The sequence below is a fragment of the Orcinus orca genome, chromosome 16, assembly GCF_937001465.1.
Source record: "Orcinus orca chromosome 16, mOrcOrc1.1, whole genome shotgun sequence".
Classification (NCBI taxonomy): Eukaryota; Metazoa; Chordata; class Mammalia; order Artiodactyla; family Delphinidae; genus Orcinus; species Orcinus orca.
The window spans coordinates 65,474,380-65,617,117 of NC_064574.1; the positions used below are offsets into that span (position 1 = coordinate 65,474,380).

At 46.1% G+C, this 142,738-nt stretch overlaps 3 protein-coding genes across 7 annotated transcripts; all 3 read right to left on the reverse strand.

Annotated features, from left to right (window-relative positions):
• Nucleotides 1-35,280: 35,280 nt before the first annotated feature.
• GP2 (glycoprotein 2) lies at nt 35,281-50,186 on the reverse strand. Of its 4 annotated transcripts, XM_004285709.2 has the most exons (11): nt 49,982-50,077; nt 47,071-47,511; nt 46,968-46,976; nt 46,116-46,226; nt 44,707-44,924; nt 44,089-44,237; nt 42,440-42,685; nt 41,380-41,542; nt 40,341-40,425; nt 39,095-39,139; nt 35,477-35,756 (listed from the first exon to the last, which is right to left on the reverse strand). In XM_004285709.2, the coding sequence occupies exons 1-11, from the start codon at nt 50,067-50,069 to the stop codon at nt 35,698-35,700; spliced, it is 1,614 nt and encodes a 537-aa protein (XP_004285757.1). In that variant the 5' UTR covers nt 50,070-50,077; the 3' UTR covers nt 35,477-35,697. The 4 variants fall into 4 exon arrangements, with proteins under 4 accessions (XP_004285758.1, XP_004285757.1, XP_004285759.1 ...); XM_004285710.1 differs by lacking the exon at nt 46,968-46,976 and having other exon boundaries at nt 35,281-35,756; nt 49,982-50,186; XM_004285711.2 differs by lacking the exon at nt 47,071-47,511 and having other exon boundaries at nt 49,982-50,069.
• A 5,999-nt stretch (nt 50,187-56,185) lies between these two features.
• Nucleotides 56,186-81,249, reverse strand: UMOD (uromodulin). 2 transcript variants are annotated; one of them, XM_049699055.1, is made up of 12 exons: nt 81,239-81,249; nt 76,697-76,705; nt 69,030-69,188; nt 67,084-67,860; nt 66,880-66,987; nt 65,535-65,743; nt 64,436-64,584; nt 61,898-62,143; nt 59,251-59,413; nt 58,579-58,660; nt 57,550-57,591; nt 56,186-56,518 (listed from the first exon to the last, which is right to left on the reverse strand). In XM_049699055.1, exons 3-12 carry the CDS (start codon nt 69,121-69,123, stop codon nt 56,457-56,459), a joined length of 1,932 nt encoding a protein of 643 aa, XP_049555012.1. In that variant the 5' UTR covers nt 69,124-69,188; nt 76,697-76,705; nt 81,239-81,249; the 3' UTR covers nt 56,186-56,456. The 2 variants fall into 2 exon arrangements, with proteins under 2 accessions (XP_049555012.1, XP_004285755.1); XM_004285707.1 differs by lacking the exons at nt 76,697-76,705; nt 81,239-81,249 and adding an exon at nt 70,730-70,744 and having other exon boundaries at nt 69,030-69,226.
• On the reverse strand, nt 74,911-111,737 carry PDILT (protein disulfide isomerase like, testis expressed). Its single transcript, XM_004285708.3, has 11 exons — nt 111,536-111,737; nt 96,921-97,127; nt 90,569-90,702; nt 89,515-89,652; nt 86,472-86,582; nt 86,265-86,390; nt 83,333-83,530; nt 80,120-80,240; nt 77,490-77,668; nt 75,991-76,080; nt 74,911-75,175 (listed from the first exon to the last, which is right to left on the reverse strand). Exons 1-11 carry the CDS (start codon nt 111,735-111,737, stop codon nt 74,942-74,944), a joined length of 1,740 nt encoding a protein of 579 aa, XP_004285756.2. The 3' UTR covers nt 74,911-74,941.
• Between the last annotated feature and the right edge of the window lie 31,001 nt (nt 111,738-142,738).

A 142,738-nucleotide genomic window follows, 5' to 3' on the forward strand; every position in this document is an offset into this window, starting at 1 on the left:
AGGGTCATGCACTGCTTGTGAAAGCAAATTGGTCCTTTCTTTTCCTTTTTTTTTTTTTTTTTTGGTAATGTGAGTCAAAGTCTTTAAAAGACCCATATCCCCTGAAACAACAGTTTCACATCAAGAAATTTATATGAAAGAAATAGTAAGAGGAGAACACTCATCTTTCTGTGGAGGGATAATCACCACATCTTTAAATTATTTTTTTAAATAATAATGAATAAGTGGAAACAACCTAAGTGCCCAGTGATAGGGGATTGCTTAATTACTTATTTCTGGTACTTTTTACAATGGAATATTATACAGCCATTAAAAATTATGTGCATTAGACAAACACATACATTCCCACACAAGAAAGATCTCCACACTATAATTATAATTAGAAAAAAGAAGTTTGCAAAATAGTTTGCATAATACAATCCCATTTTAGTAAGAAGTAATATAATCCTTTTTTTGGAAGAAGATCTAAAAGATTTGACATCAAATTGTTAATAATGATTATTTCTGTGTGGTGGATTAAAGGTGGCCTTTATTGTCTTCTATATACTTTTTCTGTATCCTGAAATTATTGCAAGGGATATGCATTTTTATAATCTGAAAAACACTATAAATCTATGAAAAGGTGATTTCTCAGCTGTTTTTCTGCTTAACAGAGGCCTTCAGATGGTTGGTAGTGGAGAGCATGGAGGGTGAAACTGGGTAAAAGAATTCTGTTTCCTGCTCTCCATTCTGCTTGCCGTAGATTGAAAATCAGGAGAGAAATTCCTCTGCAGAGCATTCATGGCTCTGACCTTCACTGTTGAATGAAATTAGAAGGCCTGTTGAAAAGAGAATGTTTTCCCTCCAAGTTTGCTATAAATATTTAAAGTGGAAAATATGGATTATGTCAAATGTGGTTGAGGAAACCAGCACAGAAAGCCCAGGATCTGTGCAGACACAAGCGTGGGGAGGAGGGTAAGTGAGGGGCGTTGGCTGTCTGAAGGCTCAGCTGACTTGGGGTTACTTCCAAAGATCAATGGTGCTGATGTTGCAGAAATGACAAGCCTTGCTGTACAGCCTGCGTCTTCTTATGCTCCACCATTGGGATCCAAGCTTTGGGATCAGGAGCGTAGTTCATGATTTATTTTGTTTGAAATACAAGCAGAAAAGGAGGACATCCCCACTGGCATAATTATGTTCTGGGGCCCCTAAGAGAGTGATTCCTGCTCATTAAGTGGCATTTGCTCCCTGAAACAAGCCAGTCTTGGGTGGCCCTCTACCATGCAGACATATTAGCACATCCTTGGGGTCTCTCTCTGCTGCTTCTCATCCAGGTAGGTGCAGAGATGTTAAACAGCTCTCCATCCTCACCAACCCACCCAGTATGTTTATAAATCAGACACTCACCCCAATTTCCAGCTCAACCAGATTTCTGGGACTCTGGGTGCCATTTTCCCCCTTGGAGAGCTAAGATGCTGGAATGTCGGAAGCAGAATCAGAATAGTGAGATTGAATCACCATCCATCCCTCCTCTCATTAGATATTTATTGAGCATAGACGATGAGCCAGGCATTAGAACTCCAGAGATGACTGTGGTGTGATCCCTGCCCTCAAAGAGTTCACAGTCTAGTGCGGGAGATAAATATGTGAACCAGTAATTGTAGTACCACACGCACAGTAGGTAAAAGAAAGACCTACAACATGTCATCAACACCCAGAGAAAGACGAGGCGAAATAGCTTTGGAAAAAAGTGGTGTCAGACGAGCCTTCCTAGTGGAAAGGATTTCGACCTGGATCTTGAAACAAGAATAAAGAAGTACATGCAATAGTTTGATACACTGAAGTCCGCAGCATGTTTTGAACATTCCAGAAACCCGATAAGCATTTGTTGAATGCATGACTGTGCAAACAAAGAATTAATAAACGTGTGCAGGGAAAGGGGTTAATGACGAGGAAGAAGAGTGTCTCAGGAAGGGGTTTGGAGATTTGAGGCTGGAAAGGAAGCTTAGGGTCAAGTTGTGAAGAGATCTAAGTATTTTCCTAATGAACTGGACTTTTCCTTGTTTGATGAGCTTGAGCTCGTGTAGGGATGCAGGTAGATGCAGCCTCCAGCATCTGGAGGTGGGGAAGCCACAGCGGGTCATGGCTCTTGAAGCTCTGGACGGCGTCCACCTGAAGTGGCACAGCTCACTTCCACGTGCATTGTATTGGCCTCTGCACATCAAAGGGCCTTATGGAGACAGAGAAGCAGAACGCTATTTTGTGCTCGGGGGAAGAGAAACAAAATACTGGTGAAGAGCACCACAGATGGCCCCAAAAGCAGAAGACTGCTTCCCACTTATTATTTCCTACTAATAAGGGTTATTTTAGATAAGTCACTAAACCTTTCTGAGCTGCTTTTATTTTTTTTTTTTAAGTAAAAAGAAGTACAGAACTTAAAGAGCTCTAGAATTCTATTCTATTTCTCTTTCTCTCTTCTTCTGTCCTTCCCTCTCTGATGATAAGGATGGGGTGTGACATGACTGGGTACAAAAGGGTCAGGTTCTTTCACAGAGCACAAGCAGACATCCCAATGAGCCCGAGAGCAAAGGACAAAACTTAACCTCAGAGTCTATAAAAAATTTACAGAATTGCAGAGTGCCAAGCAAAAATATAAAGAGTTCTCGTTCTCTGCACTCCGGGAAATTATTGAAGCCATAAAGATTCCTACTCTTGCAGAAGAGGCAGTCGGCGTGTGGAGCAGAGCAAATCAATAATGTCATACTTCTCATCCAGATCAAAATACTCAAGGAAATAACTGCAAAGTAAGAGGGGGACAAAGTCTGTCTCAGTCGATCCCTGCACTGGGCAATGCCGTAGCAGAACACAGCCTAATAGTCTGGCCTGGAATTTTAAAAGCCAGGAAAATGCTTAATCAAAATTTGGAGCCATTGTAGCTCCTAACGGCTAATTACTCAGCACTTTGGCAGAGGATAGTCTTGGAGAAAGAATCTGATGGGGGTTGTGCATATTAAAGTGAATGCTGGTTTCATAACTATGAAGGATTCTCGGGAAAGAAAGGGGCAAAAAGAGTTCCCTTTTGGAGGACTAAGAAACTAGGCATCACAAGGTGATAACTATAAGAGATTACATGTGCCTTGTTCACTGTTGTGGCCTCTGCCTTACAAGGGGCCAGGCCCATCCTTTCATTTTTGCCTCTGACATAATTTATTAAACATCTACTATGTGACAGGTACAGTTTTAAGAGCTGGAGTATAGCAATGAACTAGACAAAGTAGGTGTCTGCTTTCCTGGAGCTTCCATTGTATTGAGGACAACAGATAATAAACAAGAAAATTAATTTGATCCTAAGATAGTGGTAAATGCTATGAAGACAATAGAGTCGAGTAGTGAGCAGGGGGTCTAGGATGCCCTAGGGGGCTGAGGACTCTTCTGAGAGGAGCTATTCAAACTGAGACTGGGAAGATAGAAGGAGTCAGTCCTGACATATAGAAGGAAGAACATTCCAGGCAGAGGAAACAGCAGGCCCTGAAATGGGAACGAACTTGGCATGTTTGAAGAACTTCAAGAAGGCCAGTGTTGGGAGGCCAGTCGTGGGAGCAGAGGGCAGAGGGGTGGGTATGGAACCAGAGGGTGTATAAACTTATAGGCTATAGGAGGACACACAGTAGGTGCTCAATAAGTGTTTGCTGAATGACGGACTAACCAAATGACTGAAATGATTGAATGTAGCAATTTATCCTGGGCTGTACAGATATTTGATAGTTGTGTTGAGACTAGAACTTGAGATGCAGCCCCAGGGTTTTACATAAGATCACAATAATCCCTGGTAAATGGGAGTAGTAAGGAGGAGTAGATTTTGGCGTGATAAATACACTGTCTTATATTTATTGAGCCCTTATATTCACACATGTTTAACCTTCCCATATCTCTGTGGATAACTGTTATTATTCCTTCTTGATAGATGAGGAAATGGAGGCTCAGAGTTTGACTTCAGTGATCACCAGCAGAGAATGGTCAATGGATTGGTGGTTTCCTGATAGAGAGTCTTTATTTTGTTCACTGCTATATCCCCAGCTCGTAGCAACCAATCAATACATTTTGTTGAATGAACAAATAAAACCATATTTTAACAGAAATGAAATCGTACTATACGAATTGCTTCTGAACATACTTTTTCTCATTGTGAATGTTTTTTATCATCAATAAAAATCTTCGTTGTCATTTTTTTTTTGCGGTACGCGAGCCTCTCACTGCTGTGGCCTCTCCCGTTGCGGAGCACAGGCTCCGGACGCGCAGGCTCAGCGGCCATGGCTCACGGGCCCAGCTGCTCCGCGGCATGTGGGATCTTCCCGGACCGGGGCACGAACCCGTGTCCCCTGCATCGGCAGGCGGACTCTCAACCACTGCGCCACCAGGGAAGCCCCATTGCCATTTTTAATGACTACATTGTATATCATTGTATAGATATATCTCCAATTATTTTACCAATCCCTATTATTGGATATTTGGTTTCCATATTTTTGCTATTGCAAATATCTCTGCCAATAAAAAATCCTTGACATGACAGCTTTACACATCTGTCTGATTTAGTTCTTGAGATAAACCCCCGAAGCAGAAATGCTGGATGAAATAGATGCACGTTTCAGAAGCTTTGCATACACAAACCCAAACTGCCCTTTGGAAAGGCTGGGTCTACTTCAGCATGTTCTGTTTGGGATGCTACCCTTAAGGGGCATAGGTGTAAACTACTGTGTATTCAGAGAACAGGATCCCAAAGTATGCTTGCCATGTTAAGGGCATAACGGAAACCACACTTTATGAAAAGTAGTCAGTGTCAAGCTTAAATGGTAGAGGGTCTGGGAGACTAGGCTGGGAGTACTCAGCCACAGAGACATTCCTGCAGAAGAAAAGGCCTCCTGGAGCAGCCGTGAGCTGAAAACATTTGTCATTGAGTCATTTCATGAGTTGGCTTTGTATTTTTTTTCCCATTTGCTTTTGTTTCTCTGGGTAACAAACTGGACTTGTAGAATGAGGGTGACCTTTGGAGATGCCCAGACGTGAGTTTGAATCCAGACTGCATTTACTTACTGTATGTCCTTGAGTGGTTTTCAAACATTTCTGAACCAGGTTAAGCCCCTCATGTCCCAAATGTGTCTCCTCAGATATTTGTGAGAAGCTCTTAGGGGACCCTCTGAACCGGCAGGGTTTCTCCTGTCTCCCCCTCATGTTGCCATGCCAAAGCCCCTTAAGGGTCAGTACTCTGGTGGCCAAAACTGTCCTCTGCTGCTGAGCCCCGTGTACTCTGGCCTCAGCGATGGGACACCATTCTTGTTCATTCATTCAACACATATTTATCGAGCACCTAGTACGTTCCAGGTACTGTCCTAGATGCTCGAAATTGAAGAGTGAGAAAAATTGAACGTGGTTCCTGCCCTTGTGGTATTTATTGTCTAGTAGGGGAGAAAGATCCTGATCAAACAATCCCATGAATAAATATGTAATTACAAACCATGCCTATGATAATTCAGGGATTATGAGAGAACATAGGAAGAATCTACTGGGTCTGGGGGGTGAGGGTTAGGAGAGTCTGGGAGGGTTTTCTTGAGGAAGTGATATTCTAGATGATAGGTCAGAGTGAGCACGAGTGTACAGGCAAAGGGGGCAGAGGCAGGCATTCCAGGCTGAGAGAAGGTGTGTGCAAAGGCCTGGGGCAGCAAGGAATGTGGCATATTTGTCAGGGTCTGAAGGAAGGCCAGAGTGACACGTCTACTTCTTCCTAAGCGTGGAGCGGGTACTTTGCCTTCATTTCCCCAATAGAAGAGAGACCAGGATTAGCTATTCACAAGCTTTTATGACAGCTTGGGGCTAGTTGAGAAGAAAGAAAATAGAGAATAATTAGGACCGAACAGGTCCAGATGTGTCCTCCGCTTCTCTGGACTGCCTGGCTCTGGGTGTCCCTCTCAGTATGGCTTCACCATGACTGGGCCCAAGTCCCCCCCTTCCCTCACCAGAAATACTCTGGCATCTCTACACGGTGGTGTCCAGACCCAGCTGACCCCCAGTTCACAGAGGAGAGACCACTTTCCATCCAGCTCATTTAAGGTCTGTTTTCAGAATCCTCATTTCCTGCTCCAGGGCTGGCCACCCTCCAGGAGGGCTGACTGCAGGAGCACCCCTTCTTTTCAGGGGAAGCTCCACAGCGCCTCCCCACCCCCAGGGCTGTGACCTGTCCCTGCCACACATGTGGGACTATCCTACATCCCGTCCTTTGGGTTATTTTATATTAAGCAAAGTTGGAAATGACGCATGCACATCCCAGTCCAGGTGAGGCTGCACCTCTCTCAGAGCATTTCATTTTCAGCCTTTTCTTATCATAGGTTCAAAAATCTTGGGGCCTGGTTTCATTTAGAATCACCTGATATGACACATATTACTGGTGGTACCCAATACCACCATTCGTTATCTTCTGTGATAGAATTAGAACCTCTGATTTCTCACTGGGTCTATCCCACCTGGATTAAAGATTACAGTTTCCAGCCTCCCTTGCAGTTGGGTGTAGTCATTGACTAAGTTCTGGCTAATGGGAAATGTGCAGCTATGCCGTCTATAAGTTCATGTCCTTAAAGGAAAGGGGCATTCTTTTTCTCTAGTCCTCTTCCTAGCTGGCTGGAATGTAGCAACACACCATCTTGGACGAGGTGAATGAGGGCAACACCTAAAGATGGCAGAGCAACAAGATAGAAGGAACCTGGGAATTCTGACATCCTGGAGCTCCCATCCCAACCCTGGACAGCCTACTCCTCGACCGTTAAATGAGAGAGAAATGGGGGACTCTGTTTTAGCAACCAAACTTATAAATTATATAATTTATCATTGTGTGAGATGTATGGCACATAGTAGGTGCTCACTAAATTGTAGCTCTCATTTATTTTTAGAGTTCTCCAGCTGACAGTGGGGATGAAAGTGCAGGCACTTAGGAATGTTCCTATGGGGATAACCTTTAAATGAGGTACCTTAATGGTGATGGAGCAATATTGGATTAAGATAGATCTTTACAGAAAAAAAAATGCAAAAGACAGTAATACATTTGGTAAATCTGTGTGAATGCATGAGACATATTTTATGAGGTAATGGGGATTTAAATGTGAATTTCAGCTAAAACAAAGTGAAAGCATTGATTCTCTGGCAGGGGATTGGGGCTGGGAGGGAGGAAATTGTGGAGTCTCGGGAGGCTGTTTAACTTGAAGGTGATCAGCATCCTTTGTGCTGCATCTGACACCATAGCCCAGAGCATGCCCTGCTTTCTACGTTTCTGTCTGACCTCTGTTTATCAGTCTGGGAAATAGTCATGGTGAGAGCTAAGACTTTTCTTATAGGCTCAATGACCCTCAGGGAAGGAGACAGGGAGAGGATTAGGTAGGGATTTGAGATTTTCACTGATTTACCCACATAGTCAAGCACACCAGGATGGCATTGAACCTCCTGAATGGCTGAGCCATCACCCCATACTATAGCCTTCTGTCCTAGAGGTCTTTCTTGGTGGGGTGGGCAGAACCCCAGACTTCCAGTAGAATCCTTGAACCCAGGCAAAGCTCCTTAACTACACCCGGAATTCCCTCTCGGTAGATTAGTGTATGGGTTTTGGATTCAGGGAGAACTGAGATGAATTTGTCCTCTGCAAATTCCCTACCAGGTGTGAGAACCTAGACAAGTAAATTCAGCTTTTTGGAGGCTGTCTTCACTTGTAACATAGGATTCAAATCTTATTCACATCACGGTTGTAAGTGCTTATTATTAACCTCCAGCTTGGCTTGGAAGAATAGTCTCAGGATGAACTGATCAGCTCAGCGAAAATAAATATGCAAGCTCGATAGAAGATATGAAGTTCAGCTGCACAGGAAAATCTGTCATTGATCTGCCCTGTGAGAAATCAGGTGGGAATGGGCACTGGACTTAGCAGAGGGAATGGTTTCCAGACCTGGCTCTACTGCTCAGTGTTCGACATTAACTGTGTTCTTCATGTCCTCTGGGCCTTCGTTTCCTCATCTCTAAAATCCCTTCCAGGAGAGAAGATGAGCCTCACCTAACTTCTTTGCAGTTAACACTTAATGCTTTGGGGGTCCTTTATTTGGCAGGAAGAGTTGATAAAGTGAATAATAAACTAGTTTTGGATGATAAAAATTTTTTAAAAATAAAATAAAATCCCTTCCATGATCTCTGTTTGTCCAGCAAAACCTAGACATCAATGGTATTGACCTGGCCACAGTCCCAGTGAAAATCAGTAAAGGCCAACGTGGGACCAGAATCCCGGCCTGGAGCTTTTCTCCAGGGCTTTCAACATCTTGAGAATGCCAGCTTAGCACTCACTGCCTGCTCGGTGCGGTGGTAGGTGCTGCGGGAACAAAGATGAGGAAACAAGGTCCCTGCCCTCAAAGGGCTTAGTTTAGATGGTGAGACACAGACACAAACAAGGTCATTGACCGATGCCCCCCAAATTCTTCTCCTACTCATCGTCACTTCCCTTGTGAAGGGAAGCCCTGTGAGCCTAGGACAGGCTCAGACCTTGTCTCCTGCGGCTCTGTTCTCTCTGCACCTCTGGGCTTTTGTGCATGGGACCCTCTTCCTTCTCATCTGCTAGCTTGGCTCACTGATGTTTACTGGGCACCATACCATGTGAAGTGCTTTATTTTAATGATCCCTTTAAAGCCCAACAAACACCTTATGAAATATGGACTATTATTTTTATTCCCACTTTGCAGTTGAGAAAACTGAGGCACAGAGAAATTTAACTTGCTGAAAACGCATAGATAGGAAGTGGCAGATCTAGAATTGGAACCCAGGGAGCGTGGATGGCTGTGCTCTCAGTTGTTAGCTACTCAGCAGCTATTTCCTCTATGTTTCTGCCAGTCTCTTCTTTGGGTAACCCGAAGAGGTCCCCAAAGCTGAGGATTTAACGAGGTCGTTACTGACAGTGGTGATATCTATTTCACTGGCTGTTACCCCATCTGTGTAATAAAGGCCTTTGGGATCTCCCGTCCCAGGTGAGGTCTCACCCAGGTTTTGCTACGAGTCCCAAAGGGGTTTCACATGAGCTCTGAAATGATTTGCTCAGGGTGTGTTTGCCCCGGCCCCTCTCTAGTGGCCACCTCTCGCCAGCTCCTGCTGGAACCACCTTGACAACAGTATATGTTAGGGTGGTGTCGCCAAGTGCTCCTGAAAGCTGGAATTCTTTAACAACAGCAACATCAAAAAACCAGCCAGCATTGAGCAAACCCTCTCTGTATACCCAGATAAGCATTCTGCATGTGAGAACTTACTTATTTCTCATGGCAGACTTAGGAGGTTTTCATGATTAATATACCCATTTTACAGATGAGAAAAACAAGGCTCACACAGGAGAAGCAACTTGCCCAAAGTTTGTTAGAAAGAAACAGAGCCAGGGTGTGAACCCAGGTGGCCAGCCCAGGGCCTGCAGTCTTCCCCACGTGACGGGCCACATTCCTAGTCTTTCCTGAGCAGAAGCCACACTGTGTGCTGTGCTGACATGAGTCAAATGCTGCCCTCCCCCTGCACGTGCCCCACTTTGTCCCCTGGTCTCCAAAGCTGTCATGTCAGGGCCGCTTGAGCCTCAGAGATGCTCCTTCGGCATCTCTCTCCTCAGGGCTCAGACCCCAGCCTTGAGGCCCGTGAGATCCCCACATCTTTCTCCCACGTTAATCAACTCCTGCACGTGGATTGCCTTGGGGTTGCTGACCTCTCAACCTATCTGCCCTGCAAGATAGCCTGAATTCCCTTTTTCTCAGACAGAACCTGTTACATCAAACAAACAAACAACAAAAATTCCTATGAAATCTTGACTCCCCTGACTTATCATTTTTCTCAGTGTCCTCTCTTTGCAGGGAGACTGGAACCCATCAGAAAGGATATTTGCTTATCCAAAGCTCTGTGAACCTCTGCTTTTGGTCTGCTTTTCTTTCTTCTTCTTCTTTTGAATGGGCATTGTTCAATCAGGAACATCAGAAATTAACTTTTGAAGCCAAAATTGTATCCTAGGATGAACTCTGATTTCATGCTACAAAAGATCTCTAAGGAGAGGAGCCGGGAGCTTTTCATTTTCTCATGGGTGGGATGGAAGCTGACATGGTCCAGCCCGTGAGGTTTCCACCTGAAGGTTGACTCCCTCACTGGGTGAAGTCTTTGAAACTGAAGCACAGCAGAGCAAAGCACAGCGTCAGGTGGCAAGGCAGGAGGTGAAAGCCTCAAAGCTTTCTGTAAATTCCACCTACAGCCTCGTCATCGTAGTTATGAAGTTTAAAACCTGAAGCAAGGATGTGGCAGGATGCACCTGGCAGGACCTGAGATCTCGGTGCTGGAGCCCAGGTTTCAAGGCCTCCACAGCTGGGAATGGTGACAGGGTGTCCAGGACACTTGGAAGGGGCCAAAATCTCACAGGGACCAGAGATACGTCTGCACAGCTGTGGTTGTCTGTGATCACTTCACCTCTTGCTTGGACCTCTCAGTGGTAAAGAAAGTGTGACTCCTTCCCACATGATTCTGCCCCAATCAATTTCATCAACTGTTCTTCTCTCAAGCCTCTGCCAAGAAGAGAATTCTTTAGAATCACCGGGTGAAAAATGAGGCTCAGTTGTTAGTCTGAAGGCTGGCACATTTCACCATCTCCCCACAGACAATACATCAAAGGCAGCTACAAATGGGACTCAAGCACAGGCGCAATGAATTGGCCATGCACTTAGGACTTGGAGCTGAGCTTGCAGCTCAAACTGAGTTTTATATGCATTTTTCTCTACCATGTTTGGGGCATTTTCTTACAAGCCTAGGTGGAGACTCCAAAAGGAAGCCGTGTCTTTGGACTCACAGGCTTATCGTATGGCTCAGCAATTTCACTTTTAGGTGTCTACCCCAGACATTTGGAAATAGACGTCCACACCAAAACCTGCGCATGAAAATCATGACCACATTCTTCAAAACAGCCTAAAACTGGAAACCCTACAAACGTCCATCAACTGGCAAATGGATACATAAAATGTGGCACAAACGTGCACTAGAATGCTACTCCAGAATGAGAAGGAAAAAACTACTGACGCGTGCCTGACATGGGTGAACCTAAAAATAATTACGCAACATTGTGGAAAAAGCCAGACAGAAAAGACTACATAATGTATGATTCCATTTATATGAAATTTCTAGAAAAGGCAAAATTAGAGAGTGAGGAAGCTGTTCAGTGGTCGCTTGGGACTGGAGCTGTGAGTAGGGCCTGGCAGCAAATGGGCAAGGAGAGTGATAAAAGAATTCTAAAACTGGATTGTGGGGATGGTTTCCTAACTGTGGAAATTTGCTAAAACTTACTGAACTGTACACTTGCAATGGGTAAATTTTATGGTATGTAAATTATACCTCACTAAAGAGACACGGCAACTAAAAAGAATGCTCTGGACTTCTTTCTGTCCTTCCTTCATTCCTTGCTTTCTTCTCTCTCTCCCTCTCTCTGTTCCTCCCTAAACATTTGCTCAAAAATGTCCCTGGCCCAGTACTAGGCCCTTCAGTCCTTCATTCATCCACTCATTCTGCAAATATTTATTGAGCGTCTACTATGTGCCAGGCACTGGCGTGGGGACTGTGGAGAGAGCAGTGAATAAAATCAATCCCCTGACCTTACAGAACATGCATTCAGTGGGACAGACAGACTGACAAATTTAGACATCACATTAGGAAGCCGTGATGCTTTGAACAGAGGACTAGAGAGGGATGGTGACGGTCATTTTGGATGGGGGCCGGGAAGGCAGCAGCCTGAATGACAGGAAGGAGCCAGCCATGCAGCTCCCTGCAGGAAGAGCAGACCGCAGGCCCAACTGGCCAGTGCAAAGCTCTTGGTCCGTGAGCCAGAGGAGCAAGGAGGCCAGTGTGGCCAGAGAAGGGGGCGAGAGGAAGAGGAAGGCATGGCCAGTTCACGTGGGCCACTTTTGCCATAGTAAAGTACTGTGGATTTTACATTAACAGTGATTGGAAACCACTAGACGGTTGAGAGCAGGATAAGAGCCGATCTGACTTCTGTCTTGAAGGATCCCTCTGGCGGCTGTAAAGCACAAACTGAAGGAATTGGGCACAGAACACGGAGGCCGGCAGGAGGCTAACGTCCAGGTGCGAGAGGATGGTTGCTCAGCTGGCACTGTGGATGAGTTGCAGTGCGCTCGGAAATGAGATCTGTTTTGAAGGTAAGCCTGACAGGATTGCAAATAGAGAGCTCGGAAGCTCAAAGGAGCTAGTAATGTAGTGGGGGAAACAGCTGTAAAGGCAAGAGCTACAGTGAACACCTAACCCGCTAAACACATCTTTTAATCTTCACTATAACAAGGAGGTAGATGTTATGATTATCACCATTTTGCAGATGGGAAAATTGAGCCCCCCCGCCAAGAGATAATAAGTGGTAGAGCTGGGATTTGAACCCAGAGCTACACAATTCAGGCCCTACTTTCTTAATCACTCTGCCATGCTAGCTATGTGCACTGACTGCTAGAGTAGAAGCGTGCACAAGATGTGTGGATGCAAGTTTTGGATGAAGAAGGCAGAGAGAGCTTCCTGGAGGGGGAAGACTTGGACTGTGACTTGAAGGAAGAATGGGAGTGCTCCAGGGGCAGGGTGCAGATATTATTCCAGGCAGCGGTACATGTACTGGGGAGCACGTACAGTCACTGGGGCATGATCAACCTAGGCACAAGCCTAAAAGAGCACATGAGTCCAAAAGCCTGGAGCGTAGGATATTGGAGAAATGAATGTGGAGAGGGAGGCAGAAGGTATATCTTGGCCAAGAAGTTTGGAATGTCTGGAAGCCGGTGTTTCCCTAAATAGCAGATGCATGGTACAAGGGCTAAGCAAAATGAATATAGGTGATACACAGGCAAGCATTTTCATTTCAACAGTTATGGATTTCTTATCTATTTATATTAATGTAAATTTGAAAAATATACATTTAGTCCATCAAACCTGTGATTTCATAGATATCGCTTAGTACAGAAGCAAAGTTTTAAGAAACAGTTGATTGAGAGAAAGATGTTATTTCACTAATAGTATAACGGGAGGATTACTCATGCTGTATTGTTTGCAATATAAAAAGAATAGGAACCACCTAAACGTCCATCAATTGGTTGAAGAATGGGGCAAGTGAATACAAAGCAGACTTTAAAAGTGAAGAAGATTTTATATTCTGATATAGAACGAGCTCTAAGGTGTATTGTTAAGTTATAAAGGCAAGTGGCACAACGTTATGTCTGATATGTTTTCTTTGTGTTTAAAAGGGTGTGTGTGTGTGTGTGTGTGTGTGTGTATTTGCTTATATATGAGTACACTTTCTCTGGAAGGACACAAGCAGCTAATAATGGTTGTCTTAGTCTGCTCAGGCTGCTGTAACAAAATACCATAGACTGGATGGATTACAAACAACAGAAATTTATTTCTCACAGTTCTGGAGGTTGAGAAGTCCAAGATCAAAGTACCGGCATGGCCACATTCTGGAGAAAACCCTCTTCATGGTTCACAGCTGAAGCCTTTTCCATGTGTCTTCATGTGATGGAGGGGGAAACAGAACTCTCTGGGGTCTGTTTTATAAGGGCACTAATCCCATCCATGGGGGCCCCACCCTCATGACCTAATTACTTCCTGAAGGCCCCCCCTTTTAACCCATGACATGGGGGTTAGGATTCCAACATATGAATTTTAGGAGGACACAAACATACAGACTGTAGCAATGGTGGCCATCTCTGGGAAAGGGACCTGATTGACAGGGTGGTTGGGAGAGTTTTTGCTGTATACCCTTTTATAACTTCTGCATTTTGAACCACATAAATGCATGCTAAGTAAAGTTCAATTATTTAATATTAATGAGTGCAGGTCATCTATATGGTGAAGATCGTCATGGCAGTACACGAAAGGCGTGAGTCTGAGAGCTGCGTGCAGGCAGTGGGGAAGCAGGGAAGAGCAAGGCAGCTAAGGAGAGTTTTACGTGGATCTGCTATGTTAACCAGCTGTCTGCAGTCTTGGCACCATGTCTTTCCTTTCACCCTTTTACACATCTGTGTTCTCATTGTATTTTCATAAGAATCCTATGGGAAGGGGGCCCTCTGCAAAAGTGAGACTGTTAATCAGAACATGTGTCTGTGATTCAGGCCTGAACGACCCTGTTATGCGCACATGGTCTAGCTGACTGGCGTGGCCCGGAGCACTTCGGGCCAGGCCTGGGTCCAGACTGAGCTCTGCCTCTTCGTGGATGAGGCTAATCAAGTCATTTCCTTCCATCTCTTGAACCTCAGTTTCTTCTGTAAAACTGAGATGACAGCACGACCTCTGTCCCAGGGTTACTGTGAGAATAAAAAGAGGCAAGAGATGTAAAGCATTTTGCACAGTTCACGGAGGACATTAAGGACATGACAAATCTCAGCTCTTTTGGGTCATGGCAAGTCAAAAAAGTTTCCTCTGAATCAAGAAGCATTTGAACACTTACTGCAGGTAAGTGTTGGATATGTAAGAGAGACCTTATCCTTGAGGATTTCACAGTTTTGTTAGAGATCCCTAATATCCTCCTGAAAACAAAACATAAAAAATACAAACAAAACATATATGCAATGTTTGTACCGTTAATGGGACAGGAAGTTGTCTCGGGAGCTACATGGACAACTAGTGAATCACAGAGTGACCATATGTCCCCTCACATGTCTTCGTTGGTCTTTCTGATGTGCCAAGAAGGATGTCTCAGTTAGTGCTGATATGTCTTTAACATCCTTCTGAAATTGGCCAGTCTCCCTTTATCACAAAGGAAGAGTCATAGCGATTACTTTTATTTACCTTTTATTTAAGGCAACTCTAGATGGGTATTACCTGGGTATAGAGAAGGTCATGAAAGTGGGATCTGAATGACAGGAAATAAGATCACAGTCGGTGCTGGAAGAATGGGGCGTAGAAACAGAGCATGGCCGGAGTGGTCAGAGTTGGTCAGGGTCAGGAAATGTTTCCTGGAGGGGGCCGGGCTTGATCTAGGGGTTAAATAGATGAAGGAGAAAGTTCCAGGTGGAGAAGTCAAAGACTTGGTGTGCTGTTTCCAGACCTCCTGGAAACACCTCTTGGTGTTTCCTTTCCCACTCTTGGTTCCAGGGCCCTGGTCCAGTGTTACTTCCTGGGAGAAGCCTTTCCTGTAGCTTTGCTCCCTTGTCACACGCTCCCTTTGCCTTTGCCTCTTTTTTATTTTGCTCAAAACATTTATCCCAGTTTGTAATTATGTATCTATTTGTGTGATAATTGGATTATTGTTGGAGTCTGTCCACCCCTCCCACCCTCATTACACATAAGCTTTTCCAGGAGAGAAACTCTGCCTATTTTTGTTACTGGGACACCCCTGGTGCCTAGTAGAGTGCTTGGGACAAGGTAGGGACTCAATCATTTTTCTAATCAGTCAATCCATGAATTCATTCATTAATGGCTGTTTTCTACCGCAGTTGTCCAAAGGGCAAGGAAAGGAGAACTGACCTCCTAGGGTCTGAGACTGGGGTCTGAAGCTCCCAAACGCAAAATGTTTTTGAGCTTTTCTTTTCTCTTAGAAGTGTATTCTGTACCATAATATATCTGTTTGCTTAAATCTAATAGCCATGTTTTCAGTTACTCATTGATGAAATAATTTAACTTTTTTCCCCCTAAAACATCTTCCGGTAAATTGACTTTCCGGGAAGACAAGCATCTTCCTCCTGTGGCTTTTATCACCCACACGGCACACTCTGTTCTGAGAAGCACGTCCTTGGAGCTTTTAAATTTTTCAGCAGATTTCATGGCTGCGATGCCAACAGACCCAGGGACGAGGCTGAGGTCGCCTCTTGATTCTCTGGGTCTCTTCTCCCATCCCTCCATTTTTCCCCCCTATCGTACCCACGCTTTCTCCTGCTCTTACCCAGTTCCTTCATCTTGTTCCTCTGATGCACACAACCTAAAAAGAAGAGGATCTTAGGGCTGGATCCTATAGCCCCGAGGTTCTCAAACTTGAAAGCACATCAGAATCACCTTGAGGACTTTGTAAGAACCTAGGGGTAGGACAGGAATAAAGACATAGATGTAGAGAATGGACTTGAGGACGAGGGGAGGGGGAAGGGTAAGCTGGGATGAAGTGAGAAAGTGGCATGGACATATATACACTACCAAACGTAAAATAGATAGCTAGTGGGAAGCAGCCGCATAGCACAGGGAGATCAGCTCTGTGCTCTGTGACCACCTAGAGGGGTGGGATAGGGAGAGTGGGAGGGAGGCACAAGAGGGAGGGGATATGGGGATATATGTATACATATATTCACTTTCATATACAGCAGAAACTATCACAACAAGGTAAAGCAGTTATACTCCAATAAAGATGTTAAAAACAAACCCCAAAAAACAGATCGCTGGGCTCCACCTCCGAAGTTTCTGATTCAGTCGGTCCCCATGGGCCGAGATTTTGCATTTCCCCAGTGATGTTGCTGGTTCAGGGACTACATTTGAGAACCACTGTTGTCATCTTAACCCTGGTTGCATAGCCACAGCTCTGGGTGTGTAGGCCACCAGATGAACTGAATCAGAATCTCTAGAGGAGAGGCTGAGTTGCTTGTGTGTTTAAAGTTTCCCTGGGAATTCTAATGCTCTAAAGCCCAGAGAGGCTGGGATTTGCCCAAGGTCACACAGCAAGGTGAGGCAGAGGCAAGACTAGAGCCCAGCACTCCTGGCTCTCAGAACAGTCTTCCCAACACATCATCATGTACTGAAATTGCTGGGCTCTCTTAATCCATCAGCATACATAACCCTTACTTTACAGATGAGGAAACTGAGGCAAAGACCCCTGCCTACTGCAGCAAAGGTGAAGCTGGCACCCAGGGCTGCCTGCCTTCCATGCTACCCTCTCAGGGGACAGTATAACAAAGGCCTGAGCTTTGAAAGCAGAAAGAAACACCTGGACTTACCTTCTGTTTCTACCACTTGGTGGAACTCAGTGACCAAGTGAACTTGGATAAGTATCAACCCCTCTGTAAGCCTCCGCCCCTCATCTGTGAAATGGGTTTAATGGTGTCTCACCCAGTGGAAACGAAATGTTCTGCTCCTGCGGGACCCCATGTTGGCCCTGTGGCCTCACACACTCGCTTCCTCACACCCTCGGTGATGTGTCCTCTTCAGGCCCCCAGACCCCATTCCATTCCCTGCCCCGGACCCTGAGTTCCTAGGAGAAATCCCACTTAGCCCCTTTGCACATCAGGAATTAGAAGACAGGAGTCCTTTAACCTCCCATTCACACATCATCTCATTTAATCTCTACAGCCACCCTCCGGGCTAGTCATCCCCATCCCCGTTTTCAGAAAAAGACACTGATACTTGGAGGTTGTACAGCTCACAGGGAGCTGGACAGGAACAGAAGCCAGGATAACCTGACAGCAGAGACCATGCAGTTAAGAGGCAAAATGACCAACTGACTGCTGTGTGCAGACAAATCTGCTCATTTTCCAAGTAAAAGCAAAACTTACTCCTTTAAAAAAAGCAGGGCTTCCGTGGTGGCGCAGTGGTTGAGAGTCTGCCTGCCGATGCAGGGGATGCGGGTTCGTGCCCCGGTCTGGGAAGATCCCACGTGCCGCGGAGTGGCTGGGCCCGTGAGCCATGGCCACTGAGCCTGCGCGTCTGGAGCCTGTGTTCCGCAACGGGAGAGGCCGTAACAGTGAGAGGCCCGCGTACCGCAAAAAAAAAAAAAAAAAAGCAGTTTCCATACCAAAACAGATAGCAGAAGGCTGGCCTCCGTAGGCTGTTGCTAGTTAGCAGAGCTTGCCGCCTTCTCCTCAGTTGCTGCCCTCTCCCTGACGCCCCTCGTCCTTCCCTGCAGGCCTGGCTCCCACCCACGGCCTCCCAGCCCCTGTTCTGGTCCTTGTCCTGATGCTGGGGAGCCGCACTGGCATCTGGTGTCTGGGAGTTTCTTGAAATCTCCTAGCTGCGCAGGGCACCTGTGCTCATGTCATCCTCCCCTGTCCCTCTCTCCTGGAAAGCTGTGCTCTGTGTCAGCTTCTTGCTTTGCTCGAAAATGTTCCCCCTCCCTGCCCCCTGCACTCCCAGGAAGCCAGACTTTGGTGAAGTTGGAAGTGCCTGAGCGGGGCTTCTCTGGACTGTCCAGGTGGGACCTTTGGTGAAATCCTGTCACCCCTGGACTAGAGAAAGGAGAACTTCATTACTTTGGAGCCAGGATTTCTTGCTCACCATTCCTTCCCTCCCTTCTTCGTTCCCTTCCTTTCCCCCTCCTTCCCTCCTTGGTTTCTATCTTCCTTCCTGGCTGAAATCAATGACAACCTGCTCACCCCTGATGCATCCCCCTGAACTTGGACTCATTCAGGAATTCTCCTTCTGGGACCCCACAGGGGGCGTGGGTAGAAGCGATCTTCAGTCTCTCACCAGCTTCATTGCCTTTCTTGCCAAAACCTCTTATGTCTACGCCAAGGTAGCTCCCGAGCCTGGCCCTTCTTGGACAGGAGACTCAGCTCAACAACTACACTTCCACTGAGGACTCTGGAGTCAGAGAGTCCTGAATTCAAATCCCAGAATGGTCCTTGACGTTTGGTGTGACCTTGGCAATATACTTAACCTCTCTGAGACTCAGTTTCTTTAACTGAAAAATGGGAATACCATGACCAGCAGAGTTGTTGAGATCACATGGGATAGCAGAGGACTGAGGACTCTGGAGTCAGAGAGTCCTGAATTCAAATCCCAGAATGGTCCTTGACGTTTGGTGTGACCTTGGCAATATACTTAACCTCTCTGAGACTCAGTTTCTTTAACTGAAAAATGGGAATACCATGACCAGCAGAGTTGTTGAGATCACATGGGATAGCAGAGGGCCTGGCACTGCTCAAGGCTTGTTCCCAGGTCACCACACTCACCAAAACCTCTTTCTATCAGGCTGCCTCACTCAGGTATGACTGATGATAATTTAAACTACTTACATAATGATTTCTACTTTTAAATATATTTTAATTTCTATCATCTCACTTTACCCATACTCACCATACTCCCTTGTATTATTATTTCCCCGAACAGTGCTTTTTGGAGGAGGAAACAGTCGCAGAGAAGTTGTGTAACTTGCCAGGTTCAAAGAGCCAGTGAGTGGGGACTGGGCGTTTCACCTGAGGTCTGGGCGCTCCAGGCCTGAGCCTGGTAAGAAGCTAACACATGGCCCTGCTACGGAGAACTTGCATTTTTGTAACAGTTCGAAGGAGTGGACCCTCTAATGGCTTTTCAGACCTTCTTGACTGCTCAGTGGAAAGGCCTGTATTGAGAGGCAGGAGGGGACCCCATGGGGTTTTTCAGTCATACCAGAAGGTGACCCCACCCCAGAAAGCCAACAAGAAAAAAGTCCTGGCTTTTAGAGCTGGAAGGAGCCTCAGAGAAGATCTAGTCTCTGCTGCCATTTGCCACATTTTGAAGAGGAAGCCTGGAAAGGAATTTGAACCCAAGCCTCGGGATTCCCTCTGCAGGTTCCTTGGCAAGATTGAGGGGAGCAGGTGACACTTGGCTTCTGTACCCTTGATCCCTAATGACAGCAGCCAGGAGGTTCCCCCAGCTCTCAGGGAACCCTGTGCTCCCTTCTCACCCCATCATCAAAGGAGCTGGGAGGGAAGCAGAAGGAGCCCCTCCTATCCCGCACTTGGCCCAATCTCTGGGGCAGGATGTGCAGTACTCAGCTGTGGGGCTCTGGGGACCCCTGTCATCACTCCAGGAAGCTCTGGGGAGTGAGGAACGATCCTCCACCCTCTCCCCACACTCCCCACTTCAGGGGTGAAAGAGGGGGAGGGAGCTGGCAGTGACTGAGAGCTCCATCCAGCGCCGAGCATCGATCTGGCTCTCAGCGTTGTCATGGCAACGGTTCTTCCACTCAGGAGAGATCAGCTCACCAGCACAAGGAGACCTTCTTTAGCCTCCTCCTCTCTTCTTCCCAGGCCACCCCTCCCTCTCCTCAGCCCCCATGGCTCCCCGCCCCCCACACTGTCCTAGTCACCTTTCCATCTGCTCTTGACAATCGTCCTGTGCTGCCACCGTCCCTCTCCCCTCCACCGTGCTCCCCCACCCTTCCCCCCTCCTCTCGTCCTGTCCTCGCCATCTGTCCTCTCCCTGCACTTGGCCCAACCCCCACTGGCCGCTCCCTGCTCTCTGCCCACCAGCCGTCACCCCGGCAGGCCTTGGGGCCACCTCTCTTCTGGGCACATACAGAGGTGCAGGGACAGGAGAGCATGAAACCTCGGAGCCACGATGCTTGAGGCAGCCTCTTGCTCGTGCAAGCTCTTCTCCCTGCTGCTCCCAGCCTGCAGCCTCCTCCAGGGGAGAGCTCAAGGCCACTAGGCCATTTTGTCTGCCTGAGCGAGCCTAGACAGGAGCTCAGACTTACTGTCAGGCCCATCTGGGCTCTAGCCCCTGCTCTGCCACTTTCTTTGCAACTTCTGGCAAGTGGCAACTTCTCTGAGACGCAGCCTCCTCAGCTAAAGAAGTGGTAACACTATCCTCCTAAACCAGTTGTTGTGAGGATAAAAGGAGACGCCAATAGCTGCTCACACCAACTGAGCCCTGGCTGGATACCCGGCATCGTGCTAGGCGCCTCACGTGTGTAACCCAGTCACGTGAAGAGGCCACATTCGCTGTCTCCAGCAACAGACGAGGAGCTAGTGCTTAGAGAGGTGAGGTGACTCACCAAGGTCACCATCACGGTGGAGAGCTGTAGGCGGTCTTTGATCCCAGTGAGACCACAGCCAGGGTTGTTGGGTTCAAGCTCTATACTTCCCTGTCCCCGATATGGGTGAAGCAGCATGCAGGGGGCAGATATATATCACACCCTACCCTGACAGTTCATTAATTAAATCATTTATTATGTGCCTAACATATCCCAGGTGTTAGAAATACAATGATAAATTGCACACAATCCTTGTCCTTGAAAAGTTTAAGAGGCTGTAACAGGAGACAGACAGGCAGACACGGGCAGTGCGGTGCAGGGGTTTGAGCCCACACCTGAGTGCAAATACCACCTGCCCAAGGTACCAGCAGGCGCTCCTAGGCTCGTGACTGTACCCTTCTGGATCCTTGCCTCCTCATCCACATACTGGGGCTTTCAACAGAACCTTCCTAGAGTTGTGAGCAATGACAAAGAGAATGTACACACGACCCAGCACAATGCCCAGGATAAATTAATACCCTATAAAAGCGTTAAGTCAGTATTTTTATTATCAACTTGCTTACACTGCAGCCCGGGGGAGAAGGGGGTCCGTACCCTTTGGAGGAATCAGGAAAGGCTTCCTGAAGGTGGTGAGATGCTGGGAGCATCTTGAAGGAACACTGTGTGGCAGGCAGTCCAGGAGGGGCAGGTCATTTGAGGCAAAGGATTAAACCTTGGGGTGAAGACAGTCTGGGGGTGGGTGTGAATAGCAACAGCGGCATTTCTGGAGTATTTGCTGTGGGCCTGGTGCTGCTGTAGGTCAGTGGTTCTCCCTCCTGGCCGCACGTTAGAAAAACCTGCAGAGGCTTGTTCTTCATCTGTTTTAATATGAATGATGGGCCCTTTTCCCTGAAGATTCTTAGTGACTTGGTCTAGGGTGCCCAGCCATCAGCATGTTTTTATTTGTTTTGTTTTGTTTATTTTGCGGTATGCGGGCCTCTCACTGCTGTGGCCTCTCCCGCTGCGGAGCACAGGCTCTGGACGCGCAGGCTCAGCGGCCATGGCTCCCGGGCCCAGCCGCTCCGCGGCATGTGGGATCTTCCCGGACCGGGGCACGAACCCGCATCCCCTGCATCGGCAGGCGGACTCTCAACCACTGTGCCACCAGGGAAGCCCATCGTCAGCATGTTCTTAAAGCTCCTCAGGTGATCCAGGATTGTGAAGCTCTGGTCTAGGTGTTTTAGAAGTATTAACTCGTTTAATCTCCCTGACAGCTCCATGAAGTTGGTACCAAAACTCAGAGAGATTAAACAGCTCAAAGTTGTAAAGTTGAATCAAGGCAGATCTGACTCTAGGACTCTCTTAAGCATTAGGCTGGGGATGGAGAGGAAGATGTTGGGGGAATGTTAGGGGAAAGCAGAGATAGCAAGATAGAGAGGATGGTAGGTGGGTGGGTGGGCAATAGGCGCCGTGTGGCAGCTACACTGATTGTCAGCGTTGTGTCCCCATCTCCTTTGGCACCAGGCGTGGCTGCCATCTCCCCACAAACATCTGCATGTGCTTCTAGGGCCACCTCATCCCCAGCCCCAGACCTCGCTGAGTGAGTTGGGCACTCAAATTGTAACCTCTGTATGCTCCACCACAGGTGGGGTCTTATTAAAGTGCAGATTTTGATTCAGTCGGTCTGGTGGAGCCTGAGATTCTGCAGTTCCAACAAACTCCCAGGAGAAGCTAGCGCTGTTGATCTGTAGACCACACTCTGAGTAGCAAGTGGATAAAAACACAAGAATAACTGCCTATTCTATCTGTGAGAGCCCATGTATCCCTGAACTTGGAGACAGCTCCCTTCTTTCTGCGCTAGGAGTGACCTCTGCACCAAATGACTTGCATTATTCATGCTTCCCATAGGTAACACACAGTATTAGCTCAGTAGTGGTTCCCAAACTTTAGCATGCATTAGAATGCATTTGGAAGGCTTGTGAAAATGCAGCTCACTGGGCCTCATCCCAGAGTTTCTGATTCAGTAGGTCTGGGGTGGGGCCTGAGAATTTGCATTTCAATCAAGTTCCCAGGTGATGCTGCTGGTCTAGGGGCCACAGTTTGAGAATGGCTGCATTACAGCCGTATCTCTAGGACAGCACTTTCTTATCATGCCCATGTGGTTAGATGCACTGGATTACCTACTATCCTTCTGTAAGTGGCGTTTGGCGTGGAGTCAGGATCCCTGGTTTCAAATCCTGGCCGTGCCACTAGCTCTATCCGTGACCATATCAGTTATGGATTAGGTTGGCTGCATATAATGGAAAATCCAGATAACAATGGCTCATACAAAATAGGGGTCTATTTTTGTCTCGTGACATAAAACACACAGAGGTCAGTGATCCGGGGCTAATGTGGTAGGTTCTGGATGTCATCAATATCCCAGACTCCTAACTTTCTGTTCTACTCCCTCTAACTTGTGGCTTCTGTCATTGAGATTGCCTCTTGGGCACAGAATAGTCCCCTCAGCGCTGGCCTTCGTGCTTGTGTTCCAGAAGAAGGAAGGGGGGAAAGGCAAAGGGTATGCCTGCTAAGTCAAGCCCTCTTTTAAGGAGATTTTCTAGAAACCGCATCTAACAATGTCTGCTTACATCATTGGCCAGAACAGTTACACGACCATCCCTCCCTGAAAATGAGGCTGATAGATGTAGTATTTATTCTTTATTTATTTATTAATTTTTAAGCTGGGCTTATCACCGCCAACAACAAAATCTGGGTTCTGCTTATAAGGATGAAGAAAGAATGCTATTGCTCAGGTAACTAGCAGTCCCATCCAACTACAGTAACCTCCGGCAGGTGACTTTCACTTTGGGGCTCCATCTCTGCAAATTTAAAATGAAGTTGATTTTCCATTTATCAGCTTATTGATTCTCAACGATCGAAGAGATCCCGTTCAGCTCCAAGGTTATCAGATTTCATGATTCTGAACCTAAACTTGCTTATCAGTTATGTCCAGGAAAAAGGAAGGAGGCCTGGTTGTTACCCTCATTCAGTCCTCCAAGTGTCCTCAGTCTGATGAAATGTCAGAACATATCCTGTGCCTGTCTATCCATTCACCCACAACACCTATTAAAAATATTTGGGGGGCTTCCCTGGTGGCGCCGTGGTTGAGAGTCCGCCTGCCGATGCGGGGGACGCGGGTTCGTGCCCTTGTCTGGGAAGATCCCACACGCCACGGAGCCATGGCCGCTAAGCCTGCACGTCCGGAGCCTGTGCTCTGCAACGGGAGAGGCCACCGCAGTGAGAGGCCCACGTACTGAGAAAAAAAATATATATATATATATATTTTGGGTACCTACAATCTGCTAAGTACTAAGGGTAGAGTAGTGAATAAGACAGGTGTGGTCCCTGCTCTCCTTGCCCTCTTAGAGCTTACAGTTTAGCTAAGAAGATAGACATTAATAAATAATGCTGAAAATGTTCAACAAAGTACTATAATGAAAGTGGATATACCACATGAGTGCCATAAAGAAGATATAGCAGGTGTAACTTAGATGAGGGAGGCAGAGAAAATTTCCCCAAGAATTTATTTTGAAGCTGAGACCTTAAAGAAAAGGGGCCAGTTATGCAAAAAGTCAGAGGAAGTGCATTCCAGACACAGAGAACAGCAAGTTCAGACACAGGCCCTGAGGCAGGAAAGAGCTGGGCTCATTCTAGGAAATGAAAGATGGCTGAGTGTCCAAACATCATCAGCGAGGAGGGGGCTGACACGGGACGAGGATGGAGTGGTCAGCAGACACCACAGCTTGTTGGTCGACACAGGCCCTGGGAAGGAATTTGGATTTTATTCTAAGGGCAGTGGGAAGTCATTGGCCTATTTTAGACAGAGGTGAGTCAAGGCTGATCGGATCTGCATCTTTACAGCATTCCTTTGGCTGCAGTATGAATAACAGATTTTAGGGGGGCCAAAGTGGAGGTGAAGAGCCCTTTAGGAAGCTATTACATCTGTCTGAATAGGAACTGATGGGGGTGGTGATGAAAAGTGGTCTCACTGAGAGTTACCTTGTATATTCATCCCTCTATCTATCCATCCATCCATCCAACCACCCATCCACCCACCTATGCTTTCAACAAATATTTATAAAGTATCTTTAAGTGCCAGGGTCTACACTAGGTGCGTTGGGTGAATAAGATGGTTCATTCTCTCTAGAAGTTCACAAGTTAGAGAAGTAGAGAGAGACACATAAATCATCATAGTTCGGAACAGGCCATAATAGTAGTGAGTTCCAAGAGGTGTAGGAAGAGGCTCTTATCAGTGGTGATCTGTCTGTCTAGTGCCAACGGGAGGCGAAAAGCCACAATATGATTCACCACTCTGGCTGCAGAGGGTGAGGACTTTTCTAGGTCACAGTGAAATAAACACATTTGAGGGTAACAGCAAGACAAGGGGAAGTTTGGGGGATAGACAAAAATCCCAGAGGCTACTAGGAAGTAGACCCACCCAGAATGTAGGGAGCCATCCCATGAATCTATCCTGTAGGGTTTTTCTGCATGAGTTTAAAGCCTCCCTGTTGACAGCCCACTGGTAGTCTATCGGCTGGACTCCAGTGTCTATCAGTGACAGCAGAACTGGCTGTCTCTGCTCCAGGCACAAAACAAACGCTTCAAACCAGGAAGCCGAGGCTCTGGGAGCAGAGAAGCCATGGGGCCAAAAGCAGATGGGCTCAGACACACACGATGGTCAAATGATGCAGGCTCTACCGCCGAAATGCCTGGATTCAAATCCTACTTCTGCTGTCTGCTAACCGTGTGACTCGGCAGTTGTTTAACGTCTCTGTGACTCGGTTTCCCATCTTACAGGAGAATGCAATTGTACTTTCCTCGCTAGGATTAAAAGACTTAATATGCTATGGTGCTTAGGGCGGTGCCTGCAACATGATAAACACTATGTGTCTGTTGTTAACAGGATTGTCCCTGTCTTAGTTCTTCTGTTCAGTTCAGGGTTAGACCATGTGCCCTCTGCCTCCCAGGGGCTGAGACCTGGGAACTGCATACCAGGAAGTAACCACGGAATGTGCTGATATCAGGTGTTGTGTCTGGGGGAAATCTTTGTTCCATTAACCAAGGCTCTTTGAAACGGTTGTCCCAATGACCTTACTTCTTGTTCCTAACAGCTTGTCACTCATGCCCATGACGTCCATCTGCCTGCCCCATGCTCCAGTGGATAGAAAAGTATACTGTAGTAGAAAAACTTGGGTTTGGGAGTCAGACTTGTTTCAAACTGCTCAGCTCTGTGCAAGTAATTTAACCTCTCTGAACCCCAGTTGGTTTAACTTCAAAATGGTAAAGAGTGCTGAGCTTGAGAAAGGCTGGAATAAAGTAGTTGAAGTCCAAGTTCAGTGACTGGCCCATCGTTAGTGGAGCAGAGAAACTGAGGGAACAGAAGCAATGAGGGTCAGAAAGGCAAATGACGTAATGACTGACAGTGTGGACCCTGGAATATTACCTCCTTGGCTTCAAATATTCCAATTTTCTCTTCTTTTCTGTTCCATTTGAGTCTGGAAATCCACGTGCCCAAAATTTTGGCTCCCCGCTGGGGCAATGCCGACCGGTTCTCCTTTGACCATTGCTCCTGGCCCTTCAGAGCATCTTATCAGGCTCTTGTCTCCAACAGAGGAAGGGTTATCATCCTCCCTTAGATGTGGTAACTGGGGCCCAAAGGAATAAGGAACTTGGGCCACGCCGGTGCATTCTGCTACAAAGTCCACCCAACAAAGAGACCACTCTTGGAAGAGTGCAAGGTAGATGAATGCTTGTATATTGGAGTTCATATCCCTTTGTCTGATTTTTCTTGAATACAGAGTACATGTTGCAAAGATAACAAAGTCAGAATTTTGGGATCCCTGTGAACCAAGAAACAGGATGAGAGTTGGCTCATTCAAGGTTTATAACTAGCAATTTCAACAATTTCCTTGCCGTTCTGTGCCCAAGTAACCTGGATTCCAGTCCCTGCTCTGCCTCTTTCTAGCTGCCTGATCTTGGACAAGTTTCTTAACCTTGTCTATATTTTCCTTGTATGCAGATGAGCTACACAAATAATACCTGCCTCATGAGGTTGTAGTGAGGAGCTAATTTGTTTGCCTTTGTCAAAATGCCTAGCCCAAGGCCTTGAAATCAGTAGAAACTCAGCAAATGTTGTGTCCTTTCAAACAGCCACAGGTACGATCTCCAGACTTATCCATTGACAGTAGCAGATGATGGACATCTTTGTTTAATTCTGCCCCAGATTCTCCTTGCCCCACACACATAAGCACAGCATATTAATATGACCCTTAGCAGTTTTCTTTGTTTATTTGTTTTTTGCAATACGTGGGCCTCTCACTGTTGTGGCCTCTCCCGTTGCAGAGCACAGGCTCCGGATGCACAGGCTCAGCGGCCATGACTCATTGGCCTGGCCGCTCCGCGGCATGTGGGATCTTCCCGGACCGGGGCACGAACCCACGTCCCTTGCATCGGCAGGCGGACTCTCAACCACTGCGCCACCAGGGAAGCCCCCCCTAGCAGTTTTTAAGTTTTGTTTGGCTTGGCTGGGGATGGGGCTGGAGTTGCAGGGGAGCCAGTTCACCACTGGTTATGAAGAGTCTTATTCAGACAGACCTACATGGTAAAACATTTCCAAATTCAATTACCAGCTGAGCAGTGGTGGCGTTCTGGACAGCCAGGCTCAGATAAGTCTTAGTTGGAACACACTTCTACTGTCTGTTCTCTTCTCAACTGTGTCCACCGTTACCTGACTCTCCTCCCCAGAAATGGGCCTTGGGAGTCAGGCAAACCTGAACTTGAATATTGTCCCTGGAACCTACTGTCACATCTCATTGAATCTAAGATGACTTTGATTATAAAACACATCATTATATGTATCACCAAGAATAAAAGAATGGTGCCTACAAACTATGTCATGCCATCAATTATAACAACTTCAGATATCATAAAATGTGCTTTTTAGAGTCATTTCCCCCTTTCTAAGAAACGAGGTGAGGAAACTAACATTTGGTAAGCACCTACCATATGCCAGACCCTTATACACAACACACAATCTCATTGCATCCTCATAGCATCCCTGGGAAATGGGTTTTATCATCACCATCCCCGCTTTACAGAATAAGAAATTGAGGCTCAGAAAAGATTTCTGAGTTTTCCAAAGTCATATATCTTATGACTGACCTTGGAATGCCCAGATATGCTGCCTTATCTGGGCCGCCTTATAGTGAGTTCTCCATCACGGAGGGTAATCAAATATAGGGTGGATGACCACAATGATGATATTGGAGAGGAGATCTAATCAACAAATGACTGGCACAGCCATCCATATACCTGTAAAATACAAGCATGAATCCCTATTTTTACAAAGGGAAATGCAGCCTCAGACAGTTTTAGTGACTAACACGAGGTTGTCATAACGCTAGTAAATGGACGAGCTGAGACTTGAACTCAGGTCTGTCTAGCTCCAGAATTTTTCTTTCACTGAGTTCAGAGTCTACTGGGAGGAGGAGAGGAGTTGATGCAGGCGATAAGTAAGCAGACAGGTAGATAACCAAAATTGTTATAATTATAAGAGCTGTGAAGGAATAAACCAGGTGCCGTGATAGAGAGGCAATGGGTGGGGGGGGAGGTCTCTTTCAATCGGGTGATGGTCAGGAAAGGACTCCCAGAAGGGAGGGAAAAATTGAACCCTCAAAGCATTCCTGGTTTGAGGATTAAGTCTGGTAATGCATGATATTTGGCACCAGGAAGTTCCCAATAATTGGTAGCTGTTATTAAGAAAAGTAGAATACTTCCTCAGAGATCATTGTGGAATCAAAGGGGCATTGTGTGCTTTGTCCTACCTCCAAAATCTAGATCCTTTCTCCGATGGAACAGGAGCAAAGAAGGAGAAAACTCGGGGCAGTGAGGGGCTTGGCAAACGGCGGCCTTGGCGGCTCAAGGCTGCAGCGCCCGCGGGCAACCGGCTCCTTCGGGGCTGGCAGCTCCCACGCAGAGCGGAGGACGCCAAGGGGTGAAGAGTCATCTCCGCTCGCCGAGCAGTACCAGTGTGACCTTGGGCGAGTCACGTCTCCTGTCTGGGCATCTGTTTGCTCATCTGTAAAATGAAGGTTTGGGTCTGCAAAATGAAGGTCCCTTCCGGCTCTGTCTTTCTCATACTGACCACCGCCTCCCTCCTTCTTTTGGTTATGTTCCCACAGTGCCCTCTATTGGCCATTCTGTAGAGAGCAGGGACTGCGCAGCCCCAGGGAGATCGCTGCTCCCCTGGGGGCCTGGGGAGACCCCCCCACACACACACCTGCTAACGGCCCCTCTCCTGTGGGGAGATTTAGACCCCTTGGGGGTAACATACGGATCAGCACACAGCAGAATGAGTCAGGAAATCTGACTTCCCGGAATCATAGAATTTGGGAAAGAGAAACTCTTTTTGTGGTGGTTGTTTTTTCTTTTTGGAAGGAGACTATTTACTGCAACAACAGCAATATGAACTAACATTTGTTTAGGGCTGGCTATTTACCAGGCTGGGCTAGATGCTATGCATGAAGTGGTGAGCATAACAGGCACAGGCCTGCTTGAAAGGGGCGTATAGGATGAGCACTTGTCCATCCTTCACCTGGAAAGACTAACAGGCCAAGAGAATAGTATGTGCAAAGGCCCTGAGGGAGGCAAAGGTCTTGGGGTGCTCGAGGAAGTGGAGTCAGTAGTCAATAGATACTGGAAGATAAAGAATCTTGGGATGTTAAAAAAAAGCATGTCACGTATAAGTGCAATCACCTTGGAAAAGTGCTTGGTAGTAGCTACTATCGCTGAATATGCACACTTCACCAGAGACGGGTACCTGTGCTCACCAAAAGCCAGGAACAAGAAAGTAGCACCCTTCGCAACAGCTGATAACTGGAAACAATCCACATGTCCTCAATAGTAGAAGTGATGAATAATTTAGGTTGTATTCTTCCTACAGAATCATGTCGGCAAGTAGGATGATCCAACTATAATTAAACACAACATGGATCAAGTTCACAAAGACAATGCTGGTCAGAAGAAGCCAGGCTCAAAAGATAGACGTTGTGTGACTCCTCTTAGATAAAGTTCAAACTCAGACAGAGTTACTCTGTGGTGCTGGAAGCTGGGACAGGTGTTGCATTTGGGAGATGCAATAACTGGAGGGGCAGGAAGGGGGCTACTATTTCTTGAGCTGGGTACTACTTACATTGGAGGGCTCATTTTGTTAACATTTATCAAGGTGTATAAGTGAGATATGTGCGTGATATGTGTATTATACACCAATAAAATATAGTGAAAGCATTCTGTGGCTATAAAGTGACATCACCTTTTCATTACAGCTGCATTACTGTCACACACAATGCAACACAGCCACGAGTATTTTGAGGCGGCCCTATGTGCCACTTTTCCACCTGAGAAGTTCCAACTGGAGGGGACACTTGACAAGGTAAACCAGTTCCAGTGAGTCCCCAGAGAGCGAAGAAAGACCAGCACAGGAGCTGGCCCACTGGTCTCTTCAGAAAGAACTTGAAGGAATCAAGGGAGGGAGCATTTTCTCGCACGTAATCTCCGAGTTCTGAACTGCCTCCCCGCCTTGCATTTCAGGACCAGAGAGGTGCTCTCCCAGGTTCCAAGCCAACCAGAGGGTTCTGAGGCCAAGTTTACCACTGGGAATGTGTCTTGAGACAGCCCCAGGTTGGATAGAGAGGGCTATGCTGGGGCCAGAACATGCGACAGCCACAGCCTGTCGAAAGCAGAGTCATAGATCATTAAGTGCAGTGGAAGAGGTATCATTATCTTAATTTACAGAGGGCCCAAGGGAAGTTAAGTGGCATCCTTGAACTCACATCAGCAGAAGTCAGTCTGAAATCTGAATTTCTTGATTCCTGGCCCAGTGCACTCTGCGCGTCGGTTTTCCTGGGCATCTCCCATGTATACAGGAGGTAGACATGTTATTAAACTTATGTTTGTTTTTCTCCTGTTAATCTTTTATTATGGGGTGTGTGTGTGTATCTGGTGTGGGGGGTGGGGGTGTGTGTCTCAGCCTCTACCTATAAGAATAGAGGGAAAATTATTTTTCCACCCTTACAGCTGCTATGTGTGTTCAGTTCTGGACTTAGTCTCCCAATCTCTTATGTGCTTGGTTTTTATGGGGTTTTTCTTGTGTGTGTTTTCCCCCCTGCTGTTAAGTTATAATCACTCTTCAGCTCTCTCAATTTGCTCTCCACTAATAACTGCTCTATCAGTTTCCTAAGAGCCCTCCTCAATGAGAAAAAAAAGAAAAAAAAAATACTCAGATTTCCAAGCAACCTCCCCTGAAGTCACAGAAGATGGGAACTAAAGGGAAAGAAAAGCAATCCTTGCTAGGATTGACTGACACTGAGATGCAGTACACGTTTGGGGTCGAGCCCAGAATTCCTGTTCCCATTCTGAGTTGGCGCTTTCATAATTATCCAAGTGAGAAATTCTTCTTTATTTTTGATATTAAGCTCTTTCTTCCTCTCCTGGAAGATGACAGCATGATGCAGCCTGTGTCTTCATTTATCCAGCCAGTAGTGTGTGACTATGGCAAAACCCCTGTCCTTGAGGAACCAACGGTCTAGGGTGGAGGATGTGGGATGAGTATAAACAGATCACTTCAGCTGCAGATAATGCACAGGAGAATGAGGTTCTGGAGAGAAGGGCTCACAGAGCAGAGTGTAATCAGCTCTAGACTGGGGAGCAGGGACAGGAAGGCTTTCCAGGAGAAATGACCCTGAAGTTAATTAGGGTCACATCCCCAGCATGGGAGGGGCCTTCCAGGCAGCAAGACCAGCACATGAAAAAAGCAGCACAGGTGAAATGGAACAGGTGGAAAATTCAGAGAAGCCAGAACAGGGGTATATAGGGGATACGTATAAGATCTGAGGCTGAAGAGACCGCCAGGGCTCAGGCGGTGGGGACTTTGTCTGCCAGCTAGGACGCTGACCTCATTCCATAGAAGGTAAAGAGCTGCTGAAGAGGTTTCAAGAGAGAAGTGAATGGCTTTATATGCTGACTAGCTGCAGTGTAGAGAGTGGATTGGGAGGGGTGAGGCTAGAGACAGACCAGTTGGGAAGCTATTATAGAGGTATGAGAGGACGGTGACTTAGAAGAGATCAGCGTCAATGGAATTGAAGAAAAGTCACAGAAGGTCACAGAACCTTCTAAGATTCTCTCCTTAGAAGGGAGAATCTACTGTGATGAGGAAGGGAAAGAAAAGGGTGATTTCCAGCCCTTTGTAAGAGAAAGAGGTGGAAGAAGAAGGAGGGGGTTTGGAGAGATTATGAAATGACTTAGGTTGGGTGGAATTTATCCTTTAGGGTCCTCATTCCAATTTCCTTCAGGGGACCACTTTCCCCCTGCCCCTCATGCCCAGCTGGTCACAACACGTCTTCTAGTGTCCCTTATAGGGTTAAGAATGGACGTGTGACTTCTCTTTTGGGAACCTCAGTTTCCAACTGGAAAATGAAGGGACTAAACTCTCTGGGCTGGGATACTTCCTTCTCCTCCCAGGCTGAGTTGAGCTCTCCTTTCTCCCCATCTTGCAGCAGTATCTGTGTCAGTCTTCCACTGCCTGGCTTTGGCTACATGGAGTCTGTATGCCCTGCTTTCCCAAGTCGACTCTAAGGTCCTAGCAGGCAGGGCTGCCCAGTTCTTCTCTGCATCCTCCACCACTGCTACAAGGAGGTACCCCACGCCCCGCCAGGACAGAGACATCAGTATTCCTGATACGGGTCAGGTTCCTTCTCACTGTCTCCATCATCTTTCTACTCCAGATGCTGAGTCTAGAGCCTATTTTCACTGTGACCCAGGTTGGACTTTTTGTCTCAGTGCCCAGCTGGGCAGGACTGGGGATGGAGGAGAGGAAAACTAATGAGAGAGGAGACATGGTTGGAGTCCTGGCTCCTGGGGAGTTGGATCCGGGTCCTGTATGCACATGTACCTATGTGTGCTTGTGTGTGTGTGTAGCATAGGATATGTTTCTTGTTTTATTTTTTTCTGTACTAAGGTGTGTGTGTCTGCATCTACATGACCACGCACAAGTCAGTGTGCACATTAGCATCTGTGTGTCCATTAATGTTCATGTCTGTGTATGTGTGAGGGTCTCTGTGTAGGCAAATGCGTCCACACGTTCCCATGTGCCTGTATGCACACGAGTGGATGCATGTATATATAGTGGTACATGTGTGAATATATGAGTACCTCTGTGTGTGTGTGTGTGCTTTGTATATAAAGAGAGGCAGCATAGAGTGTCCAGTCAAGAGCAAATGCCCCAAATTCAGGCTACCTGGGTTTAAACCCTGAATACAGAATTTGAAAGCTATAAGCTCTTGGGCGAGTAGTTCTTTAAGCCTTGGTTGACTCATCTCTAAACTGGGGGCCATAAAAGTACATATCTTCAGTACCTAACGTGAGGGTGGAATGATACAGTGTCCACAGTGCATCTAGAGTGATGCACAGGACATGTTAAAATGTTAGCTGTTACTAAGTTATTCATGGCAGTAAACATGTAGGTGACTGAGCTTGAGGGCCCAGGTGAGGATCTCTGTGTGTGACATGTATCTTTGAGCACGTGAAGTTGACACGTATATCTGTTGCAAGTGTGTATGTTGGTATGGGTGTGAGTTCTGGGCCTGAGGGTCAGTGGGAAAGTGTGTGTGGATGTGATCTGCCCGTGCACGCCTCTGTGTATGTTTGTGTTCCACCAGATTGGCAACGTCTTAGGGGCAGGGACTGTGTTTCCTTCATTATTTTACCCAGGCCCTTGGACCGGGGACATAACAACTGCTCCGCAGATTAGTGTTGATCGAATGAACGAAGTAGACTGACTATTCGGTGGCTGTTGCTTGGAGGGATGCCCATTCATAGAAGACAAAAAGCTGTAACTACCTTGATGATAGCAGACAGATGGAGAGGGAAAGAGAGACTAGGAGCTAGATGGATAGCTAGCTAGATAGATGATATATAAATAGATGTTAGACAGACAGATAGACAAAGGGCGTCAGTCTAGTTAAGTGGAATCCCATGTGCTTCACACCGGAAGGGATATTAGAGGTTGTATGTTCCAGGGAATTCCAAAATTTTGCCCTTGGTAACCCTGTGGGTTATCATGGAGTTGCTTTGGGGGTTTGAGGAGGGCAGCACAGAACGGAAGATGTAAGCCCCCTACATGACATCAACAAGAGTCTATTTGCTTTTAATCTCTAGATATTGGATGTTCATGTAGACTTGTACTTAAAGAAATAGCTGCACTATAGATGTTGTGAATCTGGCTCTAGCCAAGCCCCTTTTTTCTACAGAAGGGAGAAGATGAGCCTCAGAGAGGGGAAAGATTAGGACCTCTGACCTCCTTTCAGGTCCATTCCTAGCATGACACCTCCCTTGGAATACAGTAGTTGTGAATCCTCTAACTTACCGGGAAACAGAAAGCAATTCCTCCTGGGAAACCCCCTTTCAAAGAAGCCACTATCATAGTGGTCTTTGGGATATCTGTCCAAGGAACACCGCCATTTATCTGAGACCTGCCCCCTCAGGTCGTCCCCACTGGCTCTGTGCTAGATGAGCCCGCTCGCCTGCCCTCGATGATTGGACCAGGGGAAGCATTCATACCCACAGGGAAATCAGATTCCCCGGGTGCAATTTGGATGTGGAATACCAAGATGCCAGTTGGTCTCTGTGGTCTCTGAATTAAGAAGTGATACGAAGCTGCAATGTCCATATTTAATCAAGGATGATGAATGAACGGGTAAAGCTAGTTTCACAGAGAGAGGGGGGAAATGAAGGGAACACACAAAGATAAGCAGATGTAAGGGCTGCAAGGTTCTAGGAAGAGTGACAGGTGGAAAGACAGACAAACTTCAGTTTCTCGTGCTTCTCCTTGTGCAGTCGGCTGTATCTTCTGTCCTTGGACTTGGTGCTCCTATATCCTTATAATTAATTCCCCTTTGGCCTGAGTCCATTGGAGTGAGTTTCTCTTTCTTGCAACCATACCATCTCTGAACAACGTGGCACTTTGGAAAGTCTCCTCCTGGCAGATGAATAGGCTCTGCCTCTGGTCGCCTAGCCCTGATCCTGTCACTTTCCCTGAGGCTGGCTTGGAGAGGCCTCATGCATGGCATTCTCTATCTGTGGCATCTTCATGGAGTCTTTGTGAGGGTTCATTCAAGGTTTCCAGAAAGGGACTTCACCCATCCCCCAGGCTCTGCTGCTACATCCCCATGGCAGAACGGATGCATCATTTTATACTGGGACTCCCTGCTTAACCCTTCAGAGCAAGGGCATCACTATTTACAGCTAGAGGTGTGCTCTGGGGTGACAGCATCTCTGCACCCAAACTGAGCATTTCCTCTAGCATCCAGGTCCCAGGGGTAGGGGTTTGTGTAGTTTTAGGCATGTCAAAGCATGTCTGCAGTGTGGTGGGGGACAGGGGAGCAATGGGCACCAGTCTTCCCCAGAACAAGGTCTCCAAAAGTGGCCCCTTTACAACATGTTCCCATGCATATTGTTGAAACCGGGATGGAAGTACACCAGAGGAAGCGGGGTGAAAGCAAACATTGGTCTGTTCAATTTACTGGCAGTCAGAACAGGGGGTGTCTGGGAAGTCTGTGGGAGGCATCTTTTGACAAGCAATTCCCTCGCCCCTTCCCCCCATTGACATAGCCCCTCTCCCCTGAAGTTATGAACGTGTGCTATACTTGTAGCCACAGAAGCACATGGCAAATTTGCTTTCAGGATCCTGCTAATGAATGAGGAAGTCAGGCCAGGCCAGGCGGCAGGGCACCCCCCTGAGAAAAAAAGGAATACAAAGGCACTGCGAGTGCTAAATAAGCGAAACTCTTCTTCTCCTCAAAACCTAGTCAGGCCTGGAGACTGTCTATGTGATTTGGTGAGAGAATCAGCAGAGCTGAAGGGTGACTGGAAGCCATCGCCAGGGGGAAGAACACGAGCTTCAAGGCCAGATGCCAGCTGAGCTCTCAGAACAGCCCAGCCAGGAGGACAGGCAGGAGAAGCATGGGCCAGGCCACCAGGAACACTGAAACGCAAGAGAGGACTGTCAGGTGGGCTTTGGAATTCAGCAGCCAAAATGAGGCGGCATCCCTATCTTCTGTCTTACAAGGATGACAAAGGCAGAGTATCCTTAATATTTATTTTGGGTTATAGCCCCTGGGAGGTGGCACAGGGCCATGTGGTAGAGGCAAAGCTGTCTCACCACCACCAAACAAACTTCATTTTCCTCTGAGCATGCTGGAAGGCACTTTTCCCCACCTCCTTTGCAGGTAGGTGGGACCATATGACTGAATCTAGCCAGTGGAATGTGGGTGGAAGCTGCTTCTAGGCCCGGTCCTTAAAACCTCCTACATAATTCTCCCTGCTCCCTCATCCATCATCTAGGGACCAGAGGCAGAGGATCCAGGAGAGGACTTGTGGGGGACAGTAGAGTTGCCAGAAGTTACCAGAAGGTAAGAACCTGAGTTCCTAATGACTGCAAAGGCACTGAACTGCATCCTCCAGTGATTTAATGGGAAATAAACTGTTGTATAAAAGCACAGAAAGATGGAGATTGTTTGTTACAGCAGCTAGCATTACTTACTATGACTAATACTGAAGAGGCAGAAGGACAGGGAGGTTAAAAAGCACTACTTCTGTTGCTTGACTACTTAGCTTAGAATCCTAGCTCTGCAGCTAGCTGTGCAGACCCAGGCAAGTTATTGAAGCTCTCCAAACCTGAATTTCCCTGTATGCAAAATAGAAACATTACTAGCAGCTATTACTGCGTGAGATTTTTGTAAGGCAAGTGAGTGAACTCATAGCAAGCATTTAGAACAGTGCCTGGCACATGGTAAACACCATGTAAGTATTGATTTTGAAAATCAGACTCTAAGATCTGGGAGGTTGGATTCATATCTCTTCTAAACATTACTGTATACTCAGGGTTAAAGAAGGGCTTGGATCCTGGATCATAGCTGCCTCATGTTGGAGGACCTGGGAGAGGTATGCACCGCCCCCTCCACCCAATACCAGATTATAACGGCTCTCTGTCCCCTAAATTTCAGAGTAACTTGCTGATGTCCTTAGGAGGGAGGGGGAGAAGAATATCATAATTTTCAGAAACATATTAGTATATGACAATCAGCTTATAATTATGAAACATAGGTTGATGTTTAATGAATTCTAAAACATCAAAAATGCTTGTGGGAGATAGCAAGCAATGAAACCATAGGTGCCCTCTTGTGGGTCTCTGCTACCAGGTCACAGTAACTCCCTCCATTTTCAGAAGGCTCCAGAATCCACTACCCACCGAGAAATTAGTCAATTTGGCAAAGGCTACTGGGAAGCCAGGCTGCTCCCGGCACTGTGCTAACCTGAAGGACTGGAAGAAATGAACGAGATTGAGGTCCCTGCTCTCAAGCTGCTTTTGCTCTGAGCTCTAACCCCCCTCTCCAATGAGCACTGCTTTTCTGAGTGTTGTCTGAATGTTAGCACTGAGCATGGAGAGGACAACTTGAGATTATCTGGAAACTTTTAGACTGTTATCTAGTTGGAGATTTGAGGATGGGTAGAACTTTTTCATGTCTGGGTTCACCAGCATAGGCCATTTTGGGGGATAGTGAAATCTTAATGGCATTGCTTTCCCTTTGGGCCAAAATACATTTCTTAGATTTGTCTTCCTATTGAGCTCCAATTCATCCATCAAAAGCCCTTTCAGATGTTAACACATGCAGAAATTCTCTCCTGACCTTATCCAATACAGTTAATTACCCTTCTGTGTGCCCCTTCTGCACTACCTACTTGCTTGTGATTTATCTGCTTATATGCCTATCTCATTTTTGCAACTGGCGTTCATTTGGCCTACAGGGCTTATTCTGCTAATATTTGCACACCTGTCTCCTTTTTCTCATTTAGTTCAAATATCACCTCCTCTGAAAAATTTTCTGACCATTTATCCATTCTGATATTCATTTTCCTTCCTATCTTGGTAATAGAACCATCACACATTGGTTGGGCACCTGGCCACCCAGGATAAAGACTACATTTCCCAACTTCCTTTGCAGCTAGGTGTGGCCATGTGACTAAGCACTGGCCAATGAGATGTAAGTGGAGGTATAAGGTGTCAGCTTCCAGGATTGCTCCTTAAAAGTCATTGACTTCTTCCAAGTTCCCTCAATCCTGGCCTAGATATAAAGATTGGTGCTCTGGCTGCCATCTTGGACCATGAAGGTGATGGCCACACCCTAAAGATGGTAGAGGGGTGAGATGAAGGAGGCTGGATTCTTTTTTTTTTTTTAGAACCCAATCCCAACTAATATGTGTGGCATGAGTAGTTCCCATCATAAGGTAGCAAAATAATTGCTAAAATGTTCACCAATTAGTGACTCAAGAGAAAGTCCCTGTTGAGGGGGGAATTCTCTGGCCAGTACAATGATTCAGGCCTTTAAGCACAGGGGAACTGGAATTGGTTAATTATTACTGCTTTATAGTAATGCCCTACTGCAGAAGGATGAGTAACTGAGGAGTTTTAATTGTTAGGGCCAAGTGAGGGAGCCAGAGGGTCTCTTTGGTAGTTAGTTAGCTTGTAAGAAGCCCTTATCTACAGCCAATAGGAGAGTGGATACAGCTGAAGAGCAAATTCGGACTCAATATAGTTGCCAAGCTTAAATGATGGTTGAATGGTCTGTCTAGGCAGCCTTGCTACGATGTCAGAGCTCTGGCTGGAAAAACCTGGGGACTGAGGAACATGGGATGAGATCGTCTGGATAGAGGCTCCTAAGGACTGTGATTCTTCTGGTCGCCCGGAGCCAATGCCCTCAGAGCCTGCCTCTCTTTATTAGGAGCTAGCCTTCCCTTATCCATACGAAGTGAGTCTGGATTCTTGACGACCTCATGGTGCTGCCCTGTTACCCCTGGATTGCTTGCCTTGTGGACGTCATTTACGTGTGAGAGAAATAAACTTCTGTGTTATCTAAGGCGGTTATTTAACCCTCACCCATGCTGGTAATTTTCTATCACATCACTCTCCTCTGTTTCTAAACTACGTTGTTAACTTTTTGTTATCTATTTCTCAACTGGAACACAATCTCCATGAGGACAGGCATCTGGCCTGTATTGTTCACCATTATAACTTCAGGGCCTAGAACAAAGCCTAGCACACAGTAGGTGCTCAACAAACATTTCCGGTCTAATGACTGGCTCTCCTGCTGCACTGTGAGAGCTCATCTCTAGAGTCAGTCTAGGGTCTGATTTATATCACGGTCCACAGTTCTCGGCACAGGGCCTGGCACGTAGAAGAGGCTATAACTAAATATTCACTGAATTAAAAAGAGGGAGAGTTGGGAGGGAGGGCTGTGGGAAAGGCAGGAGAAAATGATGTACCTGCAGTGCTGGTGGTTCCACTCATGACACCAAGAGACTGGGCACCTGGAGACAAGAGCAGAAGGTGAGGGTTTCCATAGTCATGCTCCACTGACTGACTGTGGCACTGTAGCCATAGTTGCTCCAAGACCTCCTGGACCTGGCCATCACAGTCACGGACAATCCACATTGTGGAAGCATCTATTATCATGCATATGAAACTTAATCCTCCTGACAGATTTGTGAGGAAACTGTTCTCATCCCCATTTGACAGATGAGAAGACTGAGGCTCAGCAATGTCTGCCAGTAAGCGGAAGAGCTTGGATTTGAACCCCAGTCTGTCTGGTTGCAAAGTGGAAGTTCCTAGCACCTCCTCCCCCCTCCCCTAGCTACCCTGTGACAACACATGAGGCAATAAAAGGACAGGACAATTCCAGGCAGAGCCTTCTTCAGGAGACAGCCTGTTTACTCATCTGGAGAATGGAAGTGGTAATAGCGCTTACGTCCTTAGACTGTTGTGAACATTTCATGTGACAATGCATATAAATGTGTTTGGTATGGTGCCAGGCACAAAGTATTATTATTACCGTTACTATTATTACTGTTATTAATGTTACTGCATCCTAATTTCTCTAGGACAAAAAAAAATGTTTTCACTTTCTTGGATTTCTTGATTCTGCCATTCCATTGTGAATAAAAAACATGACTAACTACCACAGGTACTGCTAACCCACGGGATGGAGGGATGAAAATTTGAGGAGCACTTGGAAAGCTTCTCCTATGTCATGCCCCAGAACACTGTAACTGGATTTTGAGAAACACAGTCATTCCTCAGAAAACAAAGTTGGTCTAGGACTTAGACTGAGTTATGGGGACCTGGCAGGAGGGAAAAGGCAAAGGACACACGCTTTGGAATCAGACCGAGCTGGGTTCAGCGCTAACTCCAGCTGCTCGTGAGTGGGTGATCTTGGGTGAGTCACTTAATCTCTCTGAGCTTCAGTTTCTCACCTGTAAAATGGAAGCATCTGGGGAGGATTAAGTGAGTCAGTGCATGCTGAGAGCTTAGCCTGATCTCTAGCGCACAGCACATGTGGCAAAAGCGACTATCATTACCCAAAGCATCTCCTGGAAAGATGTATTCACCAGTGGGGGGCACTGAGGAAGCAGAAAAAGCCCTGGGGTGTTAGGTTGGTGACCCCAGGCATCTGCAGTTAACTGTCAGCACCTGGCCAGCTGGTGTTATCACTAGGACGTGGCCACTTCTTACCTCTGCGAGTGATGGGTCCCAGATCTAAAACACGGGCTGGGTCAATAGCCACTCCTTCACTGCGGAGTTGATTTCTCGAGCAAGACTGTGGGGATGGAGAATTCTCATTATGTCAAAATGTAAAGGCACGTTCCTCTCCAGGCTGCTTCTGCAATGGGCAGCTCCGGCCCAAGCATGGAGCCTCACCCCCTCTATGATCCTAATTCTGATGTCTGGTTTTCTCAATCTAGAGAATTCTCACTGTCATGTCAAAGGAACCTGGGTTTGAATCTCTTCTCCTCTCTTTTAGCTGTTTAATTTGGGACAGATGACTATACCTGTCTACTATTGTTAAATAGTATCTTCCTGGTTGTGAAGGTTAAAAGGAAGTATGTCTGCAGCACACAGGCACATAGCAAGCACTCAAGAAATGCCACCTCTTAGCAGGCAGTGCTAAATCTGGGTTAAGAGCGTGGGCACTGCAGTTACACCTCAGCCAGGGCATACCCCAGCTCTGATACTTTCCAGCTGTGTGGCCCTTGGGCAAGCGACCTCTCTGAGCTCAGTTTCCTCATATGTACAATGGAGTTGCTAAAAGAATCTACTTAAAGGGTTGCTGTGAGAATTAAATTAGATAAGGCATATAAAAGTTTTAGTACAGTGCTTGACATAGAGTAAGCACTAAAAGAAGTCAACTATTATTAAAATCATTTAAAATGTCCTGGGCCAAGGAAACCTAGAGGACAGGCTCTTTCATCTGATATACTTCCTGGGGACACAAGGATTGCTTACCTGTGGGCTTTTGGAGGCTTAAAGTACATCCATTCATCCTTCTTTTGTCCCTCTCTTCCTCGTTTTCTCCTTCCCTCCCTTCCATCCATCCACCCATCCATCCATCTTTCCATCTCTTCATCCATCTAACTTCCTTTCCCTTTCTCCCTTCCTCTCTCCTTTCCTCCCTCCCGTCTTTCAATCCATCCATAATTCCAATAAATATATATGGAGGTACCAGGCCCCATGTCAGGCACTGAATAGCTGTTCAGTCCAAAGAGATACTCACCGGCTGGCACTGCTCTTTAAGGGAATTGCAGAGAGAAATCTCACAATGCAGGAAAACTAGGTCATAATTTCCAGCAAACATGAACATCTGAACTGAGAACCGGCTTTCCGATGACACCCCATTCTCTTCCACGTAGATAGTGGAATCACGTTTATTTGGGCAGCTGGGAGGGTGACAGGCACAGGGATTTAACTTCTAGAGCAACTCAGGGGGCCTGAGGCCCTTGGCTGCATCTTTAATTTGTACCCAGTATAAAAATAGCATCGGAGAGAATTAAAGAGCCTCCCCACCTCCCGCCAAGTGTTTTCTCCAACCTATAACACAGACTTTTATTCCTCCAGGTTTCCTCCACAATGTTACCCATAAGCCCACACGGTTTAAGTTGGGCGGGGGGGGGGGGCACAGTCCCTGGAACGAGACAGACTGATTTCAAATTCCAACCCAACCCACTTTCTAGTTAAGCGATCGTGAGCCGATTACTTTACTGAACCTCACTTTTCTTATCTGTAAAGTAGGGACAGGAATATGCACTTCCCAGGGTTGATGTGAGCATTTAATGAGATAATCCTTATATTCTGCCTAGTACAGTGCTTGGCATACAGCTAAACTCTATGGTAAATGTTAACTAGTATTATTACCACGGTTTGAATCATGATCTATAGATATGCATTTCCCTTTGTTTTTGCTAGTTAACAATATTCAATAATATTTTGTCCCATAACAGTTACACTATTTTCATGTTGTTCAGTTAGTGTTAACATCTGTATAAAAGTCCCCTATTTTTGAATTATGAACCTCTCGCCAACGTTATAAAAGATACTGAAATGAAAAATAATTGGCATTTCTTTACCCTGCCCACCTATTTTGTATTAATCCTTTAAGGCTACAATCTCAGGAGTGATATTTCTGGGTCACAGGGTATGGTCATCATATGTAATACCAAATTATTTTCCAAAAGAGGCAAGCCAAGTTACCCAACTGCCAGACAGGGATGAGGTGATCATTCTTCTCCACCCCAAACCTCATTTAGGCCAAAAGATAACCCCAGATTGTCCGGTACCTGTTTCTGATGATGAAATATCTCACAGGGTCATTCATGTCTCCAGTGGGCGTGGCATAGCAGTTCCTCAACACCAGGTTAAATCGGGACGTGTCCCCTCTCTCCAAGATGGCGCCCACGTAGAGCATGGATTCAACAGACAGCACGACTGCAGCCCCTTCATAAGGAGATGTGTAGGTCTGGTCTTGGAAGAGGGCCATCCTGACAGTGAACTCTCCCTCCCCGTCCACACTGATGTTCAGGGAACTGAGAACAGAGAACCACAAGAATGGAAACTTCAGGTTTTGACCAGTGAGAACAAAATCAATCAAGTCCCACACTTGTGTCGGGTTATGAAGGCAGAGGCATATCTTTGATTCCTAAATGAACTATTCAATCAGTTATTTAAATCAAGCATTTACTACCTTCTAAACTTGACAAACACATGAGTCTGGCTCCAGGATTCCTACAAATTCTCCCTGCAACAGAGAGCAGACATACCTCCTTCACTCAAAGAACACCTCCGTCCTCTAACCTGTAGAATAGGGCTTGGAACCAGTTTTGTGGGCTCACGGTTTTTAGCAGCAGACCTCTTCCCTGCACCCCATAATCTTCAATGAAACACCAATTTTAACAAGATAAATAAAATGGCTTTAATGTTTATTTTTTATGAACCTTGGGCCCCAACACATTACAGACTGAAATCTAGAAATTGAACCAGAAGATTTCTAATCCTAACCCTGCCATTCTGTGAGCCCAGGAGGCAATAAGGGAATGGGAAGGGCACCTTGGGTTTCTGATACCCCCAGAAGGACCCCCAGCAAGTCTAGGAATGCTGAGGAATTCCTTCAACAGGGCCCATTCCAGGCACAGCCATACAGCAGTGAACAAAAGACAAAAGCCCCTGCCCAAATTGAATTCCATCCAAATTGCTATTTGGTTCTATTTCTGGTGAGTTACAGGCGCTGTTTATCCAATCAAAGCTGATCTGGCTTAAATCCCACATTTGCAGGGAAGCCTTCCTGCCCCGAACTGTGCTCCCCAACCAAGATTAGGTCAGGGACCCTTGCTCCCTGATCCCACAGCACTCCGAGCCTACCCCACACTGCGTGCATCTCACTTGTAAATAATTTTTTATATAGTTAGTTGTTAATGCCTTTCTTCCTCAAGATAAATGAAATTGCTGTGCATTTTTGTTCCTTAGCGTTTTTTTTTTTTTTGCGGTACGCGGGCCTCTTACTGTTGTGGCGTCTCCCATTGCGGAGCACAGGCTCCGGACGCGCAGGCTCAGCGGCCATGGCTCACGGGCCCAGGCGCTCCGCGGCATGTGGGATCTTCCCGGACCGGGTCACGAACCCGTGTGCCCTGCATCGGCAGGCGGACTCTCAACCACTGCGCCACCAGGGAAGCCCTTCCTTAGCGTATTTAATTAACACTGTTTCATGTTGTTGTATTGTTTCATAGTAATAATCTTTAATATCCACAAAATATTCTATGCCTGCCTTGTTCATGCCGAACATCCCCATACATAATCAACAAATATTTGTGGAGTGGACGAGCGAATGAACGGAAGCTCCTGAAGGAGGCGGGCGGATCCTGTGGACGTCCTAAGATGTCGTGAAGTCAGTCAGGGTTACGGGTCAAAGGGTAAGTAAGGGTCAGTGCCATACCTTACGATGGGCTTCAGGGCAGTTTGGAGGCTGACTTTCATGTCCAGCGGGTAGGCACACTGGAAGTTGATGCTGAGGATGGTGTCTCTGATGATGAAATCGTTGACCAAGAAGAGGGTGTTTTTGTAGATGGCATGGGTTTGGTTTCTCTTTGGCATAAAAACAAGACCACACGTATGTTTATGTGGATGAGGGTACAAGTGTATCTGGGATTCAGGTCTGTGTGACTCCAGAGTTGATGCTGTCAGTCAAGCTGACACCCTGCCCTCTGACCTCAAGGAGGCAATGGGCCTCCTCCCGCAGTGGCACTGACACTTTACGGGAAGGGGACTGAAGACCCCAGATCAAAAACTAGAACAATAAATTGCTGACCCTTGGGAACAGTCAGGAACCACCATGCCTGGTCCTCTGTGAACCTTTCCCACCTCATCCCTAAGTGAAATAATCATAATCATAACTTACATTTGCTGAGCTTAAGATCAAACCTATTCTCAGCTCTCTCCTGGACAAACATGTGTAAGCTCACATGCCTCGAGAGGCCCATGGAGGCTAAGTGACTTGTCCGAGGGCTCCCAGTTACTGAGACACTCTGGCAGCAGTGGGATAAACACCACTCACCTCCAGAATGTTTCCGCAGGCACCAGCCTGGGCGGGGCTGGTCACCGATATCCAGTTGTTCTCCTCTCTTTGCATCGTGCTGCTGCAGTTCCAGTTCTGGTCCCGAAGGTAGGCATGGACCTCGTCCCCGAAACCCAGGCCTTCCAGCAGACACTTGTCCAGGGACACTTTGATCTCCTTGGCCTGACAGTCCAGCTGGGGCTGCAAACTGTGCACATCTGGAAAGTTGGGAGAGGGAGGTAGGTAGAGTGGACAGAAGCCTGGAAGTAGCGGGCAGAGCTCACACTTTCTGCCCTTTGGCAAAGCCACCTTGCCCACCGGGAGGCTGGGGAGACTGGAGGGGGCCTGGGACCCACGTGGGATTCACACCCAGGCTTGTGGTAGGCGAAGTTGGCCAAGATGCCCCTGGTCCAAGATTTCCAAGCATTTTGTGTGCAGGCTTGGTGAAGGTTCTCGTGTCTGGTTCCTGTTGAGCTCCAGAGCAGGTCGCCCCAAAATATGCTTAATGGTACATTGATTATTTTGAATTAAAGTCACTTAAGGTACAGCTGATGCAAGAGGGACACTGTGACCCTCCTCTCTGTCTCCCTGAAGGCAGGAACTAAGTCTCCCCTGTGAAAGGTGCCCACCTGCATCTGGAGGTAGAAGGACACCCTTGTCGCCAGAGATGAGGAACTCGGGCTCCTTCCTGCCCCTCTGCTTAGAACACTCTCTCCTCTGCAGCGACTGGGAGTGTGCTCACAGGAAAGCAGGCCTGTGCCCAAGGCAAGCGTCGGAGGCCCTTGTTAGAGTCTCGGAGGGAAGGAGATCATCTCAGCGGGAAGCTCATCCAATCCCCACCCGGGGCTTAGGGCTCATCTGTGGCATGTCTACCCGTGGGTCACCTGACTGTGTTTGCTTACTTACTGGGATGAACAAAACATCACCTCCAGAGCCTGCCCATTTGGACTGCTCTGATCGAAGTCTCATAAAATCCCTGCATTGTGGGTATTTTTTATTATTATCTCATCCCCATTTTACAGATGAGGACATTAAGGCTCAGAGAGTGTAGGTGGCTTGTCCCAGGCCCCAGGCCCCACCTGGCCAATCCAGGACTGGCACAGGAGTCTGCCCCTGTTCCTCATGTATAGACTCTGCAGATATTTGAACACAACTTCCACACCTGCAGAGTTCTCATCCTTTGTCCCTCGTGGGTCAAGCCCACTCATTCCTGAGGCCACGGTCCAGTGGCTGACCTGGAAACGTGCTCCATCCCTGCCCCCAATCCTTGCAAACTCACTGGGTTCGTGCACTCTCATCCCCTGACCTCAGTTCCATCCCTGCTGACTCTGGTCCACACCTTGTCCAGACCCTCTGAAGTTCCCTCCCTCCTGCCCCGCCCACTAGGCCAGCCCAATCCCAGCGCTCACCGGAGATATTGAGGTCCTGTCTGCAGAAGCAGTCCCAGGTGCCGCTGACGAAGCGACACTCCTCCTTGGAGCGGCAGGTCCTCTCACAGTTGTGCTGCGTGGTGGCGGGGTCTGGGGTAAGGTGCAGAGGAAGAGGATAAGATGCAGAGCAGGGTGGACCTGAGGCCACCAAGGCCAACCTTGTCATTCTACAGGGCACGGAAGACTTGTGCCACGCTTGGTGGAAGGGTCAAGCCACAAACTCGAATCTCCTGACTCCTAATCCAGTGAGGTGAGAACCTCGGAGGTGCATCCTAGTGCTCTTACTACAAGGCAGACGCTGTTCCCAGTACTTTCCATGCATTAGCTCGTTCATTTCACGCGGTGACCACATGGGGGTGGGGGTAGCACAGCAGTTAAGCATTTGGATCGTGCAGCTGGGGTGCTAGGCTCAAACCTGGCTCTGCCACAATTCCAGCTCTGTGATGTTGGGAGAACTGCTGAACCTCTCTGTGCCCCAGACCCCTCATCTGAACTAACTATATAGTGCATGTCTCATGAAGTTGAGGAGAGGACTAAAGGAATGAATGGTTTCAAGTGTTTAGAACAGGAGCAGAGGCACTGTAATGCATGCTGTGTTGCTGTCATTTTTGCCATTGTCCGTTTTTTTCAGCTCAGAAAACCCAAACTCAGAGAGTTAAATTAAACTGCCCAAGTGAAATCTAAATCTCAATGAGTTTGAGTTCTGAATATTATGCCACACACGTGGATAGACGTACCAGGAGATTTCACCTTCAGATCCGAATTTCTGGCTTTACTTGAAATGCTGGAAGGTCTGGCAGCCCTTGGGCAACATTCCCATTGGGCAATAACTGACAGGCACTGAGTCGAGGCTGTTCTGCTGAGTCTCCTCCTGACCTGCTCCACTCTCTCTACTGACCCTGGGCACTTCACCGGGTAGCCCTGCTCCCCTCACCTGTGCAATATCTCAGATCACACTTCGGGATGCCCTCCAACCGGTACACGTGGTACTGGCCCGGGCAAGCCTTCACCAGCACCTCCGTCTTCCAGAGGCAGCAGTTGCCACTCCAATGGGCACAGGCGATACGGTTGACGATGCCCTCCCCGACGGTGGGGTGGGTACCATTCAGCCACACGGGAGCAGCCGTCTGGCAGTGGTGCATGGGGACGCAGTCCTCCGGCATCCTCACTCCTCCGTCTCCCACAAATCGGTACCAGCCGTGCTTGTCACTGTCACATTTCTCGTCTTCTCCCGTGTTCTCTGTGCTTCGGGAGGGTTCATCCAGGAGGGTGTAATTCTGGCAGGGGTCAAAACAGAGCTGCGCCTCTGGGGTGCCAGGGGCTCCACACTCCAAGCCCTGCTCGTAGGAACTGGCACTGGTGGGGTTTCTGTAACCTGGAGAGTAACAGTATGCTTAGGTTTACAGAGAAACCCCAGAGCCTACAGCGTTTTTATCCCCGACACACTTTGTTTTGGAAATGCTGGGGGCCCCAATGAGGACAAGCAGAACATGATCCATTCATTGACCACCAGCCCTCATCACCTTGGGGTCAGAATAATCCTGAGGCCTTTGTGTGGTACATTACAGGCATTAAGAACATCGGGGTCATTAAAATGAATAAAGTAGAAATGAAACTTGTCGGAGTCCATTGCATTCCCAGAAGTAACCATAAATTTGTTGTACAGTCTTTAGACCCTTTCTATGCATATGTTTAAAATACAGTTCTTTTTAAATAAAAATGGGTTTAATGTTGTAGAGCTTATTTTTTTCCACTTGCATCTCTTTCTTTCTTTCTTTCTTTCTTTCTTTCAACATTTTTATTGGAGTATAATTGCTTTACAATGGTGTGTTAGTTTCTGCTGTATAACAAAGTGAATCAGCTATACATGTACATATGTTCCCATATCTCTTCCCTCTTGCGTCTTCCTCCCACCCTCCCTATCCCACCCCTCTAGGTGGTCACAAAGCACTGAGCTGATCTCCCTGTGCTATGCAGCTGCTTCCCACTAGCTATCTATTTTACATTTGGTAGTGTATATATGTCCATTTCCACTTGCATTTTTTACTTAATATATCATAGACATTTGTCCATTATCAGTAGATGAAGATCTAACACAAGGTTTCTTAACCTCAGCACTGTGGATGCTTGGGCTGGATAATTCTGTGCTGGGGGCTGTCCTGGGCACTGTAGGATGTTTAGTAGTGTCCCTGAGCTTTTCTTACTAGATGCCAGGAGTACTCCTCCCCGAAGCTGTCTCCAGACATTGTCAATTGTCCCCTGAGAAGCAAAATTACCCCCCACTGGTCTAACAGGACCATTTCTGATTGCTGATCTCATGGCTTTTAACAGATTCAGGGACTGTGATGCGTGAAGAGGCAGGCAAGTAAAGCAGGGGTGGGGTGGGGGGCGGAGGAAGCCAACAGGCTGCTCAGTCTGGGTTTAAACCCAGCTCTGTGCCTGCTGACTGGGTGACCTTGGCAGATGGTTTAACTCCCCTGAGACCCTTCTGCAAAACAACACCTGTGAGCTAATGGTGCCCAAACTTCACCCATTCCCATGCCTCAGGTCATGACGTTTGCCACACGTGTGTCCACCTGTCCTATTACTTATTTCATGTGTTTCTTTCAATGACTCTCTTTATAAATTCGCTTCATCCTAAGGAATAATAGCTGTGATACCATAGGTATGATGTACTAGTTATTTTGTTTAATACCCATGAAGAAAAGTATATATAGCTATCAAAAAAATTTTTTTTTGGCTGTGCCCCTCGACATGCAGGATCTTAGTTCCCTGACCAGGGATCCAACCCGTGGCCCCTGCAGTGGAAGCTCAGAATTTTAATTACTGGATCACCAGGGAAGTCCCCAAAAATTCTTTAAGAATTTCTGCACCCTCACAGTCATTTCGGGATAGGCATGCCCCATTTGGGAAAATAAAGCTTTAGAGGATTGTTGGCTGGTTAAATGAGATAGTAGGTGCAAAATGCCACGCACAGCACCTGGGGCCTAGTAGTTTAAGCTAATTCTCTCCTCTAGTTCTGATATGTTGAACAGTGTGAATGCCTTAATGATGAATTAAGTATATCCTACCAGGGTCACATCACATCCCTTTTTTTTTTTCCCTGATGCACAAGCTACTTAATGGGTGACTGTGTGCCCAGCACCGATGCGCTGATTGCTAAGGCTCTGTCCATCCCCACAAAGCTGGGATCACATTAGAGGGAATTTTTAGAAAAGACATTTTCAAGCCTTGCTTATGCACATGCTTGTTTTAAGGAAAGGAGTCACTGCACTTGTTATTCTTGGATTCTTTCCTGCACACACTGTATTTTCCCAAGGGAGGCCATGAGCTGAGTCCCTCTAGCCCTCTCCACAGGTGACACGGGCAGAAATTTTCACCCTTGTGTTGAGCCTGAGAACCCTTCCTACAAGCATCTAAGATGCCCAATCCATGGATCTTTGGAAGGACCACAGAGAGATCACTAAGCCTAGTCCTTTCATTTTACAGATGAGCAAACTGACTCGGAAGAAGGAGAGGCACTTGCCAAAACAAGGCACAGAGTGCCTGGGTGATTCGTGTCCTCATGAACCCCGGGCTCTCTGATCGCCCCCATATCCGGGCACGGGAAGTTATGTTAACTGGCTTCCACTGTCCTCGAGGGGGAGTTTCTGATTTGGCTCTCTGAGAGACTGTGACTGATTCCAGCTTCTCTCATCTTGTTTCCCTCGACTTTCGGCTTCTGAACCTTTGCTTTAGTCATGCCCCTGTCTCCTCACTGACCCCGAAGCACCTTCTCTGCACTTCCCTGCTCACTCTCCAGGTATTGCAGGGCATCTGAGATGCCAGGTGAGCAGAGCACTCACCTTGCTGTTCTGTAGATGCCAGCGTCAGAATGCAGGAGGCCAGGGCCAGCCACAGGACAGGAGCCATCCTTTCCATGAGCTGAGACATGCGGTCACTCAGTGGCCCGCAGATTATCCATGCAGCGGGGGGCGTTGCGGGAGGGAGAGACCCAGATACGATCAAGGAGACAGAGGTTGTTCCCTTGGGTGCGTGCAAGGGTAAGAAGGGAACCCACATCAGTTAGCACGTGTACTAAGCCCCTTGCATACCTTAGCTCATTTAAGGCACCGAACCACCCTCCAGGGAAAGTATTATTATTCCTCCCATTTTACAGATGAAGAAGCTGAGACTCAGAGTAAGTTAATCCCAGAAATACTTATTGAGCCCCTCCTATGTGTAAGCACTGTGCTGGAAGTGAAATAGCTTGCTCAGGCCCATATTCTTAGAAATGGACCGATGGCTTCCTTCATGAAGGGCTGTATTGCTTTAAAGCAGGTATGACTTGAAGAAAGGAGGTAGTATAACAGGAACAGGAGACTTGCCAAGTGGGTGAGATTGACAGCAAGAGAACAAAAGGCAAGCTTAGAGCCAGCCAGGACTGCAGAATGTCCTAGAAGGTCTCAGGGTAGTTCCTACTCAGGTCAAGGTAGTGGATCTTGGAGACTGGATGGAGCGGGGTGGGTGACGGTGCTATGAATACCTACCGACAAAAGTAACGCCTTCCCTTTCTCAGTTCTGTGCATCAGGCACTGTGCTAACAGAGCCCGAAGTGTCCTCTGTGTGTGTAGATGTCTGTGAGACCATGTCAGACTGAGCCCAGTCTCGCTCCTGGCACAGTGTCTGACGCACAAGAGTTGCTCGATAGGGGTTTGAGGGATGAATGAATAATAAATGGGGAGGGAGTGGATAAAAACAAAGAGCTGTGAAGAGCCTGTCAGCACTCAAATAAATAACACTTCCTCTTCTGGGAAACTCTCCTCAAATGGAAAAATCTTTGGATAACTTTGTACAGCCTCTGTAAGACTTCAGTTGAAGATAGAGGTCTGTTTCTGGAAGGGATAGCGTGAATCTGTTATGAGAGAGCGCCCGGGACTGGTAATTCTTAGAGATAAAATCCCAAGTAGAGGGACTTCCCAGGTGGTACAGTGGATGAGACTCCACGCCCCCAATGCAGAGGGCCTGGGTTCGATCCCTGGTCAGGGAACTAGATCCCACATGCATGCTGCAACTAAGAGTTCGCATGCCACGACAAAGGAGCCCATGAGACGCAACTAAGGAGCCCACCTGCTGCAACTAAGACCCAGTGCAACCAAATAAATAAATATTAAAAAAAAAAAATCCCAAATAGAGGCCTGTCTTCTCGGTGGGGTGTCCAGGGACAAGGGTGAGGGGCACCTTTAGCCCTGGAGCAGCCAGCAGGTGCCTGGAGTCATGGCTGAACTGGACATAGAGTCATATCTGGAGCCCTCTACAAGGGCCAGGGTGCCAACTCCTTGCTGGGTTCTGAAAGCTTCCAGAAACAAACAGCCCTAGCAATTCCAGTGAGTCAAGGGTTGGGGGAGGCCCCCAGGATCAAGAGAAAGACTGCTGGGGCTTGAAGCAGGACTTACCTGGAAGTGAGAACACAGAGCGTTCCTCCTCCTTCTCTGGCCATGGGAACGCAAGCCTGCTGTGGACCTTCCTTTTATTGCAGTTTCCCACCCATGTGGCTCTCCACGATTGGTACAGAGGTGTGACTGGAGTTAGCCTACCAGGCATACACTGGGCTGGTTGGGTGCAGGTAAGATAAACAATTTACCACAAAGGATGGTGAAGGAAGGCCCCTTTGTTCTCCCCCCATCCCCCCAGCAGTCCCTCCTTCATGCAAATGCTTCTCTATAAACAGGAGCAGCACGTACTGAAGGCTGAACACACTGGGCACCACCCATTACTTCTCACATTTAATCCTCACAATAAACCAATGAAGCTGGTACCATATTTATCACCAGAAACCAAATGCTAATCAAAAGGAAGGATTTGGATATTAAAGGATTAACATCCAAAGGGAAGTGGAGAGAAATCAAACACACGCTTGTTTGCTCAACGGATTTTCAATTGTACCTTGTGTTCCTAGCTAATCACCTTAAAACACTTCTGCTTTTGTCTGGATGCCACTCAGCTTGAAGTCAGTTAGAGCAAGGGAGTAAGTAAGGAAGGGGGGATGGGTGTTTCTGATTTTTGGCCCATAGAATCTACACAACTTCAGATGCTCAATGCTGAGGAGTCTGGGAAGGGCCAATGTGGAGATGTGTGAATCGCGGGCTAGCAAAGGATAGCCCATGCCCTCGGACAAAATAAGCATCAGAAGAACCTTTTGGTATGTGGGTTACCCTAGAGATTGGAAGGTAGAAAACTGGGAGGAAGCTGAAGACCTTGGACTTTTAAATTCCAGGCTTGGACCTGGCTTTTGTGGCAAGGTAGATATTACAGAATTAACAAAAGAGTCACAGCTTTAGCAGAATAAATAGCCATTGCCTTTTCTGTTACTCTGGGACTCTTTAAGGAGGCAAGGCTACAGGGTCGGGGAGCATGGGGGTCTTGGCGTTGGTAACACCTTTCAGGAAAACCTCAACATGGACGAGGAAGAGATGGTGCAAGCCACCTTCTCTACTCCTAGTGCATTTGGAGAAGACTCCCCTAAATGTGAAACTTATAACAACTACAAATGCTGGATTCAGAAATTCATCTGAGCCCACAAAATAGCCCGCTGATCCATTCATTTTGGCCAGGTACCCACCCTAGTCTCCCCTATGGCCACTCTCAACCTCCTCCATCCTTTTAAACAGTCTTTGCAGCCATCACTACTCACCTACTCTCCCCACTTCCTCCATTCTCAGCAGGTGTCCTGCATTCTACCTCAAGAAAATTTAAGTCATCACACTTGACCTCACTCAACTTTGTGTTTCCTTCCCCTAGAAACATATAAATATCTACCCCCATTTTCTAGTCCCTCCCCAACTTCTGATAAGGTGATCTTTCTTCTTTTCAAAGTCAGTTCCTCCATCCCTCTCTAACTTCTCCATTTCAATCTGAGGCATATGGCTAAGGTTGCCCTGCTAAGGTCACCTCTTAAGCAAGTCCACTGGGCATTTTTTCTGGCTTCTTGTCAATGGATTTTTCGCTGCTTTCTTGAGGCGCTCTGTATTTCCTTGACTCCCCTGTGCCAATTGTTTTCTTGATTCTCCTCTACCTCTCTGGATACTCGTGCTCTATCATTATCATTATCATTGTCATCATAATTATTCTCTTCCTCCAGCTGTCCTTGAAAATGCTGGTAGGTCCCATTTTTCTTGTCACTCCACGGACTTTCCCTGGGAGGTGTCAAGTTATCTCATGGTTTCAAGTACCATCCACAGGCTGGTGAGTTCCAAATCTCTATCTCCCTCCCTGACCACTCCCTTGAACTTCAGATCCGCCTACCCAGATGCTTGCTGGACTTCTCCACTTGGACTGAGATGCTCGAGGCACCGTGAACCTTAGCAGGTCCAAATCCTAACTCATCAATTCCCAGAGATCTCACCCTACTCGTTGTATAACCTATCTTAACCAATGGTACCACTGCTCACCTGGTCACCCGAGCTGGAAATCTGGCTTCTTCCTGTCTCCCTCAGCCTCACGTTTCCAATAATCATCAATCTTTCAAATATTCCTGAACCTGTCCTTCCTCCTCATCCCCACGTCATCAGCCTTAATTCAGGCCACCATCATCTCTTAGGAGGGTGATTTTAACAGCTGCCTAATGGGTCTCCCTGCTTTCGTTCTTGTCCCCTTTGATTCTGTTATCTCCCTGCAGCCAGAGGCCACAGTGTCACCTCTCAGCAATATGCCCTACCCCACACACACTAGGCTTCCTGGGATCTGACCCCTGTTCACAGCTCCCATCTCATGTACAGATTTTCCCCACACACTCTATGCTCCAGCCTATTTGTGGTTCTCTGAACTCTTCCTCCTCCACACCTTTCCATGCGCTATTCCCTCTGCCTGGATTACTCTGTGCCCAGCCTCCTACTGCTTAGCATTCAGGTTTGCCTCTTCCAGGAAGTCCTCCCTAAATTCCCCAGACTTGCTTGTGCTACTCTTCTGTGCCTCTCTGGGCTGATTACGGTCACACTCAATTACCCACTAACGTATCTGTCTCCCTCTGAAGGCCCTAAGATCTTTGTGGACTTGGATCCTGTCTTGGCAGTTCTAATCAGCACCTAGTAAGTACTTGTTGGGTAAACAAATGGACAGAAATCACGGTATGTATGCTCAAGACCCTTTCCTGTGTGTAATGCCTCAAACTTATGGTGCCCAAGTCTTATTGAGAGCTTGGTGGAAAGACACAAGTTCCCGCCTCAGGGCCTCTGCACTTGCTGGCCCACTGCCTGTAATGTTCTTCCTCAGATATCTCCCTGGTGCATTTTCTTACTTCTCTCAGTTTCGGCTTATGAGAGAGACCTTCCCCAAGCATCCTATGTAAAATAACACCCTCATTGCCTTATTACCCTGGTTTCCCAGCCCCTCCCTTCTGAGTGCTTGTTACCACCTGACATATCACATAGCTATTGTTTACATGGAACCCCCTTTTAAACATAAGCTCCTTACCAGCAAGGGCTCTGTTTTGATCACTGTCAGTTTCCCTGCTGCCTATAAAAGCGTCCGGCCTTGAATTTATGCTCAAAATCTCTGTTGAATATTGAGTTGAATAAGTATCTGATAGCAAACAAAAAAGGAAAGAAAGGGCTTCCCTGGTGGCGCAGTGGTTGAGAGTCCGCCTGCCGATGCAGGGGACACGGGTTCGTGCCCCGGTCCGGGAAGATCCCAGATGCCGCGGAGCGGCTGGGCCCATGAGCCATGGCCGCTGAGCCTGCGTGTCCGGAGCCTGTGCTCCGCAACGGGAGAGGCCACAACAGTGAGAGGCTCGCGTACCGCAAAAAAAAGAAAGAAAAATAAAGGAAAGGAAAAGGAAAGGAACAGAGGGACAAAAGGATAGATTCTGATGTGCTTTTTCCTCCTGGCTCTTGCCTTTGGCCCTTGTTTTTGTTTTTCTTTATGTTCTCTTGTACCTGAATCAAAGTATAGATGATTCTGCACATGTCTAGCCAGGCCCATCTGACCATGGACCTCCTCCCACGTAAAGCTCTTACATAAAGGCAGCAGGCATGGGGATTCAGTGCGTGTCTGCGTGTGATAAGAGGTTCCTAAACTTGAGATATGCTGTCCCCACAGTCCCCAGTTTGCTGATACACACGTGTGGTTTTCCCTGGGATCAGAGGTTCTAATAATGGGTCAGGGCCTTGCTCTCTCCTGAATGCCATGGCTGGGGTCCATCCAGGGAAGCAGCTGGCATCAAGGTGGATGTTTCCCATCGGCATCAGCTTCCTTTGGTCCACTGGTCAAAGAAGTCCAGAGCCCCTTGGGATATCCAGGTCTCCTGGGCAGCCTCTGGTTGTGTGTGCAAGGAGCCTCCTGAAGGCCCCCCTTGCAAAGCATCCCCCCTCAATGGGGTTAGTGGTCCGCCTTCTGCTTCTGCTGCCTAGTCCCTGAAAACAGGTCTACATCTTCTACATTGGGAGGGAGAAGTGCAAAGGATGGGGGGGTCCCTAGGACGTGCCAGGTACGTCACCTATAAGGATTGTGAGACTCCAGAAGGCAGGAGCTGTGTCTATGTTATTCACGTCTGTCTTTTCCCAGCACCTAGCACAGTGCCTGGCATATATTAGGTGCTCAAAGAAATTTTTCTGGAAAACTGAATGAACCCTGTGAGGGTATCACTATTATCCCCATTATGCAGAAGCAGCAGCCCCCGTTATACCCTCCATTTCTGCAGTGCCTGACACACTGATCATTACTTGTTCAAGTTCTTTTTCCCCTGCCAAACCTTAAGCTCCAGGAGGGCAGAGATTGTTCTCTGCTGTATCCCCAGCAGCTGGCACAGTGCCTGGCGCATAGTAAGTGATCAGCAAATATTTCTTGACTGACTGACTGAATGGATAGATAGATGGATGAAGCTCAGAGCCATTGTGTATTTTATTTAAGCTCACAGAACTAGAGTTGGAGCCAGTCTCAGTGACCAGATCATGAAGTCCATGACGGCAGGGATGGAGTCTGGTTTTTCTCATCATAGGATCCGTAGCACCACGGACAGTGCCTACATAGAGCAGGTACCCAATAAATACTTATTGAGTGAATAAATGACTCACAGACTGAGCTTTTCAAAATTATTATTTTGTAACACTTTTTAAGGAGATAGGGGCCTCATGTGCAGACATATCACAAGTCCCATTTTGAGAGAAGGCAGCATTTAAAGACACAAGCTGTTTTTTGGTAGCAAGGATTAAAGGGGAGAAAACAGGAGCAGAGTGACTGAAATGTGGCCTCCTTTCTCTGTGAGTAGAGTGCTAGCCTGCATCGCCTCACCAGTCAGTAGGAAGCGAGTTGGTAGCCACAGAGCACAGGGTTTCCAGCCACGGATCACTGAGACATCTGGGTCAAGGTGGCCGACAGAAGCAGAGGCAACCAGACCTTCAGGAGCCCTGAAAGGAAAGTAATTACAGGGCTGCTGCTAGCACTGATGTGCACAGTTTATGTGCAAAACTAACATGAACTGCTTCCTCTAAACTGACCAATAGGAAAGGACACCCTCTCTGGGCTGATCAGTTAGAAAAAGGAAGCTTTCTCTTTATCTGTCCTGAAAACCAATTAGAAAAAGGTGCCCTCCCAGGTGGGCCAATCTGAAAAGGGCAGGCTTTCCGCAGGCACTAGCCTTGGTATCCCCTCAAAAGGGCACTTACTCAACCTTGGTGCCCTTGAGGGATATTCGCAAAGGGTAAGCCTCTTGGGGATACCTTGACTCTCCAGCTCTGAGCTCACTGATACTGGGATGAACTAGCTCAGGTCAAATACTAGGTTGGTGTAACAACCTGCTCGGATCTAGGTGCCAGGAGCCAAGCAGGACACGAGTTACACAGATTCACTTTTCGTCTAGATTTTCAGTCAATTCAGTGGCCATAAAAATCAAGGGCCGTGAAAATGCTGCCGGTCCCCGGCCTTTGTGGTCAGAGGAGCAGAGAAGCAGAAAAACAGCGTTTCTTGTTTTTCTGCTGTGTTCATCCCGGCACTAAGCATCCTGAAAAAGGTGTCAGAGATGAGCCTTGAAGCTTCAGGAAGTGCCCAAGGTTCAGATCTAGAGTGTGTGCTTGTTCACTGTGTACAGGTGTGTAACAAGTATGTGTCTGTATATAGAGATATGCACACATGCAGCTACAGCTGTCACGCACCTCTGTGTGTGAACGTGAGTATGTGCACGTGACCTCGTGTGTGTGTGAACGTCTGGGTGATGTCTGTTCTTGTGCACCTGTCTGTGCGTGCCTGCGTCCATGCACACTGTCGTGGGACAGCATGGCTATGTGTGCAGCCCCAGGTCCAAGGCTTTCCGTAAGTGCCGTCACCTCTTCAGAGCTCAGCTCGAGCAGGCCAGGTACTCCAGCATACCCTGGGCCCACAGATAAAAGCCCCAGAGGAAGGTTCTGGTGCAAGTCCCTGTGCAAAGAGGACCTGAACTTACCCGAGCTACTGGGAGCAGCCCTTGAGACTGTGGCCTGGCTCCCTGTGGGAGGAAACAGAAGGATCAGTGCATGGGGAAGCCTGGGTGAAGCCCCTTCCAGCTAGAGTGGTCTTTTTGAAACCCCAGTCTGATCATGTCACTCCCCTGCTTTGGACCCCTCAGGGGCTGCCAGCTACTTTCAAGAGAAAGGCCCAAAACCTTAGCAAGAACCACATGTCTATTATATTTCAATTAAAAGGAGGGGGAGGGGGAGGAGGGGGAGGAGGGGGAGGGGGGAGGAGGGGGGAGGAGGGGGGGAGGAGGGGGAGGGGGAGGAGGGGGAGGGGGAGGGGAGGAGGAGGAGGAAGGGGAAGGGGAGGGGGAGGAGGAGGAAAAGAAAGAGAAGAAGTACTTTAAGGCCTCACATGGTCTGGTCCCCAACCTGCACCAGCTCACCCTCCTCCTTCCATCCTGCCTGGCTTTATCCCAGTTACTCTAGCACAGTAGGCTCCCTCCTGCCACAGGCCCTTTGCCCATGCTCTACTCTCTGCCTGGGATTCCTCCCTCTCCTCTGCTTCTCCTGACCCCTCTTAGTTAATCCCTTCTCAATTTCCAAACCTCAGCTCCATTCTTCCCCAATCCTCCTCACTAGGTCTGCTCCCCCTGCCGTAAGAGCTTAGAGTTCCTGATCCATTTTCGTGACTGCACTTATCGCAACTGCAGAGATACATGATTATTTGAATGATGTCTCCCCTACTGGTCCGTAAGTGCCACATGAGCCAGTCTTGTACCTGTTGCTGCTCATCCTGAGACCCTAGCCACTAGCACAAGGCCTGGCACAAGGCAGGCATGAGAAGACAGCTGTGCAATGAATGAATGAATGAGAACCGGCAAGAGGAAGGCAGCTTATAGTCTACCTCGCCTCGCAGGATTTACTTGCTCCAGTTCTTCAGACCCCAGTAAGACCCCAAGTGCCAGGTTCTGTCACCCCTCCTCATCTCCAGAGAACATTTCTTGCCAGGAATGTGGGGATGGGAGGGGCCCTCTTACCTTTCCGTGTGATGGGACCCAAGTTTAGGACATGGGTTTGGTCTATGAAGCCCCCCCTGCGGAATCTGGTCTCGGAGCAGGTCTGCAGGGAGAGGGTGACAAAGAAATCTTTCCACAAGGGAGACTGAATGTGGCCCTGCCAGGGGGAGTGGGCTACACCCTTCACAGGAGCAACCTCCTGCCTCAGGCTGGGATTTGAGGATGGTAGAGGCAGGGGTTGTTAGGAGATCGGTATACATGGGCTCATGTCCCAGCTCTACCATATGTTAGATGTATGATCTTAGGAAAGTCACTGAGCCTCTGCGCCTCTCTCCCCATATAGAAAACGGGACAGGTAAAATACCTCCCTCCCAGAGCCGCTGTGACGTATTAAAAAGTTAACACACATAAGTCGCACTCAGTGCTTAAAAATGTCAGTTTCTGTTATTAGAACACAAGCTTGCAGATAAGCCAGAGGTTCTGTTGCACTGCCCTGACCCCACCTGACTTCCCCACAGCCTAGGTCTCCTGCCCGGCTACAGCAGCCTCATCTTATTGCTCTGTCTACCCCTGTACTAAAACAGAAACATGTCTATATGTTTTCTTTGAACCTGTGGCCAAATGTCTTCGGTTATGGGAGCTGGGCGTGGCGGAGGACGTGGCGAGCAGGCTGAGGGAGGGGAGGTGACTCACAGGTTTGCACTTTTCATTCACGGTGTCACAGAGGTACACTTCACAGTGCAGGTAGACCAGGTCATAGTTTCCAGCAAAACGGAACATCTGAACAGAAAAGCGCCCCTGAGGGGACTCCCCATTCTCCTCCACTTGGATGGTTGAGTCCTCCGTGCGTGGACATCTGGGAAGGTTACGTCATATAACATGGTTGGTTAAGCAAACACTCTGGGGCCAGACTTCCTGGATTTAAATCTCACTCCACCACTTATTAGCTGTGTGACCGTGGGCCATTTACTTAACCTTTCTGAGCTTGTTTCCCTATCTACGTAGGAGGAATAATAATTGTAGCCCACACCATAAGATAGTTGCAACGATTAAATGAGTTAAAATTACAAAGTACTTATTACAGCATGTGACGTACAATAGGTGATACATATATATGATTCTAAAGTAAAAATGTCATCGGTACAGAGCTGCAACCATCCTAAAGTCAGCACTTCCTGATTTCCCAGGAAATGGCATGCAGGAATCATTACCTACCATTTATTGGCTGTTCACTGGTGCCTGGTGTTAATTTTAACAATGGAAATGTCAGCACCACTGACCAAATTGGAGTGTGTATGCTCATCTACACACATACACAACGCACCCGAACACATGGATAGAAACTCAAAACTGCACGTTCGGAGACTCACACGGGTGCTTGGCTGGAGCAGTACTCTCGGCAGGCAGATCAGGTACCCTGTCTGCCCTTTCACATGATCTGCTCAAAATGGATTTAGAAAAGGGGCTGAAGGCTGATTGCATAGGAGAACCGAGAAAGGAACTTCTGGGGGTGGTGTTCCCTCTGCTCTGTGTCCCCTACAACTCAGATCCGACTTCGCTTGGCAAAATAAAAGCCCTGAGGTTAAGGGGACCCACCTCATGAAAGGCAGAGAGAGTGGCATCCAGCACTGCCCTCGGCAGCCCCAGTGTCTCCTCTAGCTGCCCATGGTCTCCCCAACTTGTCTCCTCTTTACACACCCCGTGATATTCTGAGCCTCTCACAGACTGGTGGTCCTCAGCCCAGCTCCCACCCATGCCACGGCAGAAACACAGGGCCACAGCCAGCATTTCTTCATGCTTCTTTTTCAAAACTTTCCAAGTTTCCCACAATGTACATGCTCTACCTTTATACTCAGACAAAAAAAAAAAGCTTAAAAAATCCCTGCATGGTAGGTTTTATTTATGCCTATTTCACATACGAGAACATGAATATCCAGAGAGATGAGCTGACTTGTGTCTCAAACTAAGAAATAGCAAAACCAAGATATGACCCCAAGCCTCCATGATGCCCCAATCGAGGTCATGCCAGCATTTTCCAAATTTCAGTTCTTTTTTTGCCTTATCCAGAAACCATCTCCATGAATGCTTTCCTGTTTCCCAATATCTGTATTATTATTTTATATTATTATAGTATTATTACTATTTTTCTTTAAATCTACACACCGTTTTACTGAAATACATCTATTTTTTAGAAGATCACAACCACAAATAGCAAACCAGTATTAGTTGCCATATATAAAACGTGACCATACTAATAAATATAAAGTAAAACAGTGCTATTACATTTTACTTAGACACTGTTGACTGTAAAAGGCCCCAGACTTCTGCTCTCCTTTCTTTTCGTTGCAAAGGGAGATTAGCAAATAACAGAAGTGTGAGCCTCAGATGAGCACCCGGCTGAGACTTTCCCCCTTGATTTGACCATGCAGATTCTAAGAGAACTGAAACAGAAATAGGTCAGGGTCTCCTGGGAGTGCTCTCTCTGATTATTCTATTAAAATTGCAAATGCCCTCCCCTTTTCCTGCTTAGGTTTTTTTCCATAGCCCCTTCATCATTAATATGCATGCCATGGATGTCACTTTTGTTTAATTGTTGGTCTCCCTGCTTAGAATATCAGCTATATGGGGGCAGAGATTTTTGTCCGTTGTATTCACTGTTATTCACACAGCCTGGCACACGTAAACTTCCAATTTATGAATGAATTTATGAATGAAACTGTGAGCTACTTTCTCACAGTGTGGTTCATGGTTCTCTAATGCACTTGAGCCCAAAGCAGCCCATCTGTGTCCTGCCTGTTTCAGTTGGCCCTTGGCTAACCATACCTCCACTGCACTCCTCCCAGCCAAGTGCCAGCCTGCTCCTGCCTGGGGCCTGCCTCTCCATCAGGTTTCTCATCCTTTTCTGAGTCCTGGACCCCCTCCACCATCTGGTGAAGCCCATGCTTCCCTCCTCAAAAATAATGCCTTAAATGCATAAACTAAATTACATAAGATTATAAAGAAAACCAATTAAACATAGCTCTTAAAATATTAAAACTTTTGATACATGCATTATATATTTACATATCTATTATATAAATGTATATATATTTACAAGTGCATGGATTCGATATTACATCAAATAATATCTAGTAGAAGTTCTAATACTATAGTAACTAAAAAGTATGATGTGTGCAAATGTTTTCATATGTCCTGCTAATATTTCTGTGGTTTCTTGCCTATATCATAAGGAATGGCAATGCTAAACTTCAGCTAGAGGTGAATGAATATAAAAATGTACTTTGTACCCATCCAAGTCCAAAGACCCTCCCTGCTCCCAAATTCCATCCATGGGCCTTACCTGTCCTGGATGATGAAGTACTTCAAGGGGTCTGTGGCATTGCTGCTGGGTGTGGCATAACAGTTGGTCATCAGCAGTGCAAACCGGGACAAGTCGCCCCCATCCAGCATGGTGCCCACATAGAGAAACGCCTCGGTGGACAGGGTCACGGAGGAGCCTTGGTAGGGCTGCACGTAGGCAGGGCTCTGGAAGAGCGCCATCCACACGGTGAACGTTCCGGTCCCACCCATGCTGATGTTTAGGGCACTGCTGGAGGAGAGGGGCTGGTGAGAGAACCAGAGCTGAGAACAACAACAGACAGGTCATCCTTTCTGGTCTGCATTCCTAAGCAGGTCCTGCCAGTTACTTGCATTTTTATCCAGCAATAGGACTGGAACCCACCAACCATTGCTCTGTAAGCTACACACAGGTCACTTAGGGATCTTGGTGAAATGCAGGTTCTGGTTCTGTAGGTTTGGGGTGGGGCTCAGGGTTCTGCTTTTCTAACGAGCTCCCGGGTGATGCTGCCGCTTCTGACCCATAGACCGTATTTTCTGCAACATGTCCACCCCTCAGGTGTGGACTGCGTTCAAGAAGAGCAGCGAGCACTTTCTCTAGGGAATCACCGAGATTCCTTTTTTGGTCTTAATCCAGAACAGTTTAAAAAGATGGGCTATGAGTCCTACAGGCCTTAGTCAGAGTTCTGGCTCCACCTACAGCAGAAGATTGGGGGTTGTAAAATGGGTTATTTTAAATCACATTAAAAACAGCCACACTGACGTAGACTCCATGGGATTATCCTACAAAGGACACTGAAAGACTGAAGCCCGAGGAAATGGGGTACATGAGGAATAGTCATGTGGAAGTCCATTTCAGAAGTGAGAATGGGGTTATTGGTTTGGACTTGGTTAGACTGGAATGAGATTTCTAGCTCAAGCCAGAGAGAGATCTGCATACAGATGTGTTGTTCCCTGCAACCTTCCAGGCCTGGGACATGGCCACGTTGCTCCAGGGCACTGCTTGGCCAGGTGATGCTCCACACAAAGGCAGACAATGAGTAACTGTCTTCCTTCAAGTCAGCCAAGCACCCTCATCAGTGCCCAGTGCCCTTCCCCAAGTCTGGTTGGCCCAGGGAACATGTGACTATGGGCAAGCTTCAAAGAAAAGGTCATGGTAGAGTGGGGACTCTATGCCTGACGGCCTGGGTTTGAATCCCAGCTCTGTCATTTACTAGCCTCTACAACTTTGGACAATTTATTAAACCTTCTTTGACCTTCAATTTCCATATCTGTATAATGGGAATAATAATAATACTTACACCTCCTGGGGTGCGCTAAGTTTTCAATGAGATGTTCCATGTAGAGCACTTAGCACAGTGCCTTACATATGGTCAGCTCTCAGTAAACACTTGTTATCATTACAACTATTATTTTTTTCCAGTATCAGCTTCATTGGCTTGTGATTCATCCTATTCAGAGATTTTCAAGTTTATTCAGCAACAGGATCCTTTTTTTTTTTAAATAATAAAACTGATAAAGATGTGGTACATATATATACAAAGGAATACTACTCAGCTATAAAAAAGGATGAAATAATGCCATTTGCAGCAACATGGATGCAACTAGAGATTATCATACTAAGTGAAGTAAGTCAGAAAGAGAAAGACAAATACCATATGATATCACTTATATGTGGAATCTAAAATATGACACAAATGAACCTATCTATGAAACAGAAACAGACTCACGGACATAGAGAACAGACTTGTGGTTGCCAAGGTGGAGGGGGTTGGGGAGGGATGGAGTGGGAGTTTGGGGTGAGCAGATGTAAGCTTTATATACAGAATGGATAAACAACAAGGTCCTACTGTAGAGCACAGGGAACTGTATTCAATATCCTATGATAAACCATAATGGACACAACATTGTAAATCAACTATACTTCAATTTAAAAAATAGGAAAAAAATAAAACCTCATGTGGCACTCAACGTGGGTGGAAGTTTTCTGGTTCCCACCCCTAAATCACCTCGTTAAAGACCCTCACACTCCAAGAAGCATAAATTGTAAACCCCTCTTTATTCAAACTCCTTCCATTTACAGAGAAAGAAACTGAGGTCCAGATATGGGGTACAATTTGCCCAGTCCCATAGCAGGTCTGAACTGAGACCTCTCCCTCCTTTCCTCTGGTCCAACCACCCTACCCCTCTGATAAGCCAGGGACCCTAACATCGGTTTCACCTCTGCAGAGCACTTTTGTGCTTCTAAGAAAGACAGTCGAGCATTGCCAAACCCATTTCACATATGAGAAGACTGACACTCGGAGTGGGCCATCAACTTCCCAAAGCCATCTGTGGGATGGAGCCAGGATTTGAAAGCAGCCCCCAGACTTCCTAGCTGGGCTCCTTAGGGGCTCCTTATGGAGTCCAACACTACCTCCCAGCCACCTCCCTCCACCCAGCTTCTTATGGGCGGCAGTTGACAGGGAAGCTAAGGGCCTGGTGCCTAAGGGGTTGTGGGGTGGAGCCGGCCAGGGACGTTGGGGACCCTCTCTGGCCGCACCTGACCATTGGCTGCAGGGAGGTCTTCAGGCTGACTTTCATGTCCAGGGGATAGGAGCACGCAAAGTTGATTTTGATGTTGCGGTCACGGATGATGAGCTCATCTGCCAGGTAGAGAGTGTTGCTGTATGTGGCATGAGTTTCATTCCTCTGTGTTAGGGTGGGGAGGTGGGGGGAGGGAGGGTGGGAAAAGGGGCATAGAATCTGAGTAAGATTCAAAGCCAAAGGTGTTGAAACTGCCCTCCCAGTTTCCGTGAGCACGACTCATGTGCTAGCCCCCTTCCCTCACCCCAGCTAAACGCTCATATTGCATCATTGCACTGACCATGCAATGACCCTAAGAGGCAAGGCAAGCACCTCCCTGCCTCTTGAAAGGAGACAGAAGTTCATGGGAACTGCGTGACTTGCCCCTGGTCCGGGGGCTCTAACAAGCCTGGACTCTTCCCATCACCCCATGCTTCCTCTCGCAAACACTACAAAGACTGAAAACCACGTACCGAGTCATCATTAATGGTGGAACTTCAAAAAACCATATCTGGCAAATGACCATTTTTTCCTTGTTTCTTTTGTCCTCTTCCTTTTTCTTTTGGGGGATGAGGGAGAGGGGAGGAAGCAGAGCCCACTCACACAAGTGTTTACCTCTGGGTCCCTTTGGAGGAGGCTGCTATAGCTGAGGTCCTGGGTCTACAAACATCAGTGATGCAGACCCTGCCTCCCAGGATGGCCAGAGACAAACAGATCTGCTTCTGAACTCAGCGCTGATACCTACTGGCTTAGAACAGTCATTGCACTGTCTGGGCCTCACCTTTCCCATCTGTAAAATGGGGAACTATCACTATGGATCATCCTCTTATTTGCAGCTAACATTTACCGAGCACTTATTATGTGCCAGTCACCGTCCTAATCATTTCACACACATTAACTCCTTTAACCCTCTTAACCCTATGCAGTAGGTACTATTATTACTCCATGTTACAGCTGAGGAAGCTGAGGCACAGCTAGGTTAACTAAGTCACCCAAACTCACACAGCTAGCAAGTGGTAGGGCTAGGCTTGAACCAGGCAGTGCTCTGACCCTGTCCCACGTTGGCCAGAACGTACCGTCATCACCGTCCCACAGGGCCCAGCCCTGGCTGGGGTCACCACGGACATCCAGTCCCGGTTGCCCCTCTCAGGGAAGCCCGAGCACTGGCTGTCCCGCAGGTACATGAAGACCTTCTCAAAGCCCAGGCTCTGGACCTGGCACTTGCCCAGGGACAGCTTAATGTCATTGACCCCACATTCCAGCCTGCGCTCCAGGAGGGAGAGATCTGAAATGATTAGAGAAGGCAGGATTGGAGGGAGGTCTGGGACCACAATTCAGGGTACGGCACATCCCCAGGGCCCAGGCCCAGCTAGCCAGGTTGGCCACCAGCTGGGGGTACTCAGACTCGCTTCGGTCTGCCACTGTGGTCTCCCTTCTGAGAGAGATGGAGACGTGAGACTGGATTCCCAGCTCACTGGATGAATCCACGCGACCAACCACCAGACCATGTTACCCTAAGAGTAGGTTGTATACAAAGAACAGTATTATTATCTTTGGGTCGTTCACTGCCCAGGCATTAAATAACATTGAATCCCAGGAAAAGAAAACAACACAACACAACAAGCAAACAAAAAAAGCTAATAAGTTAACTGCAATTTCTTTCCATCCTTTCTACATCAAGGAGACAGTCCTCAATATCTGCTAATGTTTTCAGTGCTCTACACTTGGTAATTTTCCTTTGAAACAACAGAGCGCAGACCTCTGGCTAAGCATTTGCAGCACATAACAAAATACGGTTGGACTTTTTAAATTGAAGTATTTACACAGCTGCTGAAATTGAATAACTTTCTTTCATTGTATTCATTTTTACTGTTACCGTCTATGTAGGGTAAGTGTTACTTCCCACAGACAGACACAGCAGTGAACTTCAATGTCCCAAGTTTACTTAAAAGAAGGATGTGACTAAAATCAGGACTGGAATTTGGGAAATACTAGCCTGCTTCAGTCATTATACATATGGGGAAACAGGTTTAGAGATGGCCAGGGCCCAGCTCAGGGTCCTCAGCTGGTCAGTGGAGGGCCGGGCCCAAGAAACTGCAGACTGCGGGCCACGCCTGCATTCTTGTGCTGCAGGAATATGGTTCAGGTAGCCTCGGGCCAACAGGTGGCAGCCACCTGTATCCACTGTGGTGCAGGGGGCCTCAGAAAGAAGGCTGGGGGTGAGGTTGTTCCCCAAGCTCTGGGAGCCCAGAGAGCTTCTTGCTGGATTAAATGGATGTTACCGGACTGGCTTTCCACTCAGATTGGATAATAAGCATTCCCTGGATCATCCCCACAGGCCCCCAGTTCCCACACAGGAATGTGTCCCTCCCCTGGTCGCTGACATTTCTCAGCACCTCCCCTCCTCCCCGCTGGCCTCACCAGTGATGCTGAGGTCCTGTTTGCACTGGCAGTGCCATCTGCCATTATCCGACTTGCAGTCCTCGTCTACACTGCACTCCTCACACGTCCCCTCCACGGAAGCGGGGTCTGCAGGGTTATAGACAGACAATCAACAAAGATGCGCTCCAGTCCCTCGAGGCGCCCACGTGGCCCGGTTGCGGTGGCAGGGAGTCACCCACTCACCTGTGCAGTAAGCCAGATGGCACTCGGGGGGCGCCGTCAGGTTGTAGACGTAGTAGCCGCCGGCACAGGCCTTCACCTGGACGAGCGTGTCCCACAGGCAGCAGTGGCCGCTCCAGTGCGCGCAGGCCCTGCGGCTCACGATGCCCTCGCTGCTCGATGGGTGCGTGCCATTGAGCCACATGGGGGCGGCCGTGTTGCAGCGCAGGACGGGCACGCAGGTCTCGGCCAGGCGCACGCCGCCCTGGCCCACGAAGCGGTACCAGCCGGCCACGTCGGAGTCACAGGCGTAGCCCGCGCCGTATTGGGCGCTGCGCCAGTACTCATCCAGGATACGGTGGGCCTGGCACGGGTCGGCGCACACGAGCGTGTCGCCCTCGTGCACGCAGTCCAGGCCAGGCCCGCAGGAGCCCGGGGAGCACTCACAGTGCCTCCCGTCCCCCCAGTAGCCCGCGGGGCACACGCACGAGTAGTTGCCCTCGCTGTTGACGCAGGAGGCCAGGGTGTGGCAGTGGCTGAGCCCTGGCTCTGCACACTCATCCACGTCCGTGCAGCCGAGCTCGGAGCTCAGGCGGAAGCCTTCGGGGCAGACGCACGTGTAGGAACCTGGGGCGTTCACGCAGCTGCTGGGGGCAGAGCAGTTGTGTGTCCCAGGAGTGGCGCATTCGTCCAGGTCCTCGCACTCGAGGCCGTCGCCAGTGAAGCCCGCCTGGCAGGAGCACGTAGTGGCGGCCCCATCCTCCGAGCAGGTGGCATTGCTGTGACATTCAGAGCAGCTTCCTGCGGACAGAAGAGACCAGACTCAGAGTGGAGGCCGCTAGGCCACTGGTCACCCAGAGACTCTTCCCGTGTCCCTTAGGGTACCCACGTTCTTTAAGACTTAGCTCATAGCCGACCACCTTCGAAAGAAACAAACCAAACTCCCCTGATGGTGTCTAAGCATTGCCTTCAAGCTGTGTCTTCTTTTCAAATGTCCACCTTTCCACCTCCAGAGGAATAATGCAGAGTTCTTGACCTTTGGTAGCACTTAGGTGACCCTGTCACCCCTTCCCCGACTTGGTACATTCTATGCCTTTTGCTCAGATCTCCTTCCCTGCTTCCTCTCTCTATCTGGCGGTGGCAGTCACACTTTATTCCTCTGTGACAATAATAATAAGATCGTATGGAGAAATCCAAACGAACCTTCTGGCCAACGCGATAACAGTAAAGATAGTAAGCCGTTGTTTATTAAGCACCTAGTATATGCCAGACACTGGGATAGGCACTTTCTATTCATTAGCTCATTGAATCCTCTCCAATGGCCCTGGGGAATGACTTTTGTATTTGCCCTTATTTTAAAGGTGAGCAAACAAGATTCAGAAGTTTTAAGCCACTTGCTCCACTGGTGAGCAGCAGAGTTAGGACACAAACCGAGGTGGCAGGACCATAGAGTGTGTGCTCTAAACCACGACAACACAATGGTATTTACTCTCTGTCCCAAAGTACCCCAGCTGGGGATTGTGGGGTGGTGGCCAGCTCCCTTCTCCAAGGAAAAGCTGGAGCAATGTGCAACCCAATGGAATGGTCACTTAAGAGTTAAACGGGAGGTATTTGGGAGCCACCTGGGTGTGTTCACATCGCCTGTGTGGTTGAATATGTTCTGGACCTTCCAGTGACGTGCCAGGGGGCCTTAGTGATGTTCTAGACTTTAGTCTCTCAATATGTGATCCAAGGACCACAGCAGCAGCATTATCTGGGAGCTTGTTAGAATGCAGAGTCTCAGGCCCCACTCCGGACTTACTGAATCAGAATCTGCATTTTAGTAAAATTCCTGGGTGCGTCCTATGTACATTATAGAGTAAGAAATGAATTTAGAATAAAGACTGTGCAAATCCCAAGCATGATAGGAGAGGGATCGAAACCGCCTCTGCTAACATGGGCACTGCTCACTGTACGCACACAGCACTTACTCGCTGCCGAGGTGTCAGAGACTGCAGCTATGACGACCCAAGAGGTCACCACCACTACCATCCACATTAAGGTCGAAGAGAAGAGCCACTTCATCTTTTCTGCTCTTCTCAGCTACTTCTGGTCTGGGGAGACTTTCCCAAAGGCAAGGAAAGGTTGGCCTCTTGGGGTTTCCAACTTGTCCTTGACACCTGAAGTCCTGTGAACAGAGACGGATGGGATAAACACATGATTTAACTTCCAGCCCCACAGTTGGAAGGAGTACTTTGGTTGTGCACTGCGTAAGTCCAGGAGATGCCATTTATGTGAACCACAAAAAGTGTGTATTGTTGTGGCCTTTCTTTGGTGGGGTTTTCCTCTCTGTGGCTCTACTCTTAACTCCCACTCACATCCCAGCATCGGCTTCCCCAGTTTCAGCGCATTTGGAAGAACTGAATCTCTCATCTGGAGCAGGAACCAGCAAGACGGGGGAGTGTTCTGGACTCACCATCTTACTGGAGGCAGCTTTGGGTCTTAACAGCCAACTCCTGATCCCCTGATGGGAAACTTTGAACTTGCCCAGATACGTTTATTCATTCAACAAACATTTATTGAGTAGTTACTATGTGCCAAACAGGGAACTATGCACCAAGGTGACAGACAAAGTCCCTGACTTCATGCAGCTCACATATTGTAAAGAAGTGGCTTGAGATAAGCAACTTGAGAGGTGATTAACCTTCGTAATGTATTTTAATGTTTCCAGAGTGCTCACTTATTATTTCACCCACCTGGCAAAATAATCTACTATTACCCCAATTTTTACAGCAGCAAAATAGCGTAGCATGGTGGTTAAATGTGTGGGATCTGGAGCCTGCAACCAGGATTCAAATCCCTATTTTACCAATCACTATGATTGGTAAACTCAGAGTGTAACACTGGGCAATGTATTTCAATTCGCTAAGACTTAGTTTCCTCATCTATGAAATAGAGATCAGTGCTTGCACAAACTGAGTGACTACAATGCATCAGGCTCACTGTGAAGAAGTCCCCTGTCATCAAAGAACCTGTGACCTAGAAAAGTGTTTTGCAAGCCTTTGAGACAATGATCTGCTATAAGGAAATTAGTTTATGCCATGACCCAGTACAGCTGCTTGTACACACACACACACACACACACACACACACACACACACACACACGCACATGCACATGTGAAATGAATGTTTTATAAAACAATGCTTACCATTACGGTGTGCATTCCTTGATGACATATTCTATTGTATTTAATTAAAATAAAATTCTGAATGTAATCCACAAATGGTTTCATGATCCACTAATAGGTTGTGACCTATAGTTTGGCTAATAACCGCCTGCCTATTGTGGTCCAGGGATTAACTGAGATGAGATGTGCAAAGCAGGCTCAGAGCAGATACTCTTGTTCACTGCCGTATACCCCACTGCCTGGTACATGGTAGCCACTTCACAAATAGGAATTGAATGAATGAAAAAATTGTTATTAGGGAAGCACAGGCTGAAAGAGAGGGGGATTGACTTACCAAAGCTCACAAAGCCAATGGTCAGCAGAGTGAGGACTCAACCTAGGTCTGACCCAATGTCCAATCTCTTCATTCCTGCTCCCCCCTCCCTCAAACAGAATGGAAATCAGCAGAAGACCAGATGGGGAGAAGCGGCTAGGAGAAGTGAGAGCTGCAGATAGCCTTACCTGAAGCCAGAAAGGTAGAATTAATCCGTTTACAAGTGTGTGCCTCCTATATATATATATATATACACACACACACACACACATCTGCCCCCCACTGGCACGCTCTCCTCCAGTTATTCTCTGGTTCTATTTCTCTATTGTTTTCCCGGGGGTGGAATACTTTCCCCCTTTGGCACAGTGTTTTCCTTTCCTAGGCTGTGAGGTGGTTGTTATTCTTTTTCCTAATTGGTAGAGACCCCAAATGATTGACATTGGGGGTCACACTTGTGCCCACAGTTACAAGCCCTCTGTTTTGCACCTTTTGGAATCAAGAGATTCCTTAGTTAGAAATTAACTGGGAAAACAGTGCCAAGTTACTGGGCTTGTTCTTGGTCACTCAAAAGGACGAGGTGGAGCCAGGCAGAGGTCAGAATCTGAAGCCAGGCTGCGCCAGGAGAAAAGGGTGTTCATTGCCCATACTGGGACACGTACCTGTGGTCACTCGGGTCCCAAAGCACACTGCATCCTCATGGGCTAAGCCAGCTCCCCGGGGGTCCAGATGGGAGCAGGAAAGGAGCTGAGAATGGCTGAAGGTCAGAGGCAGAAGATAACTCAGACATCGTTGGACCAGACTCACTTTATGAATGAAGAAATCTGAATTCCCACAAAGGAAGGTCCCTTGGGAGGTGGATAACTTTGTGATTGAACAAACTAACTTTGGAGTCAGTCCATCTGAATCCTCATCTGCCATTGCTGTGTGCCAGTAGGCTCGTTTCTTTCCTTCCTGAGGTCATTTTCGTCATCTATAAAATGACAATACCCATCTCCTAGAGTTGTTACGGTGATTAAAGGAGATGATGCAAGTAAAGGCACGTAGCAATGATACCATCTGTGGAAGTCACTGCCGATGCTGCTTTGCTGGTGTACAGACACGGGGTAGAAAATGACAGAGCCTGGCTGGGTCCAACCCCGTGTCTCCTGACCTAATTCCATGCCGACGGAAATCCCATACTGAGAAAAATCAGATGTGTGTGAGCTCAGGCTGCGCAGGAAGTATGACAATGGCCCACAGCACTTACTTTTTCAGGGCTTTCTTCTTCCGCCTGGTTTAGTGGTTGGGCGACCATCGGCAGCGTCACACTCACCTCCTCAGGGGAATTTCATAGGTGTGACATTACTGGGTCAAAGAGGTGGCACAGTTTTAAGAATTTTGATACCTCTTCCCAAAAAACACCCCAGAGAGATCTTTAAAAATGAGTTTACAATCCCACCACAGTACTCACCCACCCTGAGCACTAACTTTCATCTTTGTCGAAAAGTGAGAAATATCTCATTGTTATTTACTTTGGCAGTTCTTCGATGAAAAGGGACGTTATTATCTTTTCATTTGTTTACTATTATTCTTTTCTGAACTGGCTGTTTGTATCCTTTTCCTTTTTTTCCCCCATAAGAATATGTCTTTTTTTCCCTCTCTTTTCTATAGCTTAAGAAGAAAATAAAAGTTCTTAATATTCTTTTTCTCCATCCTGGATGGTGAATAGCATTTCTGGTTGGTGCACATGAGGCTCTGTCAAAATCCGAGTTTGGGTGTCTCTCAAGGATTAAAGATGGCGCTCCAGGTGGCTCTTGGAGTTGTTTGAGCAGAGATCCTGGACAGGAACATGGGGAGTTTGGGCTGGAGACTATTCATAAGTCTAATAACCACATAATTCTAGTTTCTGTATTTGATGCTTTTACACCTTGAGACTTTGCTGACTTTGGAGGGACTACCCCATGGAAGGCAAACTAACGCCTAGAGATAGCAAGGAATATCTCACGATGTGTACCCTTGCCATCTCTAGGAATATCATATCCCTGAGAGCATGACTTTCCTGTGCACAACTGCCAGTCCAGAGCCCATCCCCCAACCCCTCCTCTATCAGGCTCACACTCAGGGCCACATTTTCCCTGCCCTAATCATCCCAGGGCCAGGTGCCAGACAACTAGGGACAACTCCCAAGTCCCAGAGGCTGCTGAAACTATTCAAACTAGCCAATCCTAAACCTGCTTACCTTGCCTCTTCTGTTCCTTCCTATGGAAACCACAATGAAGGCTACAGTTTCAAATTATAGCTAAAATTTCCCCTTGCTTTCTCTGCCTCCTGACCAAGCCGGTACTTCCCTGTGTGCCCCACCCATGGCGTGGTGTGTACCCTACTCTTGGGATCTGTGAGTATAATAAACTGTCTTTTCGATGACAGTTATCTCATCTGTTGGCCTTGCCACACCTGAATGATAATCAAACCTACATTTTAAAACAATAAGCATCATCCTCACTCAACACAGCTGGATCATCTTGTGAGTTTTATCTAATTGGCTATTTTTCCACTCTTTCTTCTTCCTACCCTCTCCCCAGTCCCACACACTTAATGACATCATGGCATACTTCATTGGAGTAACTAAGCCATGCCTCCTACATCTTCTCCATCTACCTGCCTCTGGACTCATCTCCCACATCCCCTCTCCTGTCATGATGGAGACAATATCTTTCTGCAAAAGGCCTTTCTCTCCCTGTATGCTGTGATGACCTCCCAACAGAGGGTCATCACCTGCACCACCTACCCATACTGTTTACCCCAATCTGAGCCCCTACTTCCTAAGGTCCCAGTTGCATCTGGGGAGCCTGCAGGTAGCACACCCGTTTTCTGGCTTGTGGCCAGTCAGGGGCTCTGTTCCATGTAATTTAGTTCGAGCAGCCCCCGTGGACCCCTCCTGCTTAAAGCCACTGGCAGCCACGTGGCTTTAAGACTGAAGCAGGTGAGCCTCGCATCGTGTCCTGAATACTAATACCTGCCCCTGTTGGGGCAACTGGTTCAGGTGAGTTCCAGGGCCCCAGGCTGTTCCCTGCTTGGTCTGGTTGTGGACAGGCTGGGTTTGGGGGAAGAGAGACAGGGACACCGGCTCCGGAGGCACAATCAGCCTTTGTGTTACATGACGGGTAGAGCGTGGAGAGGCCCAGATGGCGTGTGCAGACCTTGGTCCCTAAAATATTATGCCCTCCTTTTCCCAAGAGAAGGTTTATTATCACCTGACTGAAATGAATGTTACACACCAGCGGCATGAGTCTGAATGACCTCCTAACATGTCTACATCCTAATCCCCAGAACCTGTGAATGTTATCTTACGTGGCAAAAAGGACTTTTGGGCATGATTAAGTTCAGTATCTTGAGATGAGGTTACCTGGGCAAGCCCAGTGCTATCTCAGTGGCACTTATGAGAGAGATGCAAGAAGAATTGGAGGAAGTAGGAGACGTGAGGATGGAAGCAAAAGGTCAGAGTTCTTTGAAGAAGGAACCATGAATGCAGGCAGCCACTAGAAGCTAGAAAAACAAGGCGGTACTGCGAGCCCTCACGGCTATGGCTTTTTAAAAGATCACTTTAGCATCTTTAGGGAATATGGATTTTGTGTAACGTGTGTGGGGCATGGAGGTGCAGAGTGGCAGTAGAGGGACCAATTAGAAGACTTCTGTGGCTGAGACTGGTGGGTGGAGATGGAGGGCAGTGGGAGGAGTCATGTGTTTAGGTAGAGTTACCTTTATGGTAATAAAAGGAAAGAGGGACCTTGAGGGTTGGCCCAGGATATGACTGTTTAAGTGAGTGGGTCATTTTTGAGATGTGAAAGACTGGGGACAGATCTGGAGTTGAATCTCTTTCTTACTGTGCTAAAATGAAACGTAAAAACATCAATCCACCTCTTTGAAAGCATCAGCCACCCTCTGGGGACCCCAGCCTGATGGTGGTGGTGTGTGCATAGTGGTTAAATGCACGGTCTGCGGAGTGAAATTGCCTAGGATCATATTTCAAGGGCTTACTAGCTGTGTGATCCTGCCTGGTTGCTTAACGTGTCTTTGCCTCGGTTTCCTCATCTGTAAAATGGGGATGATGAAACGTAGCTCCCGGTGAGGTTGTGAGAACTAAGCAAATGCCCACCATGTTGTAAACACTCATTAAATGTTGCTCTTATGGCTTCCCTTGCAGCCCTATGTGAATTCCAGGCCAAACAACTCTTCTAAGGCAGCACCAGCCAGGAAAAAGAGGTAATGAATAAAACAGGGCCAAAGACATTGAGGGGCTTTTATTATCCAGCCTCCACCTGCCTACCACAATTATATATAATTTTATTTGGAGTAGATGCACTCACAAAATGATGCCAGGACCTGGGAAATGGGCACGCTTTCTCCTGGTTTTGGAGAGGCTACAGTTCTTCCTTCACTCTTGGCTTCTTCTCCTGTCCTGGAGGTCCCTCTGGCTCAGCTACCTTTTCCTCCTCCTCAGTCATTTCTTTCTGCCCAGCTGGCCCTTCCAGCTTGGTCAAGTTCTCCAGCTCAGGCAACTTCTGTTCTGGTAGCTCTTTCTTCGTAAAAGGTACCTCCTTTTCCTCAACTAATACCTCCTTTTCTGTCACTTCACTTTGCTCAACAGACAGTAACTATTCAAGAAAAGAAGAGTGGGAGGGACAGAGGGAATAAGGTGGAAAAAGAAACAAGAGGCAAGAATTATGCGATAATTATTGTAATTGCCAAGCTGCCTTTCTCTGCTCTGTGCCCACAGTGGCGGCTGTCCCAGGCCTGGCTACTGAGATCCATTCCCGGACATTTGCTAGGACTAAAGAGTAGGTACTTTCTTTCCAAGCTGAGAGGGTGTTAGCTGAGAACTGAGGAGCAGTCATTGCCCCTCTGTGGGGAAATGCCTACTTGGGAATGAAGCCAACACAGAGGAAAACAGAGATGGGGAGACAGAAAACAACTCTGAGCTTCAGGGTCCACCCACATCTGACGTTCTCCCAGTTACAGGGGATAAATTCCCATTGCTGCTTACGCCAAAGGGTACTGTGGTTTCTGACATCTGCAACTGAAAGGGTCCTAACTAATACAGATGACACCTTCCAGCAGATGGCCTCACTGAGGCATGAACAGAATTAGGAGAGAGTGGAGATTGTAGAATGATGCCGGAGGGCAAGAGCCCATCAAGACATGAGGTTACCCAGTCAGGAACAGTGGACCCAGGGAAGCAGCCTTAGGAGCTGTGTGAGACTTCAGAGCGTTTGCCCTTCTCAGTGTTTCTCAACTCCACCTTTCTGGTAGTAGGTGTCCTTGAAATAAAGTCATCCAAACTGGATTCATCCTCCATTCTCTCCAAAGTGCACAAGATTATGGAAATCTTGGTACCCTCTTTCCTAGTCCACTGAGTTCCTGATGGTTCTGTGTGGGACACAATAATCTAGGGTACGCTGTTTCGCCTTACCTCCTCTTCGTCCTCTGTCTGGATCTCGATTTGACTTTCCAGGAAGTCAGAAAAGCCCTTCAGGGTATGTTCGCCCGTATATAGTACAGCCTAGGAAGAAAATGGAGCAGGGTAGAAATGGTAGCCCCTTCTTGCAAAATACTCAGGGATTGCTGCACAGGGAAATCCAGACTCAAATTCCTAACAACCTAAGTGCAGTAAGCAAGTTCCTTAACTGCTCTGAGCCTCCATGACCATGGTTCTAACATAAGCATAATGAAACGTCCTCCATCACAGGGCTGCGATGCAGTGGTTCAGAGCAAGAATTTTGGAGCCACGCTATTGGGGCTCAACCCCTGGCTTCATCACTCAGCAGTGTAGTCTGGTGGCTTCACCTCTCTATGACTCAGTTTCCTTAACTGTAATATGAAGATAATAACAGTCCCTACCTCATGGTGCTGTTATAAGGATTTAATGAGTTACTCTACGAAAAGCCCTTAAAACAATGCCCGACTCATAGCCTGCACTATATATATTTGCTATTATTCTTATTATTATTACTAAAGAATAAGAATAGTTATTTTACAAAGTGTCTGGTCTATGTTCTTGCTTAGTCATCACTAGCTTCCTTTCCTCTTGCAGTCTTTAAGAAGATTAGGCAACTGCTTACTGCCCTCTGGCTGTCCAAACTCCTTTTCAGATAACTGAAGATCTGTGCCAGGTCTACCCTTTCAATCTAGGCACATGCATCTTTTGCACCAGGAGGATGACATCTCTTTCACCTTTCTGCGGCCGGCCTTCTGCCTATGCCCTTGTTCACGTTATACTTCTTACCTATACTTCACACCCTTCTGATTTAAATCCCCACCGTTCTTCAAAGTCTCATGGCTGCATGAAGACCTCCAGCCACATCTGTCCTCCAGTATGTGCCCTATCCAATTCCAGTTGCATTTGGAGAGGAGCCCATATCCTGACTTTTCCTCCACACTCAGTCATACTCTTCTTAGGAGCAGGGACTTTGGCTTGTGATTCTTTGATTGACATTCTTCCCCACATGCCAAAGTGGCATGAAGAATGTGTTGCATGAACACTGGTGATGTTCGATGATTCTAACACCAAAGTGTAAAATACTTAATTGTCTCTATTACGCATTCTTTCTTCTTCTGATAGCACTCCACCCCCAATACTCACACGGTGACTCCCCCGACCTTATTCCATATAGTCTGAATCAGGCTTAGTCCTAATACCAGAGGGAACCACTTGACCTAGGCCTGACCATCAAAACACCCACATCGCCTTGACCACAATGACTGGGTCAGGGGGGACCCAATCAGACTGAGTCTTGGGACTTTTGTGAAAGCTAATGGAAAACACTCTCTAACTTGAATATGAGAAGATAGTAAGGGCTGGAGCTGAGAATGAAGCTGATTTGGTAAAAGGCAGAGCTGGAGACAGGGAGAGACTGAGTCCATGACAATAATGTAACATTTCCAGTTATGTGACTCCCAAGAGCCCCTCACTTGTTGAGAGTCAGCGGGGAAGAGCCTGAAGATGGGGTACCGGTCCAGGTGCGTCAGCTGAACGTCATTTGCTGTGATGTCAATCTTGGCGATGGTGACTGTGGAGTGGTTTTGATACTTTCTACCCAGCTCTTCCAACACTGGGAACAGCGCTCTGCACTTTTGGGACCAGGGTGCATCTGGAAGAGAAGGGCCATCACTCAGGGTCACACTAATAAAGACCCTGAAAGCCACACTCCCACGTAGACACGGTCACTGTGTTCCACTAATGGTCTGTTGCCATGCAAATTGCAGCCCCCTTCTCTTCTAATAGTATGTTAAGTTACTTTACATTTCAACCATAGTACCTGATCATCATGAACTAAATTAGAAAAAACATAATAACCTAGCCCCCTTCCATCCAGACACTAAAACTTTTTACATGTTGGGACATTTTCTACTGTTCTCTGAAAATTTTCCTTTCCACTCTAGCTGAAGAGGAAAACCAAGAAAAATATTTATGATAGATGATTCCTCATGTTCTGCCAGAAGGTGTGTGTGTGTGTGTGTGTGTGTGTGTGTGTGTGAGATAGCATGAGAGTTTTCCAACAGAGGTTAAGCTCACAGCTCAAGGTCATTTAGTTAATTAAGCAGAGGAAGTGGGATTTGCAGACAGGTTGTTTTGAGCTGTGACCATGGTATCACACTGCCTTTCAGTCCCGTGGAGGAGAACGCACCCAGGAAGTGAACATGAGGTTGTGACAAGTACAACTACCCCCGGGAAGGGGACACTGGACTTCCCCCTTGAGCTCTTGTGTGTGGCCCAGTCACGGGGACCTATGGAGAGAAATCTGGGACCAGCTCCAACGTGGAAGGGAAACAACCTTGCCTGCCTGCTCCATTAAAATTGCTGGCTCTGTGGGAGGCGTGGCGTCAAAGGCCCTGGTTATTACATTTGGATGCTCAGCCCATTTACACACCAAGGGCTTCTGTGACCATCTGCTCTCCCAGCTGAATCCCCGAATCTCCCTGGGATCCCAATGGGCCCTAGGTTGGAACACGAGGGGGCCTAATGGCGGCGGTCCCAGGGAGCCAATCTGACAGCCCTGCTTCCAAGAAAATGAAGCTGCTTTTGCTTTTTACCAGAACTAAGTGGGCATTCTCACGACTCCCAGTGTCCGTGAGTACAGAAAGTCCTCCCTAGCCTCTCACTTAAAGGCAGCAGGTCATGGTAATTCAGCCATGCAGACTTTAAACACCTGGCTCTGTGCATGAACGTCCATTTTAATGGGATTTTGAAAGGCCTGCATGATGTAATCCAGCCCTTGTTTCACCCTCCAGGCAATGATGGCATCCAAGCCGGATTTGAACTTTTTGCCTTGCCATTTACTTGCTATGTGACCTGGGGTAAGGTAATTAATTTCTCTGAGGCTTGGTTCCCTGATCTGTATCATGGGGAAATCCACTGGACCTTCCTAAGAGGCTTGTTTAGAGGAGGAAATGAGAGCAGGTATATAAACTGCAAACTCATAAGTGCACAATAGATGGTAACTCCTCCTGTTAAGTAAAAGAGATGTCTGAAGTCACTGCATTACCACCCTTCTCTGTGTCTCAGGGTGGAAGAGAAGGTCCCTGGCTTTGGCTCTCACATGCAAATCGGAAACAGTGAGGGAAGGGCAGTAGTTCCTGGCTGAGCACTGGAAATAATTATAACAACAGGGAAAATAATAGCAATAATACCTGTCCTTTATCAAATGCATACAAGATGCCAGACACTGTTGGAAGTCTTTTACATGCATGATGTGGGTCTTCAGTTTGGCTGCACCAACTCAGGTATGTTAAGTGTGGGCCATCTGAGAAGTTACTTAACTTACACTGGTCACTGGTACAGCAGTTTACTAGAGTAGGCACTGGATTCAGGCTGACTAGGTTCCAATCCCTTACTTTGAAGTTCACATACTAGCTGCCTGACTCTAGTAAAGTTTCTTTACTTCCCTGGGACTCTGTTTACTCATCTGTAAGGTGGGAGCAATAAAGTAGCCACTTTCAAAAGTAAGGTGTGAGGGTTAAATGAGATACACAGGCCTGGTTTATCTAGCATTCAATCAGCCATCAGCATTACTGTTGTTACAAATGGTAGCAGGCCTGATTATGAGAAGGTATTCCACACATTCCAAGAATTTGATTTGGGGGGAGAGTTGCTTTGTAGCTGATAGCATCTTTTTTTTTTTTAACATCTTTATTGGAGTATAATTGCTTTACAATGGTGTGTTAGTTTCTGCTTTATAACACAGTGAATCAGCTATACATACACATATATCCCCATATCTCCTCCCTCTTGGGTCTCCCTCCCATCCTCCCTATCCCAGCACTCTAGGGGGACCCAAAGCACCGAGCTGATCTCCCTGTGCTACGTAGCTGCTTCCCATGGAATTAAAAAAAAAAAAAAAAATGGTTCTGAAGAACCTAGGGGCAGGACAGGAATAAAGACACTGATAGCATCTTGATCCAAACTCTTTGGATGTCTGAAGACCATTCTTGGCATGGTGCTTTGATAGGTTTTGGAGATTCTGGTACCCAAGAATTCAGGAGCTACACTGAAAAGTAATGTTGAAGCCACTGCCTCCAATGGCCTCTGCAGAGATACTTACAGAACATCACAAATACGTCCCTTTCCTTGTCAAAGACAATGACGTTGAAGTTCTTCCCAACAAGCTGCTTAACCGGCCCCCTGTCCCAATATTTTGGAATTTCTTCACTGGATTGATGTTTCTAGAAAGCAAATTTGAGAGATTTTAACGGTCTCCAGAAAGGGATTGGCATTTGGGGCTCCCCACCCTGACTGGAAACAATGGAAGACTTTCTCCTGTTCTTACAACCGCCTTGGGAAAGAGTTGGAAATGCTGAGCTAGATCATGAGCTAGATGTGCAGCCTAGATTGTCCGGGGCACTGGAATCAGAGGGCTGATGAGGCGGCAGGGCTCCAAACCGGGGTGGATTCTAGCATTTCAAATACATGATTGTTAGAATTCTTAGATGAGAGTGCGTTTCACATCATTAACTTCTAAACTAGTTTGTGTCTCTTCTCCCAAAAATATAGCCACCCCCAGCTACCCCAAGAATCACACTAAGATCATTTTATGTGACCTATAAAATATTTGTCACACTTCGTTTCTTGACACCTTCTCCAAGCTCATCGCCATTCTTCCCTTGCTTGCTTTCTTCAGCCATGCTGGTTTGTTCACCCAAAGGGCTAGCCTTCCACCCACTTCCTTACACCCACACTCCCTTCTCTATCAGATTTATCTCTAACTCAGATTTATCTTTCAGAATGATCTCAGAGGAGGACTTCCCTGACTCTACCCCAGACAAGGTCAGGCCCTGCTTTCATAAATTCTCATAATACTTGGTACTTTTCCTGCATCACTTATTTATCATTTACATTTATTTTTCTGGTTATTTGATTAATGTATCACTATCTCAATGAATGGAAAGTCACAAGGGACTTTTTCCTCCCCCATGATTAAGTACAATTGAGTACCAGCACATCATGAGACCTCAGTCAATGTTCTGTGAATGAATGAAAGAATGAACCCAGCTCTTGCTTCTCTTTGAAGAAAGTGGTGAAAATCTCAGAACATATATTTTTCTCTGCAACCATTATTTTCTGAATATCTCTTGAATTCACACCCTCATCTCTGTCTGCACTGCTGCTACCCTTGGTCATGTAGCTTGCATCTCTCATCTAGGTCACTGTGATAGCCTCCTACTGTTCTCTCTGCATTTCCTCCTAACCCTCACCACACCTTTATTCTCCTACAAGCGGATTCTACCTTCACCAGACAAATCTGGCTTCCCACTGCTCTTAGGGTACCAAATCCTTAATATGCTTACAAGTCTTTGCTGTCTGGCCTTTGCCCAGCTCACCAGCCTCGTCTCCCACTATAGCTTCCCTCATCCCCACCCCAATCTCTGGAAAGGACCTGAAAATTCTTTGTGAGGGAGCGTAAAAAGTGTGGGGACTGGATATGAGAGACGGGGAATGGAGAATTAGAAATGGGCCAGATCAGGCACGTGACATATTATAGGTCATGCGAAGGATGCCCGTCCTCATTCCAAGAACACAAGAGGATGTGCTGGCCCTTGAGAGGAAGATAGACACCTCCTGAGATATAACCAGAGGGAGAGAAAGAGGACAGGCAGAGCTCCAGGGAGGTGTGTAGATGTGGTGATAGAAAATGAGGGGCTCCTGTCTGAAGCCTTCTGTTTTCTTAATGATATATGATTACAGTACTCAGTTCAGACTGCAAGTAGGAATGGGGTTGGAGGAGAAACAGACTCCGAGATTAAGAGAATGAACAAAGAGAAATTTATATAGAAATGTCAGGGCATTTCTAAGAGCCAACAGGATATTTGGTTTGTGATTCCAGGAAGCCAGGCTGCCTCGTGGTGAGGTCCTTTTTCTCCAGGATTGGTCTGGAAGCAGTAGGGAAGTTAAGTTTGGGTTCAACAGGAGTGGTGATTTTGCCTGGTAAATACTACAGGGTGTAGAGGAGGTGGAAGGTGGAAGGGATCAAAGAGTTAAGGGAATCATCATCAGAGCGGTGAACCGTGGAATCCAAGTTCATGAAGGAGGGCAATAAAGGGATGGTGAAACAGGATCAGGAGACTGGAGGCCATGAAAAGGGTTAGGGATTGTAGCAATGTGGCTACTAGAGAAAGGAACTAAGAGGACGGGAAGTGTGAAATCAGGCTTGCAGAGGGGCTGCCACCTCTAGAGTATGGCCATAAGAGCAGGTGGCTGAGAGGGCATGGACACACCATTACCGGAGAAAAGACCAGGGCTTTGGATACTGACATCTCTGTAAATGAGGGCAGAGTAGGGGTCGAGGGCAGGTCTGGGACGAGGAGCTTAAGTCCTCAGAGAGCGAAAGGGAAGTGATCAGAACAGCAACGGGAATCAGGAGCAGGTGGCCTAAAGTCCAAAGGCGTGGAATCCAAAGAATCTGGACTTTCTGAAGGCAGAGGAGGAGAAAGGGTTTGGAAGTGGCATGGAGGACACCAACCTTACCAACTGGCCTGTGATAATGTTGTCCATTAGACAAAAACCAGCTTTCATCAGAGAAGGCTGAGGGGAAGCAGTGTCTGTGGGGGGATGGAGAGAAGGTAGTGGGAGCCCTCCAAGGTAAGGTGACCATACATTCTGGTTTGCCTGGAGAGTCCCAATTTATTCCTGCCATTTCAGAACACTTTTTAAAATTGCTTCCATTACTCTCAAAAGTGTCCCCATTTGGAAAATAAATAATATGGTCACCTAACTCAGAAGGACATAACTCAGCAGGGTGGTTGAGGATATAGCAAGAGCTAAATAAACAGCAGGTGGTTATGTCATGGGGCTACATAGTGTTATGTAGCCATCCTTTTGCAGCCGCTCCTCCCTGGTCCCTAAAGCCCTTGAGGTTAAATCCTGACTGCTTCATACATGAAGCAGTCTTCCACCCCATCTTCTCCCCCAAGCAAGCATCTACCCTGGGGCCAAGTAAATCTTTCACATTAGAGTCTGAAAGAAGGATAAGAACCTACTTTCAGAGGATGCCAGCCTTGGGAGTGCCTGCATTTCATTTGGAGATTCCTACAAAGAAAATGCCTTTACTTTAAGAATAAAGAATTAATGGTGGAATTATAAGGTCAGGATAGATCAAAGGTTAAATTGATTCGAGGTGGGGAGATGGGGGTATTTCCTCACAAGAACCATGAGGTTGACCTTTCTTCTGCCTCCCCATTCAGATGACTAAAGCCATCAGAATTACAGAAAAAGAATTATTTTGAGGCTCTGGATAAACCTTGTCCGAGGGTGAGCTTACCTTGGCCTTCCTATTCAGGAAGCTCTGGCCGAATTTCTTGAGGTTTTCATAGGTTATTTCCTCGAAAGGCATTTTGTACCTTGCATCAGAGCTTAAGTTTAGGATTTGGACACATGGGATTTCCGCCTCTGCGATCCGGAAGTATTCCAAGACACGTCCATTTCTGGGCTCGTCTGCATCCACAAGGATGAAAAGGATCTGCCAAACCAAATGAAACCTGTGTCTCTCTGGATCGGAGGCATGAAAAAGATAACGACCCCCTTACCGAGGGAGAGAAACTGTTGGGAATCTGTTGCGGGGGGGGGGCACTAATGGAAAGCAAATAGCACACAGTCTATGGAGCACTTCTGAAAGCCAGGACAAAAGCTCCTTTTCATCAGGCAGGTGCAGCCCTGTGTCTCGCTGCACAGACAGGCATCAGCTGTCGTCCTGGTTTCACCATCCTTGTGCAGGACACCATTCACACAACCGCAGGAAGTCAGGAGGTCCTGAGCTTTCATCCCAGTTCCTTGGGCAAAACAGTAACTTCCCCTCTCTGTGCCTCAGTTGCATTTTCTGTAAAGTGGTGATTATAATAGTACCCACATTATAGGGTTGCTGTGAGAATGAAACAGGACGCTGTGTATAAAAGGCTTAGTTCAGTGACTGGGCGGTATAAAATGCTCGGAACGTTTCACCTCATTATTATTCTAAATTATTCTTCTATCTAGGAAACCCACGACCTCATTCAATCATGCACTCAACACCTATTTGTGGAGTGGCTACTAGGCATTTTGGTAAGCACTGGGGATATAAGGCAGACAAAATCCATGCCCTCATGGAACTCATGTTCTAGTGGAGAAGACAGGCAAGAAATGAGTAAAGAAATTAGTTAATCAGATAGCAATGAGTGAGTGCCAACCAGATGATGGAACAGGGCACTGTGACTGAGTGGCTGTACAGATGGGGTGAGATAGAGGCTCAGTATTAGGTAGGAAGGCCAGGAGGAGTATCTGAGGAGGTGACATTTGAGCTGGGACCTGGGTGATGAGTAACAAGTCAGGGGAACATATATTTAGGCAGTGGAAACTGAAAAGGCCTGGGTGTGGGGAGGGGGGACACATAGAACGTTATAGAATAGAGAGACAAGGCCAGTGTGGCTGCAGTGCCAGAGAGAGTCATGGAAGATAGTGAGAGATGAGCTCAGAGCTCCAGTAAGGAGCCAGGCATTAATCTGAATGAGACGGGAGGTCACTGAGGATAAAAGCCAGAGTGTGACATGGTGATAATTTTTAAAAGACCACTCTGGTTGTAGAGAAGAAACAAGCATGGAAGGAGACCAGTCAGAGTCTCCTGCAGACCCTGGATTTGGATACTCTCAGGTCATTCATCTATCAAAATATTAAGAGCCCTACTATGTGCCAGACACTCTTCCAGGTGCTAGGGAGATTGTGAAAAACAAAGCAGACATATTAAAACCAACCATGTATACTTTCAATAAACATTTGTTAGAGGTGAACAAGATAAGATATGGGGGTATGACCTGTTGGAATAATATTCATCCAACTGTTTATCTTTGGCACGAAAATGGAGCACGATCAATAAATGGCATTCTAGAAGTTTGCTAACTGGGGTAAAGGCAATCTACAACCTAAACCCATGATATATGCCAAAATAAGTTCCATCTAGATTAAAGAGTTAAATTTTAAAAAATAATCTAGAAGAATTATGGCTAAGCATTGACTATTATAATAGAAATAGCGTGGAAGCAATCAGATTGTAATCAATTTAATTACATCAAAATTCTTAAAGTTTAAAATTGAATAAACCAGGAAACATATTTACAAGAGGTGTTTCTGTAATTAGAATAACTTTCCTGGAGAAAAATGAGGTGGGATGTAGCAGACGTTAAATATGCTCGTGCCTAGTGGCTTTATTCTGTATTTATTTGGGGTTTCAAAGTTTTTAATTGTTTTGCTTAAATTTCAGAATAATTTTCTTCAAGAGAAAGAGAACCTACCATTACCTTACTTCTTATAAAAATAAAGAGAAAAGTGAAGTAAATAGCCCCCAGAGTCCAGATGGTGCTAACTCTATAAATATAGGTATAATACTTAGGAAAAACTGATGTGTTTCTTTTTTTTGAAGATTTTTTTTTGATGTGGACCATTTTTAAAGTCTTTATTGAATTTGTTACAATATTGCTTCTGTTTTATGTTTTGGTTTTTTGGCCCAGAGGCATGTGGGATCTTAGCTCCCCGACCAGGGATCAAACCCGCACCCCCTGCACTGGAAGGCGAAGTCTTAACCACTGGACCGCCAGGGAAGTCCCCTGAAGTGTTTCTAATGATAATAATAACCAAAAAAATAAGCACTGTTTATTGTACATTTGCTCATTGCTTTACATATAGCACTTCTAATTCTTGCTATAACTCCCCATTTTACACGGGAGGTGACTGAGACTGAGAGGTTAAACTCATCTAAGACAAAATCACTTGTAAGAGGAAGAGAATTTGAACCCAGGTCTGTTGATGCTGAAACCTGAACTTCAGCAACTGCTTGTCTGTGCTGCTTTACACCTTCAGGCTTTTCACACTCCTTGACCTCAGGCAGGAGTGGTCTTTCCTTCCCCTCACCTCCAAGCCAAATGCTAGCCACACTGCAGTCACCTACACTTAGTGGAGCATGGTCCATTGAAAAAGCAGCCAGACCAGTCATGTTCCCATAGTAGACTTCTCAAAATGATGAGGGAAGAAGGAGCAAAGGTTTGGTGAGAAAGAAAGAGACACTGGGCAGGAAGAAGAATGCAAATCAGGAGATTGGTATGCAAATGAATACACCAATCCTCCCTGGATTAATTTATAATCGGTAAGGCAGATGGATCGCATTAGGGTCTATAGGTCTTGGATTCCTAAATAAAGAGCCCCAAGGAGCAGTGGCAACTTCCGCAAACCTTGTTTTGGAATTCCTTCGATGCCAATTTATAATGCTGCATTGTCATACGAAATGACTTGGAGCTTTTGGAGACGAAGAGCAACACGTGATTCAGGATGTGCAATTCATAAATCAGATCCTTATTCTGAAATTAAAAGGAAAACAGGTCATTCCTTGCACACAGCTGCCCCAGCTACCCTTCTCCCGGGACCCTTTGCTCACTGACCTCAGTGTTGTATTCAATAACAAAATCTGTGAGGTGCTGTTTTATAAGTTGATTGAGGATATGTTTGTTGGTACTGTCATCGATAAGCTCCTGGCGGTTCACGATTTTTCCCTTGGACAAACGAAGAAAACCATTAGAGGGCAGTAGCATCCATGATGTAGGCACTTAACAAAAGTAATAGCACAATCTTCCCCTTGGATAAAAGGAAAACACCATGGTAACAGGTGTAATACATAATCTAGATACTTAATAAATATGGATGGCTGGGCAGATTAGCCTGAGGGTGGAATACGGGTATGTGGAAGCCATGAAATCCTCCAGCCTACAGACACAGGGAGGATACTTGACGGACGGCACCAGCGGTCTTGCTCTGAAATCCATCAACGTATTTGTGCTGTTGCTGAGCAGTTTCTCACACGCTGCTCCTAACCAATGAATTTGTCAGGGATACTAAGGCAAGCCCATTTCTGGGAGATACAGGGCTTCTCTTATAGGGGACTTTGATGAACTTTCTTAGAAGTACGCTGCAGTCAAGGACTCTTCCATCCCACCTTCCTTCCTTCCAAAGGGTCAGATCTATTGGTACCTCATGGTCTGATAAGTTTCCCCCAGCTCCCTCTCTATTTTCCTTCAAAGGCCTTTCCCCTAATCTTTTGCATGATTAATCCTGCCTGATGAGTGCTTCTCAGAAGGACCTGGATTAGCACAGGAAATGACATAATTCTCTGTAGTCCAGGATCAAAGTCTGTGGGGGAAGGAGAAAGGAGCAGCTATCTCCTTATTTCTCTCTCCTCCATCTCCTTCTCTTCATCTATGCCAATCCCACCCTCTAGTCCAAACCTAATCCTCGGACTCCTGCAAACGTCTCCTAATGGTCTTCCAATTTCTCCCCCTGCTTCCCTTCCATCTATCTCCTACACTTCAGCCAGAGTGATGTTGTTAAAATGCAACTCTTGGTTAAACACTTCATAGGCCCTATTGTCCCCTGGATAAAGCCTATACTCTTTCCTGGCCGTAACAATAGTTTAATAATCCTAATGAGACTTATGGAGAGCTCATGTTATACCAGCCACAGTTCTAAATATGTTATATGTATTAACTCATTTAATCTTCATAACATCTCATTGTGCTATATACTATTATTTTGCCCATTTTACAGTTGAGGAAATTGAGGCACAGAGAAGTAAAGTGACTTGCCCAGCGTTGCTAAGGTAGTAAGAGGTGAAGCCAAGATTCCAAGCTAGGCAATTTGAATCTAGTGCCCATGTTCTTGACCATTAACAGAGACCAAATCTCTCCTAAATGCATTTCCAAGTTTGCTATTTGGTTTTTGATTTTGTGATTGGGTTTATTCTGCAGAATTTTTAAATTTTTGTATGATCCAAAGTTATCAGTATTTCTTTTCATACTTTCTGGGGTTTCTGTCATGCTTTATAAAGGGGCTTTCCCCCTCCCTCCAAGGTTAGAAAGCAGTCTCTCCCATGGCATCTTCTGGTCTTTCCACAGTTTTATTGTTATATTTTTAAATCAGGGATCAATCTGGAATTTAATTTGGTGGAAGGAGTGATATATAGATTTAGCTTTAGTTTTCTTCTTTCAAATGGCTACCCAATGCTAGTCATTGAATAACATGACTAGCATATTGTATACTATTTTCCCTACTGGTCTAAAATATCATCTTTATCATATACTAAATTTCCATATGCATTTGGATCTATTTCTGGACTCTATGTTCATTCAAAGCACTAATCAGCTTATTTTATTCTCCAACTTAGAATCTTTCAATGACTTCCATGGGCCTAAGTAAAACACAATGGCTCACAGTCTTCTCTATGAGAAGACCTCTCTGAGAGTCAACCAGCATCTGGATATCACTCCACCTACTTCCTGTGTGGCCTTAGGCAAGTAACCTAACCTCTCTGAGCCATGTCTATAAGCAATGTGGTTATTGTAAGGATTTAGCTTTGCGTGGCGAGGGAGTAATGCATGTTCCAGGAACCAGACCACAGTGTCTAGAGTAACACCGTTCAATAGAATTTTCTGTGATGATGGAAATGCTCTGTAAATCTGGAAATGCTATTGAATACAGTAGCCACAATCCACCCGGTAATAGCTAGCTTGATTGAAGAACTAAAATTTTAATTTAATTTTAATGTAAACAGTCACATGTGAGTAGTGGCTGCCATATTGGACAGCTCAGATCTAGATCCCAGAGGGAAAGAGGAGGAAGGTTTGTAATAGAGGTTAGACTGTGGAAGGCTTCGTGGGCCTCATCAGGGACTTATCTTTATCCTAAAAATTATAGGAATCAGTTAAAGGGCTTTCAGTTGGAAGGAGGAAAGCGACCATCAGATTTTAATTTCGGAAAGGTTTTTCTTTAGAGGACAAGATAAAATGTGGTAGACCAGTTGGATGTACGTTGTATTAGGCTATGGAATATGAATGGTCACTTGATCTAGGATGGTAGCAGTAGAAAGAAATGGATAGATTCACAGGATATTTTGGATTTAGAAATCAATGGGATTGGGCTGATGGATTGGTTTTGAGGGAGGTGTTAGAATGATGCCTAGGTGTTCTGGCTTTGCTTACAGAGGAGCTGGGAGAGATGGTGACACCATTCATTAAGAGAGAAAAAACACTAGAAGAGGATCTGGAGGGGAGATTATGACTTTAGGCATGGCCATGTTGAGACATCTAGTGATGGATATAAAGGTCTGGAGATTAGAGAAGTCTGGCTGGAGACGGAGATTTGTACGTCATGGGTGATGAGGAAAGGGAGATGGACCAGAGGAAAACTCGAGGCAGAAGATTGAGCCTTAATTAATGTCATTTACTGGTTAAGGAAAGGAGGAACTCCCAATGGAAAATGGCTAGAAAGGCCAGAGAGACAACAGGAGACTCTGATTTCCCAGAAACTGACTAGTCCAATGCCCCTTAGTTCACAAGTGCAGAACCAGAATTTATACCCAAAGCCCATACATACACACATAGTTCATTATTTTGAACTAGAGCCCCCTCACTAGCAATAAGACCAAAGTCCTACCTTTCTGAACACCAGAACACTGTCAAGGGTGACGTGGAAACGCCCAATGGCATTTCTAATCAAAATCACTCCAAACGTTAGTTCTGGGAAGTCTTTGATCACATCATAGAACAACTCTGCTACTTCTTCCTCTAAATCCTGTTTGGGGAGAGATGTCTGATGAGGCTTTGGTGGGAAGCAAAATGCCTGGATTTTTTAAGGACAGGGTGAAAATAGTGACTAATTCATCTCTTCACCTTTCCAAGTTCTGTGGTTTTGCTGGGCCACCTAAATCCACTTTCATGGATGTTTCATACCCAGAATACTTCTATGGCTATGACTAAGCCCAAAATAGGCAAATCCACAGAGATGAATGGAGAGAATCGATAAACTTGACCTTTCCCAAGTATTAGAGTGAAGGCTGTTCTAACACAGGTGTTAAGACTTTTTAACATTTATTCCTTAATTGCTTTCAGAAGAGGCCATTGATTTGACCACATGTGGTACCAAATATGAACTTGATATCACGGTACGGTTGTAGTTTCAGCCTTCTTCTTTAGCTTGAAAGAAAATTGGGGCCAAAAACGATGTCAAAATGTAGGATGGGAGAGAAAAAGGTACAAACTCTCCCCTTGTATAAATATAATCCCAAAGTTCTGACTTCTACTCAGAGAAGGGGAAGAGTCATCAAAGTTATAGGAAATGAGTTAAGATGTATAAGAAACTCATTCTCCAAAAGCAAGAGCAATTTGCAAATCATTTATCATTCAGTGATATTCTAAATGAACCCTCAAAAAGATCAGTTATACTATCAAAACCACTTCAATATATGTCAATCTCCTCTCCTCTCTTCCCATTACTGTCCACCTTTGTAGTTAGCTTCTCTTACCATTTCAGCTTCCGTTTCTTCTTTATTTTTTATCCTGCAGTTCCCCCAGAAAACCAGCTCATTGAAAAAGGAAGAATGGGCATGGAATTAACCTAAATGGGAGACCTCTCCTCACCCTACCCACCCTCTCAGACACAGGACTCCCCATCAGTTGAGAAGCCACCTCCCACCTCTTGAATGCAGTACCTGGAAGAAGCCGATGATGACCAAGGGCCTGGAATTCACAAAGTCTGCTATCTCACTGGTGTCAGAGAACAAAAATGCTTTCTGGCTAATTTGTCTTCTCAACCAAACAACCAAGGCAGTAGATTCAACCACTCCTGGAGAGAGACATACAATTAAATGGATCCCACAGAAGTTTCCTCTCGAACTGGAGCAAGTCCTGTCTTCCCCAAGTTAAATGAGTAGAAACCTCTTGTCTTGGATTCCCACCCCTTGAAGTCCAAGGTCAGTTTCTCCTCTCCTCCCCACCTGAGCCCCAAAACGTGAACATTGACAACAGCAGCTAAACTTGACTGAGCACTTACCAAGGACCGGGCACTGGGCTGAGCATTTTGCATGTCTTACATCCCCACAATAACCCTATGGGATACATATTCTCCCAATCTTGCAGATGAGGAAATTGAGGTTCAACTTTGCCATTGGCCACTCCGCTAGTGAAGCTGGGAATCAAACCCGGAGGAAGCGTGCCCAGCTGTGTTTTCTTATTCACCCTTCAAAGTGACAGGAGGATGGATTTATTTTTTTAAAACATAAAGTTTTAAAATGTAATTAAAAAGGCCAGCTAGCTCTGCACCCTTGGGAGAATTCCATTATCTCCTTGTGTCTCCAGTTCCTTAGCTGAGACCTAGATGTCCATGAGGTCATACACCCTGACTTCCATTTCTCAGCTATCATATGGGAAGTGCCAAGCACACAAAAGGCATCTAAAATCGGGACACATCTACCATATCTGGGGAGACATAATGGTGTGCCAGAGTGTACTCAAGGCTACAAATGGAGTTGTGTTTGCTAGGATCATCAGTTTCATATGGTGGCAGGTAATGTAAAATATTATTTTCTGTCAAGGCCTGCTATAGAATATAATGGATCGTTTAAAATGAGTTTATGAGCTAAAGCAATGTTTGTTGTGAGTAGCTTTGGACAACATATTGGGTTGGCCAAAAAAGCCAATACAAAGGCCTTTATTCTTCACTCCTTCACTCGTTCATTCATTTGATAAATATGCATTGGGTGCCTATTACGTTACTGAATGCTGTGCTTGGTCCTGGGGATAAAATGGTGAGCAGAAACGAGACTATGCAGCTCTCATTCTGTTGAGGAGGACAACTATCAAATACCTGCACAAACAAGGGTAAAATCACACCCAAAGTAAGTATTCAAAAGCAAAGTTCTATGAACCTATATAAAAGATACACGACCTAGACTGTGAAGTCAAGGAGAGCTTCCTGGAGGAAATCACTTATGAGCTGAAAACTGAAGCATACATAGGAGTTAACAGGAAGCAACTGGAAAAGGAAAGGCGGAGAAAACAGCCTGTGCAAAGGCCCTGTGGCAGGACAAATTGCTGCCTGGGGCTTGAGGAATGCACACTGAGTTGCTAAATCGACTGGAAGGGACACTATTTTCAGTATGTTTGCTTACTTTTCCTGAGAACATTAGGCCTTTTAAAAATTTATAATGCAGTATGTTTACATGCATAAAGGTATACAAATTATAATGTATAGTTCGATGAATTTTCATAAAATGAACACACATGTATAAATATCACCCAGATAAAGAAATTGAACGTTATCAGCCCCTCGGAAATCTCCATGGTGCCCCCTCCCAGCCACTACCCAACCCTCACCTAGAGGAAACCATTATCCTAACTTCTAACCTGCTCTTGAACTTTCTATTGAGTCATACAGTATGTGTTTAGGATCGGGCTTCACTATACGTGTGAGATGCCTCCATGTTGCACCTGTAGACTCGTTCCCCCTGCTGTGTAGCATTCCATTGTGTGAATATTCCACGACTTATTTATCCATTCCCTGTTAATGGGCATTTGGTTTGTTTATAGTTCGGGGCTATTAAGAATTAATTCTTGTGCATGTCTCTAGGGGCACATTGTATGCACTTCTGTTGGGTACATGCCCAGGAGAAGAATTTCTAGTCATGGGGACGCTGTGTCCAGCTTTAGTAGATACAGATTAGACCATTTAAAAAGCCACAGTGAATCAGGCCTCTAAAAGTTCGTAAGAGGATGATGTGGTGGTCTCAAGGGACAGAGGGGGCGGGGGAGGCTTCATGCCACCCTCAGACCATGGCTCTCCACCCACTGCAGTCACTCCCTCCTCCTGGACACCAGCCCCAAGGCTGAGTTTCTATTTTCACAGTCGTCCAAGCCATCTTTTCGGAAGAAAGAGGCACATATCATGAAAACAAACTCTTTCTCTTAAAGGCTTTGCCTGAAAAAGTCATGTCTTAAGTGACCTGAAAGGAATTGGTTTAGAAATTCTGAAAATACCAAAAAAAGGTGAATAAAACCCTTCCAAATGGGTTTGAACTACAGGTCCTCAGAACCACTGCTCTGATTTCCCTTTGTGCTGCTCTCTCCCTCTGTCCGCACTCCAGCCATTATCCTTATCATCCAGCACACTGGGCTTGGTATCCACCAGTCCCTCTGCCTGCGCTGTCCTTTCCTCTCAGCTCTCAAGGGCATCTCACCCTGCTTATTTAATTCTCAATTTGGTCTTTTCTTACTCTCCCCTCAATCATTCTCTAGTTTATGACCTGTTGTATTTTCTTCACTGAGTCTGTTTCTGAAGCTATGATTTTTTCCTAACTTTCTCAGTAGCTCCTGAGGGGGAACAGAATATGCCACCTCAAATTCTACTACTTTGGCATATTATTTTGAATTAAAGTTACTTGAGAAATAGCCTGTGCAAGAAGGATGTCTGACCCTCCTTTGTCCCTTCGAAAGCAGGAAATAAATCTCCCATGTAGAGGTACCCTCCCTATACCAGGACGGTAGACGGTATCCCCTTATCACCAGACATAGGGATTTAAGGTCAAGAAGGTTGTAAAAAAAAACCTTGTTACTTCCTCACTAATTTGCTACCCCAAGCCCAAACACCTTTGCCTTGTCAATTCTTCACAACTTTATTGTTTCTTTGTCTAAAAGTTGCCTGTTTTGGTCACTTTTTTGAGCCTCATATCTTTGGGACTCCTGTACGTATCAAATTAAATTTGTTTTTCTTCTTTTACTCTTTCTTATGTCAATTTAATTATTAGACCAGCCAAAGAACCTAGAAGGGAAGAAAGGAAACATTTTCCTCCCCTACATCCTGCAGTGTCTGGCTCACAGTAGGTGCTCAGGAAATAATTATGGGATGAATGGATGAGGGGAATGAATCATTAGATAACTCGGTTTGAGGGAACTTGATCTTGGACCCTCTTCTCTGGGATGGATGAGCTCCGTTTGCCCTTCTGGGCCCCCTAGGACCGAGATAGCTCTGAACTTGGCAGTTTGTTTCTGAGTTCCTGCCAATCGGGCACTGTCCCCACTAGGCAGGTCCCTCTCCTGGTGCTCGGCTCTGAGCCTGAGGACACAGCAACAACCGAGGTATGAATGCCGTGTCAATGATTGACTGGGGCCAGAGCTCCGCTGCATATTTCCAGGCACAAGCTGTGAATGCAGCATTAATTGAAGGCCTGGAGGCAGCCTGAGTCCCCCTCCCTCCAGGGAGATGGCCAAGGTCAAGTCTCCCACCATCAGTCCTTGGAGACCAGAGGAGAACCTGGACTTGAAACAACAACGACTAAACCCCACCTGCCTCTGAGGGAAGTTTTTGTAAAAGTCACAGTGCAAGAGGCCAGTAAAGTACCGCCGCTCCCTTAGCTCAGGAAGTCCTGTCAAGTGGCAGAACTGGCATTAGTCATTCTTTTTAGGAAGTGAGAAATAGAGGCTGCTTCAAGTTCTCACAGCTAGCGCTCGTCCTAAACTCTGGGCTCTGGCTCCGTCCCGGCATCCCACTGCCTCTTTCCATGGTTGGGGGCAATACTGAGGAAGAAGGGGATGGTCAAGCCCAGTACAAACATGGGCTGGCTCCTTAATTGTGGGGCCCTTGCAATTCCACCCCATTCAAACTCAACATATGCATTAAAAACCTAAGTGTTCCAGGCACTAGACTAGGGTCAGGAAACTAATAGTTTGAGGATAATAATAACCACATCTGCCGTTTACTTAGAGGACAGCACAGTGTACAGCAGGGATCAGTCAACTGTAGCCCACGGACCAAATCTGATCTGCCAACTAATTTTATAAATAAAGTTTTATAGGGACACAGCCTCGCCCATTTGTTTGTGTATGGCTCCTTTCTCACGGCATCAGCAGAGTTAAATAGTTTCAACAGAGATTGGTTTGTCAGGCCTAAAATATTTACTTTCTGGTCCTTTAGAGAAAATATTTGTGGATCCCACTGCTACTTAGCTGGGGAGCCTTGAGAGTTATTCCACTCTCTGCACCTCAGTTTCCCCATCTATAAAAGCACCTCCTATACTGTGTTATGACATCTGAGAAGGGACTAGAACAGTGCCTGGAACACAGTAAATGCTTCAGACATGTGCAGACTTATTCTTTCTTCCTAGGAACCCTTGGAGGTAGATGCCTTTACCATCCCTACTTTACAGATGAGAAAATCAGAATTCAACAGGAGGAAGTGATTGTTCCTCAGGTATGTAGTGAGGATTTGAAGCCGAGGTGTCCACCAGCTCTGGCAGCCTTTTAGGAGACCCCAGGAAATGAGGTGAGATTGGCCTCTGCCCTGTGCTATCAGTTGAGTAGACAGTGAGGAAGAGATACAATTCCGTGAGATGAGATCTTTGAGGGGGAAGCACAGGCGCTGTGGGACCACAGAAACGGTGCAGGCACCCCGACCCAGGCAGTCAGGGGAGACTTCCTGGAGGAGGTGATAGTGAAGCTTCCTGAATGGCAGAGGAGGTTCCAGGCCTGGCTCCCAGCACAAAGGGAGCTCAGACAGTCTGGAAGTCGCTATGCTGTCACCTTCTTACCTCTAAGTGGAGTTGGACCTCACCTGTCCTTCAGGAGGCGAAGGCATCCCAGAGCCTGAGCCACTCCATGAGGAGATATGGACTTTGACAAAGTAACTTGGGGCTTCTGGTTTCTTCACAGCCCTCCCCCAAACCAACACATCACGAAGGGCTCCTCGCTTAGGGTCAGTGGGTGGCCATTGATGTTGTCACTCGGTGCATAGGAAGCAGCAGTTTTTGTCCCTTCTCTCACTCCTGCCCTCTCTCCCCATCTCTTTCTCTTCCCCTTGCACACACCAGCCTCATACAAACCAGCTGGGAGCCTCAAGGCTCCAAGTCTTTTATGCAACCTGCCCTGAGGCTGGCTCTTCAGCAAGTCTGGCCTGTGTGTCTCACACCCCCTTTGTGTCCATTCTGAGAACTGCAAGGCATCCTGCAGCCCCTGCACACGGTGGCCCTCTCCCCCGTCCCTTTGGCTCTTGTAACAACTCTCAAACAGGCTTATTGCAAACCTGCTAAACGCCAGGCCCTGAAAAATACAAACTCAGTGTTCTGAGATTCAATCATTCAACATACACAATGGGAACATTCTAACATAGTAAGGGCTGTGCTGGGCACTTCTGTGTTCATTAGTTTTATTCCCTCCATCCATCTATCCATCCACTGTGCATACGTTTATGCAACCATATATTTAACACTCTTTAAACTTAGGACCTGCTATGTGTCACACTGAAGCACAAAACTCTTCAAATTTCCACAACATCAGGATATGACACACGGTAGGTTCTAAATAAAAGGGTGTAGAATAAGTAGATGAATGAGTTAACTGAATGGAGGATGATAGAAGCGGAAGGGTTTGGTAGTCACCCTGTCTCAAGCCCGTCTTGTTCTAGCAACTCCCAGTCTCCGTTTCGAGCAACCAGTGCTTCCTCGGCCTGGGACCCTGTCAAAATCATTCTAAAGTGGAAGAGTGCGGTGGGAGTGGGGAGATAGGTGAGTGGGGACCTCACTCTCTGGTCTTTATAGTTTATAAGCCATGTGCATCCCTATCCCACCTCATGGTGCCTCCAGAGCCCACCAGCTGAGATGCAAGCTGTGGTGGAGGCAGCTACACGTCCACCGAAATCTTTTACTTCCTTTAGACATAGAGCAGGGCCGTATTTCCCAGCCTTTCTGTTGGGTGGAGCAATATTCGCCATCTCCAGGCCTGGGCCACGGACACCACAGGTGGCGCCCCTTTGCCTCTCGGCACCAATAGCTGGCCAGATACAGAGGGAAGGGCAGGAAGCTCGGGGGTCCTAGGGGAGGACAACGTCACAGGCTGGAAGGGACCTGGGTCCTTGAAAGACTGTGGGGAACAGAGTCCCCTCATCTCCACCCTCTGGCTGCTAACTGGGCTCCGTGCAAGCAAGAAATAAACTTGTAATTCTGCTAAGCCACTGAAATGCAGATGTTTGTGTTTCCATAGTTAGCGTTACCTTGATTGACACAGAAGTACCATTACCTTTGCAGCTGATGGGCTCCGATCTATTGCCCTCAAAAAACAGCTTCAACTCCGGGGCCTTCTTGACATCAAACTCCTTCCGAAGTTCCTTCTCAACCGTGATGTCCACTTTGCCAAAGCCAATCCCGTTCTTGCCTTTGCCCATGATCTCCACGGCTTTGCCCAGCTCCTCAGCTAAGTCCCTGGATTGCTCTGAGGATGGGTTGTCTGAAAGAGGCAGTATGAAGACAGAACTCACTAGAGCTTTTCCTGCATCCCTGTCTCCCAAGGAGGAGGTTTTGTCTGGCCTGCTTAGCTCCAGGGCTTTTCTGGTGCCCCACTGCTAATGGGTAGATTCAGAAATGTGACAAGATGTGAGACACACGGTTCAGGAAATTGGTCAGTTTGGGAGACACACATCAGGTTTCTTTGGGTTCAGTAACACTGGAAACAATACAACCTTGGGCAACTTAATCTATTGAAGCTCCAATTTCCTCATAGATAAAGTGGGGAAATAGTGGCTACCTTGTGAAGTTGTCAAAAGATTTATTTTACAATCAGTTGTATTGTGCTTATTACTTTCTAAGAGTTTTACATGGATTAAGCCATTTAATCCTCCTAGTACCGTATGGGATAGGTACTGCTATTATTATCTCAGTGTTATAGATGAGGAAACTGTTGCACAATTGAAATGACACCTACTTGCCCAAGGCCCCATGGCAGCAGGAGGTATAGCAGGATGGGACCCACTCGCTCTGGCTCTGGAGTGCTTGCCCTCTAACCTCCACTGGGCATGTCCAACCCTTAGCACAATGCCTAGAACTTGGTCAGTACATAATGTATTCTTACTAGCACCATTATTATTGTAAAATTTCTATCAGAAATTATAGTGAGGGGGAGAGAAAGAGAGAGAGAGGGAGGGAATGAGGGAGGGAGGGAGGGAGAAGAGGGGAGAGAGAGAAGGGGGAGAGGGAGAGAGAGGGAGAGAGGGGGAGGGGGAGGGAGAGAGAGAGAGAGAGAGAGAGAGAGAGAGAGAGAGAGAGAGAATGCCATCTAGTGGAAATTCCTGGACCTAACAGGCCAATTTGGGCCCCTCCAGTTGCCCTGTATCCGCATGTAATACAGCAGGGGACTCTCTCGTGGAAAGGTGGCCAGATGTGGGAAGGGTAAGGATGGAGGGAGGTTATGATGATCTCCTACGCACTCAGCCCATCCCCTTGGTCTGGGGTGTTGAAGAGACCTGACACTATCATATTGCTGGGCAGCGGGGTGGCATTTGGAGTGAGGAGCCCTTTTCTGGAAAGAGCCTCAGGGGCCTGACATGTGATCCTGGAGAGGTCTTCCTGGCCTAAATGGGGGGGTGGGGTGGGGGCTAAAAGGCAGGCAGTTTTGCCTCCCTTCCTCCCGAGAGGATTGTGAAACTGCAGGCCCCTCGCTGGTCCCTCACCGACTGGTGTCTGCAGCAGGTGGGCCGAGCCAGGGCAGGGGGTCATTAATTCCCTTTCAAGCCAGAACAGTTTATCTTTTTCCAACTCCCTTGTCCATCTGGAGCATTTGGAAAAAGTGCAAATCACTTCCAATGCTATGGGCAAGTTCCAAGTCCAACAGAGAGGGCTTTTGTAAAGCAAAACCCAGAAGGCTAGGCCTGGGACAGCTGGCACACGCCCTATTGCCAGTCAGCACACCTGCTCCAGTGATGGAACCCGAAAGTGAAAGATCGTTTTCATTAAACTCCCAATCAAGGGACAGGAAGTGGGAATTTTTGCCTCTCTTGTAGATCGATGCCTTTCCACGGCCTGCTTTGTCACCTCCATTGCCTTCGATACCCCCATCAATCACCACCAGCAGGTGCTGGCCTGTTGCCAGCCACTCCGGCCTGCAGGCTTCTCCTCTGCCTCCCTCGTGGACTCGGCAGTGCCTGGCTCAGGGCTGCTAATTGACAGAGCATCCAAATCAGAGTTTCTAAGGGTACGAGCTTGGGGCAAGGGAAACACTTGTCTAAACAGTGGAGTTTCTGAGGTTCCACACACAGCCCAGTGGTCTTCAGTGTCCAAAATGGAAGTGAGAGATAGAGGTTGTGACAGCTGGGGTCTGAGAGCTGGATGGATGGGACCTAACAGTAACAGTAATGGGATTCATTCACTCATTCATCTGACAAATCTTTTTTAGAATCTTCCATGTGCCAGGAAATGTTTTAGGTACTGGGGACTTGACAACAAACAGACTGATAAAAATCACTGCTCTCACTGGAGAAGGCAGAAAATAAACAAAATAAAGAAGCAGACTATATTCTATGTTAGATGCTAAGTGCTATGGAGAAAAAAGAAGCAGAGGTGGAAGTTGGGAGTGTCAGGGGAATGGAGTTTAAGTAGAGAGGCGAAAGGAGGCCTCCCTGAGAAGGAACGTTTTAATAAAGACTGAAGAAGATAAGGGAGCAAGCTGTGTGCTTGCTTACAGGAGGGAGAGAGTTCCAGACAAAGGAGCCATACGTGCAAAGGCCCTGAGGTGGGAGCACGTGCAACATGTTTGAGGGATGACAAGAAATCCACTGGGTCTGGAACAGAGTGAGCTGGGGTGAGGTCAGGTGACACAGGCCGTGTAGACCACCGAATAAACTTTGGCCTTTCCTCCGAGGGTTGTGGAAATTACTGGAGGGTTTGGAGCCGAGTTAGATGTGATGACTCACTCTTTTACTGGATTGTTCTGAATGTTATATGGAGATTAGACCAAAGAGAAAAAGGAGACTAGCTGGAGCCACTGTAATAATCCAGGTGAGAGACAGTAATGGCTTGAACCAGGCGAGCAGTGAGAAATGGTCAGAGCCTAGAGGGATCTTGGAAGAGTTGACAGGATTTACTGACGGATTGGAGGTGGAGTGTAAATGAAAGAAATCAAGGATGACTCTGACATTCTGACCTGAGCAACCAGAAGGATGATGATGGTGATGATGATGGTAGTAATGATAACAAGATAACAACGTTTATTGAACACTTACTATGCCAAGTGCTTTGCTAAGTGTTACACGCATTATCTTGGTGAATCCTCAGAACAACCCTATGAGTCATCTGCTGTTACAGGTGAGGAATGTTAGACAAGGAAACGGAAGCCCAGAGGTCTCACAGCTAGTAAGCATTAGGCTGAGTGCAGCTCCATGGCTGACTGACTCCGAGATCCATGCTCTAACTGGCCTCATAGGTAAGCTGGTCTGAAAAATGTTCCTTTTTTCCTGGAGGGGTGGGTTTCCCATCTCCCCTGCTCTGAGTGGTTCTCATCAAAGCAGATAGACTCTGGAGAGCCAAATCCACTCTTTATAATTTACAGTCCTATTTACTAGTTTCTGTCTTTTTAAAATTTGCCTTTAGGGCTTTGGAGCCTTGAATCCTGAGTGTGTAAAGGTGAAATGGATGCATACACCCCTCAGGTCTTGGTGCCTGTCTCATGAGGCATGGAGACACAATTCAGCTGTACATTCATTGGAACCTGGGGAAAGCAGTGCCCAGTGGACAGTGGACAGGCAGGGAGCCTTTCGCTGGGAGGCTGAGAGCTCCTATAGGTATAGCCCTCCTCAGGTTCTAACTCCACCTAAGGTTCATCTTCTGGCATATAGTGGGTACTCAATTAACATGAATTCCTTAGGTTGTCTCATAAAACAGAGACAGTTATGGTGGCTTACAGCACCGGTGGTCCAGGCAAGGTGTTTTTTAAACATCTCTGCACTTCAGTTTCCTCATCTATAGAATGGGGGTGGTAATAGCTCCCATACCTTAGAATGAGCCTACATAGTAAGACAAGGTAAGCAAAGCTCTGGCACAGAAGTGCCCAATAAACATTCACTATTATGATGACATGGGGGAAATCCTTGGTCTTGCTCTGACCAGATGCTCTCTGGGGAGGGAGAGTCCTATGGAGATATCAGGATCTTCAGCAGATCTTCTGGTTCTGGGGGAAGGAAGACAATGGTGACCAGCACCAAGTCTTCCAACACAAGGCTGAGGCCTACTGTGTGGCTCTCCCGTGGGTTTTGGGGTAAACAAATGGGACCACATTAGCGTTGTCAGTGGCTCTCTGACTGTCTGCTTGGTGTGTAAATGTGTTAATGGCTAATGGACCTAGATCAATGTTTGCCTGGGTCTTTAGTAGATAACCCCAGTCTCCCTTTTCTGAGCAGCCAATGTGGGTCACGGTAGGGACTGATGGATGGGGGAGCTTTGAGTGTAGGGACTGGAGACTAGCTCCCAGCACAGGGAGCTGGGGTCTGCATTTCTTTAGACTGTGGTTCTCAACAGGGCACATTTGGCCATATCTGGAGACATTACTTGTTGTCACATCTGGAATTCTACTGGCATCTAGTGAGTAAAGGCAAGGGATGCTACTAAATACCCTACAGTGCAGGGACACCCTCCTCACATCACACACACACACACACACACACACACACACACACCAAAGAATTAGCCAGCCAGGCAGGGTCTTGGTGCTCCGGCCAGGTGTCAAGCCTGAGCCTCTGAGGTGGGAGAGCCGAGTCCAGGACACTGGGCCACCAGAGACCTCACAGCCTCATGTAATATCAATCGGCGAGAGCTCTGCCAGAGATCTCTGTCTTAACACTAAGACCCAGCTCCACCCAACGGCCAGCAAGCTCCAGTGCTGGACGCCCCATGACAAACAACTAGCAAGACAGGAACACAACCCCACCCATTAGCAGAGAGGCTGCCTAAAGTCATACTAAGTTCACAGACACCACAAAACACACCACCAGGTGTCGCCCTGCCCACCAGAAGGACAAGATCTAGCCCCAGCCACCAGAACACAGGCACAAGTCCCCTCTACCAGGAAGCCTACACAAGCCACTGAACCAACACCAAAAACAATGGGAACTACGAACCTGCAGCCTGTGAAAAGGAGACCCTAAACACAGTAAGTTAAACAAAATGAGAAGACAGAGAAACATGCAGCAGATGAAGGAGCAAGGTAAAACCCCACCAGACCAGACAAATGAAGAGGAAATAGACAGTCTACCTGAAAAAGAATTCAGAATAATGATAGTAAAGATGATCCAAAATCCTGGAAATAGAATGGAGAAAATACAAGAAACGTTTAACAAGGACCTAGAAGAACTAAAGAGCAAACGAACAATGATGAACAACACAATAAATGAAATTTAAAATTCACTAGAAGGAATCAATAGCAGAAAAACTGAGGCAGAAGAATGGATAAGTGATCTGGAAGATAAAATAGTGGAAATAACTACCACAGAGCAGAATAAAGAAAAAATAATGAAAAGAATTGAGGACAGTCTCAGGGACATCTGGGACAACATTAAACGCACCAACATTCATATAATAGGGGTCCCAGAAGAAGAAGAGAAAAAGAAAGGGTCTGAGAAAATATTTGAAGAGATTATAGTTGAAAAATTCCCTAACATGGGAAAGGAAATAGTCAATCAAGTCCAGGAAGCAGAGAGTCCCATACAGGATAAATCCAAGGAGAAACACACAAAGACACATAATAATCAAACTATCAAAAATTAAATACAAAGAAAAAATATTAAAAGAAGCAAGGGAAAAGTAACAAATAACATACAAGGGAATCACCATAAGGTTAACAGCTGATCTTTCAGCAGAAACTCTTCAAGCCAAAAGGGAGTGGCAGGACATATTTAAAGTGATGAAAGGGAAAGACCTACAACCAAGATTACTCTACCCAGCAAGGATCTCATTCAGATTCAACGGAGAAATTAAAACCTTTACAGACATCAAAAGTTAAGAGAATTCAGCACCACCAAACCAGCTTTACAACAAATGCTAAAGAAACTTCTCTAGGCAGGAAACACAAGAGAAAGAAAAGACCTACAAAAAAAAAAACCAAAAATAATTAAGAAAATGGTGAAAGGAACATACATATCAATAATTACCTTAAATGTAAATGGATTAAATGCTCCAACCAAAAGACACAGACTAGCTGAATGGATACAAAAACAAGACCCATATACATGCTGTCTGGAAGAGACCCACTTCAGACCTAGGGACACATACAGACTGAAAGTGAGGGGATGGAAAAAGATATTCCATGCAAATGGAAATCAAAAGAAAGCTGGAGTAGCGATACTCATATCAGACAAAATAGACTTTAAAATAAAGACTATTACAAGAGACAAAGAAGGACACTACATAATGATCAAGGGATCAATCCAAGAAGAAGATATAACAATTGTAAATATTTATGCACCCAACATAGGAGCACCTCAATACATAAGGCAAATGCTAAGAGCCATAAAAGGGGAAATCGACAGTAACACAGTAATCATAGGGGTCTTTAACACCCCACCTTCACCAATGGACAGATCATCCAAAATGAAAATAAATAAGGAAACACAAGCTTTAAATGATACATTAAACAAGATGGACTTCATTGATATTTATAGGACATTCCATCCAAAAACAACAGAATACACTTTCTTCTCAAGTGCTCATGAAACATTCTCCAGGATAGATCATATCTTGGGTCACAAATCAAGCCTCGGTAAATTTAAGAAAATTTAAATTGTATCAAGTATCTTTTCCAACAACACTGTGAGACTAGATATCAATTACAGGGAAAAAACTGTAAAAGATAGAAAGACTTAGAGGCTAAACAATATGCTACTAAATAACCAAGAGATCACTGAAGAAATCAAAGAAGAAATTTTAGAATACCTATAAATAAATGACAATGAAAACACAACATCCCAAAACCTATGGGATGTAGCAAAAGCAGTTCTAAGAGGGAAGTTTATAGCAATAAAATCCTACCTCAAGAAACAAGAAAAATCTCAAATAAACAGCCTAACCTTACACCTAAAGCAATTAGAGAAAGAAGAACAAAAAATCCCCAAAGTTAGCAGAAGGACAGAAATCATAAAGATCAGATCAGAAAGAAATGAAAAAGAAATGAAGAAAATAATAGTAAAGATCAATAAAACTAAAAGCTGGTTCTTTGAGAAGATAAACAAAATTGATAAACCATTAGCCAGAAAAAAAGGGAGAAGACTCAGATCAACAGAATTAGAAATGAAAAAGGAGAAGTAACAACTGACACTGCAGAAATACAAAGGATCATAAGAGATTACAACAAGCAACTATATGCCAATAAAATGGACAACTTGGAAGAAATGGACAAATTCTTAGAAAAGTACAACCTTCCAAGACTGAACCAGGAAGAAATAGAATATATGAACAGACCAGTCACAAGCACTGAAAGTGAAACTGTGATGAATGCAAGAATTCTTCGATATATGCAAATCAATCAATGAGATACACCATATTAACAAACTGAAGGATAAAAACCTATGATCAGGGGCTTCCCTGGTGGCAGAGTGGTTAAGAATCCGCCTGCCAATGCAGGGGACACGGGTTCGAGCCCTGGTCTGGGAAGATCCCACATTCCACAGAGCAACTAGGCCCGTGAGCCACAACTACTGAGCCTGCGCGTCTGGAGCCTGTGCTCCACAACAAGAGAGGTCGCGAGAGTGAGAGGCCCGTGCACCGCGATGAAGAGCGGCCCCCGCTTGCTGCAACTAGAGAAAGCCCTCGCACAGAAACAAAGACCCAACACAGCCTAAAATAAATATAAAAATAAATAAATAAAAATTAAAAAAAAAAAAAACTATGATCATCTCAATACATGCAAAAAAAGCTTTCAACAAAATTCAACACCCATTTATGATAAAAACTCTCCAGAAAGTAGGCACAGAGGGAACCTACCTCAACATGATAAAGGTCATATATGACAAACCTACAGCGAACATCAGTTCTCAATGGTGAAAAACTGAAACCATTTCCTGTAAGATGGGGAACAAGACAAGGTTGCCCACCCTCACCACTATTATTCAACATAGTTTTGGAAGTTCTAGCCACGGCAATCAGAGAAGAAAAAGAAGTAAAAGGAATCCAAATCAGAAAAGAAGAAGTAAAATTGTCACTGTTTGCAGATGACATGATACTATACATAGAGAATCCTAAAGATGCTACTTTAGGATTACAGAAAACTACTAGAGGTAATCAATGAATTAGGTAAAGTAGCAGGATACAAAATTAATACTCAGAAATCTCTTGCATTCCTATACAGATAAACCCACGCACATATGGTCACCTTATCTTTGACAAAGGAGGCAAGAATATACAATGGAGAAAAGACAGCCTCTTCAATAAGTGGTGCTGGGAAAACAGGACAGCTACATATAAAAGAATGAAATTAGAACACTCCCTAACACCATACACAGAAATAAACTCAAAATGGATTAAAGGCCTAAATGTAAGGCCAGACACTATAAAACTCTTAGAGGAAAACATAGGCAGAACACTCTATGACATAAATCACAGCAAGATCCTTTTTAACCCACCTCCTAGAGAAATGGAAATAAAAACCAAAATAAACAAATGGGACCTAATAAAACTTAAAAGCTTTTGCACAGCAAAGGAAACCATAAACAAGACGAAAAGACAACCCTCACAGTGGGAGAAAATATTTGCAAATGAAGCAACTGACAAAGGATTAATCTCTAAAATATACAAGCAGCTCATGCAGCTCAATATAAATAAAAAACAAACAACCCAATCCAAAAATGGGCAGACAACCTAAATAGACATTTCTCCAAAGAAGATATACAGATTGCCAACAAACACATGAAAGGATGCTCAACATCATTAATTATTAGAGAAATGCAAATCAAAACCACAATGAGGTATCACCTCACACTGGTCAGAATGGCCATTATCAAAAAATCTACAAACAATAAATGCTAGAGAGCGTGTGGAGAAAAGGGAACCCTCTTGCACTGTTGATGGGAATGTAAATTGATACAGCCACTATGGAGAACAGTATGGAGGTTCCTTAAAAAAACTAAAAATAGAACTACCATACGATCCAGCAATCCCACTACTGGGCATATACCCTAAGAAAACCATAAGTCAAAAAGAGACATGTACCACAATGTTCATTGCAGCACTATTTACAGTAGACCTGGAAGCAACCTAAGTGTCCATCAACAGATGAATGGATAAAGAAGATGTGGCACATATATACAATGGAATATTACTCAGCCATAAAAAGAAACGAAAGTGAGTTATCTGTAGTGAGGTGGATGGACCTAGAGTCTGTCATACTGAGTGAAGTAAGTCAGAAAGAGAAAAACAAATACTGTATGCTAACACATACATATGGAATCTAAAAAAAAAAAAAAAAGGTTCTGATGAACCTAGGGGCAGGAAAGGAATAAAGACGCAGATGTAGAGAATGGACTTGAGGACACAGGGAGGGGGAAGGGTAAGCTGGGTCTAAGTGAGAGAGTAGCATTGACATATATGCACTACCAAATGTAAAACAGATAGCTAGTGGGAAGCAGCTGCATAGCATAGGGAGATCAGCTCCGTGTTTTGTGACCACCTAGAGGGGTGGGATAGGGAGGGTGGGAGGGAGGTGCAAGAGGCAGGGGATATGGGGACATATGTATACGTATAGCTGATTCACTTTGTTATACAGCAGAAACTAACACAACATTGTAAAGCAATTATACATCAATAAAGATGTTTAAAAAAAGGGGGGGCATTAGCCAGTCAAAATATCAATAGTGCTGAGGACGAGAAACCCCACTTTAGAACAAGTTCAAGATCAAGCATGGAAAAGGATTCTGAGAATAACCCTCTCTCCATTCCATAGGGTGATTTATAGTGTACAGATGTGCTCACAAGTGATAAGGACTTCAGGGTGGTCTCCAACCCCTTCTAGTTCCTCAAGGGCCAGCCAACAAATTTCTCTGACCATTGCAGTGACCTACAAGCCCCTAAAGACTCTGCTCCTCACTCTTCTGATCTTATTTCCCACTACTTTTCAACAACTCAGCTTAGCCACCCTGCAGATTCCCACCTCAGGGCCTTTGCACTCGCTACTCCCTCTGCCTGAAATGCTCTCCTGGAGGTTGCTGCTTTACTGCCTTAAGGTCTTTGCTCAGTTGTCACCTTCTCAGGAAAGCCTTCCCTGGCCACCCTGGCCACAACAACAGCCGTACCTCCACCCACTCCTTGCACTCCCTAAGAGTTCTGCTTTTTCTCCATAGTACTTTTACCCTGAAGATATGCTACCTTTTTTACTTCTTTACCAGTTTATCTTGAGTCTCCCCTCTCTGGGATAAAAGTTCCATAAAGCAAGGATGTCTGTCTGCTTTGTTCACCACTCAGTGCCTAGAATATATCTGGTATGTAATAAGTATTCAATAAATGTTGAGTGAATGAATGAATGTCTCAATTATCAGCACAGTTTAAGATGGATTGAGTGTTAGACCTGCTCTGAAATGTAAGACAGGGACAATGAGACCAAGCCCTGTGCCTAGAATACAGGTCTCAGTAAATGGTCGTCCCCATCATCACCACTGTGGTCCTCATTATCATTCTCATTCACCATCTACATCATCATCTAACCTGCTCCCAGGGCACAATCTTGCCACCTCTGCTTTAGGGATGATTACTAATTACTAATTAATGAACCCAGAAACAGCTCTTGTTAAGTCTCATTTTGACCTCTCTCTGCTAAACGTAGCCTTCCCTTTTCTCCTGTCTCATTCATGGGGAACATTGTGGGCCAAAGGAAAGCTCATTTATTCATTCAGCATCTCCTCAGGCCTGCCACGCTCCAAGCACAATCCCAGATGTTAGCAATCAAGAGATGAATAAGGGCTTCCCTGGTGGCGCAGTGGTTGAGAGTCCGCCTGCCGATGCAGGGGTTCGTGCCCCGGTCCGGGAAGATCCCACATGCCGCGGAGCAGCTGGGCCCGTGAGCCATGGCCGCTGAGCCTGCGCGCCCGGAGTCTGTGCTCCGCAACGGGAGAGGCCACGGCAGTGAGAGGCGCGCGTACCGCAAAAAAAAAAAAAAAAAAAAAAGCATTTTCAATACAGCGTGGCAAATGCTATGAAAAGGAGTGTGCAGAGGGCTGAGTGAGCGTGGGAGGGCCTAGGTGGGAGTAAGGTGGACACAGCCTCTTGACAGAGCAATTCCATGAACTTAAACCTCACAATCCAGGTGAAGAAGTTCAGGAAGAACACTACAGGTGGAGGGAACTGCAAGTGTAAAGGCCAGGAGGCCAATGCCAGTGTCACCTACCTGGTGGCCGCACTCAGAGTGCAGAGCACAGAGTTCAAGTGGAGTGGAGAAGGAGGCCTGGTTAGGTCGAGCAGAGGACATTTTAGCCGTGTTAAGGAGTTTGGGGACTTAGAGAATCTTTGGGGGTTTTTAATCAGGGAGTGACCCAATCAGATTTGCATTTTAGAAAACAAAATTTCTCTGGGTAGACTGTAGAGACGGCACTGGAGGGGGAAGGGAGACCATCTAGAAGATGCTGCAGTGGTTCGTGGCGGGGAATGGTGAGGCCAGAACTAAGGCCACGGCAGGGGGATGGGGAGAAATAGTGATTGCAGGGGGCTTCAGGAAGTGGTTTCAACAGGATTTGGTGACGATTAGAGACGAGAGTAGAAAGGAGTTAAGAATGATCTTGGATTTCTGACTTTGACGTCATGTGGATAACAGTGCTGTCAGTCAAGACAGGACGTGAGCAGAAGCTTGTCGTTGGAGCAAATCAAAGATGCTGAGGTCTATTTTGGACACACGTGGCATTGAGATGTGCGAGGGATATCCAAGAGCTAAGATCACCCTGGGTGTTGGCTCTTGAGCCTGGGGTCCTTGGAGAGCTGAGAAAGTGGGCAGCAGCTAAGGATTTGAGAGTTACCAGGGCAGTATTTCCCTGCAGACAATATTGGAAAGACCTATTTGTAAAAAGCCATTTACTCCTGGAAAAAAAGCTTTTATAATGCTTGCCCCAAGTCATTCGTTTTTCCAGAGGTGACTTGAAAGGGTCTGCCAGCTTTCGAGAATTCATTTTGATTTAAACTGTGTATTTGAAGGCATCACATATTCAAATGAAATGAGTTTGAGTGTCTTTTAGATAGCATCTCTGCTGGTGTTCACCGCTTCGAAATACCTGCTGGTGGGAAGGCTTTAAATTTAACTATTCAAATTGGTTGTTATCAAGTGCAATTAAAGTATATAAAATGGATTAGCTTCTTTGTAGCCCCAGGTTCGATGTCAATCCAATCCCTAAGTTACAAGACAACAGTTAACGCCCCAAAGAGCCATGAACTTGCCCTGCTACCCTGATTAAAACACGGTAGTCAGGACTTCCCTGGTGGCACAGTGGTTAAGAATCTGCCTGCCAATGCAGCAGACATGGGTTCGATCCCTGGTCCGGGAAGATCCCACATGCCACGGAACAGCTAAGCCCATGTGCCACGGCTACTGAGCCTGCGCTCTAGAGCCTGTGAGCCACAACTACCGAAGCCCCTCACCTAGAGCCCGTGCTCCGCAACAAGAGAAGCCCGCGCCCTGCAATGAAGAGTAGCCCCCGCTCACCGCAACTAGAAAAAGCCCACGTGCAGCAATGAAAACCCAACACAGCCAAAAATAAAAACAAATAAATAAGTTCATTAAAAATAAACAGAGTAGTCATGGGCAGAGCTTGCATTCTCACACGGACAGGATAGGTTACCCAGGCTTGGCGACCTGCTGTGCCATTCTGGAAGGTAAATGAGTGTCGCGATGTGTGTTGTGTCGTGCAAAGTATGTGGCTCTAAATCCTTCTGAGGGTCTGAGGGTCTAGCATTCAGGGTTTAAGCCTGCAGCAAAAAAGAGAAGATGGCTTAGATGTCTGACCTGTGCAAACCATTAACTCATAATCCACAGCAGGTAGAGCAGCTGCAGAGTTCTCAATTCTTCTGAGAAAGCAACCATAAAACAAATGTTCAAGTAGTGGCCCAAGTCTTGGTGTGGATGAGGGATGCAGGGAACCAGCTGGAGGAGTAGTTCAGCAAAGTGGAAATCATGTCCTGCTCACAGGCTCGTGTAAAGAAAATGGCCCAAACTGGATCTCTCCTAGGTCTTGCTCCATGGGCTTGAAGTAAAATTAGACATGCATCCTGACACTTTGAAGGAAACAAACCATTAACAGCCTGAGCTGGATCGAAGTCAGAGGCTTGGAACTATTTTGATGGAACTTTACACAACAGCCATGCTCCACATTGGATGGAGGCAAAATGACCCAATTAGATTTTCCCTTCTGTGAACTACCAAGGTTCAGGGCACAACAAGAATGTTTTTGTTCTATGTTGCTATGAAGTAGCTGCACAAGCCAGCTGAGGAAGCACTGGGATCCCTGGTAACTGAGCTGCTGATACTGTCACTTACCCGACTCCCCCACTGAAGGGGCGTCACTCAGAGAGAATGTATCAAATGAGAAGAAACAAAGATTGAGGAAGGAGCTGGGAGGCCTGAATTTCAGGCAGGCGACACAAACTCAGATACCAGAGGAGTGAGGCAGGGGTGTGACTGTGTGGGATTGGCTTATCCAGCCAAGATGTGGTAAACTGACAAGTATGTTTTCTGATCAAAATGGGAAATCGTTATTCAGCTCCAGCCAACTGTCACATTGCAGGAATGTAAGCCAGTGCTTCCAGAACTTTTGTTTTTTCAAGAGCAGATGTAAATTCAATTTCAATTGTGAAATGTCCCAAAATAGGGAGACAAATAGTGGCGCCACGCTGGGTCACTGTGAGGATTATATGACATTTACTGGGCTATAAGGACAGTGCCTGGCCCACAGTAAGTGCTCACTATGTGACTGTTAGGAAAACCCCTTCTACCCTGTCCCAAGGCACAGACAGGTCTGTGCCAACGTCTCAGGAAAAAGAAGTCTGTTCTATCAAAATGCGGGCTGATGCAAAGCCTAACAAATAAGCGTGGGCATGCAAACTTCAGACAGTAGAGGTGATGATCTAAAAGTCTTTCTCAAGAGCGTGCCCATAACTGTGTCCCAGCAACTTAACACGCGATCTTATTTAGTCTTCACAATCATCCAGTGTGGCCCTTATGTTCACGCCCATTTTACAGAGGAGAAAACTGAGGTTCGGAATAGTAAAGACACGTGAGGGTAAATCCTGGCTTCTTGCCTTCAGTGGGACAGAGGAGCCAGATACAAATCAAGACAAGAGTGGCAACATAGTATCTTGCAAATTGCTTAATTTCCCTGGACCTCAGTATTCTCATCTGTAAATTGAGGATGACATTATATATATTATTTTTAAAATTATTATTAAAACGTGTTCTCATGTGTTTAGCAATATTTAAAACTCCTCTGGGGACTTCCCTGGTGGCACAGTGGTTAAGAATCCGCCTGCCAGTGCAGGGGACACGGGTTCAAGCCCTGGTCCGGGAAGATCCCACCTGCCATGGAGCAACTAAGCCCATGCGCCACAACTACTGAGACTGTGCTCTAGAGCCTCCGAGCCACTACTACTGAGTCCACGTGCCACAATGACTGAAGCCCGCGCGCCTAGAGCCCGTGCTCTGCAACAAGAGAAGCCACCACAACGAGAAGCCCGCACACCACAACGAAGAGTAACCCCTGCTTGCCGCAACTAAAGTCCGCGCACAGCAACGAAGACCTAGTGCAGCCAAAAATAAATAAATAAATAAATAAAACTCCTCTTGCTGCCAGGAGAAAGGGGGCAGGTCTCAGCCCACCCATCACCCACTGCCCAGGAGTGAGGGACACTCACGGAAGAGCACCATCAAGAAGCGGGTCTCATTCAGCATCTGGGTCAGGCCGGCAGGTGTTAGCACCATCAGGTTTTTCTCCACCAGGATGTGCAAGGGCTGGGACATGTTGATGCTGGCTTCCTTGACGTCCACCTCTGGTGAGCCCTGGACAGGGCCGACACAAGAGGCCACCAGCAGCAGAGACATCCAGAGCAGCTCCATTGCTGTCCTGCAGCGACAGGAACAAGAACAAGAACCCTTATCAACACAGGTGGTGGGGCCCCATGTCATCACTCCCTCCCCATCTCCTTCCCTGCCAGGTCAGTCCTGATGTGGAGAACATAGCCTGAGCATGTCCCACTGCCCCCGCTAGCAGTGCCCACAGCTCAGCAAAGCAAGCTGGCAAAGGAGAGGCAAAGCGTTAGGTTAACCTCAGCGCCCACGGAAACGGCGCAGGGTTAGTTCAGAGGAGCACGGTCCCACTTGCAGCAGCAGAAAGCCAAATCACATGCCAGCCACTCAAGCCCACTGGCTCCCCGGACACTAAGTGAGAATTTTTCGTATATGAAACCCAGCCCAGAATCCCAGGGTGAGCCTCTGGGTCTCAGAGATGACTGGTCCAATCCCTATCACAGCCTCTGCTTCATGCTCCTCCAGCTCCTGCTTGAATACCTCTTTTGATGGGCAGCTCACTACTTGACAGTGTACCCCATTGGATTTTTGAGCAAATTTTCTCAAGTGTAAATATTTCTTTTAAAAGTAATCACCATAGGGGCTTCCCTGGTGGCGCAGTGGTTGAGAGTCCACCTGCCAAGGCAAGGGATGCGGGTTCGTGCCCCGGTCCGGGAAGATCCCACATGCCGCGGAGCGGCTGGGCCCGTGAGCCATGGCCGCTGAGCCTGCGCGTCCAGAGCCTGTGCTCCGCAACGGGAGAGGCCACAATGGTGGGAGGCCCGCGTACCACAAAAAAAAAAAAAAGTAATCACTATAATGCACACTTGTAAAAATTCCAAGCAATACAATAAAAAAATGTTAAGTAAAAAATAAAAATTTCTCCCATAACACCACCCCTGAGAAAATGACTCTTAACAGTTTGGAATGAATCTTTACTGATGTTGAAAATGCCCGTATGAATGTATATTTGAATGTACATATGTAAACATAAGTGGAATTAGGTATGTGTACTGTTCATTGTTCCGATTGTCTTACTCAATGAGATGAAATATACCCCAGATACCTTCTGATAAGAGTACATATTAGATCTATAACATGATTTCCTTTCCTCTTTTTTTCTCATTCTTTTCTTTTTATTTATTTATCTTTTTTTACAATTCTTATCTGTTAGAATGGTTTGGGTCAGCAGCTGCCTCTCTGTAAGTTCCACTCTCCCTGATAACATAGGTTTTCCCTAATAATTTAAAGCATAGGATCACTGTCACAGATCTTTGCATGTTCTCCACAAGCATAGAGCCATTTTCCTGTGTAGCATACAGACTACCCAAGTGTTTTAAATAAGAAGACATATAGCAAGTTCAGATTAAACGTATAAGGACCTGAATTCCTTCGTTGAGCGCTGTATTCCTAGCACCTGGTATTTATGATAGGAAAATGAACATGAATGAATAGATACTTGATATTTCCCTGGGAAATATGTTTGGCACACTATCTGAGGATTTTTTAAAAGTAGATCTTCTATTGTAATTTTTTGGTCTAATATATAAAGAATTGTGACCAATTCTCAAGTGCTAAATTTTATAAATACCTGTAACTAAACATACTTGTCATGTACTAGGTGCTGTTTTAATGCATTCCATGTCATCACCTCTCTTATGACAACTCTACAAGGTAAGTATGGTAATATTGTCATCCCCATTTAGTGAGTATAAAATGAGGCACATAGAGGTTAAGTGATTTGCCCAAGGCCACACAGCTAATAAGTGACAGAGTCAGGATTTTAAACAAGGCAATCTAGCTACAGAATCCATGCCCTTAACCACAATAACATACTGCCTCTCTAGTGTCCCCCTGCAAAACTGATGTAGTGAACAGTGTTTTGAGACACTAACTGAGGCTTCCGCCCAACCACCACCCCTGGTATCCGCCATTCAATCACATCCTGTCTCAGAGGGGAGGACCGAGGCTGGCAAGAGAGAACAGAATCGGATTTTTGGTTTAGGGCTGCAAAACAGGCCTTTGAAACTCAGCAGGGACAAGACACTTGCAAGCCAGAGCTCCAGTTGCAAGAACTGGGCTTTTCAGAAAGAAAAGCGTTTTTGACTACTCAAAGGTTTATGCTATAAATGCTAGGTTTGGAAGAACATGTTGACAGAAGGAACAGTGACCTTCCCCAAAGGAGATAAAAGTGTGCCTTCCTAACAAGAGGGAGGAGAATGGGAAGGAGTGGCAAGAGCTTTGATGCTTCTGGGGTCCTGAGAAAGGGGTCCTACCTTCTGTCCCTTCTCTGTGCTGAAACCCCAGCCCTGTCTCTTTCTGCACACCACTGCAGACCCAGTCCCCAGTCCCATGCCCGCCCACAGTAATAAATCAGTCACTACGTAGTAAGCTGGTATTTGAGCTTTACACTCATCCTCTCATTAACCCGCACAGCACGTCTGTGAGGTAGGTCCAATTCTGATGCCCACCTTACAAGGTGGGGACCCATCAAGAAGAAGGAGCGAGACTCGAGCTCAGGTACATCTGAGCCCCATGCCTATGGGTCTAAACCAGGGGTCGCAAACTATGGTCTGCTGCCTCTTCTTATAAACACAGTGTTAGAGGATCACAGCCACACCCGTTCCGTCACTATCGTCTATGGCTGCATTTACCACAACCGCTGGGTGAAGTAGTTGCAACAGAGACCCTACGTGGCCAGCAAAGCCAAAAATATTTATTATCTGGCCCTCTGCAGGAAAAGTTTGCTACCCTCAGGTCTAAAGCACAATAGCACACTGCCCTCATGCCCGTCCCTCATATTCTGGACTTTGGAAGTGGTCACAGATCCTCAGTTTTGCCAAGTCCACTATCAAAGCACAGCACCTCCCTCTGCAGGATGGGTGAGTAGTCCTGTATCCCAGAGTAGTTGTGAGGATTCATAAGGAACTTGTGCTTTATTAGTACTTCTTTAACTTGGATTCACATTAAAATTCTCTGGGGAGATTTTAAGGCAATACTGATGCTCCTCTCACCCTAGACTATTAATTCAAAATTAAAGAAGACATACAGATGGCCAAGAGGCACATGAAAAGACGCTCAACATCACTAATTATTAGAGAAATGTAAATCAAAACTACAGTGAGGTATCCCACTGATCAGAATGGCCATCATCAAAAAATCTAGCAACAATAAATGCTGGAGAGGGTGTGGTGAAAAGGGAACCCTCCTGCACTGTTGGTGGGAATGTAAATTGATACAGCCACTATGGAGAACAGTATGGAGGTTCCTTAAAAAGTGAAAAATAGAATTACCATATGACCCAGTAAGTAGTATCCCACTACTGGGCATATACCCTTAGAAAACCATAATTCAAAAAGAGTTATGTACCACAATGTTCAAAGCAGCTCTATGTACAATAGCCAGGACATGGAAGCAACCTAAGTGTCCATTGACAGATGAATGGATAAAGAAGATGTGGCACATATATACAATGGAATATTACTCCGCCATAAAAAGAAAGGAAATTGAGTTATTTCTAGTGAGGTGGATGGACCTAGAGTCTGTCTTACAGGGTGAAGTAAGTCAGAAAGAGAAAAACAAATACCGTATGCTAACGCATATGGAATCTAAAAAAAAAAAATGGTTCTGGTGAACCTAGGGGCAGGGCAGGAATAAAGACGTAGACATAGAGGATGGACTTAAGGACACGTGGTGGGAGGGGGAAGCTGGGGCAAAGTGAGAGTAGCATCGACATATATACACTACCGAATGTAAAATAGTTAGCTAGTGGGAAGCAGCACATAGCACAGGGAGATCAGCTCCGTGCTTTGCCATGACCTAGAGGGGTGGGATAGGGAGGGTGGGAGGGAGGCGCAAGAGGGAGTGGATATGGGGATGTATGTGTGCATATGGCTGATTCACTTTGTTGTACAACAGAAACTAACTCAGTATTGTGAAGCAATTATACTCTAACAAAGATCTATTAAAAAAAAGTTGCTCAAGGTGGGGTCTAGATATCTGTAGGTTTTAAAAGCTCTCCAGATGATTCTTTTTTTTAACTTTCTATTTGGAAAATTTTGAACATACACAAAAATAGAATGGTATATGGTATAACATACCCCCAAGGTAGCTCATCACTCAACCTCTGTTATTGTCATCACCAATCTTATTTCTTTTATACTCCCATCAACTCCCTGCCCTGGATTATTTTTGAAGCCAGTCCCAGGCATCATATTATTTCATCCATCAATATTTCATTATGAGTCTCTAAAAGATGAAGATTTTATAATAAAACATAACCACAACACCATTATCACACTTAACAAAATTAACTACAATTTCCCATATCATCAAATATCCAGACAGTAAACTCCTCTGATTATTTCATAAGTTTCAGGTTTGTTTAAATCAGAATCCAATTGAGATCCACGTATTGTCATTGATTGTCATGTCTCTTAAGCCTTCCAGGTAACTCTGTCCTGCAGCCTGTAGGCTGAGAACCACATGGTCAGATAAAATCAATACAGAGAGAGTTGAGATAAGGATGAAGTCAGTGGAGAGCCTGGTTTTCTGGAAAGACAAGTGGTGCATATATATGATTCACATCTGCATTTCAGCCAAAGGGCTCACTACTGCTGAGTCCCACGGCCCACCAGGTAACATGACACTCGTTAGCCCTGGGTAAGTCTGGTACAGCGCGATGGCTATTAGATGGAACTTTTGTTTCTAGTATTAATTCACCTTTGTTGACTTGGGAGAAAACGCACAGCATAAGAGCTGTGAGTTGAGCTTATTCAGTATCTTGTTGAGGACTATAGCCTAGGGGGACAGCCTCTCAGATGGCTCTGAGAAACTGCTCAGAAGGTGTAAGGGGGGAGGTCAGTATATATGTAATTTTGGTGAAGGAGTACATGCAATCAAACACACATCTCGGCAAGGAACCAAAGCCCTAGTTATTGGTTTTAGTGCTTTTCTAAGTATGGGAAGATGCAAGAAATTGTGTCCATAAAAATTTCTCCTGAACATATCTAACTATCTGAAGTCCTGTTCTGCCGGTTTTCCCAGACCACAGAGGGCCTCATTCCTCATCTTTGCCCTGAACTCCTTTCAGGGTGCGTTTAAGGTCAGCCGCCGCAGTGACTAATGACGTAATTCTTGTGGAACTGGGTGGCGAGTGCCATTCTCCGGTTGGCACCTGTTTATTTGTTCATTGAATCATTTACTTGCAAAAGAAAGAGTCATCTAAAAGTTCTTTGCCTAGATGGAGGCATCAAAGTACTAGAGAGTTAATTTTATTTTACAGAAAATCACTAGAATAACCACTTCTCAGTTATGTAAACGTAAGTTCTTTGCCTAGATGGAGACATCAAAGTACTAGAGAGTTAATTTTATTTTACAGAAAATCACTAGAATAACCACTTCTCAGTTATGTGAACATAAGGCAGTGAGGGCCACCCAGAACCTTCCTGCAACTGACTATCGGCGACCCCTTCCAAACCCCTTGACACACAGAATCTCTTGTTTGGCAGGGGCGGGAGGGATTTGCAAAAGTGCCAATAGGCCTTTCGGAAAGAAACCTCAAGACCTGAGGTTGTTAGACCCTCTCTGAGAGATCTGGATAACACTTGTCAGAGGGACGGGAAGCCTGGGCCTGTGGTCTCATCTCCAACTCGGGAGACCTGTGCTGCCGTGCCCTCCCCCCAACCCAGCGGGTGACCCAGCATCTGAGAGCAGCCGAGACAGTGGAGGCTGCCCTACTACGCTCTCCCCTCACAGGTCTTTGACACAGGATTCCCAGGGACGCCTGGTCAATTCATGGGGAGGGAGAAGTGCGAGACCCCCCGAGAGGGAAGAGCCAGGTTTCCTGCTGGCTGGAAACACTTTCAGAGCCCCAGGTCTCACGGGATGGAGCTCGAGCCCCTTGAGCTGTGCAGAAAGCCCTCCACCATCAGACTATGCCCACTTCAGTCTTCCCAACTCCTGATCATTCATTCATCCACTCAATCACTCATTCGTTCGTTTGTTCATTCATCAAATATTTTTTAAGGTCTCCATGTGTGCTAAGTACCATTCTAGGTACAGAAGTGAACAAAATAGACAATAGTTCTTGCATTCACGGAGCTTATATTCTAGAAGAGGGAACAAGTGAATGAGATAGAAAGAATACCGAGTATGTCACATGCTGGTAAGTGCTAAGGAGAAAAAGTAAATCAGAGAAGATTTGAAAGGGATAAGGTGAGGGGGGTATTGACATTTTAAATAGGGTCACGTAGAAAGCTTCACTCAGAAGCTGACATTTTACTGAAAGGAGCAAAGAAGTGAACTATTTGCCTTTCTGGGAGCAGGTTGTAGATGCGGGGTGGCAGGGAGAGTAATCTCTCTGTCTCTGTCTCTGTCTCTCTCTCCCTCTTGCACTCTCTCCTGAAACTGACTGTGGCCACAGCGCCGTCCTACCTCATCACGGGGCTCCCGTCAAACTCTGGACCACATTCTGGCTCAACCCCTGGCACTGTTCCCTCAGCCCCACCTGGGCCCCTCTGTTCTCTGGGCCTGTGGACCTCAGTTCTCCCTGTACCTGCCCTTCTGGCCGGGCATCCCTTGCTGCCCCTCTGTGTCTCCTCAGGCACCGTCTGCCCCAGTCCCCCAGATTCCAGAATCCTCCCCCCACCGCCTACTCCAGGGGAGTGCTGTGATGGGAAACTTTTATTAATAAGACTGAGAATAAGAAGAGCTAACACGGAGGGGCTTCCTACCTGCCAACCAGTACACTGACCACTGAGTGTGTGCTGTCTCCACCAGCGTTCCATAGACAGGGCCCCTGTCCCAGCACCGCCGGCCCTCGTCCAGCTGGAGCAGTAGCCTCCTTTCTGATCCCTCTACTTATTCTCTTTGCTTCCCCAATCCAGTCCTCACACAGCAGTTAGCAATTTTCTTTTTAAACATAATGTAGATCACATTGCTGTCTTACTAAAAGGTCCATGGCTTGTCGTCTCAGACAACCCAACCCTGTGTGTGTTCTCTCTGGCCAGCTCTGGCCTCCACAGCCCTTTTCCCCTCTGACGCTGGCACTGCATTCTCTCCCCCCACTCACAGGGCACCAGGCATGCTGGTCTCCTTTCCTCTCCTCAAGCACATCCTGCCTCAGGGCCTTTGCCTCTGCCTGGAACCCCTTACCCTTATCTTCATTCAGCCTTTTCTGAAGTGTCCCGGTACAAACACCAGCAACTCAGAGGGGTCTCTCCAGGCCACTCTGTCTCCCCAACCTCAGCTTTGAGCACTGTCAGTCACATTACCCCTGCTTGCTTCAAATTTTGTATTATTATTTCTGAGTGCATCTTGTTTATATCTCTAACTTTTTAATATAAGAGCCTTTGTTCAGGGCTGTTTCCCCTCCTCCTAGAATGGTGCCCAGCCCAGATCTGGAGCTCAATGTATGTCGAATTAATGAATGAACAAATAACCTAATTTAATTGTCACACAAACCCCATGGTCTGTTTCAGTGGTTCTCAATCATGATTGTGCATTTCAATCTCCGAACACATTGGATTCAATTTCATTGATCTAGGGTCTGGTGAGTCTGGGCATCTTTTTCTTTTTTTTTTTTAAGCCCCCTTGGTGATCCTAATGTGTAGCCATTTATGCTGAAATTCACACTTAAATTTATAACCTTCTTGGCAGAAGGCAGGCTGCCAGGGCAGGGCCCTTCAGTCAGAATTGTCATTTTCACTCAAGCTCATACCTGCAGGAAGCCTGGTTTTTCTCAGGCCCACTGGGGCCAAGCCAGGGCCAGGGCAGCACACTCTGTGGCCCTTGAGGAGGGAAGTTCACGCCTGAAGAGCAGGCTTCTGGCTTCCCTTTGCGACCAGAGCAGGACCCGAAGGCAGCTGGGTGTAAATCTAGAGGCAGAAGTGGAGTCCCTTCCTGGACACACTGAGGCCAGAACATCCTCAGCAGCAACGTTCTGAGTTCTGGGGTTCTGGCCCTGGAGAAGAATAGGCCATTGTTGAGTAAGAGGGGGGCCTTGCCCTGCCCATGGTGAGTGGGGGGAGGAGGGCCGGAGATCACAAGAAGGGCCAGAAACAAAACACACTATGGGGTCCTGGGTGTGGCAGCAAAGGTGCCTACAGATTGGAATTTGGATGCCATCTCTGTTCCTAAGCAGCTGTGTGGTCTCAGCATGTCACTCATGCTTTCTAAGCTCAGTTTCCTCCCCAGTAAAATGGCATACAACACCTAGGAGGATTGTTAGACGAGATGATACATGCAAAGTGAGCAGCATAGTACCTGTAAGGCAGGAAACCCTGTCCCAGTAATCATTTACACCATGTGCACATGTATCAAACCAGCACAACGTACACCTTAAGTATATACAACTGCATTTGTCAGCCATCACTCAATAAAGCTGGAAAAAATAAAAACATATTTTAAAATATACTGAGGGCTTCCCTGGTGACGCAGTGGTTAAGAATCCACCTGCCAATGCAGGGGACACGGGTTTGAGCCCTGGTCCGGGAAGATCCCACATGCCACGGGGCAACTAAGCCCATGCGCCACAACTACTGAGCCTGAGCTCTAGAGCCCGCGAGCCACAGCTACTGGAGCCCGCACGCTTAGAGCCCGTGCTCCACAACAAGAGAAGTCACCGCAATGAGAAGCCCACGCACCACGAGGAAGAGTAGCCCCCGCTCACCGCAACTGGAGAAAGCCACGCGAAGACCCGACGCAGCCAAAAATAAATAAATAAGATAAATTTATAAAAAGTAAAAGAAAACATACTGACTGTTAGAAAGTGATAAATCCTGGGGAGGAAGGTCAAGCAGAGAATGGCGGGCAGGAAGTGTCAGATGGGAGAGGATTCCACTTTCGATGAGGCAGTTGGTTGAAGGTCCATGAGCTGAGCCCTGTGGGTGGCAAGGCAGTGAGCCATGTGGATGGAGCGTCCTGGCGGAGGAGCCCACAAGAAGGCCTGAATCAGTGCTGGCTGGAGCTGGCCTGAAGGGCCACCTGAGAGCCTCTTAATATTCAGAAACTTTGCAGGCCGGTTGTTAAACTTTGATAAGTTGAAACTGGTGGGAATCAAAACTGGCCATGGTGGGAACTTTTAACCGTAGATACTGGCAAACACTACAAGTCACTTGTGCAGTTTTTGTTCTCAGAGAAGCACTTTACCAACAACCCCACCCCAAGCCAGGACTTCAAAGCCACAGGGAGACCACTGTGGCTGCAGCCCAGCGAGCCAGGTGACAGCTGTTTTCCAGACTTTGCCTTTGAGACACAAGGAGCCAGAGGAGACTTTGTTCTTTTTAGTAGCTTTATTTAAGTATAATTTACGTACCAAAAATTCACTCATTTCAAGTGTACAATTATTTGTATCCCTATTAATTTCTTTTAGTAAGTTTACAGAGTTGTGCAGCTCTGAGCACACTCCAAATTTAGAACATTTCCAACAAAGAGATCCCTGTGCCCATTTGCTCCAGCCAACTGCCAATCTACTTCCTGTCTCTAGAGGGTTTTGCGCAGAAAAGGGACGTGATTTGATTTATATTATTGTCACTGTTGTCTCCTTTCTGCTACAATATAATAAAGTTCCTGTTCTCTTTTTGGATTAGATGATGACCTGAATTTTCAGGGAAAATATCCCCTAGGTCCGGACACCCAGCAGGCGCTGGGGCTGGAGTACTATCTCCCAGGTGGCGGGGCCGTGCCCGCTGGCTCAAGTGTGCTGACCAGCTGAAGCCACGTGGCCCCTGCTGGCTTCGGGCGCTGCCTTCTCTTGGCTGCGTTCGGGGCCAAAGTTCCCGAGGGAGACTGAGTCAGCAAATTGCCTTTACCGGCGTTCCCAGGAGCCCGAATGTTTACAGGCATTAAGGCCTGCATTCAGCTGAAGCAAAACCTAGAAGTCTTCTCACTTCCTGGGTTCAAGAACAAGGCACTGTGGAGAGAAATCCTTCAGCAGGGGGTGTCAGCTGCCCCTGAGGCCTTTCCTGATTAAGCCTGAAGAGGACAGGGCCTGAAATGGCGCTGCGCACTTGGGAAGGAGGCCTGGGATTCTAATTATCTGCTGTCAAGGGGCCCCCAGAATCCAGGAGTGAAAGGCAGAGGAAAGGGCTTGGGGCAGAGTTCAGGAGAGGTGAGGGGCTGGAGGGAGGTGAGGGAAAGGAAGTCCTGCCTCACACGCCGACCCCTGTTGCAGGGCTGGTGGCCACAGCAGAAGCTGGGGTCTAGCTTTCTGGGAGGTGAGACCTGGAAGTCCCTTTTCCCCTCCAAGCCTCACTTTATGTATAAAATAGAGAATATAACACATCATACAGTTGTTATGAGGATTTAAGGAAGTATAAAGCACTTTTCAAATGCTTAATACACAGTAAGCCTTCAGTAGATGACAGTTATTATTGCTTTTCCTGTTACCATGACACATTATTATTGTTGATTATTGTCTTCGTCTGTTTGGGCTGCTAGAACAAAAATACCGTATACTGGGTGGTTTAAACAACATTTGTTTCTCACAGTTCTAGAGGCTGGGAAGTGCAAGATCAAGGCACCGTGGGCAGATTGGTGTCTGGTGAGGGCGTGCTTCCTGGTTCAGAGCTGTATCCTCAGCAAGAAGAAGCAACAGGGAGCTCTCTGGGGTCTCTTTCATAAGGACTCCACCCTCATGACCTAATCACCCACCAGCAGTCCAGCCTCCTCACACTATTGCATTGGGGGTTAGGATTTAACATACGAATTTGGGGGGGGACACAGACATTTAGTCCATGGCATTTATTACTCCCATATTCTATTATTATTATTACCAAGAGGAACTTGGAGGAAAGAAACTGGGGAGACAGTCCCGAGGCCACTGCTTCGCTTCTCAAACTTGAACGTGCTCGACTCACCTGGAGTTCCTGTTAAAATGCAGATTCTAATTCCACAGGTCGAGGGTGGGGTCTAAAGTTCTGCCTTTGTAACCTGTTCCCAGGTGATGCTGAGGTCCTTGGTCCCTAGGCCACACTCTGAAGAGCCGGGCACTATAACTTCTCTGTCCAATACAGTAGCCACTAGCCACGTGGAGCTCTTGAGCATTTGAATGGGGCTGGTCTAAACTGAAGTGTGTCTGTAAGTGTAAAACGCACATTGGATTTCAAAGAATTAAGAACAACAACAACAAAAAATGTGAAATAATTTCTCTAATAATTTCTGATATTGATTACATGTTGAAATTATAGGATATAGCTAGTTAAATAAAATGCATTATAGTGAATTTCACCTGTTTCTTTTTACTTTTTTGAATGAAACTAGCAGAGAATTGTGTATTACACAAGTACGTGTGGTTCGCATCACATTTCTTCTGGAGAGTGCTGCCCTGGAGTTCTCTTTCTCATTGTCAGGCCAGTTCAGGATTTGCTAAAGGCTTTTGGAGGGATTCGCTTTGAAGGACTGAGCCTTGGGAAGCAGGCTCTGAGTTCCTGCGTTCAGATCCACAGAGATCCACGGACAGTAGAGGTGGAAGGGCTAGACCTCATGTCCAGGGAGGAGAAATGATCAAAATCACACCATGGAACTCAGACGAAAGCCCAGGACTCTGCTCTACAAGCCGACATGTGCCGTGCTCACCCTAGGGCTGACCACAAGCTTCTCTCCAACCTGAGTCTCCCTGAAGCCCAGAATTCATGACAATGCTCTCTCTCCTCTTTGGTGATAGGCAGGAGGCAACACGAGGCTATGGCTCAGAGGACTGGTCCTCCAGGCTCTGAGAAATGCCTGGGGTATCTGTGTGTCTCATGGGCAGCTGCCACCTCTACCTGTCCCTCAGAAGATTGTGGCCACCTGGTAAATCATCAGCCTGGGCAGACAGCCAGTGCCTGAGTACTTCAACTTTGCCCATGATGTGCTGGACGTGTGGAGTCAGCTGGAAAGAGTGAAGCTCACTGTGTCCCAGGATCCATCTTCAGCATCAGATTCCGTCCACGCTTGGGCACCCCAGTGAGACTCAGGGCTACAAGACATGTGGACATTTTGACTTGGGAGTTTCTCAAGTCCTAAAATTTAAACTGTTAGCATTTAACCTTAGAAGAACAATTATGAACAAGTCTTTGAGCCTTAGACACCCTTGCCCAGTCGCTAGTGTGTCTCACATTCCTAGCCCAGATCACACAGGGAGAGAGTTACGCCCCTTTTGATTCCCTTCCGATCATTCTGAGCAAGTGAAGGAGAAAGTTTTGTATGACTCCTAGTCTGCTTTTAGTATCTTCCTCACGTCACGCACATCCCTTTTAAATAAGGAGAGAGCTTGGCTAAGGCTCAAAGCTTTTCACAGATCACAGCAGATACACAGAATTGAATTCAGATGATCTCTATTTCTTCGGGTGTCTCTGTGCATTTGCTTCCTTCTTCATTTTCCCTTCCTTATGTGTCTGTTGTGCCTCTCTCCGAATTCTATGTTAAAGGTGCTTTTTATTTGTAGTAGGAGAATATAAACTTTATCTCAAAGAAATTTATTTATGTTAATTTTAAGAAGAGCTTGTTTTTAAAAAAAGATGAGACAAGTACTACTGTGAGTAGATGTAATAACAGTCTACTGTTAGTGGATATGGTAAAATTCATGGAGGTGGTGTGAGAATGACTGAGATGTAAAAGCAAGCTTTGCTAGCAAGTAGATGTGGTTCATCCGCTTGAAGTGTGACCTTGAGCAAATCCCTAGGCTCCTTGGATCTCAGTTTTCTAACCTATAAAAAGGGACTCATATGCCACTTGGAGCTGTGTGAATTAAATGAGAAATAAGAGATGGAGTCAGGGTGCTCCTTTCCTGTCTACAGAGTGTAAGCAGAGTGAGCCTACACTAGGCTCATCCTTAGAAGACTTCTTCTAATGAAAAAAATCAAACAGATAGGGTTAAGTCAGAAAAAAGGATGGAATAAGGACTTTCTAAAATTTTTCTTCTCCAAAATAGCAGCAATAAAAACCTTAGAAAAGTGGTCATAATCAACTTTTCAGAACTCTAGAAACTAGCCAAAGGCTAGAGTAATCCAGGAAATATTTATTAAAGGAAAACTTGTTACGATTTTGGTGTATCTCAGTGAGCACACCCCTGAGATATTACCTCATTATGTAAAAGTGACATATCCTTCATGACTATTCTGACAGAAGTTTAAAACACATCTGATGTTTAACTTTCAGGAACAAAGAACTGACAGGAAATAATAGCCTCTACATTATGCATGCATTTAAAAGCTTACCTGAAGTCTGCCTTTTATAAAGGAATAGTATGAATAAGTAGAACTGCACTTTTAAACCCTTAATTGCCATTAAGGCAGAAATTATAAAGTTGCAAAAAAATGACAATACATCCCAAAGTGATCTACATACTCAATGTAAGCTTTACAAAAATTCCAGTAGACTTCTTTGCAGAATAGATAGTCTTGTCCATAGAGTCATGTGGAAATGCAAGGGACCCATAATAACCAAAACAATCTTGAAAAAGGAACACAAAACTGGTGTATACACATGTCCTCATTTCAAAGCCTACTACGAAGTTACAGTAATCAAGACTGTGTGGGAAAAAGAAAAGAAGGCAATGTGGTACTGGCATAAAGATTGGCATGGATGAATGGGATAGACTTAAGAATCCAGAAATATACCCATAAATCTATGGTCAATCGGTTTTCAACAAAGGTGCCAAGAAAATTCAATGGGGAAAGAACTGTCCTTCCAATTAATGGTGCTGGTACAACTGGATATTCACATGCAAAAAATGAATGTGGTCCCTACCTCACACTGCATACAAGAATTAACTCAAAAATGGATCAATGACCTAAATGAAGGAGCAAAAACTATAAAATTCTTAGAAGAAAATATAAGTGCATATCCTGAATTAGGTAATGGTTTCTAAAACATAAGCAATGAAAGACAATAAATAAATCAAACTTCATGAAAATGTCTAGTATTTGTAGATCAAAGTAAAAAGATAGCCCACAGAATGGGAGAAAATATTTGCAAATCACATATCTGATATACATATATAAATCATATATATGTACACACCTATATATATGTTGCACATATTTGCAATATATAAAGAATTCAAACTCAACAATAAAAAGATAAATAACCCAATTAAAATATTGGCTAAGGATTCAAATAGGCACTTCTCTAAAGAATATAAACAAATGGCCAATATACACATGGCCAAATGCTCAACATCTTTATTCATTAGGGGAATAAAATCCCAACCACGATGAGACACCACTTCACACAGAGTGACACAGTTAAAAACAAAAATAAAACAGAAACAAAAAAGTGTTAAATAAAAGAAATAAACAAAATAAAACAAACGAACAAAAACAAACAAAAAGTGTTTGCTAGGGCTTCCCTGGTGGCACAGTGGTTGAGAGTCTGCCTGCCTACGCAGGGGACATGGGTTTGTGCCTACGTCTGGGAAAATCCCACGTGCTGCAGAGGGCCATGGCCGCTGAGCCTGCGCGTCCAGAGCCTGTGCTCCACAACGGCAGAGGCCACAACAGTGAGAGGCCCGCATACCGATAAAAAAAAAAAAAGTGTTTGCTAAGAAAGGTTAGCAAAGATGTAGAGAAATTAGAACCCTCATACATTGCTGGTGGGAACGTAAAATGGTACAGATGCTGTGGAAAACAGTTCGGCAATTCCTCAAAAAGTTAAACATAGAGTTATCGTATGACCTAGCATTATGCTCCTAGGTGTATATCCAAGAGAATAGAAAACATATGTGCACACAAACACTTATACACAAATGTTTATAGCAACATTATGGAAGTGGAAGCAACCCTAATGTCCATCAGCGGATGAATGGACAAACAAAATGTGGTCTACCCATACAGTGGAATATTACTCAGCCATTAAAGAGAATGTAACACCGACACATGCTGCAACATGGATAAACCTGAAAACATTATGCTAAGTGAAAGAAACCAGACACAGAAGGCTACATATTGTGTAATTCTATTCATGTCAAATATCCAGAATAGGCAAGTCCATACAGAAAGTAGATTAGTGGTCGCCAGGGCCTTGGTAAGGAGAGAATAGGGTGTGACTACTGATCTGTGAGATAGTTCCTTTTAGGATAATGAAAATGTTCTGGAGTTAGATGGTAGTGATGGTTACATAACTCTGTGAATATACCAGAAACCCTTGAACTATGTGCTTTAAGATGGTGAATTTTATGGTAGGAGAATTATATCTCAATTTTAAAAAAGGGAGGACACAACAGTATAAATTTTAGTCTATCTTTTGCATTAAAAAGATGGTATGGAGAAAAGAATATACTTGACATTTGCCTAAAGAAACACTGGAAGGATTTGCAAGAAACTAATAATATTGGTTACTCATGGAGACAGGTGAAGTGGGGAGCAGGTGGATAGGCACAACGGCGGAAGAAGACTTCTCAAAGCATATCTTTTCATATTTTGATTTTTGAACCCTGTGAATTTAATAACTGTTGTAAAAATAAAATTAAATTTGAAAAACAACAGCAAGCAAACAAAATTCCTCACCAATGGTTTCTACTTTTTTGCCAATATCGCTGCCTAGGCTGGGCACCGGCCCCCAATCCCTGCCTTCTGATGGGTCAATGGCATGGGAGCAGAGGTCAAGGGGAGCTTTGAGGAGTTGGGGAAGCAGTCCAGGAAGGCAGCTAACGTTCTGGGGGGCACGTGTGGCCTGCAGCCTGGAGACAGAATGATGCTGCTGCTACCTCAGCTCCCAGAGTGGTGGCTGGTCAGTGTGGCTTGTATGCGGACAGGTCAGTGAGCAGGGCTGAGACTCCCAGTTGGGGCTGACACAACCTGCCCGAGCTTTGGCAGCACCCACAAGGTTTGGGAGATGGAGGAAATTGAACCCCATGTGGCGTTTTGTTTACTTCCCCTTTGCCCAACAATCACAAACTTGATTGTGTACAGGGGCCAGAGAGCACTGTAATTGATTAAAACAGGCTGGTGTGAGGCAGCAGGGAGTGCTGAGGACTGCACTGAACTGGAGCTCACATGCCTCACCCAGCAGGGACCACCACTCCTCCAAACTCCAAACACATGTTTCCATGTGTGAATGAGGGCCAGTGTTTCCAGAACTTCTGATTTTTGTAATTAAAAAAACTTGGATTTTTATGGAAAGAAACCTTCCGGTCTTTTAATGTTGACAAATAAATAGACTTTTTAGGGCTTCCCTGGTGGCGCAGTGGTTGAGCGTCCGCCTGCCGATGCAGGGGACACGGGTTCGTGCCCCGGTCCGGGAAGATCCCACATGCCGTGGAGCGGCTGGGCCCATGAGCCATGGCCGCTGAGCCTGCGTGTCCGGAGCCTGTGCTCTGCAATGAGAGAGGCCACAACAGTGAGAGGCCCGCGTACCACAAAAAAAAAACCAAAAAAACAAAACAAACTCTGCTGACATGGTTCTTGGTCCTGGATGATCATTAGTAGCACCTTGGAAGCTTCAACCATTCCTGGTCCTCAAGCTCCACATCAGTGAGAGCCAACTTCCTGAGAATGTGCGTCAGCTCCCCGGTGATCGAAACGTGCAGCCGAGCTTTACAGAAACTCCATCTGCTGTATATACTGAGCCATCGATCAGCAACAATACTGGAAGGAGCAGATAAAAATCAGTCCATTTGTTTTTGAAATGCTGTACATGTATGTTGTGGCTTTTCTGTGATTACAACAGAAATACTCTTTCATGGTATTTTATTGAAAGTCATAGAAATCTACCTACAAAACAATGACAATAACAACATCGTAATTCCATCGAGCAGAGATGATGTGAAAATTTAAATGTATTTTCTTCTAATCACTTTTGTAGGTGAAAGCAAATCCTTGACTTCCCTGAAGAATTTATTCCTTATTCACTGAGTGCCTACTTCATGCCACTAAGTATACAGCACTGGACAGGAAAGAAAAGACCCTTGTCCTCATAGAGCTTAAATACAGGACCTCTCTGGTCTGTGATCATTACATTGAGAGAGTCAAGTTGTAAAGTTAGTTGCTAAAAAGAACGTTTGTTTTCTTCAACTTTTTCTTTTCATCACTAGCACCAGCTGTTAGTTTTCTTTCTGGGTCATTTTTAACTAAGAAAAAAAGATTAAATCTCTTCATGAGAATCATGGAACATTGAAAATTAATAGAGACTGTCAGGCCACAGTTGCTCTGTGAATGCTGAGTGGTCAGTAGGACTGACCAGGTAAGCTCATTCCCCCCTCATTAGCATATACATTCCATATAGCTGAGATTGCACACGTCAATTAATGTGCCTATTTCAACTTTATACCCAGTATAAGGAATCTACTTATTTTCCTATGGAAACAAACTGTCAAATGCACAGATGTTCAATACAGTGTTGTTTATAACAGATGAAAAAGGTGGAGGTACTCTCTGAATTTCTAACAGTGGGAAATTAGTTATATAAATGATATTATAGCATTGTATATTAAAAAAAAAAGAAGAAGAGAGAGAAAGAGAGAAAAAGAAGAAAAAGAAAAGGAAAGGGAAAAGACGAAAAAGAATCCAAATTTCTAATAACATGAAAGTGTTTAAATAAATAATATTATAGCCACACAGGGTAATATTATGCAAATATTTTATATTTCATTACACTTTTTTATTCTTGTGAGGAGATGTTCATGATTGTTTATGATTGTTAACTGAGGTAAAATTGGATTGTAGAAATACATGTATAGAATATTTTGTATTCACACAAATGTGTATATGCATAAAATCACAGATAAGCCATGAAAAGGTCCCATACACAGATCAAATTTTTAGCCTTGATTATCTGAGTAGTGAGACAGATCTTTTGTCATCCTTCATCTTTATTTTCTATTTATTCTATAAGAGACATATAATTGTATAATACAGAAATAATACATTTTTTAAATGAAATCTATGCAAGCAAAGGGTCCTCAGGTACAGTTTCATACATAATTGGCACCATACCACAACTTTGTACTATGTACTTTTTAACATTAAGTTATGTCACGCGTCTTTTTTGTGGCACTAAGTATTTTGGGAAAAATTCATTTTCTACGGCTGCTTAGAGCTCCCCCAATTTGGGGGTGAATATGGTTATTAAGCTTTGTGTAGCACATTCCCTTCTGAGGGCCTTGGCTCTGCTGGGGGCACTTTGAATACATCTCCCAGTGCCCAGCCTGACAACAAGCGTCATCATCCTGAGAAAGTTAGAGCCTTATCCACAAAAACATTATCATAAGTCTCAATATCTAGTAGAGCAAGTCTCTCCTTCTTACTCAACTTTTTTAGAAACGTTTTACCTATTCTTGGTCCTCTGTTCTTTCATATACACTTTAGAACCAATTTGTCAAGTTCTGTGGATCTGTTAGCATTTTAGTTGGAGATGCAGTGTTTATAGATCAATTTGGGGAGAATTAACATCGTTATGATATTAAGTGTATCTTTTCATTTATGTATCTCTTCTTTAATGTTCTGTAGAGTTTTACATTTTCTATGTATGCTTCTTACAGATTTTGTGCTAGATTTATTTTTAGGTATTGACAGCATAGCTTTTTTCTTTATTTTTCAGAATGCGTTTTTAAAATTAGAGTATAATTTACATGCAATGAAATGCCCTTATGTTAAATATACGGGTCAATGACTTTTGACAAATGTATATATACCTATGTAACCATCACCACATCAAGTTATAGAACATCTTTTATCACCCCAAAAAGTTCCCTTGTGCCCCTTTGCAACCAATCCCTAGGGCTCAGGCAATTGCAAAATTGTTTGTTGTCACTGAAGATTAATTTTGCCTTTTGTTAAAAAAAGAACTTCATGTAAATGGAATCAAAGTATTCATTGGCTTGTGTCTGCTTTCTTTTACTCAGTGTAACACTCTTGAGATTCATGTGTGTTGCCGCCTGTTCCAGTAATTTGTTTCTTTTTCTTACTGAGCAGTAGCTTTACTCAAAGCTTTGAGAATCAGAGTTTGGTGTCGCACCTCTTTCCCCTACCCTTGCTCTTGGCCAGCCACTCCCTTTCTACCTTCAGTGATTGTTGTGCACAAAGAGCACCACTGTGCTCTTTTATCCTAAGAAACAGAGCCAATAGCCATGTGCCCACCCACCTGCATGCAAGTATGCTGCCTAGACCCTTCTACGGATGGCAGTGGGCGGCTATCCTTAATCATTTCCTGGCAGCTTCCTTCCAGTTAAAAGAGGGAAAACCCATAGATACACTACCAAACATAAAATAGATAGCTAGTGGGAAGCAGCCGCATAGCACAGGGAGATCAGCTCAGTGCTTTGTGACCACCTAGAGGGGTGGGATAGGGAGGGTGGGAGGGAGGGAGATGCAAGAGGGAAGAGATATGGGAACATATGTATAACTGATTCACTTTGTTATAAAGCAGAAACTAACAACAACAACAAAAAAACTATATCCGTGATGTGAACCTGAAAAAAAAAAAAAAGAGGGAAAACCCACAGATTCATGGCTCCCTGTCCAGTGGGGGCTTCTAGCCACTGGACTTCCTGTTGAGGGGTCCCCAGCCTTCTGCATGGGGCTGCTCAGGCTATGTGTCCCGAGTGACTGTGCCCAGATGGCCCTTCATGGGCTCACTGTGGATTTCAGGACAATTCTGAGAAGATAGCAGCATCAGAGCGAGGAGACTTTTACATGACAGGGGACTGAGCCCACGTGGACAAGGATGGCTACTTTGGGTTCATGGGAAGAAATAATGATGTGATCAGTTCCTCAAGGTCAAGTTGTCTGCTCTTTCCTTCTCCCTTTGAAGCTTCACGGGAGAGGAGAGGACACTTGGAAGAGTTTGTTTTTCTCTTGCAGCTACCGGCTTGGGCCCGTTGAAGTGGAGAGGGCACTTGCTGAGCACCCAGCCGTCCTGCAGTCTGCTGTGGTCAGCAAGCAGCCTGGACTCCCTCAGAGGGGAGGTAACTAGTGCAATCAAGAGCATTACTTCCTGGTTCTTTGCCTATTAGCACCCAGCAGAGTAAGCTGGAAGGCCCAGATTCCCCCGTATCTCACCCCATCCAGGTGCCACTAAGTCTGAAATGCCACCATCAGACAGACACACATTCCTTTTGGTTAAGCATTGCCCTCACATCTTTAGAGACACAAATATGCTCTAGAGGGACACCATGGGAAGATATCAACACTTTGGTGTCAAGTGGACACGGTACTGTGTCCAAAAGGGGCTATTAGGTGGGAGATGTTAGTGGCAGGTGCTGGCTTTGTCATCCACCCTGTCCAATAAAATGTCCTTTTCCATTTGCAGATAAAGATGTAGTGAGCACACCAAACATGGTTGCTGATGGCTCTAACCTGGGAGGGATAACTAACTTGAGGGATGACAAAATAAGTATCTAAAGTGACCTTGATATGTCAGAAACAAGGACCACATTTAATAAGATGGCTTTTCTCAGGAGAAATGGAAATTCCTTCCCGTGGGTCCCAGAAGAACAGACAGTATGAGAGAAATAAGCTCATAGGCAGACCTATGAACTTTTCACTGGCTGTAAATCCAACATAACCCTAAAGTATAACATAGTTACCCTATGAAAGTTAGTGCAAGACTGAGCTGCATTTTCAGAAGCCTCAGGGCAGGGAGTGATTTGCAAAGTCTGGGCCCTGGACTGCTCACAGCTGTGTCTTCTGGGATTTTTGTTTAAAATGTAGATTTCTAGACCTAAAGTGAGACTTGCTGAATCAAAGGGACAGGGAATGCAGCCTTAAGGAATCTTCATTTTGACCAGAAGCCCCTAGCCAAGTGATTCCGACGCCCACTAAATTTGAGGCCACTAATATAGAGTGAGCGGGGTGAGAATCCCATCTATGGGGGAGAGAAATTGTGCCTGGAAAAGTATACCTAGTCCCGCATGGCTCACATTAACTGGGGCCAGGAGAAATGGCTTGTGCTGAAAGTTAAGCCAAGTCTAATGCTCAGAACAGAGACTGGCACGTAGAAAGTGTTCGATAAATGCTTGGTAGTTTTAGCAGTAAGAGAAAGCCCTTCCTAGAAACCAGATCTATCTGAACATGAAATGGTAGTGAGACACCCACCACTGGGAAGTATGCAAAGACAATGAACCACCATTTAGGTGTTGTTGACAGAGTTGTATGCTGGCCTTTGAACTCTTCCATTCCTGTCAGAAACCATGTTCTGTTGTACCTGAGGTTGGGACTATTTCTCTTCCTTGCCTGTCTTGCAGGCAACCTGCAAGACAGATGTGGGCAGAGAGAGCCAAGGTGCGGAACATCCCTCAGGATGCCTGAAACAGCTGTGCAGCAAAATGCTTGCTGATTGCAAACACTCATACATGCAGTCTCAGAAAGACCCACCTCCCCTTGCAAGTGGTACACATTTTCCCCCAATCCTGCCTGTCCAAACCTGTACCTAGCTGCCTTCCTAGTCAGGAAAACCTATACGTAATGAACCCTAAGGAGTTTGTGAATCTCCTCTCGCCAAAGTATTGGCATCTTAAGGGAAGCATGTTGGCTTCTAACTGTGTCATTTCAGGTATGGGGAAGAGTTTGGAAAATAGGATTCTAAAATCACTCCATAAAAGCCATAACTCCCAATAGTTGATCCTGGAAAGGCAGGCAACAGAAAAAAACTGGTATCCAACTGACTGAGTCCAAGTCACTGGTAGAACTTCCATGTTGGGCTGGTAAGCGTGAGCACTTATTCACAAGGCTAGGCTAAGGAGAAAAGAGCTGTTACATGAGGCCTGATTCTTTGTTTTTTGTTTGTTTGTTTTTTGTTTTTTCCAACAGGTGGTAAAGGCATTTATAGTCCTTTCTCCAGCCTATTCCTCACATGATCCAGAGAAACTAACCCAGGGACTCCAGGAGGACGTGAAAAGGGTGACTGCTCCGTACAGGTACCCCAGGAAAGGTAAACATCTGCGGGTTCTAGGACTGAATAAGCTGGGAAATCAAAGGGGCACATGCTCCCTGGGCTCCCACTCAGGATCAGGAACTGGGAGGATGAAGACACGAATAACCCCGGCTGCCGCCTCAGCCCTGTCTCCCTGCTTCTTCACTGGGCCCCCATAGCACATTGTGTTCCCACTCTAAGAACTGACATAAAGGAGATTCAGTTGGTGGGATTGAAACACTGCTGGAAAGAGCATGTGCTCCAGACTAGCTGTTTTCATTGTTGCCGTTTGGGGAAAACCATGAATCATGGAGGCTTTCCAGTAACGTCGAAAGGCTTTCTGTAAAATGATAATTTCAAAGTGTTTTTGTTTTATGGTCACTAGATGGGCTTTGTTTCAGAACTGCCAAAGACGGTTTCTGGCAAGATCCAAAGGAGTAAATTGAGAAGACAAGAGTGGGGAGATAAGAGGCAGCCCCCAAAAGGCCCCATAGACCTCTGAAGCTTCTAAAAGGAACTGGTGGGATCACTGGTTAGTCCCCAGTTGCAGCATCATCCCTTCAACCCTGTAGACATCAAAGGCTTTCAGTTTCCAAATGAGCTTCTCCAGAATCATTGGATGACCCTGGAAGAGAGCAGAGAACAGCTGCTCTCTTCTGAGATGCTGCTTTTGTTTTGTTTTGTTTTGTTTTTTGCGGTACGCGGGCCTCTCACTGTTGTGGCCTCTCCCACTGCGGAGCACAGGCTCCGGACGCGCAGGCTCAGCGGCCGGGCTCACAGGCCTAGCCGCTCCGCGGCATGTGGGATCTTCCTGCCGGACCGGGGCACGAACCCGTGTCCCCTGCATTGGCAGGCGGACTCTCAACCACTGCGCCACCAGGGAAGCCCCTGCTCTCTTCTGAACCCAGAGTTCAGAGCCACTGCCTGGTCTAGCAAGTGTTTGGTGGCTTGACTTCCCTGGATATTTGGAGACATCCTCAGCAGCTGCCCCCTGGTCTTACTTCCTAAGAGTGTTCAGCTGGCCCTCCAGAGGACAGGTCACCAGAGTGTCGGGGCACTTGTGGTCTCACTCGCTGCCAGGGGGAGTGTAACAACTTGGCCCTTTTGATGAAGCTATTTGGTAATCATATCCAGTGCCATAAAAACTGGTCATACCTTTTAATTCAGAAACTCCATGTTTGGGAATTGCTACAAAAGAAAGTATTCAAGAGATGTTTCCTGTAGCATTGTTTAAAACAGTGGGAAAAAATGGGGAAAAAAAATTAATGCCTAACTAATAGGGCAATGATTAACTAAATTGTGGTAGGTTAACTCAATAACATATTATGTGGTCATTGAAAATACGTGTTGGGGAAAACTTGAGCTAAATTAATTTTAAGTCAGTATAAAAATAGTATATGTATAGTGGAGAACCACACTTGGAAATGTAAAGGAAAATCTACAGATGGAAAAAAGACTGGAGGGAGATACACTAAAATGTTAATAGTAATTTTCCTGGGTATTGAAAATAATGGATGATAGATTTTTCCTTTCCTCTACATTTCTCTATTTTCCAAATTTTCTCAGTAAGTATATTTAACTCTTTTAATGAAAAAATTATTTTAAAGAAATAATCACCCAATACCATACTCTGACTCATGTCTTGTCCTTCCTCCACACACCAACACATCAACTCCAAATGCTAGTGTGTTATGTCTCACCCAGGAAAGATACAGGGACCTGAAGCCGTGTCTCAGGAGCCCAGAAACAGAGAGGGGTGACTCTGGGCCGCTGAGACCAGTCATGCAGAAAAGAACAGATGGAAACTGACCCTACTGCTGCTTATCCAACTCTTAGCACTTCCATTCACTCATTGACCAATATTTATCGAGTGCCTACTCTGTCCCAGGCTCAGAGAACACAGTGATAAGCAAAGCCAACCAGTCCTTTCCTGTATTAGTCAGCTCAGGCTGCCATAACAAAGTACCACAGACTGGGCAGCTTTAATAAAAGAGACTTATTCCCTCAGTTCTTGAGACTGTAAATCCCAGGTCAGGGGCGTTGGCAGTGTTGGTTTCATTCTGAGGCCACTCTCTTTGGTTTGTAGATGGCTATCTTCTCCTGGGTCTTCACATAGCCCCTTCTCTGTGCACGTCTGTGTCCTGATCTCCTCTTTTTATAAGAACACCAGTCGTACTAAGTTAGGGGCCACCCTTATGACCTCATTTTAACTTAATCATCTCTCTAGGCCCTGTCTGTGAATGTAGCTACATTCAGAGGTACTGGGGGTTAGGACTTCAACATATAAATTTTGATGGGACATAATTTGGCCCATGACACTACCCTTGTGGAGTTTACAGTCTAACGGGGAGGTTGATATTATTCATCAAAGAATAAGGCAAGTAAGGCACAACTGTGATAAATGTCATGAAGCAAAGAGTACAGTTAAAACACAGATGAGGGGACTGATTGAGACTGAGGGGGACTCAGGGTATCAGAGGAGACTTCCATAAGGAAGCCCCCAGTAAGCTGGCATCAAAGGAAAAGTGGAAGTAAACTAAGGAAATTGGGGATGAGCTTCCTGAGCAAAGGACACAGCATGTGCAAAGGCCTTGGGGTGGGAAAGACAGGTTTTGTGTTTCTAAAAACAGCTCACAGTCAGCACAATTCTAAATTTTTTAACTCTCAACCGTCCTGTTGGACAGGTACCGATAACACCCTCGTTTTATAGGTATGTTGACTGAAATAAAAATGCACATGAAAGCTGTGAGTTCCAGTTTTTCCTTGATTTTTGTTTTATGAAATTAATTAATTAATTAATTTATTTTTGGCTGCATTGGGTCTTCCGTTGCTGCATGCAGACTTTCTCTAGTTGCGGCGAGCGGGGGCTACTCTTCGTTGCGGTGCACGGGCTTCTCACTGTGGTGGCTTCTCTTGTTGCAGAGCACCGGCTCTAAGCGCATGGGCTTCAGTAGTTGTGGCGCATGGGCTCAGTAGTTGTGGCTCGCAGGCTTAGTTGCTCCGCGGCATGTGGGATCTTCCCAGACCAGGGCTCGAACCCGTGTCCCCTGCATTGGCAGGCGGATTCTTAACCAGCGTGCCAGCAGGGAAGCCCCTGAGTTCCAGTTTTATTTGGGAACTTACTGAGGCTATAGCCGAGGGGACAGTCTCTCAGATTGCTCAGAGGAACTGCTCAGAAGAGGTTGGGGAGGCCAGTATGCGTGTGATTTTGGTGAAGGGGTGTGTGCACGCAAGTGCATATCTCGGCAGAAGACTGCTGCTAGTCACGAGGAACAGATATCCCAGTTAATGATTTCAGTGCTTTTCTAAGTATGGGAAGATGCAAGGATCTGGGTTCATAAAAATTTCTCCCGAAATATATCTAACTATCTAAGGGCCTGTTGGCTGTCAATGTCTCTTCCTGATCTTCGCTCTGAATTCCTTTCAGTGTGTACTATAGGTCAGCAACTGCAGTGGCTAATGACTTGATTCTTGTAGAACTGGATGGTGGGCAACATGCTTTATTTTACGGATAGAACAGAGAGGTTAAGCAGTTTGCTGAAGTTCACACAGCCAGTATCTCATGGAGACAGAATTAAAAGCCAGGTGGTCCAGCTCCACCATCCACACGTGCGTAACTTTTCAAGACTGATTCAGGATGGCACGGTTTAGGAATTTTGTTTTTCTCCTGTGAGTGCAAGGGAGCCACTGAAGGTTTATGGCAGAGAAATGTACCTCCTAAAATTTCACTAGTTCTTAAAAAGAAAAAAAAACTTGTCAAAGTGATTTACTTGTTCTTTATGTCTTTTGTCTTTATGGCATTCCTAGACTGGGCAAATTCGATTTATTACAAAGGTGGAAATTCAGAGGACTTTGGTGATTTGCCCAATACCTACCAGGAGGGGGCACCAGAGGCAAGAAAAACATGCAGGTCCAGCTCAACATCACCAGTGCTCTTGAGCTGAGGCTGTCTTATGTTGGGTGCCGCTGGAATTCCTAGTGAGTCTCCAAAATGTCAGTTCCCCCAAAGCCAGGGGCTTGGATGGAAATGACACCTGGGGAAGTGGCACCTACCATCTCTGTCATTGTGGTTACACTGCTTTCTTCTCTAAGCCTCAGCTTCCTTGCCTGCAGGGCTGATGTTCTCTGGACTCCCTGCCCTGGGCTGAACCAGCCTGTTTTCCAGCGATAATCAGAGCTCTCCACCTAGAGGCCTTTTTTCAGACTTCAGTCAGAACGAGGCAAACGTAACAAGGACGGGGGTGGGGGGGGGGTGGGGGGGGGTGGGGGGAGGCCCAGTTTCCCTCCCCTTAGGACTGCCCTCCACACCCCACAACACACCGGCCTCCCCAGCCAACTGCGCCACAGTCACCTCAGCCTAGTTCTGCTCCAAAAAGTCAAAAGCAAAGCTCTCAGCTGCATTACCACAGGGAGCCCCCGGCACACGCAGACCCAGAAGTCACTGGTAGTGAAAGCAATGACAAGTGCTGTCACTTTATTGGCAACTGATTCCACACTGTGCTAGAAGCTCTGCTGAAACACTCACCTCAACCTTTACTCATTCCCATTCTACCACCAGGACTGTAGCTGTAGCCACACGCCACCTGTGCTGGAAATCAACTCACCTTTCAAAGAAAATATCTAAACCCTAAGCAATATAATATGCATTGAAAGAGGAGTCTGTAGTCCAGTTAACTTTTTTTAATGCTCATCAAAATAATCATGAACATGAAAACTGCTCATCTAAAATCACCTTGCAAAACCCACTTTAGGGAAAACTGATCCGATCTAATTCTAGTTATTATAAGAAGAAAGTATTACAAGAAGTAAGAAAGAAGAAAAGTATCATAATCTCCTAAAAAGAAAGTATTATAATCTCCTAAGAAGAAAGTATTATAATCTCCGTTTAACAGATAAAGAGACTGAAGGCCAGTGGGGACTTGCATAGCAGCTCCTCCCTGGGTCTCCACCCCTTTTTCTGTCAGGAGCTGGAGACCCTACCAAGACCCCTTCCAACCTTTCCAGTGGGAAAACAAGATTTCTGAATTCTTGTTAAAAAACAAAATTCAACCAGGTACATTTGAAGATCTAAGTGGCTTTATTCAATGATTTATGAACAGGGCAGTATCTCGTCTAGGAACATGGAGGGTGCTCCCAGGGTTGCACAAAATAGAAGGTTTTTAAGGAAGAATGGTGGAGAAAGGAAGCTATTAGCAAAAGAAAAGAAAGGCTTATTTTTAGGCCAGGGCATCTTCTTTTGGTGGAGAAGGAAAGGCAAGGGCAAGGGTTTTATCATGCAGATGCCCAGGGGATTACCTCATTGGTGCTAATAAGAAAATTCCAAACGGGTTGGTTAAGATTACGTTTCTGGTGAAGGTTGAAACTGCAATTTGGTCAGGTATTAAAACCTAAGTTTGGTATTGTGGCTTTAACACAAGTGATACCATTTGGGGCCTGTGGTTTTTCTCTTTAACAGTCTGCCTTCTTGGACTCCTCCCCTGTCCTTTTCCTACCGAACTTCCCCTTGTTTATCAAGTTTGCCTCTTCCTGGCCTGAGGGCTCAACTTAGCTGCTCACGTGGCTCAGCTTTTAAAGTCATTCCTTTTGCAAAGCTCCCCTGGATCCCCATGTGAGGAACTTTTTGGGGATCCCAGGATACCCTACCTAACACGATGGTGGCAGAAATGATGGAGACATTGAGTGGGCTGGGCTTGATGGGCTACTGTCAGAAAATAGCTCTATTTTTTACTCCTGTCACTAATATTCAGTGCCACTATGTCTTCTCTCTCTTCCTCACCCAAAGGACTATATATCCTCAGGCAGATCCCTTATCTTTTTATTCCTTCTCAAGCCTCATTTTCAGGTACTAAAATGTTTAGTCCAGGGCTTCCCTGGTGGTGCAGTGGTTGAGAGTCCGCCTGCCAATGCAGGGGACACAGGTTCATGCCCCAGTCCGGGAAGACCCCACATGCCGCGGAGTGGCTGGGCCCGTGAGCCATGGCCGCTGAGCCTGTGCGTCCGGAGCCTGTGCTCCGCAATGGGAGAGGCCACAACAGTGAGAGGCCCGCGTACCGCAAAAAAAAAAAAAAAAGTTTAGTCCAAACTAAATCAAAACTTAAATCCAGCTTAGAGCTGCTCCTCTTCCCCAGCCCTGCCTTTTACCCAAGGCATGTGTTGTCTTTTGTCTACACTTTTTTCTACACGTCAGTCTGTGTTTTTCTTCATAGCCCTTAGTTACTAATCCAGATATTTACTGAGCACCTACTCGGTGCTAGATATTTTACAGAGTTCTTGAACTAAATCAATGAACAAAACACGGCAAAGAGCTCTGTCTTCATTAGCTTAGATTCTAAAGGAAAGAGACAGATAAAAAATAATGTGTAAGTAAATTCTATAATGTGATAGAAAGCAATGAGTATTAAGGAAAAAATAGTACTGTGTAAATGCGGGGAGGGAGAACCAGTGGCTGGAAATTTGAAGTAGGCAGTCAAGGTAACAAAGAAGGTGACAAAAATCTTTGGCAAAGATTTGAAGGAGGAAGGGGTTTATCCACAGATACCAGAGAAAAGTAGTCTGAGAAGAAACAGCACATGCAAAGGTCCTGAGGCAGAACGTGCCTTCAAGGAACAGGAGGCCAGTGGGGCTCTTTCGCAGTGAGTGGTAAATGGACAGAACATAAAGCCAGAGGATGGGAGTGTGTATGAAGACCATGTGGGGCCTTGGATGGTGTGGTAAATACTTTGACATTTCTTTTGCATGAAATTAGGATTCACTGGTAGGTGATGAGTAGAGGTGTGACCTATCTGACCTCTGACCTATCCTTAACAGTATCTAAAATGAACTTAATCATTTTACATGTTATTAGCTGTCTCACCTCTGCACTGGGAGGGAGCTGTCTTGGTTACCTCTGTGTCCGTCTGAGAGCAACAGTCAATAAATATTTGTTGGCTAATTGACAGGGACAGATATTTCCAGGGAAGACAGTGTTCCATGGCTTATCATGGGGAACTTGGCTCCAGAACGTCTAATTATCGGGTGGGTCCTTTTGTCTCCATTTCTGGGAGGACAAATGACTTTTTCTTAGGTTCCCTTCCATTCGTGGGACCCTAACTACTGTTCCCAGGATCAGGACCCTCCTTCTTCAAATCTCTTGCATCCACATGACCTGCAGTAAGGTCAGTGACCCCAGGCCCCCTGCCCAGGCTGCTGTGTGAATTTAAGTCCAAAGACTCCCCTTCAAATCTCTCCCATTGTGATTTACTAAGTGCTTACTATGTGCTATGCATTTGGTTTAGTTTTTAACTATTAAAACTTTTAAGTAAATAAAAATTCAAATTTGAATACGTTTAAAAAAAAAAAGGACACTTTGACCTGTTTCAAGGTCAAACTAGTGCCCCTCTCCAGAAGCAGCTGAGGTTAGCAATTTCTGATACTAGAAATGTTGTAAACATGTTCATGTGCTGGATGCTTGACGTGCATGAAGTTCAATCCTCACACGTCTAAGAGGTATTTTAGAGTTATCCCCCATTTTCAGATGAGAAGACTGAGGCTTGAGGCGTGGCAAGGGCAACAGAACTTCTTCAAGAGCACACAATTCAGTAATAGAGGAGGCCAAGTTCAAATCTAGACAAACTTCAGGCCCCCGATACTTAACCATGAATCCTACTGCATAGTCATGAATGAAGAGATTGCCAACCACTGGAGCTGACGAACCAGAGGGTATTTGTACACAGAAGAGGGGGTGACTGTTACAGAAGAAAGCACAAACCCAATCTCAGGCAGAGAGGCAATTAAGGCACTCAGAGCAGCAGTGAGGAGGAATGCATGGGACAAGGTGAAATCCCTCCTCAACCCATGGAAGTAAATGAAACACGGAAGTAAATGAAACGGAAGTAAATGAAAAGTAAATGAACAGTAAATGAAACAGAGGTGAGAGGCCTTGATGTCTCTGATAGACACCCAAGACGGCGTGGGGAGCCTTTAAAGGGAGAGGAGGCAACAGGAGAAACAGCTGACCATTTCAGGATTCCTGGTAGACCCATAGAGAGCCTGAGATTCTCAAGAGACTCCAAGAACTGACAAGGAGGTAATTCTTATGTCTTGCCATCAAATTCCTTCAGAAAGCCTCATCTCCCTTTCCAAGCGTTTTCAACTATTTCTTAAACAGAGCCTTAGCAGGGACAGCAACTCAGGTGTCTTATTCTTCAAGATCTAGGTCTCCACTCTAGGTATTCTCCTACTCTTTGTGGCAAATAGGTCAAAATAAAGGGAGTGACTGGAAAGAAGGGAAGGATTTGTACAGCTGTCCTCATGGTCTTGGTTCTCTGAAGCCTCTCTGTCAGTAGGTAGTGAGAGGGCACAGAGCAGTGACAGCAAGAGGGATTTAGGGCAGACATTGGGGAGAACTTCCTAGAAGACAGTTGAGTCTCATGACTGTGTGATTTTGAGACATTCAGAAATACCTTTATTAGGGGTATTTAAGAAAGGATGGATACCTTTAGGACTGGAGGGGCTAGGTGGTGAAATTCTATGAATTTCTCCAGAAAGTGTCTGGAATTCTTCCCAGGACACAGCTGCTGCTCTACATAAACAGGTTTCTCAAGCGTATTATTTCTAGGGTTGCCCAGAGAAAAGCAAATTGCTTCGGGTATCCTCTCCAGATATACCTCTTCTCTTCTCTCGCCAGACCCTGGACCCTGGCTTCTAGGATCTTTAAGCCCTTCTGGCTTCCCTAGATGTCCCCTAATGTGGGTCTCTGTCACTCGTGTCCTCAGCAATTAGTCACTGCCAGGTAACCGGCACCCTCATCTTGCCCCCGGCCTGTGAGCCTCCAACAGAGACATCTGTTTTTAGGGAGCCCCCATTCCTGCCTGTCACGGGGCTCTTTTAGCAGCTGCATGGCTGGTGGCCAGCACGTCAAAGGAATAACTCTCTAAGAGTGGGCACGGGGTACAGGGGAGCAGGCGGGGAAGCGCCGTGGCATCAGGGGTCCTTTCCCCATCCGCGAGGATACAGGAGCCAAGGTGGCCTGAGATGCTTTTCCTTTGGTGGGTGTTCCTGGAACACAGTCTGTCTCAGCAGCTTAGAGCCCTCTGATTTCCAGCTGTAGTCTTTGTGCCCGAGAACCCACTGTAAGTCAGCAGCCTGGGCATGAGCCACCCTTCCAGAGGCTAGGGTTCCAGGCCTGGGCCGGAGACTGATTTTCTGTGTGGCCTTAAGCAAGTTACTGTTCCACTCTGAGT

Coding starts and splice junctions, on each gene's coding strand:
- GP2 (XM_004285709.2), bottom strand. CDS start 50,069: ATGTCTCAGCTCATGGAAAGGATGGCTCCTGTCCTGTGGCTGGCCCTG. Junction 47,512..49,981: donor GGCATCTACAGAACAGCAAG/GTGAGTGCTCTG, acceptor GTTACTCTCCAG/GTTACAGAAACCCCACCAGT. Junction 44,925..46,115: donor ACAGGACCTCAATATCTCCG/GTGAGCGCTGGG, acceptor CCAACTTTCCAG/ATGTGCACAGTTTGCAGCCC.
- PDILT (XM_004285708.3), bottom strand. CDS start 111,737: ATGGAGCTGCTCTGGATGTCTCTGCTGCTGGTGGCCTCTTGTGTCGGC. Junction 86,583..89,514: donor GTGTTCTGGTGTTCAGAAAG/GTAGGACTTTGG, acceptor CGTTTGTCCAAG/GGAAAAATCGTGAACCGCCA. Junction 75,176..75,990: donor AGACAGAGGACGAAGAGGAG/GTAAGGCGAAAC, acceptor TTTCTTGAATAG/TTACTGTCTGTTGAGCAAAG.
- UMOD (XM_049699055.1), bottom strand. CDS start 69,123: ATGAAGTGGCTCTTCTCTTCGACCTTAATGTGGATGGTAGTGGTGGTG. Junction 66,988..67,083: donor CCATCTGGCTTACTGCACAG/GTGAGTGGGTGA, acceptor ATAACCCTGCAG/ACCCCGCTTCCGTGGAGGGG. Junction 58,661..59,250: donor TGAATGAAAAGTGCAAACCT/GTGAGTCACCTC, acceptor CTCTCCCTGCAG/ACCTGCTCCGAGACCAGATT.